This window comes from Gossypium hirsutum, chromosome D03 (assembly GCF_007990345.1).
Source record: "Gossypium hirsutum isolate 1008001.06 chromosome D03, Gossypium_hirsutum_v2.1, whole genome shotgun sequence".
Classification (NCBI taxonomy): domain Eukaryota; kingdom Viridiplantae; phylum Streptophyta; class Magnoliopsida; order Malvales; family Malvaceae; genus Gossypium; species Gossypium hirsutum.
In genome coordinates, this window is record NC_053439.1 from 54,433,345 (window position 1) to 54,577,523 (window position 144,179).

Here is a 144,179-nt window from a genome sequence, read left to right on the forward strand (position 1 = left end):
TTCTTTTTAGACTCACTCCATTGAGAATTTGAATATGGTCGATTCATAGAGTTTAAATGCATAAGAATTTAAGTTATGAATATGATTTATTTCAGTCTTTGATCATTTGTAAATATCCATAAGGGGTACAGTAAAAAAAATTTAGATGAAACTAAGATATAAATTTATAATAGAATTTCACCGTTATATTAACTAATATATATTTATAATTTTTAAAGGATTAAGTTAAAATATTAAGTTAAAATATTATTATTTGTGGGGTTAAAGTATGCAATTTTCCAGTTGTTGGGAGGGTCATACCCCTACCTACCCCTCCCAACAATTATTATCATTGTTTGTAATTTCTGTCAAAGTTAATCATATATAATATTATATGAGGACAATTTAATCAATATGTCAAGTTGTCAAATTTTAACAGAAAATATAACAATGTTAACGGTTGTGAGAAAAAATAAAAACATGTTTGGTAACACCTTACCGCCTTGTGTATAGCATCGGCAGCCATATTCATTGTTCGTGGTACATGTCGAATCTCCCCTTGCCAATCCCTTGACATCCAGTTATGAACCTCCAATGCTAATCTCGACAATCCCACCACTTCGACTCCAAGTATTAGGTCTATTGTTGTTTTACTATCACTCTCAATTAGTAGCCAACGCAACCCCTTCTTCCAAGCTGTTTCTAGCCCATGATCAACAATTGCTCGAAATTCTACGTCTAGGATCGAGCTAACACCTATGTAGCAGCCATACCATACCCAAATACCTAATCGCCTTGGTGACACTTACTATTCCACCCATCGTCGCACTTGCAGATTGTATGTCAACTCCTCCATCCATATTAAATTTATACCACTCTAAAGAACTTCCTACCGTATAGATGCAATCTACTGCAACTTAAACAACTTAGAGGCGACCCGCATCACTACTTTAGACCAAAACAAACTAGACATGACCACTTCATCTTTACTAAAAATTTGACCTATGAAAATAGCCGGATTCCTTCTTTTCCAAAGTCTCCATAAAGTATTTACAAACACTATTTCCATATACTAAAATAGTGAAAAAGAATAAATTACTATATCTCAATATACTAAAATAGTTAGCTTGGAATTATGATGGGAAATAATTCTTGCGTAAAAAAGTAGTATTATGACATATAAAGTCCATATTCCAAATTTTTTCAAAAACAATGTCCATTTTTCAAAGCCTTCAATCTCACACATTATATTTATATATAATATATATTGAAAATAATCAATCCCAAAAATTTCATAACCCATGCGTAATAAATCATCCATTTCATCTTGATCTATATATATAGGAGAGCCTTTGATTTTTGTTGAATTTCATATTTTAATTAATCTAATCAATTTAGTGGGTTAAATCAAATTGGTTTATACTTGATTTTATTATGAAATTTTTATATATTATATATCATGTATGAATCTTATTAGTTCTACTTTTTTTTAATTTTTATCCGTATCATAAAAAATATATTTATATATTTGTAGTAATGAAGCTTTAAATAAATATATATATGCATTAAAAGTAGGTTAAATCATTTAATTAAATTATAAAAATTTATAATCAATAATCGATATAATAATTTACTTTTAACTTCCAACAAAATTATCTTATGATAATATATGAAAGCAATTCAAGCAAAACTAAATAATTTTATATGATATTTACTTTTACTCGTAATCTATTGAATCCTTAAGTTAGAAGAAAAACACACTCAAATGTGTTAGAATCTAACTCCTTCAAATTAAGGGATAATTGGCCGAAGAATAGGTAAAGTTACCATGTAGGTTTGTAGAGTTGGATTATATTTCTCTCTTTAATTAAAAAAATTAAATTAATTATTATACGTTAAATCAAACATATGAGTAAAAAGATTGAATCAAAATCAATGCAAAAATATTGTTTCGGTCTCATTTGAAAGAAAAGAAAAAATTAAAAATGATTTTTGTTATATAGAAATATATAAAATGGACCGATTAGAAATACGTTGATCTGTCAAGCAACCAACATCAAATACTCTGAGCCCAAACCCACCTGTCCCGTTCACCTGTTGGCCACCTCATTCATTTTTTTCCTTTTTCAAAAATTAAATTAAATTAATAATTTAATTTCAATTTTCCAATTTTACCCTCATCTTTTTTCATAATCCCTTTCCCTTATAAGCCCCCAATAAACCCCCTCTTCTTCCTCTTATCTTCCCTCCTCCTTCCCTTCTGTTTCCCTCCCATGGCTGAACCCGAATCCGAACCCACCACCACCCACCACCTCACAATCCCACCCGGTTTAACCCAAGACGAGTTCCATGAGTTAACCCCGAGTATAACTCAGTACCACACCTACACTTTAGGTCAAGGCAAATGCTCTTCTTTATTAGCTCAACGTATCAACTCACCAAGCGACCTCGTTTGGTCGATCGTCCGCCGTTTCGATAAACCACAAACGTATAAGCACTTCATAAAAAGCTGTGCCGTCAAAGACAATTTCCAAATGGTCGTGGGTTGCACGCGTGACGTCAACGTGATCTCCGGTTTACCGGCAGCCACAAGCACCGAACGTCTCGATATCTTAAACGATAATGAAAAGGTAACCGGGTTTAGCATCATTGGCGGTGAACATAGGTTGACGAATTACCGGTCGGTGACGACTGTACATGGGTTTGAACGTGATGGGAAGATCTGGACTGTTGTTCTGGAATCATATGTGGTTGATGTACCTGAAGGGAATACGGAAGAAGATACACGGTTGTTTGCTGATACGGTTGTGAGACTTAATTTGCAGAAATTGGCTACCGTCGCTGAAGGGTTGGCGCGTGATGGCGATTGTAATAAATCACAGGTGATGTGAAAATAAATTATATATATATGTGGGTAAGAAATAAATATTGTCTCTTTTTCTTCTCTCTCTCTCTTTTTTTTTTTAACTTTGATCTTAATTTGTTTTTGTGAATTAGGGTTTAATTATGCTTCAGTCCCTGTACTTTTCAGACGTTTGGAATTAAGTGCTTCTTCTTTTCTTTTAGTTACAAGAGTTTAATCATTGATGAAGATCCCAACAGGCTTATGTTAAGCCTACGAATCTTACGAATCATATTCAAATTGTATTTTACTTCATTTCATTTACTAAAAATGTAACATTCCAAAAACCGGGTCAGAAGAAAGCCCGGCTTTGAAACCTCTCTCATCTCTCGATTATGAGTTTAGATTTTAGAAATTTTTAACAAATGAATTTATTTGGTTCAGTAGTTAGTTAAGTGTTTTTATTATGTGTGTGAGGTTTTGGGTTCGAATATTATTTCTTGAAATTTTGTTATTTTTTATTAAATCTTTATTTTGGACATGTGAGTTATAAGTTAAATTCAGTCAACTGAGGATAAGAAATCAATTTTAACGTAACTATCCAAATTTGGCTTAAACTTTTAAGCCGGGTTTAGGGTATTAAAAAAATAAATAAATTAATCCTTTTGGCAGGATAAACACAAACTAAAATTTTTAACCATTATTAAAAATTGGGGTGTGACTAACAAAATAATTAAAGAATTAAATTTTAAAAGATTAACGGGGTAGAGATGTGGGGGCAGAATTAGACTGTTATATTTTCTTTTAATTTTTGCTTTACGAAATTACGAGAAAACCCTTATACGAAACTGTGGGTTACTTACTATTCTTATTAAGCTATAAGAATGTTTGAATCAATGAATTTGTACGTAGATGTTTTTCATTAAGACAAAAGGTGTCTTAATGTCATATATGACTCAGCTCCCTCCAATACGATATCGTTTTATCGAATATGTTCCCATTAAAAGGGCTCAAAGAATCTAATTTTGTTGATCATATCTTTCAAAAAAACACTATTGTGTATATATATACACATATGCATGTAACATATTCTATATATGTTCTTAACTATATATGATATGTACAAGTCAATGGTTAGGGATTAAATTTTGATGATATATTTTTTGTTTTTGATTTCGTAAAAATCAGATCACATCGATACATTTTAACAGGGTCTTACTGTCAACTATGAAGTAATACATATCCTTGATATGAGTTGATACAAACATAAACCTATTAATCCAACTGAAATACACAAAATTTATGATCAAAATGGTCGATATCAAGGGCAACAATTGGGAATAAGCAATGATGGGTGAGAGAAAAAAAGGCCCCTAGTCCCTCCAATTCTAAAAACAAAAGGTACAAAAGCAATCTGGTAGTCTAGTTGAACCAAAAGAAATGGCTACAAAGCTGGGGGGTGGAGCTAAAAAGCTAGTGATCGGTTCAATAGTGGTCCCCCGCTCCTATATATATATAGCAAGGAAGAAGAGACCACTAAAACCACCAGTTGGATCAGGTGTGTGGGTCTTCAGTTTTCTGCATCAAGAATCTATATGAGAAAATAAATTAGTACAATGACAGATAGGTTAGGTGAATTATGGTGGAATTTCTTGGGAGACACCCAACAAATATATAAATATAGAAAAAAAAAGGGAGTAGTTTTGGTAAATCCATATAGCCCCCATATTCTATTTTAAGCAATAAATGTTAAAAAAAGTGTGTGCCTTTTTCTAACTCAGTATTTGATTAATTAGTGTTGAATTTAAATTTTAAAGATAATATTATCGAGAAAGATGATTACGAAGCTTGAAATATAGGGCCCCTGAACCTCTCCTATATTTTTGTAAAATTTCAATTCAATCTTTTTGAGTTTTTAAAATTTTTATTGCGAACTTATAATTAATTCTAATAAATAGGATAAATTTGTGTTTTGCCTCCAAAAGTTTTTTTTTTTAATTTGGTTTCTTTTATAGAATTTATAATTTTTTATGATAGATTTATTGACATTTTTAGTTTTATATGATAAATTAATACAAAGTAGTATCTAAATATTAATTTAGTAAAAAAAGTACAATAATTGTAGTGTCTAAGTATAAATTAGCATCTAATATTAATTAGGTAAAAATAAACTTAAATAATTACAATTGGTCGGGGCCTAATCTATTTTATATAAATACCTTGACCCCCTTTATCAACATTTCTGGCTTAACCCCTACTGAAATGGTCAGTCTTCATGGACCATACAACATACATAAAAAAATACATTGATTATACAAAAAAATTTAGTATTCGATCAATTAGTGTTGGGTGTAATGGTAAGATAAATTACACTCTTAGAAAGAAAAATCAAGTTTAAACCTTGAAGATGACATTTTTGGGAGGGACCTCGAAAAATTTAACCTTCATAACTAATAAAATAAAAATACCTTAATCATACAAAAATAAAGCGTGACATTTCAAAACTAGAAAGATTTTCATTAAATTTGAAGCAGAGTAGCGTTAAATTATATCATTTTAAGAGGTAAGCTCTTTCAGTTTACTTTAGTTTCTGTTAAAATTTAAGACCTTACTCATTATTTATTTTATAATTAGAGGAGGATAATGAATCAAACTGTTTGGGATCGAACCAAGCTCTCATGCCTGCAACATAATGCTCTTAATATTGGGTCAAAAAATTATTAACTATTCCTAATATTTTTAATCACTTGATTTAACAGGTGTTGGTGTAAAAGGTTTCTTCTTTATATAGACATTGATCCTACAATATTATTGACAACAAATGATATGGATCGACGGATCACAATCATGCACAGTTTATAATTATTACAACAGCTATTATCACTGCCCCAATTTTTTGATGTCTTATTGGTGGGTTTTTTGATGTCTTATTGGTGGGGTTATCATAGTTTAAATTTTAAGTCGGCTCTTATATTATTGGATTGCAACTCAAAAGATCATACATTTATTATGTTTTACTATTATTATTATTACATGTTGTTGCTCATGATTTAGTATGTGTAATGAAAAAAAAAAGAACATATTAGGTACAATATGGTGGGATTTTCGTCAATAATGTAAATGTTTTAACGATCTACGAGGTTCGGGCAGGTTTGGTTTCTTGATGGAGCTAAGATTTTTGTTTAAAGAATGAAATTTTAGGATGGAAAGGAGAGTCCTAAGTGGTGATTGCCATAAAATCCGAATGATATGAGTTCGATTTTACTCAATTTGATAGGATAAAGTTTCTTTTTTAAATCGAGTTTTGAAATGAGTTTAATTTTTTTCTTAGTTGTATCAGGTTTAATTCTTCAATTAGTTTGATTGGGTCGAAATCGGAATTAGAATTGAGTCTAAGAAAAATATTTCCAATCTAACTCTGAGATAATTGTTATATATAACTTCAATTTAAAATATGATAAAAATTTATATTAATATTTACTTTAGTATAATTATATTTAAAAATTTCTTGTTGTGGCTTATTGATTAAGTATTTTTCTTCTCTAGGAATAGCTTAGATTCGAATTATCATTGTACCAAAAAAGATTATACTTAAAAAATAAATAATAGTATTATTAAAAATTATGACATATTGAGCCGTATGGGCTAATGAGGCGTGGGGATCATATTGGAATTGGGACCCAAAGGAAACTTGGGCATTTATTACTTGGACCGTATTCGCGATTTATTTCCATACCCGAACAAATACAAATTTGGAATGTGTAAATTCTGCACTTGTGGCTTCTATGGGATTTCTTATAATTTGGATATGCTATTTTGGGGTCAATCTATTAGGAATAAGTTTACATAGTTATGGTTCATTTACATTAAATTAACATCTAATTGAATTGAATAAAGAGGCTAGGCCTAACAAATACTAACAGAGGTATACCTCTGATTTTTCCAATCGGAGTTTGGGGTAGATAAATTAATATTTGATTCTGAATTGAGTTGAGATTAGATTATGCTGGGGGAGTACCAAGTCAAGGTCAGGGCTGGTAAAAGAATCGCCTTCCCTGTTGCCATCTCTAATTGTAAGTTTTGGTATAATACTTAAATTTCAATTAAATCTAGAATCGAATAAGATCGTATTTTTAAATGAAATTGTGATTTTGAGAAGAATAAAAAATAAATGTAGTTAATTTTATTTTTCTTCAAAAATACATATGATAATGATATAGAAGGTTTGAAATTTTAAATTAATTTTCAAAATTATATTAATAATAAAAATACAAATTATAAGTAAAAAGAATATCGATATTAGATCCTAATACGTATTTCAAGTTTAACTATGTCATATCTTTCCCAATAGTGGCATCAATAATTCACCTAATATTGTACGAGAACCGACCAATATTATATATAGGCCATATTTTTTTTCCTTATATGTATTATAGTTATTTGTTTAATTTTTTAATACTTAAATCACGACTTATATCTTGACTTGAATGGAACGGTGATTAAAACTCTAGTTAGCCGCTTATTTAACATGGATTCAAACTATATTATCCTATCCCCTACCTCTAATGTTATACGACGACTTATAGGCATGTTATTTTATATATTTAGAAAGTAGTTCTATTTTTATCTCTAAATGGATGATTCTTGAAATTTAAGATTAAATTATTTAGCAAAAAATGTTATGGAATTTTGGGTTTAAATCTCATCATGCGTATATATTTTTTAGGATTTTATATGAAAAATATAAAAATATTCTCAAAATAATATTTATTGATTTGTTAAAATAACAGTCTTTTAGTAATTTAAGAACTGAGTTGGGACTTAATTAAAGAGCGACACAAACCCAATCAAACTCTTTATATAAAGTAAGTATAGATTTATTATGTATATTATTATTTTTATATACTTCCTTTTATATGAGTGTAAGATTATGATTCTTAATCTTTGTTTTTTGACACAATACCTAAAACTATTCATAGCCTCTCCCCAACTCTTAAATAAGAGAATAATACGTTTCAGCGTAGCCGAACCCATGTTCTCTTGCACTGACAATAATATCGATACCAACTGGGCTAAGACTCAATCGGCATGTATATTATTATTTTACAGAGGTTTAATTTAAAGAATATAAAAATATTGATAAATTTAATAATTGAGTCACTTAATTGGTGATATAAAATTTTGTTACGCATTTTATAATAATATAGATGCGTATTCTCAAGGTAGATATGATCTAGATGCAAATTATCTATATCCATATATAGATTTAGGGATATGTTTGTGGCAAAAATAGAGATGGATCAGCGAGTAGTATGGTGCTTAAAAATCTTATCCCCAAACTCCAACATTCTTTAATTAATTGTCAGGTTAGGTATATGCCCTATAAAGTATTCAACTGAAAATAATTATTATATAATTAAAGCTTGCGTTGAATGAAGTTTTTTCTTTGTTTAATGTATTTTATTTTCATTTCTCTGATAAGGTTTAGGGTGGGTTTGGATGGGCGATAGAGTGCGGTGCGGTGCGTTTAGTTTACTTTTTGTCTCATGCTATAGTATCATTACAGTATCTAATCTCACTGCCACCGCTGTTTTTACACTAACCGCAGGTAAACGCACCGCCCATCTAAACTCACCCTTACACTATGTTTGGTTGGGTGTATTGGCTAATCCAATACACCCCTAATCGGTGGCCCCACCCAATCCCCCCTCATCCTATGTTTGGTTCATAGTATTGCCTAATACAGGCCTATTACGTTACGCCTAATCCCCGAAATTCTTTGTTTTGTAATCCCTGCCTCCTCCTCAGATTACATCCGTTTTACATCTCACGCCCTGATTTGCCCTCCCAACTCGAAATCCACCTCCAGCCTCTCCCTCCCAACATCAAACAGCAGCTGCGAGCGAAGTCACCTCCACCCGACTCCACCGTCTCAGGTCTCCGGCCCCATTGTTTCGGTAAGTACTTTTTTACTGTATCTTTCCATCCTCTTGTTCTGGGGTGTTTTTACTGTATTTCCCATTGTGGGTTGTGATGTTCATGGCTGCTTTCTTTGGGTTTTTTGGCTATGCTCTTCAATGGCTTGTTATCAAACAAATCATTTCCCTGCCTTATTTCCTGGTTAGTTCTCCATCTTTATAGACTCTTTCATGGTATTAGTAACTTTGATAGACTTAAATTGCCTGGTTTCTCTTCTTCCTGGGATTTCTAATCTGTTCTATTTTTTTACTGAATTTTGCAGTTTTTTTTCCTTCCATTTTCTTTAAATTATTTATTCTATTTTCAGAATTTGCTGCTTTTGTAAGTTTAATTTTTTTTATCTTCGTTTCCATGGGTAGGTTGGGGGGTTAGTGGAATAATTATATACTGAACCTCAATCCATACAAAATCAAACATTAGAACACAATGTAAAGAGATTGTAAAGGAAGAAGCGCCATCGTCCTCCTCCGGTGTCGTTCCTGCGGAAAGCCGTCCTTTTGGTAGCCTGAGAGGCGTTCAATGGCGTATCAATCTTGGGATTCTACCTCCTTCTTCTTCAATTGATGATCTTCGTAGGGTAACTGCTGATTTTCGCAGAAGGTAACCATTTCATCTTTACCTTTTCCTTTTTTTTTTAAATCCTAAGAAAAATTTAGCATCAGAGTGTGAATTTTTAAATTACAGCTTCTTTTTTTATTGTACAGATTACCTAAACTTGATTTAATTTTTTTTTCTAATTTTATATCCATTTTGTTCATATTTTTATAAAGCATTTCAGCTAATTCTAGCTTAAATTTTATTTAAAATTGATAACTTTGTGTCTCTCTTAGATTGTTTCAAAGAACATTGTTTTCCTTAATTAAATTACAATTTTTTTTTTTGTAAACTAACTTCGTGAATTTAGATATGCTGGTTTGAGAAGGCAACTGTTAGTGGATCCACATGTTCCCAAGGATGGAGCAACCAATTCCCTTGATCTTGTTATGGATAATCCACTTTCACAAAACCCAGGTAATTGTAATGTTTATGCTTTCTTTTTTGCTGTATTGCTTCGATTTTTAGTTCATTATTGATTAAATTAAACAATTTGCATTGTTGATCCATCAGCTTTTGTTTTAACTAGTATTGTTGTTTACTCCTTGTTATGTTATCTTGATTAATGTTGAATTCATATGGACAGTGATTATGGGTCCAATGTCTGTTTCGATTTCATAAAATGGAGAATCTCTTTTCCTGGATTTACACCTTATCATGGTTAGTTGGCTTTTTCGAGCCAGGAATTGTAACTGAACTTTGTCAATGGAAAATTAGATCGCCCTGAATGCTTGGAATATTTCTTCTATGAGCAAATTTACTATGGTTTCGACGTATTTTATGATTTTAGGTGTTTTTTGCTTGATCTATAGTTAAACCATAGTGAATTCTTCATGCAGACAGCACCTGGAGTCAATACTTTCGGAATGCTGAGCTGGAGAAAATGGTTAACCAGGATTTATCACGATTATATCCGGAGCATGAAAGCTACTTCCATACTCCTGGATGCCAGGGTATGTTGAGGCGCATACTATTGCTGTGGTGTCTTCGACACCCGGACTGTGGTTACAGACAAGGTATTTTTCTTAACTATTCTGCATGCATGTGTTATATAATTTCATGCTATCTCGCTGTAGGTTTTGGAAAGCTAAATCAGCAATGCCTTGCAATTCTAAATATTGACTGTGTTTTCACGATTTTGAATCTGAATGCTTTTAGGGTAATTGGAGTTGGTAATTCAAATTTTATTCCATAGTATGGAATGAAAAACTTGAGGCGTCAAGCTGGCACTTTATCTGTTTCCCTTACTTGTTTATTTGTAGGAATGCATGAACTCTTGGCTCCTCTTTTGTATGTTCTTCATGTTGATGTCGAGCGACTGTTGGAAGTGCGGAAGCTATATGAAGACCTCTTCATTGACAAATTCGACGGATTTTCATTTGAAGAAAATGGTGTCGCTTACAATTTTGATTTTAAGAAGTTCGCAGATTCCGTGGAAGATGAGATTGAATCTCAGGGCAATTCAAAGCAAGTTATGAGTCTTTATGAGCTTGATCTGAGTTACAAGCGGTTGTATTGCTAAGTGATGCTTACGGAACATGATGCCTACTGTATGTTTGATGCTCTGATGATTGGGGCACATGGTTCAGATGCTTACGGGCTGGGCCTTTTAAATTTATTTTTACTCTTGCTCATCAAAGCAAAACTTTTGTTGGGTTCTTATAAGCTACATTCTTTACAATCAAAGTTCTTATTCCTTCACCCGTGTCAGGTTGATGATGGAGTTGTGCTACCAGATGAAGCTTCTCTTTACTTGACAGCAATTGAGGATGCCGAGTACAAAGACGACAAGATCGAATGTGAGTATAACAGACTGCTAAATTGATATAAATCTAGGTATTCATGTTCATATGTATTTGTATAACTTTCAACGAGTTTTTCTATTGTGTTTCATTGCAATTCAACTTTTTGTATTCTTATATATACCCCATCTTTTCTACATGGCATCATCTTGCTACAGTTTGGAATAATGTTTATGGCTTTGACATGAGTTGTATAAAAAAGCAAGCTATGATGGAACCTCTTGTTGACACGGTTGACCAGAAACAAATTGTAACAAATTGCCACCTTCTCAAGGTGAGAAAATACACAAGCATATTCCTGTATGTATATATATATCATTGGGTATCTATATATATGAACACTTATTGGAAATTATTTTACAAAATAATGTGTTTGGAGTACAACTGAATTATTTATTTTGGTTTTCTGGTTTCAGACAATGGATATTTCTAAGATGGTTCTTGGGGATGCTTCTTTCACTGCACCTTTCAAGCTTATTGCAGAGCGTGATGATTACATCCATGCTTTCGTTGCATATTTTGATGTTTCGTTTACCAAATGCCACAAATTGATGGGTTTCTCTACAGGTTTGTATCTACATCAAAATTCTCCATCCTTTGTCCTTTCCATTTTATCTACGAATAGAAATCAGCAAGCCAGCCTAGAAGAACTTTGCCTTGGCTAATGGCAAATACAAAATGCAGGACCAAGATCGCGAGCTACCCATTGGAAGCAAACAGTCCTATATCTAGAGGATGTGTTAACCATCTGTGAAGGGGAGACAATAATTGGGAGCATGACTGTTGCACCAAACAAGAAGAATCCCCGAGACGTTGATATAATGGTTAAATATTCATTGAGCGGACGACGTTGTGTGGTTTCGAGAGTTCAATTCTATAAGATGCGCTGATTTTGTTGCAGAGTATTTCATCACCACTACTAGCTGTAGGATACCTTGTTTGCATGTTCCTCAAATGTTTCACCAACATTTTTTTAATTCCTTTTCTACTTTCTTTTTTCTCGAAAGGTTTTCCCTGAGAAAGAAAAACACATAAGATGCATGTACTTCATTAACTCAATCCAACTGTTTTCTTCTCATGTATGCTTCATATTGAGTCTTGTGTTTTGTGCTGATGTGAGGGAGCATATATACAAATGACATTGGATGTATGACATAGGACTAAATAGATTTTGAGCTTTGACAAGCTGCTTATAAGCATTGTTTCTTATAGAAGAAACACATTATTGGAGAAAGCTTTTGAATCTCCCAACTATTGGATTTGGGTTTCTTTTTGACAATTTGTTTATTGTGCTTTTGTTTAGATAATGAGAAAGGAAAGTCAAGAATTATATTTACTCGTTAAGTTAAATGAAGATATTTGTAATTTAAAAAAATAAAAATTCAATATAAATTTAAAATAAGAGTTTAACTAAAAAATAAGAGTTAGTGGCAAAAATTAATAAAATTTAAATTTTAGTGGTAAAATTCAATAACATAAAAATTAAGTTACAAATTTACTCATTTTTTAAAAAAATAACGGCAAATATAAATAAAAATAAAGACAGTGACAAATTTCAATATTTATCTATAGTATGATGATAAATTATATATTTTTATTAACTTATATTTAATAATAATTATGTTAAATTATATTTTATAGTATTATATATTATGATTTTAGAAAATTCATATAAGAATATTTAATATTAAGAATTTTATTAAATCATATATTTTAATTAAAATATATTTAATATTAATTATTTCAAATTATATTTTATAGTATCATATATTATGATTTGAGTAAATTCATATAAGAATATTGATTATTAAGAATTTTATTATAAATTATATATTTTAATTAAAATATATTTAATAATAATTATGTTAAAATATGATTAAATTATTTATTACTGATAATAATAATCTTATTAAAATTTAAATAACAATAACAATAATCATTTACCAAAACAATTTTATGCTAAGGGTATTCTAGTCATTTTAGTTTTTTCCATTATGCTATTACACTTCTATTCCATTCAACCAAACACAAGATTACTATTACGCCTCTATTCCATTACATTCAACCAAACAGTGGATTAGCTATTACAACTCTAATCCAATACACCTCTAATCCCAATACACCTCTAATCCAATACACCTCTAATCCAATACAGCGAACCAAACGCACCCTTACACCATGTTTGGTTGGGTGTATTGGCATAGCCAATACACCCCTAATCGGTGGGTCCCGCTTAATCCCTCCCTAATACTTTGTTTGGTTCAGTGTATTGCTATTACAGGTGTAATACACTACTGATCTAATCCCCAAAATCTACCGTTTTCTAATCCCTTCCTTGAGCTCAGATTAGGTGCTGCTTCAATTTTGGTCCCTGTTTAACCCTCCCGATTCATGCTTCTGTTTTACCCAAAATCCGCATTCTGTTTTCCTTCTACCTTTGGGCGATAGAAATCAGAGACAGAACAGGGTGAAAAAAGGGCTCATGTTATTGCCCTAATCTCAACCCCCGAAAAAACCAAATAAAAAACCAAACCAAAACTGAGAAACAAAAGACTTTGTCAAATGATGACGTGACCATCATCCATTCATCCCCCATTCCAGATCCCCACTACTTCATCACCCCTCCTAACTCATCGCTCAATTTCTTCTTCTTCTTCTTTTCAAATTTTTTACAAAATTCTCCCAATTCTACATCTGGGTTTTTGTTTTTGAAAGATGGGTATGGGTATCTATTATAATGGGGGAATCATGAATCAATTTTGAGATTCCGTGAGTGGTGGGAATTTGGGTTTTTTTTCTCTGCTTAGTTTATATAAATTTTTTTAGAAGTGATAAATTGATCATCAATAAAGAAACAATAATTAATAGTTTAATACTAATAATTAAAAAAATGGGGAATGTGAATGGAAGAGAAGATGGGAATAATAGCCCATCAGGGATTGAAGAAGAAGAAACAAGGGCTAACAGTGCTCTTGAAGCTATGGCGGCACCTATGGGTCACTCACCTCCACACAGTCCCACATCAACACATTCTCCTCTCATGTTTACTCCTCAGGTACTCAATTACTTTTATTTTCTTACATTTTTCTGCTTGGGATTTTGATTTCGTGGAATATGATTTGATTTTCTTGCATGGGAATCTGGTTTCGAACGCATAATATCAAGATAAAAGAATGATTATGAAAGTGAATTTTTAATTAGTAGTTCATTTGTTTATTGGTTCATAGCTACTAGCAAAACTGTTTTTCCCAATTAATGCGAAGTATCTGTAAATTTTCAATAAATATTGTGAGTTTCTATTTAAAACAATGTAAAGAAAAAAGAAAACTTATAAATGGATCAATGTGTTGTAAATTTAGAGGCTTCAAGATTTTCTTGTAAGTAATGAATCAAAGCTCTTACATTGTAGAATGAGTTTGATTTTGATTCATCATTTTCGCTTAAACTTGAGTATTAAACTTAGAGGTTTAAAAATTTTCATGTAAATAATGAATCAAAGCTCTTACATTGTAGAATGAGTTTGATTTTGATTCATCATTTTCGCTTAAACTTGAATATTTAACTTAGAGGTTTCAAGATTTTCATGTAAACAAGGAATCAAAGCTCTTACATTGTAGAATGAGTTTGATTTTGATTCATCATTTTCGCTTAAACTTGAGTATTTAACTTAGAGGTTTCAAGATTTTTATGTAAATAATTAATCAAAGCTCTTACATTGTAGCAGGAGTTTGTTTTTGATCTGTAATTTTCGCATAAACTCGAGTATTTAACTTAGTGGTTGGTGCCTGATTCAATGAAATTAAAGTTCGCACAATTTGCAAAAAATTATAGTTTAGAAACTATTTTGTATATAGAGTTTTCATTTTTAAGAATACATAGTTTAAATCTTGAGTTTTGGCTTTTTATGTTTCTTCAAGATTCAATGAAATTGGAAAGTCACAAATGAAAATTGGAGACTATTATGTATTAGGGATTCAAGCCTAGTTTGTATTTAATTCCTTTGATAAATTCATGTTTTTTTTTTCGTGTTGCAATTTTGGTGGAAAGTCTTAGTGTGATCCCTTTGTTTATTGGTTAGTTATAATGCTTGTTTCATTTAACTTTTGCAAGAATTTATGTGTATACAAAGGGCCTCGGGTAGAGAGGAAACTTATTATGTGGAAATTGTATGGGTTTAATGTAAATGGCCGTAAAATTTGGTCACCTGATCGAGAATGCTACTGTCTATGCTATCTATGGCAGAAAATGGTATTCATTGATGCATGACGTGTTAATTTTCCTGCTATAGCTTTAAAACTTGTGGTGCATTATGGATAAAATTAACCTAATCTATAGGTTGTCTTCAATGCAGCCTTTATGGGCAGTTTAGGCAGTTCTTAATTTTTTTTTTATGTCTTCCATGTCTGTGTTAAATTTAAGCCTAACCCCATACACGTTGCATGGGATAATTGGAAGACAAGGTTCTCGATATAAGAATACTTCCCTATGTTTTTTTTATATCGAAAGAAAAATAGTTAGCTCTTTATGAACTGCGACATTTAACACGTGTTTGCTATCTTAATCAGAATCCCTTTGCAGAGATGTGGAAAAGACTTCACTATTATGAAAGTGTTACCATCAGGTGTTTACCAGTATAGGTTCATTGTCGATGGACAATGGAGGTATGCCCCTGACTTGCCATGGGCTCAAGACGGCACAGGCAATGCTAACAACATTTTGGACTTGCAGGTAAATTTATTGTCTTTATCTTGGTATGGTATTCGTAGTTTTAGGATTTCCAACTATTTGTTTTCATTGAATACGAGAGATTTCGCTAAGGAGCCACCACTCGTCCCTCCTCACGTACAACTTCCACTCCTTAATCTACCTGCATCATATGTTTCATGTATGTTGAGTGCATTCGTTCAGTCCCTATATTGTGAGCCAAAAATTGGAGGTTATGCTATTTCACTGCTGCTGCTGTTGGCGCTGCTAACTATGAATTCTATTTTTATCTTGAAAACAGGTTGTGGTGGTTGATCCAGAGGTGTATACCTATGACGATGAGGTGCTAAAGAAAGCTGAAGCTATGGGCAAGCCAGGTCTTGTGGAGATATATGCCAAAGAAGACAGTTTCATCTTTACAGTTGAATCCACTGGTGCGATCAAAGCTTCTCAGTTGGTTCTTAATGCTATAGAAATCTTGAAACAGAAGCTGGATGCAGTTCGCCTGTCTGAGGATACTGTGGAAGCTGATGATCAGTTTGGTGAACTAGGTGCCCATATGCAAGGAGGATGATCTGCTTGTAATTAAGAACTAGCCATTGACATTTGTAGGTTTCAGAAAAGGCGTGTTTACATCTAACTAACTACCTTTTGTTTAAAACTCTTGAGATATTTTGGGTAGAACAGACTACTTGTTTTCCTCGATGAAAATTGTCAGCTATATGCCATCTGTTTTAAACTTAAAAGCCAGCAAAGCATGGACTGGCAAATCTTACTTGTTTTGAACCGATACAGTTGAAACTAAATTTTACTTAATTTATGTAAATCTTGGCGGTCCAAGAATTCTCTTATCAACTTAAACATGAAACAAGCCAAAATAATACAATGACACGTTTAATAATCGTCTTCCTTGGCACGTATGTTTGGAACTCGGATTGAGTGTTTATGCAGATTATAATTCTCAAGTTATATTTTGATTTTAGTAAATTCATATAAGAACATTTTATTATTAAGAATTTTATGAAATTATATATCATTATTAAATTATATTTAATATTAATTATTTTAAATTGTATAAATTCATATAAGAAAATTTATTATCAAGAATTTTATGAAATTATATATTATTATTAAATTATATGTAATAATAATTATTTTAAATTATACAAATTCATATAAGATAATTTATTAGTTATAATTATTTTAAATTTTATTAAATCATATATTTTAATTAAAATATATTTAATATTAATTATTTCAAATTATCTTTTATAGTATCATATATTATGATTTGAGTAAATTCATATAAGAATATTAATTATTAAGAATTTTATTAAATTATATATTTTAATTATAATATATTTAATAATAATTATGTTAATTTATATTTTATAGTATCATATATTATGATTTGAGTAAATTCATATAAGAATATTGATTATTAAGAATTTTATTAAATTATATATTTTAATTAAAATATATTTAATAATAATTATGTTTAAATATGATTAAATTATTTATTAATAATAATAATAATATTATTAAAATTTAAATAACAATAACAATAATCATTTACCAAAACAAATTTATGCTAAGGGTATTCTAGTCATTTTAGTTTTTTCCATTATGCTATTACACCTCTATTCCATTCAACCAAACACAAGATTACTATTACGCCTCTATTCCATTACATTCAACCAAACAGTGGATTAGCTATTACACCTCTAATCCAATACACCTCTAATCCCAATACACCTCTAATCCAATACACCTCTAATCCAATACAGCGAACCAAACGCACCCTTAGTTTATGGAGGATTATACGAAGGTTTTGGCTAAGGGTCCTTGGGTTGTGTATGGGAAGTATCTCATGATTTAGTTATGGGCACTGTCGTTCTCCACCTCAAAACTTCCTTTGAACGAAGTCGTGGAGTGCAATGTATAAGAATAGCTTACTAAGAGCTATTAGGGAGGTGGGTGATATTGATTATAATAGAGATGATGGAGTTAGGGGGAGAATTGCTAGAATGGGGCTATGACCTCTCATCTCCAAAATTAGAATTGATGATCACTTATAGGGGAGATTTGTTTTCAATGTGGTTGTTATGGACATACGCAAGAAGGTTGTCTAACAGTGGAAACCATGGAAAAATAAAGAGATTTATCTTTGAATGAAGCCCATTTTATTGCTTAGCAATTTATCTTTTCAAAAATATTCGTAGTAAGGGGATTTGCACCAAACACTTGTTGGCTATAATGGTATTATTTCTTAATTTATCTCATATTTTACACAATTTTCCATATCGATTCACGTTATCATTTTTTGTCTTCGAAGTATTATAAATTTAAATAAATTTTGACACGTTAATGATTCATTTTATATAAAGTTTAACACGTACATATAATTTTGATGACACTAGGTATGCCTTAAATTATTTAATATTACGTATTAAATTATTTCATATGTTTACATAAAAAATATTTAATTTATCCTCTTTCATAATAATTTAATTTTACAATATGTTGGGAAAGGAGGAGGAAATGTTAAGTAAAGTGAGGGAAAAGAGATTCCATTTTTTCATTTGGACAAGTGAATTTTATAAAGAGATGGAAAGGAAATGGAATTGGGAATTCCTTGCTTTCTTTAGCTTTACTCCATTTTTTAATATCCCAATTGGGGGAAAATGCAAACAATTAAAATATCATTTTTGTCCTTCTAGTATTTTACAATTAACTCTAAATTCTAAATTTTAATTTTAAAATTAAAATTTTACATTTACCATATATTAATCTAAATATTATGTTCAAGATTTAATTTATTTTCTTAAAGCAAAAGAGAGCATATTTGCAAGTGGCCCCTAAAATGGAAAATTGTCCATTTAGACTCTTAGCAATTTTAAAATTTTAATTTAGTAAAAGTTAAATTGTACTTTGGCCCCCTAAAAATGATAAAAATTTTATTTAATCATTTAAAAATTATAAAAATATAGACTATTAAAAATTATAATTTAATTTCGACCCTAATCATATATATCACCCACCTCCAAGACTTGAAGTAGTAGTGTTTAACCTCCAAATCAACATCCCATCATCACAAATCTTATGCATTTTCTCCTAAAAAGGAATATTTCCATCTCATTTTGTCTATATCTTTCATAATCATCATTTTCTTTATTCATAGTAACAAACTCAACCCATGAGTAAGAATATGTAAGATTATGATTTCTCATCTATAATGCACTCTAATCTATTTTAAAACTTCCATTTTAGTGTTGTACCAAATGACAACAAAAAAAAATCAAAATTCAATTATTGTAAACTTACCAAATAAGTATAAAATGCCATTTACCATTAAAAGGTTACCTACTAACTAAGATATTATTTCTTAAATTGGATAACTATAAGTAGTGTTGAAATTATATTAGAAATTGTTAAATATCAAATATAATTATTTCTTTTGATAAAAATAAATATTGATTTTGAAAAGAATATTAATTTTTATTTTTAATCTTATTGATACACTATTTTATATTATTTTGAATAATTTTGAGTCGAGGTTAATTATGATCATAGATAGAAAGTTAATTCTTTCAAAATTCTTGAGTGCCTAATAGTTTTTCTATCTAATCAATCCAACCACTAGTTTAACTTTTATTAGGAAAAATATTTGGTATATATATTTAGACTTCATAAACAAGGTCAAAGGATTGATAAGTGTCTTATACAAATATTTAATACACATCAATTTTTTAAGACAACTTATGCAGTGGCGGAGCCAAGGGGGGCTGGTAGGGACCTCGGCCCCCCCCCCTAAAATGGAAAATTTCTCATTTAGGACCTTTATAATTTATAAAATTTTAAATTAGTAATGGTAAAATTGTACTTTGGCCTCCCAAAAATAATAAAAAATTGATTTAACCCTTTCAAAATTATAAAGATATAGACTATTAAAATAGTGAAATTACATTTTTACTATTGTAAAAATATATAATTTAATTCCGACAAAAAAAACAATTCTGTCGACTCTGCGACTGAACTTATAAAATAAAAAATTATACTACCAAATATTCACCCTAAATTAAATTCTTTAATATTAAATCTAGAGTTTAAATATAAACAACACAATTACGTTTTCTTATAAAAAGTATATTGTGACTTGCTACAATAAAAATAAAATTATTAGCAAATATTGGGTACGGTTGAAAAACACATTGTATTTTTAAAAAAAGAATACAAATTTTATGATATTATTCAAAAAACAACCTCAAACATAAAACGTAAAACCAACATAAAAAACAACAATTAATAAAAATAGAAAAGCCTTACAAACTAAATATAGAAATAGAATCTCGAGGCAGTGTCTTTTAACCTAATTAGACAGATTGGGTATTCAAAGTGTAAAAGAAAAGTGAATATACTTGAACTCCCAATAGGTGAATTTAGTTTAAATTTTGATGGCGATGTTGTTGAGAAAAGTAATCATGAACCTAAAACATGAACCGTAAAATAGATATAAAAAATATAAAAAAGTCATATCTATATTTTAGTTTGACGTAACTTTATCTTCTTGTTCACATTAATATTAAGATTACTAGCTTATATATCGAGTGAAGTAAAAATATTCCACATAAAATGAAATTATTTCGTTTCAGAGTATAATAAAATAATAATCAAAAAATACTTGGCATTATATTAGTCCACATCATCTGATTAACAAAATTTTAAAGGGACTAAATTTCAAATTTAGTATAATACAAGGATAAAACCTAAAATTATACCAATTTAATAAATACTGCAAACCATGAATTAAGAAGGTCATATGGATTTAGATAATGATTACTAATGTAGTGAATGGTGGAGACAATTTTTTTTTTTAAAGTATTAATCTAAGCCACGTGAAGAAGCACCATAATAATATCCCAAATATGAAAACAAAGTTTAGGGTTATGGAAAAGGACTTTGCTCTTTTTAGATGGCGAAAGGCCAATTTTCATTGATTTTTGCAATGCAAGTGGCCAACTTGTCTATTAAAAAAATCAAAGATTTTGTGTACTTTCTACCTATAATTACAATATTATTTTATTATATAGGTTAAATTCTACTATTAATTTCTATATTTTACTAAAGTTGTGAATTTAGTCTTTTTTACTTTTTAATTTTTAAGATTTTGATCATTACCAAGTAGTAAATATTAAATTCTGCTATTTTCAAAATTTGATGCAACAAACATATTTAACTATTACAGTTTGGCCAAGACTAAATTTCAAAATTTGAAAAGTATAAGGACTAAAATTGACCGGTTCGAAAAGTACACAGATTGAAATTGATCAAAATAAAGTAAAAGGACTAAATTTATAACTTTTGCAAAGTACAAAGATTAATAGTAGAATTTAACCTTACATATAAAATTATTTGGTATAATGATGGCAAAGTTTTTTTATTTTCACAAACAGTCGCATGTCGAGTATGATACATTATTACCATGTTCGGTTCATTTGACTAGAATGTAAGATTTTGGTGCTTGATTAAAGGAATATAAGATTACCTAAAAGCACATTTTACTAATTTGTCTTTGATATAGAATTTTTTTTAACAAATTTAATCCCTTCAATTATTTTTAGCCTCGGTTTTCATAAAACTATGATAAACTATGACAATTCTTGTTTTCATTACAATGCATATATTAATAAGTGTATATATATATATGATGTTGAAATAATTTTATGAATCACATATATATTCGTAATTAATATGCTAATAAATAAATCATTAGAATCAATATGTAACTGGTAAGAAAAAAAGAGATTTTTTTATTTTAATTAGACTTAAATTTTATACGAGAAAGAAATACCAAACTTGTTAAAATAATAAAAACATATGATAAATTTATCCAAAGTTTCAAATTGTGCTCGTAATCTTAGATAACCTGTGGTATTGAAATTACATCCTATATTACAACATCTTGACATTATTTGAAAATGTGAAATAAGGGTATCCGAAATGTAATTTTAATTTGGAATATGATATTACAAGGTGTAAGGTAAAACCAAACTCGCCTTCAAATATATGTTTCAAGTTACCAATAATTAATTTTCAACTTTTTTTTTTATATACAACACTTAAATTACTCATAACCTCCTAATCCTTAAAATAAGAGATGTTATTTGTTTAAAGCCTACATCTTTTATGTTATTAGGATAATATGATAAAAGATAAACGATAAATTACCAACTCGCAATATATATTAAATGTTTTACTAAATTTAATGTGGATCAGTTGATTCGAAATCGATTAGAATATCAATTTAAAAAATTACATTAAATCAATTAAACTGATTTTTTAAATATTTTTTATTTAAATAATAATAATTTTTAATCCAACCAATTCACAATCAACTATGGATCATATTCTAAAAACATTGGTTTGTATAGATTTAAGGGGCTAAAGGCATTGTATAGCATGTTAATGATCTTTGGACCTGAATAACCTTGACATCGTAAACTATATTGTGAAAGTTATTTATGCTGGTGCTCATTGGATTACTGATTTCGTTTAGAAATATGCCATAAGTTTTCACATTTTAATTTTTAAGAATTTAATTTCTCTATTTTTCATATTTTAAAATTTAAATTTAATTGTTAATATTGATAAATTTATTTTTAAAAATTTAGATTTATTATAACGTTGGTTTTTTAATTAATTACTACCAAGTGAATTTTCTTTTAATTTCAAAGTGTCATATCAATTAAAGTTTTAATAGTGTTAACAATTGAACCTAAATTTGAAGTATCAAAATTGTGATCCCACGTTACTGTGTCTATATATTCCTTTGTAATTTTACAAATTGCAACATTATTCTTAAGAAATTACATGAAGAAACCTTTTGCATTCGGCCTTGTAAATTTTAAGCATCATCTTCAATCTCCCATTTTTAAGGCCAATTGGGCATTATTCAGTTCAAGTTTACCGGGTTGTTGGCAATCCATGGAGCCTTGTCTCCTAAACACCAATTAGAACTTTGAAGAAATTATATTCCAGCATCAATTTTTTTTTAATTCCACAAATGAGATTAGGATAAAATTAAGAAATTATCATGTGTTCTTAAGTGATATGAATATAATAAATTTCATTATCAATGTATTAAATAACAACCCATACATTTTTATATGAATAATTAATTGTTTGATACATAAACGGTGTAATTTTTTAACTCCATAAGTAGAATCGAAAAAATTTAAAACCGTTTTGATCCAATCTAAATTGAGCCAACCTAAACTAATCCAATCTACCAACTTGACAAGTATATATACGTGTCATGGGCGACACAAAGAAGTCCACGGCCAAGGCACACTCTGATGTTCCCTCTTGTTCATTGGGGGTCATTCGGCCCAATGGGATTGACCCATTACTGGGAAAAGACTAAAGGTCCATCTACTTGAGTCCTAGTTAAATTGTAAACATTGTATTTTACCAGAATAATTGTTGTAAATCCTAAATGATAAACATGTCTAAAATTTAAATCCCTATGGGAACTAATCTCAGCTATTGTTGTAATCCGATTTATACTATTGGATCTAGGGAGCTTAACTATAAATAAAGTCTTCCCCTTTATTTATAATGATTCCATTTTTGAGTTAAGAAATCACATAAGGCCGTTTGCGAGAAAAAAGTTCTAACCCTGTGACATACGTACGTACTATAGTTAAAGTCCCTAAGTCAATTTGGGGTTTGAGTTACTTAAGGTTTAAGTCATTTGAGATTGATATCATTTAAATTTAAAATACAGGTTAAACAGACACCAATTTGAATAGAAAAATTAGGTTAAATTCTTATATTAGTCATTTTATTTTGTGAAAGTTATGGATTTAATTCCTATATTCATATTTGATTAATTTTAATCCCTATACTCCTCAAATTGTGTAATTATAGTCCTATACTTTTTAAAATTTTGAAATTTTATTCTTAACTCAAACACTAGCAATTACATCCATTTTGTTAAATTCAATTGCTATTCCTATGCTATGAAGCAAAGACAAAGCTCTTCTCCTCTCGTACCGGTGTCATACGAGTGTTCGACACGGACAAGCCGTGAATATACTCGAATACGTACAGGATATGTCGAAATATATCAAAGAAAAAAAGTAACGCATGGTCAAGACACTAATGTTTGGAAATGGATACGGACGGACACGAACAACTGGCGGCCGGCGAGCAGAAGAAGCAGTCTGCTGATGAAGAAGAAAAAAGAGGAAGAAGACTTGTGGCAGTAGAAAGAAATGATTGTCTCTAGAGCTAATTTTTTTTATTAAGTTGTTTTTAGTTAATGGGCTTTGGTTGTTTTTTTATTTAACTCACGCTATAGTTTGAGTTTTAGAAACTATTACAAATAACATTTCATTCATAAAAAAAATTAACTTATAATATTTTAATTAATTAAGATTAAATTAGATTAACAAATGCTACTATTATTTTAATATATGGTGGTAAACAAATAAAGTATTTTAACATTAAAATATATATATATATAACTATTGCTATGTCTTGGCGTACTCGTATCCTTATTTTTTTGAAAATCATTGTGTCACCGTGATGTACTTGTAATGCATGTCCATGTCTATGCTTCATAAATCTTATACTATGCTTACAGTTGTAGAATTAGCCATATCTTCCAATTAGATCATTCTAAATCTCTATATTTTTTAAATTTTGAAATATCAACCTTAATACAAATGACAATCGTTAATTTATTAACTGAATCTTTAGTGAGCAAATGTGAAAATAATAAAATAACATGACATTACACATGATAATATGTTTGTCGCATTAGATATTGGAAATACCAAAACTTAATAAATTTAACAGTTTCATTTGGACTGAAATTTTAAAATTTGAAAAGCATAATGCTAAAATTGACCAAATTAAAGTGCAAGGGATAATAGCAAAATTTAACCTAAAATTACCAAAAAAAACCTTCACAAAAAACAAAAAAATAATAATCAATCTAGTAAAGTCACAAAATACAAAAACTAACATAATTTTTTTTTAAAAATCTTAAATTTTAATGAAAGATGGTCCATTTCCTTCCCCTCAAAGGAAAGCAGGCTAATGTCTCTAATGGATTCAAAGTCAAGCATATCGAAACACTTTCCCCTAAAGCTTTGTTTCTATCCATTCTCTCAACAAACCCTAAGCTTCAATCCAACTTCCAAAGCATATATATATATATATATACACATATTTTTAGGTGAAAGTCCCTTAGAGATCACTATATTACAGGGACTGTACCAAATTTAATCCATCAAATAAGACCAATCTGGAATAAAGCTAACATTTACCGTTTAATAGAGTTAAATCTTTTAAGATTTTTTATGACGCAATACATGAAGTCTTTTGTTTGGAATTGAATTGCAATTGAGAAATATAATTTTCAAGACATTTTTTATACAATAAATGTTAATTTTGTTACAATTTAGACTTATTTGATTCTTTTTAATAGTTTAGGGACTAAATTGGTCTATTTAATAATAGAGAGACTAATTTGATCCAATCCCTAAAATATAGGGACCTCGCAGGTACTTTAACCTATATATATATATGAAGCAACACAAAATATGACACCATTGGAACCCCTCATATGTACAACTATACCTATGGGAATCATCAAACAAAGTGAAACATTAAGCATCATAACACTTGCAAAAGGAGTCTCATTTTAACACCAAGAACCCTTTTATTTTAATTGACATGGACAAAACAAATAATGAAGAGTGCTTGAATATTTTATTGCCACAAGCTCATTCAAATGAACAAGAATTCAACTAAAACTAACTAGGATTCGATACACAACAATACAATAACATAAGAACTTTTCAACTAAATTACCTACCTACGAATTTTCCTTTTTTCACCTGAGATCCTAAGAGTGCGACCCTCCTTTCATGTTTACAGATGCTGTCAGGATGCTCAAACTCAAAAGTTATCCAATATCTTCACTATATTCCTATGTAAAACTTGTCCCGAGGATACAAAGAGCATTGCAGCAGTTATAAAAGCCTAAGTGCAAACTTGCGAAATCAATATGGACAATACAAAAGACAGAAAGAAAATAAAGAAAACACTTACATGAGCAGTATACATTGTACTTGAAATCGATCGAGCATGAAAAAGGTACCAATTTCCTCAACGAGTACGGAACTAGGATTATTGATCCCTCCATCTTGGACTGGGGTAGGGAAAAAAACCAGATGGTGACAATGGGAAAAAACCAGGAGATGGTGGAGGTTGAGGCCCTGGACCTAAAACCCCTGGTTGACCCATGGAGGAGAAAGCAAAATTAGGACTAAGTGGAGGAAATTGAACCCCGGGAGAAAGTAAACCGTAAGGGGAGCGAGGGGACAACAAATTCATATAGCCAGTAGGTGATGACAAAAGGAACTGAGAAGTTGGTGAAGGTAAAAGGCCAGGTCCATTCATTCGTGGTGATGGCAGATTGGACATTGGTGTAATGGGACAATTCATACGTGGATGAGGGAGATTAGGTGCCATTGGTACAGGACCATTTACTCCTCTTGGTGAAGGAAGAGCCGGCATTGGTGGATTAGGAAGTAAACCGGAAGACGGTGGTGGAAGGTGAGGTTGCCCTGGAACCAGCGGATGTAGTTGAGGTTGAACTTGATTTCCAACTGGACTTGGATCTATAAGAGAAGTTTGAAGATATCGCATATAAGCAGATATAGGAGAGTCAGCTGTGTTTGCCCATGGAGCATCACCAGGAACCATAGGTTGCATCATTGTAGATGGTGGTTGTCCATATTGACCAGGTGGTCCAGGCCTAACTAAGCCAGGGTTATTATATGGACCAGGAGGTGGAACCGGAGCCGGATCATGAGCAGGAACAGGGGCAGGGACAGGAGCCGGGGGAGGAATATGAGGCCGATTGATTGGTGTCAATGGTGGAGGCCTAATTCTCTGCAACCTCATACTTTGGGGTTTTGGTGGATTCTGTGGAGGCCTTGGCAAAGGATCATTATGTGATGGTGAACCAGTGAGTTGTTGAACAATGTTCCTGAAATCATTCTTGCTAATATTGTAAACTTGAGGCTGAGGCTGTTGCCTAGTTGCATTATTAGCAAAATTAGGTTGATGCAACGGGCTCTTCTTTATATTCTTCCCGATTTTGTTCACACCAAGATGATCATTAAGCCGATTCTTCGAATTATCCATTTCACCACAAAACCGAACCACAACAAACTAACCCCAAGTTTTCCAAACACCCACAAAATCAAACCATTCAAAACCTTCAACAAAATATCCAAAAAAAAAAACCCTTAAAGTTCAAGCTCAAGCACCAGCTAGAAATCTTTCACAGCAACAACCTAAAACTTCACATATGCTACAAAAGTGTAGTAACTAAAAAAGCATCAAACTTTATGATTCCAAGTTCAAATCTCCACCAAAAATCAACCAAACCCAAAAACCCTAAATATTAATCCTTCAAATTTCCCCCAAAGAATGGCTCAAAACCCTAATTCAGTTTCCTGCATCATAAACATAAAAATACCTAAACTCAAAAAAACAAATCTCAGATATGCTCAGATATGCAGATTACAATAAAGATCAAACATTTAAAAAACAATTAGTCCCAGAAACCAAAATCCATATCTTAAAATTCAATCAATTTCACAATAAGATTAAAACCGCAAGTAAAAATTAAAAATATATATAAATGAGAGAGACAAAATGGGGAGAAAAAACATACCAGGTTTTGTAATTATGAATTCCCAGTGTAGATCTTCATCCTTTTGGTAGAATGAGGAAAAAAGGACTGAATTGAAAGAAAAACCAAAGGAAAAAGTTAGCCAGAAAGGAAAGTAAACCCTAGGGCTAGCGAAGGAGCTGCTGGTAGAGACTAACGTGCGCTGTGGGTCGATGAGGAAATGAATATTGAGCTTCATTTTGACCATTTTTTTTCCTTTCATTATTTTTTTTTCTTCTATTATGCGTTGTGTGGGTCCAATAATTAGTGACGAAAAATTGACGTGGAAGATAATGGAATAATGAGAAAATAATAATTAGAGGTGGGAAAAAAATAATGTAAAGTCTCGTTTTGATCACTGAATTTAAAAATATTACAAAATGATCGTTGAATCACTTGAAAATTTTCATTTAAGTAAGCAGGTTGTTAAATTCATTGTTGTGTGACTTTCCTTATTTGCATCACCTATACTAATCGAAAGTTTTTATTTACTTTCTCTTTTGCAATTTAATTTTTTTTCATAAAATAACTTTGAATGTTAAGAATTTCCAAAACTAAAATCTAAACATTTTTCTTTTTCAATATTTAACACTAACCTTCAGATCAACTTAGATTTAGAGTAAGTTATTCTACTTGTCGATGAGTACTGATCCACCGTATTAATACTTGGAGCTCGTTAGCCAAACTTTAAAAAAAAAAAACTTAATAGTCCATATACTTAAATAGAAACTTCGAATAATTCAATGACTATTTTGTAACTTTTTGAAGTTTGGTGATCAAAACGTAAATTTATTAATAATTTAGTGACCTTAAATGTAAGTTACCCGAAAAGAAGTTGAATTTGAATATTATAACACTCGACTTGAAACTAGAATCCATTCGATGCATAATAAATAAAAAGTCAGATAAAACTCACACAATGAATACAAATATGATGATAGTGAGACCCATACATCATAATTGCAATTTGCAAATGGTGACCTTTAGAGTTCATAACCTCGTGCCAAAGTTTTATTAGCAATATCTAATTAATTTTTTAATAACATTTTTATCAAAGTCAATAAATTTCAAAATAAGTTTCTTTTAACATTTTTTTTATATCTATTTCATCGTCTATATTCAGAATTTATGATTATACCTCTTAACAATATATCTCTAAAATTCAAATATAAGTAATTTCGAAAAAAGTTTAAACTCGAGTGTTTCACTAAAAGGTTGTGCCCCACTTGGATCAGGAAGAGATAGGGACGGAAGAGTCAAATATTCAAATGTAAACGGAATTAGCGGCGAGATCCTTCTACTACATTTACTTTTTAGCCACGGTTTCGTGATGCCTTGCCACCACAGCATTTTGACTCTCCCTTATCAGCCTCCATAGTTAATGATGCCATAAGTCTCTATATGTTTCTTAAATTTGATATTTAGTCCCTCTGTTTTTTAGATTTCAAAATTCAAGTCCATCTGTTAACATTATTAAAATTATTTTGTTAAATTCAGGTTCATTATAACGTCAATTTTCAATAACATTGATTTTTTTAAAAACTCAAAATGTCGCACCAACAAAATTAACCAAAATAAATCAATAGTATTAACAATTGGACCTGGTTTTTAAAATTTAAAAAATAAAAATGCTAAGTTCTTAAAAATACAAAGACCTATAGCATAATTTAACCTATGAGCTTTGTGTGTTTATCATTGATTTTGACCATTAAAATAAATATTTATGAATGGTATTATTAAATACTATAAATAGTGTAAGTTTGGTACCTAATATAATAGTGCTAATTCCCTTCCAAACCCTTAAATATGAGGATAATGTGTTTCAGCGCACTTAAAGTCACATTCTTTTGCATGGGCAACAATACCCGTGACAATCGAACTAAGCTCAATCGATGTAATTTTTAAAAATTTTAAATGTAAAGTATTTAAAGTGTAATGTTAAAAAAGAGATAAAAAAACAATAAAAAGAATTTTTAAAAAATACTATAAATATTTCCTTATTGCTTATCATTTTTCATATTTTTCATTGAAAAATTTTATCATTTGCTTTCTATTATAGATTATCAAACGTGCTTAAAAATTAAATTACTTAATATTTAATTTTAAATTAAATTAATTTTTTCAATAGAAAGGAATATTTTTAAGTACGTTTGATAATTTATAATAAAGTTCCGTACTTAAATTTTTAATATTTAATTTTTTATTTTATCAAATAACACTATAGTACTAAAGTTAATCACACCTACTCGATGGGTGAGAAATAATAATGTTAATTGAAAATAATTTTTGAAAGAAAAAATAAATTAATTTTTTTGAAAGAAAATATTTCTTATCTTTTCATTGATGAGTTGGTAAATGAGTTAAGTGACACAAAACTTAGTAGAATTTTTATATGATATAGATACATCATGATTAAATTCTACTATTAGTTTTTATACTTTAATTTGGTTATTTTTAATCATTATATTTTCTAAATTTTAAAATTTTAGTGATGATTGGATGGTAGCTATTAAATTAAGTTTTGTTTTGTTGTTTTTAAAATTTGATGCGATAAACATATTATCACGTGTGTTGTGCAATGTCAGTTTATTATTTTCACGTATTATTAAAAAAAAGTAAATGGATTGAACTGTTTTCGTTTTCATCAAAACTGGAATTTTGAAATTTTAAAAGTTAAGGGACAAAAAATGATCCAATCGGAAAACTTTAACTAAATCTATAACTTTACGTATAGTATAAGGCTAATAAAATTTAACCAAACATGGATTTAATTGTTGTTGCTTAAGCCATGACTTGAATTTCAAAAATTTAAAAAGTACATTGTTGGGGATCGACAAGAATGAACACAAATATTTTATGTGAAAAACTCTCAAAGAGAGAAAAACTGCGGACAAATGAGGCTTTGGCTTTTTACTAAAGAGTAAACAAACGAGAGTACAATATGGAGAAAATAACTTAAATGTACAACATGTACATTACCCAAAACTCTGAATACAAAGCTCAAGATCCGAAAGAGCAAACTAGTAAAACTCTCATAGAGCTCTCTCACAAAATGAGTATAAAATACTCTCCATAATTACCATAAAACTCTCATCAAAACTCATATGCGACTACAAATTGTCGCCTCCAAGAAAACTTGTTAATTGGCATATCAACACAGGGATACAGTGGCCCCTTTAAATAGGCTTAGGCTAGAGTTCCAATCATACTAAAATATCTCTGGAATAAATAAAGTCCAATGAAAAGATAGCAGAGTTTAACTGAGAGAAGGATACGAAGCACACCCCACATACATAAACTAAAATTGACCAGTTTGGAAAGTACACAAACTAAAATTAACCAAATTAAAGTATAATAACGAAATCCATGATTTACACAAAGTATAACGACTAATAGCATAATTTGACATATTTTTAAAATCAATAAAATATATGTGAAAGGCTGAAAGCTAAGGTTTTTCAGAACTAGATTAATGGGTGAACCAGTTAGACCATCGATTTGTTTAGTTCAATTGAATAAATTATTTTAAAACAAAATAAAAAATCTAGTTCAACTGATTCGATCGATCTTGCAACAGTCTGTTTTCAATAAAATCAGAATAGTGGTTTCGGGACCACAAATCAGAGTTAGAAAGAAAATTTATTTTAATAATATTGCATGGTCTACATTATGATAGGAAAGACGTATGAAAATTTTGATAAGAGAATTTTACTGGTTTTATATTTAATTAGGAGGAAAGAATCAAATTGCATAAAATGCAAAAGTTGAATTCTAGTAGCTATAGGTAGTAAATAGCTATAGAATTCAAAATTTGAGGTCCTTATATGGAATTAGACCATTAAATGTAGTTAGTAGATATTTATGATGATTCATCCATGGAAATTTAAGAAAAAATGGACTAAATTGGAAAAAAGAAAATAATAAAAGATGATATTTTAACTAAATAGAAAATATCATCATTTTATATCATCTTCCCCAATTTTTCTATGGAAATCCTAGCTAAGAGAGAGAAATTCAAGCAAGCTTAATTGGGTAAGTAATCATGTCCTGTTTTTAGTAATTTTTATATTTTCGAGATCGTAATAACCTAATCTATCTATTTTAGGGATTAATTTGTAAAATTATTAAAGTATTAAAGTTTTTCCATGGATGAATATGCTGAAGTTTTGAAATTTATGGTAGAAAATGAAAGGTTGTTGATAGATAAACAACTTTTGTAAAGTGGATTTTGAGGAAATTGTGATTTAGGGACTAAATTGTAAAGATGTAAAATTCATGGAAAATTTCTGATTTTTATGAAATACATGAGCTGTAAATGTTACATGAAAAATTCAGCTAGGCTTGGATTAATGATTGAATTGCATGAATTTCATTTTCTAAGCCTAGAGACGAAATTGGAATTAATCAAAAGTATAGGGGCAAAATGGTAGTTATGCCTAAAAAGTGAATTGGGTTTGTACAAGCCCAATTTTAGCCCGGGCCCAATTACAATAACAGACCCAAGGCCCAAAACCAAACTCAAACCCCAAGCCCACAACCTAAAGTTTTCAGAAACCCTAATGCCCCCTTTGCGCCGTTGCCCCCGTGTGCGGTGTCAGCACGCCCACCGCCCGAGGTCTGCTCCTCTGATGCGGCCTTGCACCAAGATGGAAAATCCTTCCATTGACCTCACCCCACCTGCAAAAGAGGAAGCAATAGCAGTGTAAAGAACAATATAGAACAGTAGCATGCACTATAATCCAAAACGGCTATAAAAGCCGAATCAAACAAATGTAAAAGGGGGGTTCTTTTGGATTTTTCACGAACATTAGAGAGAAATAAAAAGAAAAAGATTTCTTAAAAGGTTTTTTTTCTCTTCATTTCTCTTCTATTTTGTTCATTTTGTTCATTTTTTGTTTTTTCTTTATTGTTCATACTAGAAAATAACAAAAAAAAAGGAAAAGCCTTACCTGCGTCTCACCGGAGAAGGGGGAAAGCGAGCGGTTTCCTCATTTTCCCTTCGATTTTGGCCCATTTTTTAACAAACCCAACCTCGAATCCGGGTTCCAAGGAATTATTGGCTTCAAATGGGGCTAAAAAGACCCGATTTTGCACCTCCGATCGCTGCCGCCGGCCGGGCTACGGAAGAGGTGCGTCGGAACCTCGGGCCGGAGTAAAGGGGGGAAGGTTTTGTGAAAGGAGGGGAAGGATTCAGTTTTTTTTAAAATGAGGGGCTGAATGTTTTTTTAAAAAAAACTTTTTAACTTAAATACGCTAATTAAAACGGCGCCGTTTTTGCAAGAGGGGTCAGGACGGTAACCCGAACGGTAACTCGACCCTGGGGGAAGGATCCGCGTGTTTTCGTTTATGGGTTCATTTGCGCAATTAACCCCTCTGATTTTGTGGCATATTCAATGCAATTTTCTATTTTACTTAATTTTGGCCATAAAATTTTGTTTCTATTTCAATTTGGCCCATAGGCCATGTGCACGTACCTCTCTGAAGCGGCACCGTTTAATCAACATGGGAATATTTCCCATTTGGCCCTCCTCTTCTGTTGCGCGACTTGATTTAACCCTTTCCTATTTTCTTTTATTTGATTTTGGCCCCAAATTTCGTTTAAGTTTCAACTTAACCATTCTTTTGTTTTTCTAGTTATTTTATTTCTAAATTAGTTCATATTGTTATTACAGTTGCATAACATCATTAATATTATATTATTATTATTGCCATGAACTCTTTTGATTCCAAGTTTTGTTATATATATATATGTACATATTTTTTATTTGTTATATAGATATATATGTTTCCCGACTCACACTTTTACATACATGTACATACTTATATATATTCATATACTTTAATTCATGTACATATATATGTATATATATGTGTGCTTATATTTTAACTTATATACATGTCTATATATTTATGTACATATTTTTTAACTTTCATAAATATATATGCATACTTGAATTTATATATATATATCTTTTAATTTTTATATAGATGTACACATATATATATCTTTTTTTTTTCATTTTTATAATTTTATTCTTTTTCTCAATTCATTCATTTATTTACGTTTTATTATTTTTATTTTTATTCTTTTATAATGTTTTAATATTATTTGTTTGTATATTTGTTTTGTATATTATGGGTTTGTCTTTTTTTATTTTATCTTATTATTATTATTATTGTTGCTCGTATTATCTTTACACCACTGTATTCATTAGGTTTGCTATGTATATTAATAATGTCATCCGTTTTATTGCATTTCTTTTATCGCAACATCGTGTTTCATTTTACTCAATATGTCAAATTTATTCTAAATAAATGGCATCTCGTGTCTAGATTCGAGAAGGTCGTACCCTAACTTACTGGGTTTCGATTTTCACGATGAATCTAAATACACGAGTCTTTTTCAAACTTAAGCTTTAAACGATTTCAGAAATTAAGGAAAGATCAAGTCCTAACTTACTAGGCCTGGTCCCCTTTCTTTAAAATCCGAGATAGCTAAATATCTTAAATAAGTAAATTTTCGGCATTCATTTGCACATCGAGATTCAAGACATTGTGTCCTAACTTACTGGATATGATGTTTTTTTCTCGATTAACGTGAAATATGCTTCTTTTCCCGAAAATTTTCAACATTTTAATGCAAAGATCGTATATTTAATTCTTCAAAGTTTTTCAATTCTCGACATCAAGACATTAACTAATCAACTAGGTACCAATTTTGGGTGTTATGAGGGTGCTATCCTTCCTCGTACATAACCGACTCCCGAACCCGTTTTTCTGAATTTCGTGGACCAAAATCATTGTTTTAATAAAAATCAAATCATTTATTAAAAACAACCACTTTTCGAGGTGACCCGATCACACCTCATCAAAAAGGATTGGTGGCGACTCCCATTTTCATTTTTATTTTTCAAAACCCAAGTCGACCCCGTTTTGTCAAAAAAATGGTGTCAACAGGGTTGATTTGAATATGAAATGTAATAAATTTATGATTAAATTCATTTATATAGATCTGGAAAGACCAAATACGAAATTGGATCGAAGAAAAAAAAGTATCGGATTAGTAGATTCTTCTATACGAACAAGTATCGAGGTAAGTTCGTGTAACTAAATTGTGTACATTTATATGTTTGAATTAAATGTTGTATATGAGAATTATGTAATTGTCATGTATATGAAATTGATCGAATATCCGATAATGCCCGATAAGTGTTAAATCCAGTTTGAGTAAATGAAAATCGATGGATACAAGTTTCCTGTATTGGTTGTGGTCTTGCATATGTTGCAGTCACACCATACCTCAAAAGAGCATCCCATATAAGCCCTCTCGAGCTTCTCGTTATATGGTTCTTGCGAGCTTACCGTTAATAGCTCTTCGGAGCATCCTAATTGGTTGTGATTCTGCATGTGTTGTAGACACACCACAACTCTTATGAGCGTCCCATTATATGGCTCTTCGTCAGCTTCCTGATTAAAGACTTTTTGTAAGCTTCCTGATTAATGGCTCTCTAGAGCTTCCCGATATGACTCGCTTGAACTTCCCGATATGGCTATCCGGAGCTTCCAGATTAATGGCTCTTCGGAGCTACCTATTATTTGCTCGCACGAGCTTCCTGATTATGGCTCTCATGAGCTTCCTGTTATTTAGCCTGGATAATCTTCCCGTTACATGGCTCACATGAGCTTTTCGTTATTTGGCTCAAGAGTGTGCTTCCCGATTATGTGCTCTATTGAGCACTCTCAAATATGAATTGACAGATTACAGTTTCGTATACTTTGAGTGTACTACCTGTGTATCCATTGAAATTTCAAATAAATTCAACGGGTAAAGTTTTGATATGAGATCATATTAATTTGAGATGAATTATCTTAAATGTATAAGATATATGGATATATGATATGGAAAACATATGTATTTGAACTTGTTACATGATGAGCTCATATTTGTTATACGAAAAGTACTTGGAATTCATACTAACTTGCTTGATGAGTATACATGTTTAATCAATTTACCAATTTGCTTTGGGTGCATGTTATTTGTATGTTTATTTTAAATGAACATGAATGGTAAGTTAATTTCCTGTTATGTGAACTTACTAAGTATTAAAATGCTTACTTTGTTTTCTTTCTTCTGTTTTATAGTACTCAAAAGCTCATGAAGGTTGGAAAATTGGTCAAAGTATCATCACACTATACTACAGCTCATTTTGGTATAAATAGCAAACTTATTTTGATATAATGACATGTATAGACTAAGTTGGCCAATGATGGTATGTAAATATTTGGTTGTATCTAGCCATTGGAATGGCTAGTAATGGCATGTTTGATGTATATGTATGAGGTTATATCATGTTTAATATGTGTATTTAGTATGGTTGGATTGAATTTTGGTAAATTTATATAATTATACAATTAGGTAAGTTCTAATACATGAATATATGTAATGATATGTTATGCATAATACTTGTATTTGGCTTGGTTTAAATGTTTGAAATTGGTTGGTGAATATGCTTAAGTGATGTTATAGGTGGAAGGCAAAATGGGTGAGAAATATGGCCTACTTTTTGTCCACACGGGAAGAGACAAGGGCGTGTGTCTCGGCCGTGTGTCTCCTGCACCTAATTTTTGTAAATTAAATTTACCACACGGTCTAGCACACCGGCGTGTGGCTGGCCGTGTGACACAAGTTAGAGAGTTACACGAGTAATGACACGGGCTGGGACACGGCCATGTGTCTCATATCAAATAGCCACACAGGCGTGTGTCGTCTGCATCTAGGAAAAAATTTTAAAATTTCGCGAAAAATTTTGAGTTCCTGATTTAGTCCCGACTTGTTTCTAACTCATGAATTAGGCCTCGATGGTCCATTTAAGGGACAATATGATTGAATATGTTTGTTTTCACATATGAAAAGTAAATGACATGAATTACCTGTATTTGTTCTGTAAACTCCAATAATGTTCTATAACCTTATTTTAGTGACGAAAATGGGTTAGGGGTGTTACAGATCTAATCTATCTGATCGAATCATGGGTTAATCGGTCTAACCCCTTATTCCAAATTAATACCCTGCCTAATTTTCGGTCCGATCAGTTGATTTGATATGATTTCTGAAAACTGTGGTGAAAACAAATAAACAATAACTATAAACCAAGGTTTTCAAAATTGGATTGATGAGCGAACCGATCAGACCATCGATATGGCAGTTCAAATTGAATAAATTATAAAAAGAAAGAAGAAATAAAACTAAATTCACCAGTCCAACCCCTTATTCTGTATTGATACCCTAGTTGATTCTTAGTCCAACTGGCCGATCCAATCTGATTCTGATAACATTGGTGAAAACAAATAAAGATTGCATAAAAACCTCTTATAACTGAATGGGTGAGTGAATCAGTCAAACCACCACTTTATTCGATTAAATTGAATAAATTATTAAAATAAAAAAAGAAAATTACTTGAGACTAATAGTTGAGTCAATTCATATGGTCTAGTCCGGTTCAAAACATAAATAAACATAAATAAAAGAAGATTGGGGTGAGAGAATAAACATAAATAAATAAAAGAAGATATTGGGGTGAGAGAGGCTCGAACTCTCGACCTCAGGATAACTCAAACACCAAGCTATGAGACCTACGCGCTAGCCAACTGCGCCACCACCCCCTTTGATGCTCAATTACCTCTTAACTTTTTTAACCCTAAATTAAGTTTTCAAAAAAAAAAACCCATTCCTTTAATTTGTCTTATCATCAAAAGGTATTGACTTTGATTCTCGTAAACATCCTAAAATAGCCCCCCTTTTCTTCCCTTGATTTTCTTCATCCTTTTTTTCCCTAATCCGACAACCCTCGTTTTCTTAGTTCTTCTCTTTGTTTCAAATCAATTCCCAATTAATATCTGCATTTCAATTGGTACTTATCTAAAGCTTTTTCCTTTTTTAAATCCTATTTATTTCTGTCAATCTTTTAATTCTGCATGTTGTTACAATAATGTCATTTTTTATATTTTTTTTCTTGTTCTTCTGATGTTTGGATTTAAGGGTTTTTGTTTTATTTAGTTTTTTTAGATTCTGGGTCATCCTTGAACACCAAAGATGTTTTTGTTAATGTGAAATTTGGGCTATGCTTGTTTTGATTAGTGGGGTTATTGTTTTAATTTTATGCCTATAGAATATAGATAGGTTTGATTGTGATTTTTTTTTACTTCAGTTTTCTCTTTCTTGTTCAATCAATATTGATTCTTCAATTAATGGTTTTTTTTTTCTTACAATGTGTTCATTTTACTTCCTAATTAATTTGTTACATGATATACATAATTGTTAGGTGCACTGGTAAGCTACATTGCAGATGGGGTTGAAAAGAATCTAATTAAATGTATTATAGAGTTCATGTATGATGTTGAGGGTCTAGATTCTTTGATGAGCTTCCTTGTTGCTAGCTCGTGTTATAAGTTGAGTCGAGCTGTTTATTGTTCATAGCTTTCAGAACTAAGAACGAATATTGGATTATATTATCCATATCAAGTGCGAATTTGTAGTTGAAACAAGATACAAGCTTTGATCTTATGAGTGAAAAAGGAAAAAGATTCGAGCTTGGTAGTTGTAGGAGGCAGATGGGGTTGAAAGAATCTAATTAAATGTTGAGGGTCTAGATTTTTTGATGACTTTCCTCGTTGCTCATTCGTGTTATGAGTTGAATTGAGTTGTTTATTGTTCATAGATTAGGTTCTGTATTTCTTTGGTAGCAAGTTGTAAGGCAATGATTGTATATAAGTTACAAAATAAGTTATGATACTAGGGGTATGGTTGTAATCCCTTTGATTTAACAACTTAGTTAGCCATATGATCAGTTTTGTTATTCCTCAGTGAAGTTCCCATTTTTCTTATTAAGAAAAAGATAGTTCAATGTTTGTTCCCTTAGGTGAGCTCATGTTAATGGTTACATGAAGAATCTAATTATGTATCATAGAGTTCATGTATTGTTGCTTGCTCATGTTATAAGTCAAATGAGTTTGTTTATTATTCATAGTTATCAGACCTTGAACAAATTATGGATTACATTCTGCATTTCGTTAATTACGTAAAGCTTGCAAAATAAGTTATGATACTAGGAGTATGGTTAAATAATCCCTTTGATTCACAGCATATTTCGTGTATGAAGTTACGGCATATTTCGTATCGAAAACCCTCAAATGATGTGTTTTGTTTTTGCATACAGATTTTGTATACGATGGCTAGATTGACATAAGGGTAATCGGTACCTGACTTGATGTTGCATGGAGCTTAAAATCCTCGATGGTAAGTAGTGAGGCTTGTTTTCCATCATAACCGAAGTTATAACCAGATCGTTTCCTTGTTCGACTGATTTTACTTGATGTAAGATTTGTTCAAAATGGAAGACGAGCTAAATATGAATCCTAGTGGAGCACAAGGTACTTTAGTAACAAACTCAAGCACCAAAAGTTATAATGACATTATGACTCGTCGTCTAAAGAACCGAGAGCGGCAGCGTAGATATAGGGCTAGAAAACGACTTGAAGCGGACATGCAGAAATCGCATGTCCTAAACCAACCAACTATACCAAATGCAGAGTTGCAATTAAACGGGATCCTTAACAATGTGACGAAACGTGTTCATTGTAAACGGGACTGGAAAAAAGATGCTAGGAGGGCTCATATATACAAGGCTCAAGAAGGTTCAATCTCTACTGTTGAAACCCAAGCATCATGCTTGCCCTCTGTGGATCCCGTAGGAAGAGAGTGTTCTTCGGAGGATTCACCTAACCTTCAGAACTACGAAACTAGGAAACCTAAGCTCGGCCGAAGAGATTGGAAAGCAGATGCAAGAAATAAGAAGAGTTGAGTTGGTTGCACTGAGCTGGTCTGTAAAATAAATATATTATCGGTGGATAGCAAATGTGTGGTATGCCGGTTTTGTTGCTGCATTTAGGAACGTTTGTGAACTTTTGCAAGTTCTTTTTTTGTTTTCGGGTTTTAGGTGCATTGCATAGTATATATATGTATATCGATGATGCAGAACTACTCTGTGCAAAGTTTAATTTGGGTTAGAATGCTTTAGGAAAGATTGTTGCAGACTACAATGGCGACTCGAGTTTTATAATGGTGTTGAAATATTTGTAATATGTGACATTTAACATTTTGATCATTGCTATCTCATCCTATATGATTGATCATTGTGAAGGTGCATCTGTAAATGGTAAATTTGTTATTTAGGTCCTTGTACTATATTGTGAAGTGCACTATACTTTTAAAAGGTAGCAAAGAAACCTCTACATTGCAAAAATGAGCAAAATGCTTTTCTTTTTTTGTTTTGTTTATTTTTACCCCAAACATGGTTTTCTTTGCCATTAGATTGATGATTTGGATTTCTAAATGCCGATGTGGATTAAATGAGGTGAAAATTGAAAATGAATTGAATTAAAATGAGCAAAAATCCCAATAAAAATTCATAAAAAATTGATTCAAATGATATTTTAATTTGGTTCTATTATTTTGTATCGATTCATAGATCAATTGATTTGATAGTTCTTTTTGGTTTATACTCCGATTAATTTGGTGGTCTTATTCGAACAATCATGAGCGGCAAGCATGAGTCTATTACTCTCAAAACTCTTTAAAATTGGTAAAGTTTTATTTAATCTAATAGTAAAATTGTATTTCAGCCCACTTAGAATTTAAAATTCAATTATGACCTCTCAAAAAAATGAAAAAATTGTAATTTAATCCCTTGAAAATTGTATTTTTTTGTTAATACACTGAAAAGTTACATTTTTAACTCTCTTAAAATTCATAATTCAAATTCAGCCCCTGAATAATTTTCAGCCTCACCCCTGACCCCACAACTATGATACTTAGAAACGAGGAAACATCAAATTTGTTTAAATATAGCTAAAACTTTAAGGTGACAATGATATAACCCATATATTCGCAAGACCAATTGTTTAAAAATTGGATAAGTGGCCTGATTAGATCATCAAGTTTGGTTTAATAACAAATATATAAATAATTAAAAATTCGTAAAAAATTATTTAAATTTTTATAAACCAGTTCAATTGTCAATTTTTGTTCTGATTTTCGGTTTTTATTGATTTTGAGCAATTAGCTTAGAAATCGATTCAATCATTTTGTCTATACTAGTATACCAACCAATTCTCGATCCAATTGATTTGACAAATCGAGCCAGTTCAATTCCAATAATACTACTCTAGGTTTCATTAATTCTCAATTAACTCATCAATATCATATATGAGTGTTATTGAGGATCGACCAATTCCTTTGAAAGAAGTCTTCAAAGTGTCATTTGTTGGGCAATTAATCAAATCCCCAACAATTGGAAATATTGTCCCCGTATCAAGATTTTATCCCCAACCTCAACAGAGAGCCGTGTATGATTTACGGAAGATGCCTCAATTGGTGTTACTTGCAAAATTCGATAGAGATGTTAGTCATCAGTATCAATTAGTTGTACCTAAAACCCTTGAAAACCAAATTTAGAATTTGGCTAGCCTGTCTTTGAAGGTCCAAATTAAAACACCCAAAGTTGTTTCAATAGACAACTAAAGAACGTGTCTGCTAATTTCAATTAGTTATGTCCTTTTGCTTTTTGGTTTTGTTTTTCTTTTCAATATTAAAACCCTAAAACATAATCAATTTTTCAATTCCCAACCCCTTTTTTGATTACCTTGTACTTCAAGAAACAAAAGCCATGAGTCTCAATTGCTTGAATTGCCGTATGCTTAAAAGAACAATTGATTCAAACAATAGTAGGGATCATTGTAGCAAGGCAAAACATAGAAGGAAAATTGGTTTTAATGATAGAGCTAGGTCGGAAATAAGCCCAGCGGCTTACGAAAAACTCGCAAGGGATGATGATTTGGTAATGCCGACAATCGGTCCAAAGAAGGGTCACCATTGTCGGGCAAATACACTCGATACAACGTATAGAGCAATGACGTTCGAGGCTGATGGTAAGCCTAGGTTGGTGAGGAGCTCTGGGATGAGGAGGGATTGGAGCTTTGAGAATTTGAGAGATGAAAAGATGAGAAATGAGATGAGAGTACATTGATGCATCGGGGTTATCTTTATCAATACGTTATTTTCATTATAAATTGTTGGCTAAAAAAATAGGGTTAATTTCACAAAATGTCTTCAAAGTATGGACGGGATTTTATGTTGCTATCCAAATTTCAAAACGTTCTAGTTGAGTCCTCAAGTATCAGTATCATATCAATTATGCCCTTCCGCCAGTTTAATAGTCACTTTAGGCGTTAAATGCTAGTTCAGATGACATATCTGAAGTGGAGACCCATTTAAACATATGGAGCATTTAGAATGTGAAAAAGAGAAGTGCTGGGGGAGACTGGCTCCATCGAGAGAAATATTTTAAGTGTCATTCGCCAAGCAGCCAACCAAGCTACCAACAATGGTAACGTATTGTCCCCGTATAAGGGTTTTGTCTCTCTCCTCCGCTAAAATCCCTAAAGGGTTCATGAAGGGGGAGCGCTTCAATTGGTGAAGATACGGAAATATGACCTACAAGGCTCAAAGAATTGGTGTCATTATTGTGCGTAGCAATAATTATGTAAGTCACCTACGTGCGAGGAGACTTGAACCACCAAGGCACTTAAGCCACATACTTGAATTATGGTACCACTTGAGCAAAAATCCCTACATGGGGACAATACCTTACTACTGTTGGGGGCTCGGCCAGCTGCCGGGCGAACGATACTTTAAAAACTTCTCTCGAAGGAGTCAACCTCCACTTTATATTTGAGTTAGTATTTAACGTTCAATCTAACAGTTAGGTTAACAGAAGGACCTGATTAATATGATACTAATATTTTGGAGATTAAATTAGAACAATTTGAAATTTGGGAGCAATTTAGAATTTGATCCAAAATTTGGGGATATCTCGTAGAATTAACCCAAAAAATTTTATTGTGGGTAAAATTATAACTAATATTGTTAAATTGAATTAAAATGAATATTTTCTATGTTTAGAACAATTGGATGTGATTGTAAAGAGAAATATAGATATATATATATAAATATATTCCCTTTTATGTCTTCTTATTTTCCCTCTTAACCTAATAAAAAACGATGAAAATTTGTTTTTTTTCCATCCATTTTCTTCATTTATTCCTCTTTTACACTTATCAAACACAATGTTAAAATTGCTTATTGGGATACCAAATTAAATTTGTTGATATTAATTTGTTATTAGGGTAAACTATTTAGATAATCACTCTAAAACTATCGCATTTTTGTTTTGATCACTCTAAATTATTTTTTTGTCAATTTTCGCACTATCGTTAAGAATTTTTTCTGTTTTGGTCGCCCTTCCATTAAAAACCAAATAGAATGTTTACTTTGTTGCCACGTGTTTAATTTTTTTCAAAATTTAATTTCAATACATGTGTATATATATGTGGCGACACAGTCAACATTCAATTTGATTTTTAACATTGGAGTGACCAATACAGGACCACTAGTTCTTAACGACAATGCTAAAATTGACAAAAAAAATATTAGAATGACCAAAATAAGAATGCAAAAATTTTAAAGTGACTTTCCAAGTACTTTACCCTTATTATTATTAAATGGATGGATGAATTTATTTTTCATGGTGATATTTAATTTGGTTTAATTTCACAATTTTCATGCTCCAAATTATGTACCAACATGATTAAATTGCTTATGCTTTATAAAACTAATATATATGTTAAAAGTAAGCTAATTTAATATATAATATAAATATGATAAGAAATTTTATTAATGAATATGAAATAATTCATAATTTTTTAAGAAAATATTGTCAAATTTTTATATGATTGAATAAACCAAGCCGAAGGTCTAACCGATTGAATTCCAATTTATGGTCTAACCATTTTGAAAAATTAAAAAAAGAATTAATAAGAACCTGATGGCCTGATGGTTAAGGTGTTCACCACCCTAAGTGTGGCTTGGGTTCCAGTCACATTAGTCATGTTTATTGTTTGGATTTTACCTTGTTATTGTAATCCACCAAAAATAAAATACTAATAATTATGAAAAATTTATAAAAAATGCAAATAATAAAATAATATAAAAATTATAAATATATTTAAGAAATCAAAGATGAAAAATCAACCAAATATAATTAGAAAATCATTTCTTATTAAAGAAAATCTCAATTAGATGTTCATAGATCAATTGTGGCAGGATTCTAAAAAAAATTCCATGCCATGCTTTGGCCTAGACCTGAACTTGCACCGTCCAAATAATGAATGTATTTTTACTGTTTAAAAAATAATAAAATATGTTTTCATACTAATATTTGTATATTTTTATAATTAAATTTAAATAAAAATAATTTTAAAACGATTTTATTTAAATTCATAGTTGGATTGATTCAAGAACAAAAAAAATCTTTACCCAAGCTCGAACTGTGTAAATAGGTCTATTTTATAATTTTTAACCTATTTTTTAACCTATTCTCTAATTTTCAAATTCAACCTCGTTGAACCAACTAATTTAATCGGTTGAATCACCAATCCAATTCGATTTTTATAACTTAAAAAAGAAAAAAAAGGTGTTTCTCATGTCAAATTTGGAAAAGAAAAAAGTGATGTAAACAATTTTCTCCTTGATAATTTCCTTGATTTTCTTCAATGATTATTATGGCATAATAGAAAATGTAGAATTTCCACCTCTACTTTATGTCTCCATTCATTTAACCCCTTATCCTGTCATATGAATTACCTATGGTTCCATTCATTTAATCTTCTATCTCTTAGATTGGAATTTTTTTTGGAATTTGCAGAAATGAAGTTAGAAATTTTTTTCTGGAAATTAAGAAAAAAATAAAAATATGTTAAAATCGCTTAAATTTAATTATTAATTTTTATGAAAGGGCCAGACATGCAATTTTTTTATATAATTAAAAGGACTAAAAAGGATTAAATTGAATAGTTTAACATCTAATAGGTGCTATAATATTTCATTTTAGGTTGAATATACATTTTGGTACTTGAATTCGACTTCATAATTCAAATTTATTCAAATAAGTTATTTATCATAAGCACTAATTTGGACAAAAAAGCCAAGTTCATGTATCAAATTGAACCAAGAAGTCAAGTTCAGGTATCTAATTGAACCAAAATAAACTTTTGGTGCCAAATTGAACCTTAAAACCAAAATCAAATACCTAATTGAAATAAAAAAATTTTAAATACCAAGTACCAAAATGCATATTTAAGAATTAAGAGTTGAAACAAAACTTGAATTAAACTTGTTTGTTTGTTATTTTAGTAAGATGTTTTTTGGTTATCAATTTTTTAGTTTTTATTCCATTCTTTAATTTTTTGGTTCAACCTATATAAAAATTTATTATCAAATTATCATGTTCGGTGCAACTAATGTTTTTTGAATCAGACTAGATTAGTAAGTGGAAATACCACTCGGGAGAAAACCTTTAGAAATCGGGCAAATTTTTTATTTTTTACTTTTTCAATAATTTATTTAATCAAACTAGTCGAACCGATTAAATTGACGAATTGATAGCCTGATCGATTCGACCAATAGTCAAATTCTAGAAACCCATGTTCGGTAACTTTTCTTTTATAATGTGATATTACAAATAATATCGAATTACCTTTACAATGTGAGATTTACGACAATTTTACTCATTTTCTGGTAATCTTAATCCAATTTTACCATTTATGTTTAGGATTATTAGTTGTCCTTTTAACAATGTCATTTTTAATGTTGGAATTTATATTTTTTTACTTAATAATGCAGTGTGCCTTATCAGTGTACCAAACACTTGTTGGTATTTATATTTAAAAATATATATTATGATTGTTTCTTCATCATTTCATAATAAAAGTTGAAATTGTAATTGTTCAAAATTTTGGATGATTTATTCAAATTCAAGTCTAAACCAAATCTATTTGATTATAAGAAAGTAATAATTAGAACCGTCCAATCTGAACTTAAAATTGATCAAAATGAAAAATTATCTGAACTCAAAATGATCTACACAACAAACATCTAAACTCAGAATGACCCAACCTGAAAACTAGAATAACAAATCGGATAAACTGAACTTGAACTTGTCTAAATCGAAACAAAGCGAACATTAAATTGAGTAAACTCAAAATGATTTAAATTCAAAAGGGTTAATATGTTATTTATTACTTAAGTTTGACTTCATTGTTCAATTTGGTAGCTAAGTTTCTTTTTTCCAATTTGGCAGCTACCTTTCGCTTCAATGTCCACTTTGCTAGCTGATTTTTTTTATTTGATACCCGAGTTTCTTGGGGTTTCAATTAAGTATCAAATTCAAGTACCAAATAATATATTAACCCAACCCTAAAAAAATTAATTAATTTAAAATCTAAATTAACCCGAAAAAAATAATCCAAACTAAAATTAATTTTATCCAAACTCTTCATGTTATATAAAATTGGAAACATTCATACATGTGGGTATCAAGCTTGTAAAAATGGTCTACATCCTTCTTTAGCAAAGAAAAATTATTGTATGGTCAAAAACAGTGAACCCAAAATGCCCCAAACCAAAAATGGTACCCAAAACATCACACTACCACCGACAGCAAATGCATATGAAATGGTGACAACAAAATTGAAGTAAAATTTTCATGTTCAATGTTCACACAATCTCAAACACTTAAGAATTAATGTCTGAAAGTGAACAACATGGTACCAAAACCCAGATCTTCGTTTAGGTTCTAATCTATGTAACAACATATATATATACTGTATACATGGATGACATACACTACAACATTGAACACCAAAAATAAGGCCTATTTGAGCTTATTACACTACTAAGAGAAGAGACTAGTTGGGATGATTATCTATCTTGGATCTCCAACTTTGGATGTTAGAGCGATCCTAAGTTGTTCTTGGTTGTAAAATTGGTTCCCCATCTTCACATTAACCTGTTGTATCATCAGGTCGTTAACGACGGATACGCTAGCGTGGTGTACGTCGAGGTCTAACTCTTGTAAGGCAGCCATTAACCGTGCTGCTGGATGATTCTTTTTATTGGATTGGATTCGAATCATGGCGTCTAATCCGATAGTCTTAACGTCGATATCCAATTCTAGTAATTTGTGGGACGAGGTGAGGCCTCCTCGCTGACCTTCTTTCTTGGTTTCTTCTAATTGTTTATGCAACTCCTCTTTCTTTGAATCCGCATTCTGTAGCTTTATCTTTAGCTCGTTAATATACGAAATAGCATCCCCCAGAAGAGATGCTTTATCCATCTTGGATACGTTTGGTACCACTGCACGTAAGGCGTAAAACCTTTGGTTAAGCTTTTGTCGTCTTTGACGCTCTGCTTCGACGTGATTCAGAGGCTCTTCTCTTCCGTTAGCCGGTTTTCTCCCCCGTTTTCGTGGTCTCTTTTCGGGTTCCGCGGTAATGGTAACTCTTGCACTATCTGCTTCTTTAATAACCGAAGCTTCGAGATCGGAATGATCTGAATCTCCACCACCACCCGATTTCATCACATCGGAAGTAAAAGAAAGCATCCCCTCTTCATTACTCGGCGATCTCTTCTTCCGAGAAATCAAATTACCGTTCCTGATTCCTTTACTTCCGCCGAAATTCAATATTTCTCCGGATTCCGGTTTCAACAAATGGGAAAATGAATTTCCGTAATTGTTGAAATGCAAGCCGCCATGAATGGAACTCGGATTCTCAGTTAAACTACTAGAACTCGGATTTTGATTATTAATGTTATTTGGATCACTAATCCAAAACGATGATGGGTCGTCAGTGTTGTTGCTCATAGACCAAGTTTCAGCTTCAATTCCATTAAACAGCGCTCGAACCTTATTCACTAGATCGGAGCTTTGGATAATGAATTCCGATGACCCCAATTCCACGACACCATTCGCCAACGGTATACAAACTATCGTTTGTAAACCGAAAACCCGTCCTTGTTTCGCTCTTTCACACGTAGAATTGGCTAAGCGGTCCGATCCAGCGACCCATACTGGACATGAATTGAAAAAAGCTTGTCCCGGAAGTCCGTTGCCGTTAACGAAAGATTGGGTCATGGAAACTAAAAAGAACCATTCGGTGTCGGTGACTTCTTCATCGACGGCGTCGTCAGTGTTGGCGGTTGAACCGGAAATCAAAGAGTTGAGTTCTCTGAGAACCTTTTTACGATGCTGTTGCTCGGCGATTGTAGATAAAGAAGCTTTTGACTTTGCTTTCTCTTTATCTTCTTCCCCTTTGTAATACCCGTCTCCCCAGCCGAGCACGGCGGCGCCGGCGTAATCGTATGAGGATTGCCAAAAAATAGCGTAAGTCCAACAATTACGAACACCTTCGAGGAGAGCTTGGAGACGTTGTTGGAGCGAGTCTTGGTTGAGAGGAACGGACGGCTGAGATTGCTGCGGCGGCGGCGGAGGTGGTGGTGGTGGCCATAAAGCAGATATGTCTGAGCTCATAAAAGATTCCATAACCGACGTGTTATCGTCCGACCAAAGATTCATCGCCTGCACTATCACTATATAAGATTTTTGTTAAAAAAAATTTGTGGGTTTGAAGATGAAGAAGAAGAACAGGGAATACAAAAAGTGGGAAATGGAAATTATTTGGGTTCCATTTGAGGGATTTATTTGATTTGATTTTCCTTTCAGTGATCAGTTGTGATAGATGAAATAGAAATAAAAATAGAAAGCGACTCTCAAAGAAGAAAGTGAAAAATAAGGGTCAAATTGCGATTATAGTCCCTAAATCCTTTTCAAATTTTAGCATAATAGAGGACTAAAATCAAAATTAAACAATAAATACGTTTTTCAAAGATTATGTCATCATTTTGATTGCAACAACTAATGATTTTATCAATTTAAACATACTAATATCGTTATAATAGTAGATAAACTAAATTATATTAAGAGGGTGTTTCTTCGTACCGAATATAAAAATTATTTTTGATAATAAAATTATCTGGATATGTTAAATTATCTTATTTGATTCTTTTGGCCGAAAAGTAATATTTTTATTATCTAATTCACAAAATATAATATTACTTCTACGGTTTAAGCTTGTACTAATAAATCAAATATTAATTCATTAATTATTATTAAACAAATATAATATAATAGATTAAATATTAATTTCTCTCAACTAATAACAATAGAGTTGAAAATCTACTTGAAATATTACCAAACAAGGATTTATTTCATTAATTATTATTACTTCATTTCATTTTAAGTAAAATAAATTAAAATTACTAAAAATAGAAATAAAATTATTTAGCCTTGCCTTTTGGTTCTTATTGTTTAGCGAATTTGGAAGATTTAGAATTTATTTATATTCTAAGGCATAATTTGGACTGCTCATGAATTTGGCTCATTAAAATTACTAAAAATTAAAATTTGGTTCTCATGCAACCTTGGAAGGAACGTGGATGTATTTATTCACCGATGGTACAGTGGCAAGAGATAATGGGAATGCTTCGACTAGTGGTATGTTACGTGATCAGTATGAGAATTGGATCTTCGAGTTTAATCATTACTTGGGAAAATGTGCAATTTTTTAGGTTGAATTAATGGTCTTGTTCTACTCAACAAAGGTATCAGAAAGATAAATTGGAAGTGGACCAAAGAAAATAATCTAGTTGCTGATTGTTTAGTTAAATTGAGTTTAGCCTGGAGGTTAAGCCTATAAGTTATTGATGTCGCGCCTAATGAAATTTTGGGGTTCCTTCAACAAAACAAAATTAGCGATGCTTTCGCTCAATTTAATTTGATGTAATTTTCTCTTTTATTTATCACCAAAAAAATTGTAAAATATCCTGAAAGTGAGATTTCATTCTTTATTCTAAAATCTTGACACTAATAAAAATATATATTATTTTTTACTCCAAAATTTTCAACAAAATACAAAAGAAGTGACCATTAAAAACGATATATATTATTTTATATTTTTTTTGTTAAAAATTTTCCCTCCAATATTATATAAATCAATCATTCATAAATCAATTTTTCAAAAACATTGGGCCGAGATTTTTTTTTTAATTTGACAAATTGACAATTTCCCTTATTTCTGCAGCTCAAATATTTGGACATATTATATTTTACTTAAAATGAAAATTAAAAAAAAATGCTTAAATCAAATTTTAAATAAAATAGTGATGCCACTTCTTAATTTTAAAAAATCATTTAATACTAGGATTCAATTATTAAAAATAAAAAATAGAATATTTCACAGTTTATCCATAAATATTATTTTTAGTGAATTATGAGAACATGATAAAATTTGATCACTAAATACGACTAACATGACTTAAACTCAAGCCATGAAGAATCAGATCATTAGATTCTCACATCAGCTCTACCCACAGATTTTATTGATTCGTCTTACTTCATTTATTTTAATTTTTTAATTATAAATAAAACATTAGCACGTTTGCTTTATTCTTTCTTAGTGGAATTTGATTTTATCATTTTATTAAAACATTTCCTTATCATTGGACACGTTTTGTAAAACCACTTTTTTCATGTGAAAAAATACCATCATCAATCTTATCTAATCAATATTTACATGGACTTTTATTATATTATTATTATTTTATTTGCCTTTTTCGATTAATTATTAAAGCTTAGCTAAACTTTATAGTATTGTTTCACAAGCCCCATCTTAAAAATATAGTTTCCAATTACATCCTTCAAGTCCCAATTTGCATTATCGTAAAAATCTAAACTCCATCAAATATAAACAATATTGTTTAACATTACTTGACTAAAAAATACTTTTGAGCAAAAGTTAAAATTTTTTGTTTTTGTTTTTGGCTAAAACGTATTTTTTTTTGTCTCAAAAGCACTATTAAAAAGCTCAAAAACATCTTGTTTAACAATGTTTTTTTTTCTCAAAAGTGATTCTTAGAAATAATACTAAACTGGCATTTAATATCCTTAATTTATTGTGTTCAAGTCGAACCAGACCCAAATTAGATTTAAGGGCAAGAATAGAGGGGATGGCAAAGGTCTACTCTTGCTAAATTTTGTTAAATTTTATTTTAGCCCTCGCGTTATTGATCTAAAAATATGATAATTTTTATTTGATCTATAAATTTGTCAAATTTCATTTTAATCTTCACATTAAATATCTAAATTTATGATAATTTATATTTGGCTTCGTATAGGGTTTTTTTTTCATATAATTTGACATCTTCTTATAGAATTTGTAATTCTGCATGATAAATTTGGTAACATTGCTACTTTAAATCTCACTAATTTTATTGGTATAATATCTCAATTATATTTTAATTAATTAAATGGATATATTTATATTACAACAATGTTAATATATTTCATTATTTGTTAAAAACTTAAATTATTAGTTGATTGAGTCTTAATTCGATTGGTATGAACATTGTTGCTAATGTAGGAGGATGTGGGTTTGAGTACATTGAAGTGCATTATTCTCCTATTTTTAGGTTGGGAAGGGACTATGAATAATTTTAAATACTATGTCAAAAAGAGCAGATATGATCAAATTCCATAATAAGATTGTTAAAAAAAAACTTATATCATTATAAACCTAAAATAAGTTTTGCATTTAATTTTTAATGAATATAACCCTTTCTTAACAATTTTTCTTATATTTTAAATTTATATATATATATTCTTTTACTATCCTATTTTTGACTTTGCCCTTAGTTGGTCGTATCAACACCATACACAGTTATTTAAGCCTTATCCGAAAAAGGGGCCACAAATTTTATTTAATATTGTTTATATTTATAAATGACTAACTTAAACTCATTTAGACCTATCTATATTATTTTTAATTACTTAAATATCCTTTCAAAAAAAATTTAAAATACATATCTACTTTTTGTTTAATATATAGTAAATTATATTTTTTATGTTTTATTAAACTTAAACATCAACATATTAACATGTTGTTAATATTTATATTATAATATTATATAATTTTACTTTATTTTTTAAAAAAATAGAAGAAATTGTAATAACATGTAAACAAATGGACAATATCGTAAAATGAATTTATAGTTTCTAGTTATTGGTAATGAAAAGTCAAAGCCACTAAAAATTGGAATATATGTAAACATATTTTTCATGCATTATTAGTGTACAACTCCTTCACATTACCGTTGAATAATAAAATAATAAAAGAATCATAAATAAATATTAATAATTTATTTAAATATTAATTAATTATAATATTATAAATAAATACTAATAACTCTTGAATTTAGAGTTTAAAATTTAAGATATTTTTTTTAAAAAAAAAAGAACCCAAAAATCACTACCTCAAATTAAATTGCATTCGAAATAACAGTATTATAGATATCGCAAAGATAATTCATGTCAAAGTTCAAACCACAACGCTTTGACTTCCCATAAAAATAATAAAATTTTGATTTAATATTTTAAAATTTATAAAGATATAAACTATTAAAATGATAAAATTATATTTTTTATTATCGTAAAAATTATAATTTAATTTTAAGAAAAAATAAATTTAAGGTGTGTTTATATATATATATATATATGTAAATTGTTGCAAAGGTCTAATCACCTTTGTCACACGCCTACAATTTTATTATATTATAAAATATCAAATCATACAAATTAATAAAGGTTTTATTTTGAATCTGGACAAAGTTAGATAACTATCGGGTGCTTTCTTGTGTCCAAAATTTTTGTTAAAGTAAGACAATGGGGTAAATTGCAATAGTAATAATGATGGAACCAAATAATGCCAAGTTGCCAAATCCATCCTTTTCTATCCTCTATTGGTGCCACAAATATTTTACTATTAATTAATTAATTAATTAGTTAACTACACTGTAATTATTAGTAAATTTACATTTTGATCACTCAATTTTAAAAATTTATAAAATGATTATTGAATTATTTGAAAGTTTTCATTTAAGTCACTGGGTTATTAAAATTACTATTGTATGGCATTCTTTATTCCCACTACCAATACCAATTGAAAACACTCATTCTCCTTTTCTTTTATAGATTATTTTTTTTCATGAAATAACTTTAAATGTCACAAATCTGCGAACCAAAATCTAAATTATTTTATTCTTCAATCTCTGATACCGACCATCAAATCAATTTTGATCTCAGCTATGCTCTTCTACTCATCGACGGGTACTAATCCATCTACCAATCGATGATTTGTTACTTGGAGCTCATTAATGACTCAAATTTCATAATAATTGAGTCTTTATTGACTTTATATAAAATGATTTAATGCTCAATTAACTCGTGAGACTAACTCAACTAAAAGCATTAATTAATTGAGCATTAAGATCCCTATAAAATCATGTTTTAATCTTTCAAAAATTTATTATTGAATTCCACCCTCCTAAATATTGTTTTGATTCGCCCCTCATCTTTGCCCCCAATTCATGGCTTACCCAACTTATTATTATTCAAAATTCATTGGTTTATTTTTTTTAAATGTTCTTTTCGATCCCCATCTCTTGATATATAAAATGTTCACATAAATCAAAATGCTTTTCTTAATTATAAAAAAAATTTGAAGATAGATTATGTGATGATTAATTAATTTGGAAGATGGTGTTTGATTAAACAAGTGTAATGATTATTATACACCTAGTAATTAAAAAAGGACATTATATAGTTAATTGTTGATTGAGACAACTTGTGGGTTGATTCAACCAAAGTATATATGGTGACATAACATAAAACAAAACATGGGACCATTCTCCATGAATTTTCCTGTTTTTCAATGGACTAAAATAAAATCCACAGTGAAGATTCATATGTATTAGAAAAGTTTCATAGATACGGTGATAAAAATATAAACCTTCATTTTTAATTAATTTTCAATCAAATCAACCAACTAATTAAATGTGCTTGATTAAAGTTGTGATAGGTAACTTTTTGGGGGGGGGGGGTTGTATTACAATGCAGAATGTGTTTTTTTTATAATTTAAAATGAGTAAATATATATATATATATATTAGAAGAATGGATAAAATAATAATTTATAAGCTATAAGTAATGTTGTTAGATTCAAACAGATTGGATTAAAAAGATATAAAATTTGATTAAAAAAATCGGTTGAATTGAGGAATTAAGTTTAGATTAAGAAAAGGACTAAGTTGTAAAGTTTAATTGTCAGTTTCTTATAGTAGGAACCAAATTGAATAAAATGTAAAATTTTCATGAAATTTCAGTAAGAATAGAAAATAAGAGGTCCTAATGAGTAATTGTGAAATCGGATTCCAATCCGAAACTTAGATCGAAAGTTATGTTGTCCCGGGTTTAGGGAGTAAATTAAATAAATTGTAAAATATGATTGATATTGTGATTGATTTCGATTTGAATGAAATTTGATAATATTTATATGCTTTATAATTTTATTTAGCTAACATTGACACTGAATTGTTGAGAGGAAAAGGAAAATCAAAAGTCGTCGACGAATAGCTCAGAAATTCGGTTTGTATTTCTATGATTCAGGACACTTTAATTACTACACATTCATATTATTTTGCATTATATAACATTGAGTTGAGTTATTATTTGATTTTTTTAATTGAATTGCTTCGGTTGAGATTGGTTATCGAGATAGGCACTAAATTGAATAGAATAAAAAATTGTATGATCTTATTGATATATGATAACTGGTATAAAATTGAGTTGAAACATACTGGATTATATTATGAATTGATGAATTAATGGTTAATTGGATATGATCAATTATGATTTAAACTATATATAATGAATCGGAAATTTGGTTACCCTATTAGTTGTTCGGGTCGAGTCAGATATAGTTAGCATGCCATAGGGTCAAGATATTGATTGAAAACCATCATTGCCAGGCAACTCGAGGTGGTAGATTGTACATGCAAAGTCATCGTTCTTGGGCAACCCAGGGTGACAGAATAATCAAAATGTGGAAACCATCGTTGTCGGGCAACCCGAGGTTGTAGTATGTACATGTATAGCATCATTGTTGCTAGGTAACTCGGGGTGATAGATCCGCGTATCCGTTCTAAGTCTGTGTCTGGTTAATTTGTGTCTGGTTAATAAGGTTATAAACATATGAATTGACTAAATGGTATGTGAAATGGTAAATTAAATTAAAATGCTTTATGTGACAAAATGCAAAAAGAGTCAAAAACAAGCCCTGGGGGTCAAATGATATTGAAAGAGCCAATAGGCTCGAAATTAGTCAAAAATAATGCACGAATTTGAATATGTGTATACAAAATGTTAATGTTATCCTATTATTTAATGGGTTATTAAGAAAAGAATGGTACCTTAATTGTTGAGTAGCATGAACGGTATGCTTTGATACTTATGTGATGAATTGAAGTATAAAATGAATATAAGTAAGTTATGTAATAATGGTAGTTTTGACATGAATTGGTATATGAATTGGTGTGTAAGATTGGTTATATGTATGACTATATGTAATGAAATATTTTTTCTTGAATGGCATGAGATTAGGTTTTGAATGGAATATGTGCATATGCATAAACTTGTGTTATTTGTCTTGAATCATGGAAATGTCACTGAGCGTATTTGCTCAGCATACGGTTTGTTTTTCTTCATGTGCAGGTATAGTAGATTCCTGACAATTCGAGCAGTAAATTGAGCATCCTAGAAGCAATCCTCAATTCAGCAAAACTTGTATAATTACGTTTTTGTTTTTAAGAGTGGCATGTACCTAATTAGGGTTGATTTTGGTATAATAATATGTTTTGGTGAACTTTTGAACTAGAATGTTGATATATATAGAATTGGACATATGAATGTAACAGATAATTGAGTTTAATGTGTGGTTGAAATGTATAATGTTGTTATGTTCATAGCTTAAATGATTAAGCATATAGTTTAAAGGTTTGGTTGTTTTGAACTAGGTAATGTGGCATTGGTATACCATTGATCAAGGTGTTCTGTTCATGTTTGATTCATAATTCATAAGGATTGCATGTTTTGGCTGAAAGTATGGTATGAAAGTGTATGTTAGTTGATTGGAAATTGCAGGTTGAAGTTTCATTTAGAAATTCGTAGAAACAGTCTGTCATGTCGACTTCGAATGATGGTCATCGCGAGGAGACCAAGTTGCCATGCCACGATGCGACATCAAGTTTTGATTATTGCAGCGAGGCCTACTCAGTATGTTCTGTCATGACAAGGAACCACTTAATGTTGCGACGTCAACTCGATATTTTAAAATTTTACAATTTGGTCATATTTCGACCTCAGGTTAGCTTTAGAGCTTTCATAAGCTCGTATAAGACCCGGAAACGATTGTATATTGTATATACGTTTTGGTTGAAATTAATCTTTTAATAGTATAAATCGAATTTAGTTGCTCCGACAACAAATGTGACACCTTGTAACTCGGACCAGACGATCGGATCGAGTATCAAGGTGTTAAAAATATGTGTTTTTTAAATAATTATAATTATTTATTTATTTTTAAGACTTTTTTAAAAAAATTAAATATTGTCACATCAGCATGAGGTCATGTGATACACGACATGTCACTATATAAATTTTTTCGTCAGTCACATTTGTACTTAACAATAGAAATGAATGGTAGCTTCCCATTTTTCGTTTTCCGTTTTTGTCAGTCGTGTCTATATTTCAATTATTTTCAATGAGATATCTCTGTTTCCCTTTTTCCATTTTGGCAGCTCTAATCGATATGGCCTTACCTTTTCTAGTATTTTATTTTGTCATGTTTAAAATACAATAATTAATGTGAAATTCATAAAAAAAAATATTTTATAAAACTAGATTTTATTGGATCCACAATGTGAGTGAAAGAAAATATTTTATATTATTTATAAAATTATTTCAACAAATAATTATAGGTGGAGTGATAAGATTTATATTTAAATTTATTGATTTTGTGTTCGATGCTTTAAATAATGTGTAAAGTTTTTCAATAATATTTTGTTGGGTGTTAGCACCACAAACCAACTTTTTTTTTGAACTTTTTTAGCTCTTTTTTTTCTATCAGATTTAAAAGAAAAATCACTAGTGCCACTAATATGTCAAGCAGCATCACAATTTTTTTTTTTCACTTTTTAGCTTTTTTTCCTATTACACTTTAAAAAAAAAATTCATCAATGCTACTAATGTGTCAGGTGATACTCAAAGTTACTGAACAAAACACCTTATTTTCATAAATAATATAAATCCAATACCATTTTCATAATTATTTTTAATATTATTTTTTAAAAAACCCCTAAATAAGGCCTTTTTTAAAAAATTAATCTATACTCATAGAGATGAAATTTAAATTAATAAATTACATGAAAATTAATTGCTGAATTTTGATACATAAGTAAAAAAATATGTTTTTATTTTTTAATTTTATCACAAATATGTTTTTATTTTTTCAATTTTAACTTGATTCTATAGTTATAAATTTACATAAATCTCTTACTGTCATTAGATTTGTAATAAATTAAAAAAAAATAAAAACATATATATTTTTTTACTTATGTGTCTATCCAAATCAGCAATTAATTTTCATGTAATTTATTAATTTAAATTCCATCTCATAAAAAAATGTCAAATAATTAAAGGTAAGTGTTTTAATATAGATTAAAGAAAGGGGCTTATTTTGGATAAAAAAATACTATAAGGACTTATCTAAATATGTCATTATATTTTAAAAGCTTTTTTTTTTAAATATATAATTATTTTTATAAGTTAAGAGAGTAAGGGATGTCTAGAAATCAAACATATGATCTAAAATGAACCACGAGTTCAGTTTGACAATATAAACGAGTAAATCAAATGCAATGCCTCCCATGCTTCACAATGAATATTTATATTTAATGTATTATCGATTCATAAATTCAAAAATTACTAGTGAATTATGTGGCACTATATGTAAATAATTTAATTAATCATTAACATATTACTTATTTATATTTATTTTTAAGATTTTTAATAAAACGCCAGCAAATAATTTACTATTGACGTTTGATCAAGTATGATTATAATGTGTGCTCATGCATACTTGAGGACATAATATACCAAAATGAGGGATCCCAATTGATATTTGAGACAACTTGCTTATAAAATTGGTGAAATGTCACTATATATACAAGTAATGTGATAACGCACCCATGTTGATGAGTTATGAACATGATATATATTGAACACTGCCCCAATGGTCCAATATCACTTTGAAGAATGTGGAAGATAAACTAAAACCCTACCACAAAATTCCCTATCTTAATTTGAGTTAAATTATTTGTGGAGTAAGGAAATGTATAATATATGGTCCATCTTCAAATGGGGTAGACAATGATTGAGAAATTGGAGCTATTGTATGCTAGACAATTTTCAAGCTTGCGTTTGAATTTTTTTTTTAAAAAAAAAACTAAAAGGTCATAGAGGGCATGTAAATTGGTTTGATAGTCCAAATAGAATTCATGGTTTCAACTTTGAATCTATTTAATAAGGTTTGTTTTCAAAATAGACAAATAATTATTTGTCGTTGCATCAGTAGTTCAGTTAACTATTCGATAGACGGTTTTAATATGATTTTTGTTATTTGTCTTTTGCTTTCAGAAAAATACCAATTAAACCATTGTATTTACGTATAAATTTACAATTTTAGAAAGACAAAATTAAAATTTTATCATTTTTAGGAAAAGTCAACAAAGGCATTGACCCCATTGTTTAAATGAGCAAATTACTCTATAGCCCTTTTAAAAAAAGATTCAATTTAGTTCCTTTAACCTTTGATTAAATGAAAAAAATTGAAATTTAAGCTCTTTTGAATAGTTAATAATTTAATATAAGCTCTTTTTTTTAATACTAAATTTTTAGATTTGGTTCTCAAATTTTATAATCTTATTCCACCCAGAACAAAATTTTTGACATCGTCCCTAAACGTCAATGCCCTTACTTGCCTCTTAACACTGATTAATTAGATTTGGCACTTCAAAATTTTACCATCTAACTATCACTAAATGATGAACTCTCATTATTGGCTCGGTGGTTACGAGTTTTTTATTTATAGAACCCACCCAGATTTGAATCTTTAAGGGAATAAGTGATAAGATTTTATTTGACAACTCCCTTTAAATATAACGTGTGTATGATATATATGAGAATATCCTTACCACGCCAAAAGAAAAAGAAATATCACCAAATGATAAAAGCTCATCATTTACTATATAGTCCACATGCATGGTTGTACTATATATTGACAATAAGGTAAAGTTTACTTAACCCTAAAGCCAACCAATTATAGGAGGAAAAAGAAGTTATGAAATACCAACACTAGCTTTATATAGTAGTAGTTCATTGTATGAAGGCTTTGACAGATCAAAATCATCTTTTTTAAGTTAATGAAAGTTGGGGAAAAGACCTTTCTTTTCTTCATCTTTACTTTAGATAGCCCATTTGATGTTACCATGTCACAATTTAGTAAAAAAGTACAATTTTTGTGGCAAAAGAAAATACCATAGGTAGAAAATGGTACAAAATTAACGTGATAAGGGGTCAAGAAAATAGTCAATAGCCAAAATGTGTGGGAGTTAGTGCTGACACCGAATAGTATAGCACGTGAATATTTGTTTAAACATGTGCATATCAAACACCCAAGCCTACCAACCATATAAACCATGGTTCATAATTTACTTTTTTTTTATCGTGTTTGTTGCTGACAACATTCACCAATTCTTTTATTGTGATTGTTCTCCTACTCATAAAATTCTGATTATGAAATATACTCTATTTTTTTATGAGCGGAAATCGATTTCAGCCATAAGATTAAAAGATAATGAGTCGGAGTTGTCATTTAATTTATTAATAAGTTAGATTTTTTAATTAAATGAATTGAGTTAATTTTGAGTTGAATTAATAGGGTTAGAATTAAAGTTTTAAATTTTATAAATTATTTTGGTTTAAGATATTTCGAATTTAAGTTATTCAAATTTGAGGTTTGAGATTTTGGGATCACATTATTACGTATTTAGATCGTTTTTTTGTCACTTTAAATTTGAATTACTTCGAGTTATTTATTTAAATCATTTTAAGTCTAGGTTTATTTTTAGTTTAAATGAGTTTAAGTTTAAAATTAGATAAGTTTGAATTCGAGATGCACCATCGCAATATCAAATACAGTATATATGAGAAAATTATTTCATTTAAATTTTTATAATCTCTACAAGCAAAGTTAATTTATAGTGGAATTGTGTAAGTTCGTTTGGAAATAAACTATTGTAATTAAAAGATAAAAATGAGGTATAATAAAATAACAAAAAGTTAAATGTTTTTTAAAAATTAAAATAATAATATATATAATAATCAGAAAAGGACAAATGACTGAGGCACTCATCAATGGTTTTTTTTTTAAATTAAAAAAATATAAGGACTAAATCTTAAATTTTATCGAAATATATGAACTAATAACATATTTCAACCTTTCATCAATCCCTTTTTCTCATCCTTTTGGAGAAGGGTCAACATCTTTGCATCGTCTCTTTCATCAAAACATTAAGATAACGGGTGGATGACATTTTTCCTTTTTTTACCCGACACCTCTCAACCCTATTGAATTTTATATTTAATGCTATGATATTTATAAGTTTAGGGGTAAATTATATTAGTAGCCACTCAATTATGATTTTTTATTTATTTTTAGTCAATCAATTATGAAAAATTACAAAATGATTATCCAACTATTAGTTAGTTGGGTGTTTCTATTTTTACATTAGATAATCGGTAATTAAAGAAGATAAAATTAAATAATTAAATCTTTCCTTTTTGGTCGAAACAATGAACAACCACTACGTCATACCTCGTTATTTGATGTCAATTTATTCAGTTGTTCATTGTTGATAAATAAATTTGTTGACTGATAATGTACCACATACAAGCACCCCCCATATATACATTTGCATTCTGTAAACTTGTCGTTTGCTGCTTGTGTATGTCACAACCTTACAGTTGTTTGCTGCCCCACCCTTCTAATTTGGAGCTATATGCATATGGGTGTTTATGAGGTCACACTAGGTTTAGAAAACGAAATATTTGTCATTTGTTCCTGGCCTTTTCGAAAAGGTATCAATTTCCTCACCAACAAAAGGAAAACAAAATTCCATATCTTAAAGCCACCACTAGCGTTTTTAACACTAAATGTTGTTGATCATGCCATTGGCACAATCGAAAACTCAGAGTGGAATTGTTATTTGATCTCTCCACAGAAAAAATAGACAAATTAGTTATTTTATTGCAAGTTGGTCATTTTATTAAAAATTAATTTCTACTGTTAAAAACTGGTCTCTATACATCAGCATGAGACATACATGACACGTCATGTGTAATTATCTGGTTATTTTGTCAGTCACACTAGTTTTAAACAGTGAAAATGGAAAAAATTTTTAAAGTTTACTTTGACTTAACGTATAGTGACTAATTTATCTATTTTTTTCAGTAAAATGCGCAAAATGCAACTTAACTCCTAGTACAAATGTTTCCATGATACTTTTACCGAAAAATATTTATTTGAGACTCAAATTTATTTACATCAAGTTCAAGATTTGGTTGCCATGTGTGTAAGCTCATTCTTCCTTTTCTTCAATAATGTAATTAGTAAAGGACTAGAAGCAAATTAAGTTGAAGATGATCGACGGCCTCCAAGATAGAAGATAAATTATAAACGTGCCAACTTTTGGGATGTTTTCCGATGCTTAAGTTAGATGGAAAGTAATCGTAAGCTTGAGAGGATATTCGGATAATATATGTGTATTAGGTGATCTTATACCTCAGAATGGATATAGCTTAGTCTTTTATACTAGAGGTTATTTAGGGACCTAGCAAGGGTGAAGTCGAAAAATTTCTCTTTGGGGTGAGGATAAAATTAAATTGTATATTTTTATGAGACTTAAAATATAATGCAATTTCACAATTTTAATAATTAATATTTTTATAACTTTTAAAGGATTAAATCACAATTTTATTATTTTGGGATTAAAGTATAATTTTATCATTTACTAAATTAAAATTTTGTAAAAATTAAAGACCAAAAGTGAAATATTACATTTTAGGGACCGAGTCCCTACCAACTTTTAGGATCCATCGAGATTCATCATACGTCAAATGCTTGAAATGTAATTATTATTTTTAATTTGAAACCCCTTATGATATCCTACTAAGACATGTTCAAAGATATTCTTTATCTAAATCTCATGATTGGTTTGAAATTTAGATAAAAATATTAGGTTTTAGACAAATAAATTTAACAATATTCTCGGCGTTTCCAAGTTTGTAATATATTATATTTATATATATCATATAACTTATGTTATAGTAAAATTAAATATGCTATATCATCATATAAATATTAAAAAATATGCTTAGAAATTTCATAAAAATTATATGATGGTCGTAAAAGTTATATATAATTACTAAATATTAAATATCATTTACAAATACGGTTGGATTTAAATAAAATTTGAGGATTATATTTCAAATTAAATTGAATTTAAACAATTGTATATGATATTAGGCGAAATAAATTTTTTTTTTATAAAAATCGGAATTGAATTATATATTTTAAAGGATTTAATCTCTTCCCTTGAATACTATACATAAAGTGAATTTGAATTTAACTTAATCCAATCATCAACACCTCAATGTGAAACTAGTGTTATTATACTTCATAATTAATCATAATAGTAATGTGAAATTAAAGCCCAACTATTTTCTCTTGTTATTCCCAAATGAGATTATAATGATTTTGTTTGACTTTTATATATCCAAATTCATTGTATCCCTTAATTAATGGCTTTAGGAGGTTCTTGTTTGATGATTCCAATCTCCCACAGTCACACTTTTTACCCACAATTAATTATAAATTAATGCAATTGTTTTTTGTTTTATTTAAGATATTATTTGAATTTAGTAAGCTAGATTGGAGAGAGAGAGAAATTAAAGAAACAAAAAGAAAGACTTTGAAGAAGGTGAGTTGAGTAACATGGACAGTTTTAAGTTTTTGTAAACAAATGTGAGTTTGGAAGGTCTTCAATTTTGTTTTTTTTTTAAATATTTTTATCGACCTACAAGCAAGAGGATAATGTGTTTCAATGTACTCGAATTCACATCATCCTACATTAATAACAATACCCATGTCAAAACACTTGGTTTGAGATGATTTTCGATTTTTCGATTTCTCCTACTCAACCTTACTAACGACCAATTTATTGGTCCCATTGATTTCTCAATTTTTCCTACTCAACCCTATGTTAATCCTATTGATTTTAGACAGAACACTTGATTTGAATTGATTTTTGATTTCTCAATTTCTCTTACTCAACCTTATAAATCACCAGCTTGTTGATCCTATTGATTTTAGGTAGCTACTTGTCATCCCAAATGATTGTTGGGTCTACAATTGGTAGAGCTAAGTGCTTGAAGGCTTGAATTATATTTGGGTTATAGCCTATTGGATTATAGGTTTGGTTATACTTTGGTATGACAAATATATAAGGATAGTTAAAATAGGGAGACCAAGCTTTGCATAGTCATCTATTCCAAAGCCCACTTCAGTACTTGTCTTGTGTTGCTCTATTAAAGCCTTTAGGTCTTCATATTATAATAGTTTCAGATTTGGGCCCTGGCAAACATTGTATGGGCTCAAGAGTGAAGCTTGTTTGAAAAAATCTTTTATTATTGGTCAAGTTTTACTATTAGTCCTTGTGCTATGTATAAGTTCACGATTTAATTCTTATACTCTGATTTAATTAATTTTAGTTTTGACTTGAATAGTATTTGTTGAATTCATTAATGTTGCATTTGGGAACATGAATTTAAGAATTTGGGTATGAATTTTATCTACTATATGAATGCATATATTATGAATAAATTAGTTGTCTTATGATATAGTATATATATGAAACGTATAAGAAGTATTAATTTGTCAAATTTATAAATTCCTTATGAATTTCAAATTCATTACTAGATAGGAATCGAATAAACCGATGGATTTGAAAAATAATCATGAATACTACATTTACGTGTGTGTTATCACTCAATTTACACTTTTTCGGAATCCAAATTCAGAACTTGAAATCTAACTCAAGTGGCAGACATCAAATTCATTTCATGACTCACAAAAATGTCATGTCATTTTAATCAAAGTTTGAAAAGTATAGGGACTAAAAATGATCAAGTTAGAGAACAATAATTAAATCCTTAACTTATGATACCATCTGAAGTAGGATTGAAATTTCAAAATTCATAAAGTATGGGGATTAAAATAGATGAAATTAGACCTTTATCATTTACTTTTTTCAATCCTTTATTAATAAGGTTAATTACACCAAATGTTCCTAAATTATGATCTAAATTTTAAATTAGTCCTTAAACTTTAAAACATTATAATTGAGTTCTCAAAATATCAAAAACATACCAATTAAATCCTCCTATCAACATAGGTGTCTTGTAAAGACAATATAAAGTATTTCACATATCCCTCTTTTGTTTTTGTTTTTTTTTTCAAATATGATATCCAACGTGACGTATATCTTTAAAATTAATGTAGATTTCTTCGCTATTTTATTTAGCCATAAGTAAACATGAAATTTGCTCAGAATATTTTGTGAATCTAAGCTCTTGATAATCCTATTGTAGGAGGACACTCGAGGCATCCAATGATAAATATATTTTCTCTAACATATCCTCACCAATAACTTCTATTTACATAATTTCAATTGAGAACGAATAAGTAATAAGGTTGGATTATATTCACTTACATTCCATTGTATTATAATACATACATGAATTACATAAATAATATAAGGATGATTCAGTTCATGATATCATATACTATATTAGATTATGACACATTCTTAATATAGGCGGAAATAATTATATAATAAATTTACTAAAATTTATGATAAACTGCATCAATGGTCATTCTAAAATAAGTTTTGTCCTATTTTGGTCACTCTAAATAAGGGCGAATTAGTCATTATCGTTAAAATTTTTATTTTTTAATAGATTATTGATGTGACACATAAGCCCATTGAGTGACTGGCATGTGATATTTTTATTGACTTTTGACTAAAGTTTAAGGTCGTCTCTATAAAGTTTAAGAGGAAAATGTTTTGGACTAATTATAGGGAGGTCCCTAAACTTTAGTCAAAAGTCGACAAAAAAATGCCACGCGTCAGTCACTTAATGTGCTAATGTGCCACGTCAACAATCCATTAAAAGAAAACGAATATTTTAACGGTAATGACTAATTCACATAATTATCTTATTTAGAGTGACTAATTTGAAAAAAAAATTGGAGTGACCAAAATAGAACATACCCTATTTTAAAGTGATCATGGATGTAATTTGCGCTAAAAATTATCATGAGAACCAAATATAGCTTTTGCTCAAATAATAAAATTGATAGAGTAAACTTTAAGGTTTATTAGGTATAAATCCATATGTTTTTTTAGATTTATTAAAATATAAAAAGACATAAATATCCTCAAAATAATATTTATTGATTTATAAAATGAAACGAGACTTTTATTAAAATAATAAAATTGAAAGAGTAAACTTTAAGGTTTCCTAGATTCAAATCCATATGCTTTTTTTCTCGATTTATCGAAATATAGAAAGGCATAAATACCTTCAAAATAATATTTATTGGTTTATAAAACGAATGTGTTTTTGTTAAATTCACAATTGAATTGATACCCGATTAATGGATAACACTAAATCAAAAGTATTATACATAGTATAGTATAGATCATGCATTTCATTTATTTTTTAAAAATATTTGTCATATTTATTTTATAATCTATGTTCGAAATTCGTGATTATCGGGTTTCAAAAGTAGAATATGATATAAAGTTGTTATTTAGCATTGTATTCTCCTATGGTTGGTTTAATTAGTGGATGAATGTCCGTTGAGCCATCAACAATAATTGAGGTGACTTATTTAGTTACACCTTCTAATATCCAACCCCATTGAAAGAATAGGTTAAATTACACTCATATCATTAAATTATCAGTAAGTTTACGTTTTGGTTATTTAATTTTAAAAAGTTATTGTAAGAGCCCATTTTTGCCCGAGCCCATACCAACAAAACAAACCCAAATGATAAAAAAAAAGCAGTCCATTTACAGAAAATTTAAACCCAAAATTACAATGGCCCAAAAAGGCTCAATAAGAATTAAAACCCTAAAGCCCGAATGGCCCAAAACCTAAACTAGTTTTCAGCCTTCAACAGCTTTCAGCTTCAGCCGCCGTTTTCCCACGGCCTCATGTGCCCTACGAGCCACGCCTCCGCACGCCACGTCCACACCGCCACATGCTGCGCGTACGTCGTACCTGCAAGAACGACAAGCAAACAAAAAGAGCAGAAATCCACAACAAAAAAAAGGACAGATTTCTTTTGATTTATTTTATTTTCTTTTCTTTTTTTCATTTTCGGCTATAAAGGCCAATTTAAGAATCTGTAAACAGGGATACTGTATCAAAAAATGAAATCAATACAAAAATACAAAAAAAAATCAAAAACAAAAAACATACCGTTTTAGGTGATTCCCCAACTCCATTTTTATTTTCAATTTTCTTTGATTTTTTTTGGTAAAAAAATAAATAAATAAAAAGGAGAGGGAAAGGGGACCTACCGGGAATCTGTCGTCTTCTCGTCGGCTCAAATCGCCGTTCGTGGCGGAGCCATGGCGAAGGAGCGGCGGATTCAGGCAGGGAGACGAGGGGTCGAAACCCCAATGGAGGCAGAAGCAGCAATTTTTTTTTATGTACGGGCTGCAGTTGTTTATTTTTCAGGTAAACTTTTGTTTAAATAACATTACAATAAGACGTCGTTTTGAGCTAGGGTTCCTAGTGTCAAAACGACGCCGTTTAGTGGCCATGACCCGCGCAGTGACCTGACCCGGGGAAGGATCCGCGAGTTTTGGCCTCTGTTGGGCGATTTGCGCAAATGGTCCTCTCTCTTTTGCGGCGTGTTCAAATTGATCCTTTCCGTTTTTTAATTTTGCTCCGCCTTTTCGTCGTTGTTTCATTTCGACCGAGCTTGCAACGCTACGTTTTGGGAAGCGAGATATTTTCCTCTTTAGCCCCCATGTTATTCGCGCGTGCCCTTTTTGGTCCTCAATTCTGCTTTATTTTCATTTTTTTCCTTTTTATTTCGAATTTAATACAATTTTGTCCATACTTATTTAATTTAATGTACTTGATTTTTTATGCTGTTTACATTTTTATTTTTTTGATATATTTATTTTAAAATTTAACTCTTTTTTTTGTTTAAGTTTAATACATTTTTAATTTTATTATCAATACTATTTTAATATTATAATATATTATTATTTTGAATCTATCATTATTATATTATATATTTACCATGTTTTATTGTTCAAAATTTATTATATATCATTATTTAAATTTCCACATTTTTATGTATATTTTCATGTAATATCAATATGTTTTATATACAATTTTTTAATATTCTATTCTATAATACATTTCCTCCAAATTCATTCATTACATATTTTTAGATTTGTAAATATTTTTTATAATGCTATTATATAATAATATTATATGCGTACATATTTCATATTAAATTATTTTCATTATCCATACATACATAATCTATTGTTAATTTCATATTATTATATAGATATTTTATCTCTTTCAAATATTTTAACATTTTTAATTTATTTCAACTTATTTCAATATTGTTAATTTATTCAAATTTATTTTAACATTTTAATTCATATATTATACTTATTTCTTAAATTATGTTTAAATTTTGTATACTTGGTTTCAATTAGTCTTCTATTACTTGCCAATGTTGGTATTTGTATGATATATGGTTGAGATAATTATTGCTATGCTTGTTTAAATTTATTTATTGATTATTCATTAGTGTACATTCTAATTCACGAATCACCATTTTGCGTTGTACGTTATTATTTCATTGTTTTATTTGTTCAAAAGATTACGTTCAATGTCATTCAAATACCAAGAGCATTTTTTATTCAAAAAGTTTTCAAAAATGACGCAATACTCGGCATTTGGGATCTTCGAAAAGATTGAGCCCTAACGTATTGGGTTCCAATTTTTCTCGTTGAATCTAAATAATCGAGGATATGCTTTAATCAAAACACATAAATAAAAGCTCATTCTCGAGAATTCGACACGTTCTGTCCTAATGCATTGGATATGACATGTTATTTTCTCGAGACGAGGATTCTTCTAAAAATAAAGGTAATATGCGGTATTTAGGAATTTTGGGAAATTGAACCCTAACTTACGGGGTTTTGGTTTTTCATTTGACCAAAATAACCAAATACCGTTCTTAAAATGCATAGGTTTTGAAAATCAAGAGATAGACTTAATTTTGAGGATTTAAAATGTTGCACTCTAACTTACTGAGTGCGACAATTTATTTCTTTGAAATAAGTGAGTCTCATCATCCAATTTATTTCATTCAAATTTTCTTTTCAAAGGATCGTATTTTAAAATCGTTTAAAATTCTCGACACTAAGACATTAAACAATCAATTCGGTACCAATTTTGGGCGTTACGAGGTTGCTAACCCTTCCTTGTGCGTAACCGACTCCCGAACCTATTTTCTCATAATTCGTAGACCTAAAATCGTTTTCAAGGTGATCCGATCATGCCTCATTAAAGATCGGTGGCGACTCCCATTTTTATTTTTTTAAAGTCGATCCCCGTTTTTCAAATACATAAAAAATGGTTTCGACAGTTACAATATGGTCATTGAATTATTTAAAAATTTTCATTTAAGCCATTGAACTATTCAAAATTTTTCATTTAGGTCACCAGGCAGTTAAGTTTTTTTTTAAGTCTAGCTAGCGAGCTCTAAGTAATGATTTGACAATCGGTAACCCATCAACTAGTAGAAGAACATATCTTAGATCCAAGTCGATTTGACGGTCAGACTCTGAGATCAAAGAAGAAATTTGTTTGGATTTTGGTTCGCAGATTCATAATATTTAAAATTATTTCATAAAAGAAACTGAACTGTAAAAATAAAAGGGGATGAAAGCTTTTAATTCGAGCAAGTAGCGTGAAAGGATTAGGCCATGCAATAACGATTTTAACAGTCTAATGATTTAAGTGAAAACTTTCAAATAATTCAATGATAATTTTGTAACTTTTTGCAGTTGAGTGACCAAAATGTAAACTTATTAATAGGTTAGTGACCTTGGATATAGTTTACCCCAAAAAACTCCTGCCCAACCACTGCAACCCACGGAGGAAAGGAGGAAGCTCCGCCATTTCAAGGTCATTTTCGTCCTTCCCAAAACCCCTAATTAATTAAAAAAGGCCACAATCGTCATTACATAATCAAACCAAATCATTCCTCTCAAAAAAGGGGAAAAAAAAAACCCCCCAAATCCAAATCCAAATCCAATTGCAATTGATTTTGCTTTTTACACTTTTTATTTAATATATCTTTCAAAATCTAAAGCCAGAGGAGGTGTTCGATATTCGATCCCACCCCTCTTCAGTGCAAAAAAACCTTCCTTTATATATAATATAAATAATATTTTCGTTTTAAATTTCAAAAAGAAAAAAAATTGAAAGAAAAAAAAGAAGCATCGATGGCGTCGTCGTCCGATAATCTGACCGACAAGAATGCCGTTTTCAGAAAGCTGAAAGCAAAATCAGAAAACAAGGTGTTTTTTATTTTATTTTATTTTTAAATTTTAAGTATGATTGTTCTATTGATTTATCTGTAGATCTGTGTCAGATCTGGAGTTTCCGTTAGTTGATATTCGATTTGTTTATTTTTTATATATTTTTTTGTTAGATGTGTTTCGATTGTAATGCGAAGAATCCAACATGGGCGTCAGTGACTTACGGGATCTTTCTTTGCATCGATTGCTCAGCCGTTCATCGGAGTCTCGGTGTACACATCAGCTTTGTCAGGTTTCATTATTTTTAATATGGTTTTGGATTTAGTTTTCGTGTTTTTTTTTTGCGTTAATTAGTGATGCGTTTTAATTATTCGTGAAAAGGCTTTTTGTCTTGCTTTAGAACAACCGTTTTATATGGGAATTTATGGATACAGCTGAGATATCTAGTGTGGAAATTTGTAAATTGTAATCCGGTTTTGGGTCCCTTGAAATTCAATTGAAGGAATGAATGATAGGAGGAAATTTGGTTTTTGGTATTCTATTTACGTGCTTCTGAATTATGAATTTTCATGTTCAGAGATGTTTCTACACTTCTTGTTTCTAGTGTTGGAGAGATTCCTGAACTGAAATGGTTTTTGGGGCAATTGTTTATGTATGATAATATGCGGTTAAATTGACTTTTTTATTTATAATGCAAATGGGATAAGCTGTTCCTGTATCGGCTTTTGTTCTTCCTTTGATATAGTTTTGAAATTTACTTAGAAAGGCTCCTTTTTATTTTTCTCGAGTTTTTGATAGAATAAGCCCATTCTGTAGAGAGATTAATCTGGTATTAACCGAACCTGTTTGAGTTTTTTGTGGGTAAACAATGCAATATGCACATCACCTCCCTATATTTTACTTCTTTTTGTTTGTTTTGTCGGTGTGTTTAGCCGAATTTGAAGGTACAAAACCACACCACCTTCTTAGGAGTCGAGATTGTCCTTATTGGCCTAAAAAGCTAAGGTGTTTTGTTAGATGTATTTTCCTCTTTGAAAAACTTGTATATTTTATGCAGGTCTACAAATTTAGATTCTTGGTCTACTGAACAATTGAAAATGATGATCTATGGAGGTAACAACCGTGCACAGGTTTTCTTTAAGCAGCATGGATGGTCTGATGGGGGCAAAATTGAGGCCAAATATACTTCAAGAGCGGCTGATTTATATAGGCAAATATTATCAAAAGAAGTTGCTAAGAGTATGGCAGAGGAGGCAGGTTTGCCTTCATCCCCTGTTGCTTCCCAGTCACCCCAAGCACCCAATGGACCTCTTAATAGCAAGACTGATGAAACTCCTAAAGAAATTCCTTTAGGTGGGCAAGAAAAAGTAGAACTTCCCGCTTCACCGAAAGCTTCTCATAAAGTTGTTACCAGCACTGTTAAGAAGCCTCTAGGTGCAAAAAGAACTGGAAAAACTGGAGGACTTGGTGCCAGAAAGCTTACTTCAAAGGTATTCCTTCCAGACCTTCTTGAGCAATACAATTACTGCAGAATGATCATAAGGATATCTTGATTAGAATATTTACATGTTTTTGGAGTTATTTTAAATGCCCTTCCTCTTAATAACCTAGTTTTCTTTACTTGCAGCCAAGTGAAAATCTTTATGATCAAAAGCCTGAAGAGCGAGTTGTTCCTGTTGCTTCCCCCACTAATAACACTGCACCTGTTAGCTCAACTTTTCCATCTCGTTTTGAGTATGTAGACAATGATCAATCTTCTGAGTCGAGTTCTGGTGGCCCACAAATTCTTAGCCATGTTGCTCCGCCAAAGTCATCAAGCTTCTTTGCAGAATTCGGCATGGACAGTGGTTTTCAGAAGAAATCAAGCTCAAATACCTCAAAAGTGCAAGTACGTAATATGACCAAGAAATTAAATATACATATTTTGTTGATAATTGGGGATAGGGGTTGAATTCTGGGGAGTTGGCACTTGGTCAAGAGGTTGTTGGCAAAGAACTTAAATATTGTGTGTATAAATGGCTGATTAGTTTAATGGAATTGTCTCCTTTTGGTTTTAGAACATCTTACTCTTCTCTATGATTCCCCATATCACTCAAGGTTAATTGTAATACCTGTACTGCTAGAAACTTTCAACTTCTTAATGAGGATGTCTGGTTATGCTTTTAGCTAGCAGTACTCTTTTCCTTGAAAATCAAATTTCAGGACATAGCCTTCAATCTACTTGAATGTGTCACTTTGCCTTCCAAATCATAGAATTTGAAAAGGAAATGTTCCCATATTGGAGATATTCATATAGTGTAATGTGTGAGAATTTAATGGATGAGAAGTGTTTTAACTTTTATAATATCCCCCCTGGAAGGGGTCAATCTTAGTCATTATTTCTGCTTGTATCTTCTTTTGCCATTCGGGTTTGTTTCTTATTGCTTCGTTTTTGCTATCAGGTTCAGGAAACTGATGAAGCTAGGAGAAAGTTCTCAAATGCAAAATCTATTTCATCAGCCCAATATTTTGGTGATAATACCAGAGCAGACAATGATGCTCAAGTTACTTTGCAGAAATTCTCAGTACGTGCTGTGTAGCTATTTCTTTCTTGACAGATATAATTTAAGGCTCAAAATACTGTATCCTTATCTACCACCAACTTTTACTACCATCTTTTAACAGCCTCTTTTTCTTTCATATGTGCGCATAACCAGAATTAATTTATCCATGAAATGTGGTTTTGTGAGACCTGATAGTCACCTGGTCTTTTACAGGGTTCAACAGCCATCTCCAGTGCTGATCTATTTGGTCATTCTGCCGATGGTTCTATTGATGTCGCTGCTAGCGATCTAATCAATCGACTCTCTTTCCAGGTATGCTTTGTAAATTGCATCTTTTATGCATTCCCCTTTTTTCTTTATCGAGTATAAGTTCATTTATTTCTTTATCATTATCGGTTTCAGGCCCAACAAGATATCTCAAACCTCAAGAACATAGCTGGTGAGACAGGAAAGAAACTTAGCTCATTGGCATCGACACTAATGTCGGATCTACAGGACAGAATCCTTTAATGCAAGTGTTCTGACCTTTAAAAAAACATGTTTTGTTATTTTACCAGCCTATATATGTTTTTGTACTGAATGTAAAGCTATTTTTATCATAAAATTCTTTTCAAATAATATCTTAAAAAAAAAAAGAACCTTAAATGTCATGGCAGGCTGGTTTTCTTTTCTTTGTTACCACTATTACCAAATGTGGTATTTTTATTAGACCCTTTCGTATAGAATTCGTATGTGTATCAACTGTAAACCAAAGCAAAGTTGTCATGTTGTGCGTGTATTAGGAAAAGGTATGTTGAAATTGTGAACTACATTGCTTTTTGCCTGTTTTTAACTTTTCTCATATTGCTTTCTCCCTCTTTTTTTTTACCTGTTTGCCGTTCATTATTAGTATGATATGACATTATTGTTTAGTTAGTGAATAAATTGGGGATTGCCCTTTTTATTTATTTATATTTTAGGGTTTAAATTTGGAGGATTAATTAAGGGGTTGAACTTGAAACAGTAAGGCCCTTGCAATAACGAGATGAGATTGTCTTTGTATGTTAGATTAAAAAATAAATTTTTTTTGTTAAAATTGTTATTTAATTTTATTGTAAAAAATGGTTTTTGTGTATTTCATTAATTATGTTTTTAATTAATAAAAAAATTAATCTACTCTTTAATTTAATTAACAAAAATTAATTTTGTTCTTGGACCACTATAAAATCTGTCAAATAAGGTGTCAAATGTCAATTATGGGTGTAAAAGCCCAAATTTACCCGGCCCGAGCCCAAGTATTAACCAAAAAATATATATAAAATAAATAATAATAAATGTCCAGTTTCTTTACAAGTTCAACTCAAAACAAAATTATTATAGCTCATTTAAATTACCCAACTCTACCCTAACCCAAAATACAACCCTAAGCCCGGTTACAACCCAAACCCGTTGACTCAAACCTAAACTGGACTAGGCTCAACGACTATACGGCCCAAATTCCAACCCAATGACAGAAACCCTAGCCTTTAGTATCACAGCCCCAGCCGCCGCAACAGAGCCAGGCTTCCCCCTCGGGCGTGTTGCGCCCCCGCGCCAAAGCCACACCTCCGACCCGATGACCCGACCCAAGCACAGTCAGATCAGCGTGTTTTGGGTCTTGTAGGGAATTTTGCATCATTAGTCCTTCTGATTTGTTTGGACGATTTAATTAGGTTCCTTTTGTTTTTCTAAATTTGCCCCACATCTCCAGTATTGTTACATTTTAGCCCTTTTTTTTACTGTGACACGTTTTGAGGGATATGGGATATTTCCCATGCAGTCCTCCATGTAATACGCGTATTTTATTTTTGTCTTTCAATGTTATTTTTTTATCTTTTTTCTTTATGATTTTGTTTTGGATTCGATTTGATCCTTATTTCAATCTGTTCATTTTTTATTTAATTATCTCATTTTGTTGCTTTTAATATATTTGATTCTAAATCTAATATTATTAAAATAATTAAACTTATTATAAAGCTACTATTGATTTGTTTAGATCTATTGTGTTATTATTAATTATCATACATTTTTGCGCTTCATAATTTTAATGTATAATACATATGCACATATATTTTCACATTTTATAATTCTAAGTACATATATTCGTTCTTATAATATATACATACATATATTCCTTTTATATGCATTTTATAATCTTAAAGTATACGTACACTTATATATTTTGACACATGTACATATATCATAATTTATATTTATTTATTTATATATATATATCTGTTATATTTCGCAATGCATATTAACATCATGTCTTTTATCATTTCGTGCTAAATTAATTTTTTTTCCGATTCATAAATTGTAGTTTTAAAACGAGTAACATTTCGTATTTTGAGATTTGAGAAGGTTGTACCCTAACTTACTGGGTTTCGATTTTCACAATATCTAAATATACGAATCTTTTCAAACTCAAGTTTTAAATGATCTCAGGATTTGAAAAAGAATCGCGTCCTAACTTACTGGTCGAGATCTCCCTTTTAAATCCGAGATAGCCAAATATTTTTTAAAAAATAAGCATTTTTATTCGTGGATCGAGAATTCGAGACATCGTGTCCTAACTTACTGGATATGATACTCTTTCTTGATTAACGTGAAATATGCTCATTTTCCGAGAAATTTTAACATTTTAACGCAAGGATCGTATTTTAGAATCTTTTCAAAGTTTCGATACTAAGACATTAAACGATCAATTCGGTACCAATTTTGGGCGTTACAAGGGTGTCAACCCTTCCTCGTGCGTAACTGACTCCCGAACCTATTTTTCTCAAAATTCGTAGACCAAAAATTATTTTCAAGGTGATCCGATCACACCACAATAAAAGATCGGTGGCGACTCCCCATTTTATTTTTAAAGTCGATCCCCATTTTTCAAATCTCAAAAAGAAAATGGTTTCGACAATGGGCATATTTTTCCATTGTGTTGTTTTCATTAATTTTTATCAATTAATTTCATCTGATTTTAATTAAGCTTTTTAACTTATGTGTTGCAACAAAAACATGAACTCAAAAGCGCATAAGCCTGTTGGTATCAAAAAGAAAAAACAAAAAACAAAAAACAGCTTGAATTTGTAATAACTTCAATCTGAAAAATACAAACCCCAAACTTAAAATAATCCAGAAACAACACAAACCCGAAACTGGAATTGATCCGGCAATCATACTCAAACCTCAACCCTGAATCATTTTGTTGACATTCTTCTTTGATATAACAAAATAGAGACCAAATTATTCCATTGGCTACTAAATTCTCATACAACACTGTTTCTAATAAAAAACTTGAATCCAATATAAAACCCACTCAACAAAATGCTAATTCGTGGCTTTTGATATAGATTAGATACAACATCAAAACAAAAAAAATGTTGCAGACCCTTTTATCAGTTATCAATCAACTCGAATAAATAAAAACCACAAACATCGATAAATCAACATTCGGCATAGTTAATACTAGCACCGCCAAGACGAAAAACCCACCTCCATGGACCGACATCGCTGAAATATCAACTGTGACAGCTGATCCATCTATTGTCTTCGTTTTCGTCTTATATTCTGAGAAGGAAAGTTTAGAGGGACGGGAAGGGTAGCGTATAATATGCTGTTCTGATGCACAAGTTTACACCCCAGGTTCAGAAAATGTTGTCTTAAATCTACTTTACTGATTCTTAGATCCTGTGCTATATCTGATGGATCGGTTCGGAATCCATCAACATGTAAAGCGAGCACCAAGACATAACTGATGAAGAGATTGATTTTTTCACTTGCTAGTATTTTAGACTCTGGATCAGTAAACAGGTTAAGGAACCTATGATGTATAATGCTTGGGATATTATGCTTCTTTCCGGATTTAACGTGTCCCATCGAGAATTGATCCCTGAACTTCATGAGATGAGTAATATACGAAAGTATGCACGAGAGTTTCCATTGCTGTGTCTCATCCTGCAGTTAAAGGCAACGTAAGAATATATCAATGAAAAGTTTCGGTAAGTCTTTTCTCGTAGCATTACCTTAATTGCATCCAATTTTCGGATTCTGTTGCAAACAAAGTGCGGATAAGCATTGGTGGCTACTTTTTCACCACCTTGCCAAAGCTTATAAATATCTCCAAGAAAATCCCAGTCGCCTTTGAGAATAATCTTGTCGAGCGGGTAAGCTTCTAGGGGTGTAGTAGCAGAAACATTGTGTGGAGGGATGTTACGAGCAATAAGGGAACTGGTGTTTGCCAATGCCTCCTTGTCAAAGGCAACTTCCTCGATCTTCTTGTCTAAAGATTTTTGTGATTCAGAATCAACTTCCTTCTTCAAATTGATGGCGTCCTTCCTCTGCATTATACGAGATGTTAGAACCTTGTAATAGTACTAAAAGTATCATTTGGTTGTACTCATATTTACATAATAAAAAAAAAAACGATTAGGTATTTCTATGTATAACTATGAATGTAACCAATTGCATTACCACTTAAGCCGATATATCAGAAAGCCAATCAATTATATATGTGAATCTATAATTACACTTCAAGAACCAAGAAATATGAAAAGGCCAAACCTTCTTTCTCTCTCTCTTTGTTCCGTAAAGTGCAGTAAGCTCTCCCAGCTTGTCCATTCTATTGGCAGTAAGTTCACTTTTTGTGGAATTCGAAGCTTCTTCATTAGCAGTCTCGGCAGTTCTAACTCTAGGTTCCAATCTAAATATCTACAATTAAACCATGCAAAGCCGATTACATTAACTAAAAACCATAATAAACATCTTGTTCGATAGCAACATGATTTCCCTTACCACAAACATCTCCATTATATAACTTAAAGGGCCAGTAGTTACACATACACATACACATACACATACACATACACATACACATACACATACACATACACATACACATACACATACACATACACACACATACACATACATTATATAACTTAAGGCCAGTAGTTACACAAATAAGAGCATACACATACACATACATTATATAACTTAAGGAACAGTAGTTACACAAATAAGAGAATACACATACACATAGACATACATCTCCATTATATAACTTACGGCTAGTAGTTATACAAATGAGAGAATACACATACATACGTATACATAGAAAAGATGTTACCTTATTAGTAGCAATAGGGATAATTTTGAGAGTCTCAGCCTCTTTATCAAGAACCCCAAGTGAGTACCTACAAACTTGTGCAGCAGCAGCCTCACCTGTAAAACTTGACCCAACAAAATCCACATTTGACCCACCAGGGCTAACCACAACTTGAAGCCTATTACCCTTTCTTTGAGCCATGTTTCTAAAAACCTTGACCTTCGGCACCTTGGGTGAGTTGTTCTGGTTATTGGGTTCTTCTTCATCTTGTCGTTGTTGAGTTTGAGGGTTGTAACCAGATGGGAAATAAGCAACTAAAGGTGGAATCTTGTTTGGTTGGTCTTGAAAAAGTTGGATTTTTACTTGCAAATTCTCATGTTTTGCCCCACCAGGATTTTGATTACCATCTCTGCTCCTCTTTTTGGATTTTTGTGTTCTTGATTTTGAAGCAGATGGCTGTTCATCCATGGTGATCGCCTAATAGGGAAAAAAACCCCTTCCTTTGAAAGAAGAGAGAAGAGTCCGGCTATTGAAGTGTGGAGAGCAAATAATGGAAAAGGAGAGAGTATCAATCAAAGATGAAAATTGGGTATTTTGATCTTAGGGCTTATTTAGGGGTTGGATAATAATTTTGGGTTTGGAACAAGGAAAATGTGGGCTTCAAGCCCAAACTTCATTTCACCTAACTCAGTTTTATGGGTCTTAAATTGTATTTAGACACCAACTATTCAAAAAATTAAAAAAAAAATTAAAATTTATTATTAATAATGTATAAGATCTCGATTTAATTCGATTAAGTTATGTTATTTTTAAAATTTTGATTGATATACCTACCATTCTTTGTTGAGTTTATCGGTTTAGGATATTTGGGCTTGGATTTGGGTTTATCGATATAAGCTAAAAAAAATTATTTGGGTGTTATTTTGGTTAAACTCGATTATGATATTTTTTAACTAGTACAATTGGTTTTGATTTTCAGTTCAATAATATTGTCTAAATTGATACACTCATTAAGCTTTTTTAAATTGGACCGATGATTGAATCAGTCAAAGTATTTTTTTTGTTAAATTGTTTAAATAAATAATTCAAAAAATTAATAAAATTAAAAAAATGTTAAAAATCGATTCAACTAGTTCAATCATTGATTCAACCAGTTTTTTACCTCGATTCAATTGGTCTATATTAATTCCCAACTCATTCGATCTAAAATATTTATCTGAATCAATACCCGAATTAACATCTGATCAAATTTAAATAATATTGACATCAACCGATTTCCGGTTGGACCAATTAAACCACCTATTTAATTTCAACAACATTGATAAAATATAAAAAAAGAAATCTTAAATTTTATAATAAATTTCTTTAACCGACAAAGCTAAAAAGGGAAACAAAAAAAATAACCCTAAAAAAATAGAGGGTTTGACCAAAACTCAAAAGTCAAAACAATCTATTCAGTTCTCTCTGTTTATCTACCGCCTACAGTAAGCAGTCTATTTTTTTATGCAGTCAATGGAGAAGAAAACCAAAGAAATGGCGGCTTAAAAGATTTCCCTCCCCCTTTCAAAATTGTTCTCCAAGAAAACCCCATTATTCTTCTTAATTATTCCAGCAAGATTGGGGATTCCAAAGTTCGTTTCTTTTGGAGATACATAATTCTTAATCTCCTCGAAACTCCTTTTTTTTTTTTCTGTCGAAACTCGTTGCAAGCTTTTATTACCGTCTTTCTATGGAAACCCAAACGTATACTGATAAACCAAATGATCTTTCTCCTTCTAAAATCGATCAGGTTCCGTCTCTAGTGCCCGGTTCTTTATCTGGGTCATCATCTTTTTCTCCAATGGTGGCTGTTAATGATTCCCTTGATCTTGCCACCATGTTAGAAAGCTTCCTCGTAGATGAAACGGCGGTGACTCCTGAAGGTCTGAACGTGCTTTCGTTAACGTATCAACAACCCCCTTCGTCTTCTTCTGATGAATACGAATTGTCTCAGATTCTAGCTTTACTCCCTTATGATTCTAAGCAACCCCATGATCCTTGGGTTCCTTCTAATGAAGGTTTTAGAATTGCAAATGAACCAACTGGAGTGGTATGTTTATATTATTCATGTGCGTATGTATATGTTGGTTGAATGGTGATTGAATAATTGAACATTTTGGATATTGGATTTTGTAGGGTGCAGGGCTGGAAAATTTGGGTAACACATGTTTTATCAATGCCGTGTTACAATGTTTTACTCATACTGTTCCTTTTGTTTTGGGTCTTCGGTCTTTGAATCATCATGAGAAGCCTTGTCATCGTAAGAACTCTTTCCTTTAACCTTTTGTATGTGTATGTGTATATTAGGAGTGAAGCCAAAAAATTACTTTAGGGGCCAGAAATGAATAATAACTTTTTGGGGGTCAAAGTATAATTTTACCATTATACTAACTTCTGATTTGACAAAACTTGAAGGGCCTCTGTAGCAAATTTACCATTTTTGGGGGGCCAAGGCCAGTGCCTGCCCCCTGTCTTCGCCTTTGGTGTATATGTATATACATGTATATGTATGTGTATGTGTATGTGTATGTGTACAAGTACGTACATCGCAATGCAACATAATTCTAATTATGTCATGGACATGAAGGATATGAGGGATAGATGATTCTTTTCGTAAATGTGTTGTTGTTGGTGGTATGATTTGCAGCCTAGTGAATTCTATATGTATTTGTATGTATATATGTACGTATATTGCAATGCAACATAATTCTAACCATGTCATGGACATGAAGGATATGAGGGATAGATGATTCTTTTCCTAAATGTGCTATTGTTGATGGTATGATTTGCAGCCATGTGAATCCTATATGTATATGTGTACGTGTATGTGTATCCTTTCGGGGTTTCTAACTATTTAGTTTTGTTGGATTTGTCAGGGAATATTAATAGCTTTTGTTTACTTTGTGCTGTTCATGATCACATTGAGCTTTCATTGAATTCATCTGGAGGAGTTGTTTCACCATCTAAAATTTTTGACAATTTGAGCTGTATCCTTTTCTTTTTATTGTTTTTATTTTATCATTTGCTTGTTAATTTCTGGTTAAATAGTTAATTATTGTTCCAGCATTGAATTTTGTAGTTAGGCTTAACTTTTGTAATTTGATGAAATTGCCATATTTGTTATCAAATTGCTATCGAAAAGAGTTCTTTATTAATTGTAATTCTTGACACATGAAATCCAGATATCTCACCTAGTTTCGAGAGATATCAACAAGAGGATGCTCACGAGTTCCTTCAGTGCTTGTTAAATAGGCTTGAAGAATGTTGCTTGGACTTAAAGCTAAAGGATGATTGTTCGTCTTCTCCGGATATTTGCTTAGTTAAGAAGGTTTTTGGTGGTCAACTTGTTAGAAAAGTAAGGAACAATGCCAAATTGATCTCGACTAGCCATTTCTAAGTAAGTGAGAAATGTAGTCTTTTATTGATTATACCTTTACTTTGATGGTTTTAGCTATGCTGTTGCAATTGTGGTCACATTTCTTACAGTTACGAGCCCTTGATTGATTTGAGTTTGGAGATCGAAGATGTTGACACCCTTCTGAGTGCTTTAGAGTCTTTCACCAAGGTGGAAAAGATAGATGATCTGGTTGCAAAGTTCAGGTGTGAGAATTGTGAAGACAAGGTGTCCGTTGAAAAACAACTTATGCTAGACCAGGCTCCTTCGGTTGCAGCATTCCACTTGAAGAGATTTAAGACTAAAGCAACCTACGTCAAGAAGATCGACAAGCACGTTGTTTTCCCATTAGAGTTGGATTTGCAGCCTTACACTAATGTCAATCAGACAAGTAATAATGTGAGTAGCACCATTTGCTTTGGGGTCGGCTTTATATGGTCTATTTTGATTAGTCATACCACTTTTTTAGTGTTCAAAACTGCTAAACTCGTATTGTTTGTGCTCGTTTTGTGATAGGAGGAACTGAAGTATCAGTTATATGCAGTTGTGAAGCACTCTGGATACAACCCTACTTCAGGACATTACGTTTGTTACATTCGGTCCTCTCCAGATACGTGGCATAATTTGAATGATTCAATTGTAAGAACTCAAACAAATTTGTTCCAACTAGTCCCGATATATGTTTCTTGATTAGAATTTTCGTGCTTATTAAGGTAAAGGAGGGTTCAATCACCCCAATGTTTTAAAACTTTGCTTGTGCTGCAAGCATCTTGAATGTAATATTAACTGAAATTATGAACTTTGAAGGATCTTATTTATGTGATTATGTAGCGATATTTTGATGAAACTTGAACGAATGGTGTATAATGGCGTCACGTTTTATCTTTTGCAGGTTACTAGTGTCGAGGAAGGAGAAGTGCTTTCTCAAGAAGCCTACATTTTGTTCTATGTTAGGGAGGGTATACCTTGGTTTTCAACTGCAATAGAAGTACATAAGCCTTGTACAGACCTTGGTACTTCTGATCCTTCACCAAAATCCGTTCTTGATAATACTGTATGCGTCTCCGATCTCCAACCAGTAAATAATACCGATGCCAATGGCTATGAATCTAAAGTTGTTGCTGATGAAACTTCAATTCAGTTCTCTCGTGAAACACAATTGATGCTTGAGCTTGATGAACCATGTGTTGTTACCAAGGGGATTTCCGGACCACTTAGTGAATCCAAGCCAAAGTCTATTGATTTGAGCGATGATAGTCCGATAAGTATATCTACTGCATCCAATCTTGGGGAAAACAACAGCAATCAGAGTACTTTCCCTCGAATGCCATTCAGATCTCAATTACCAGGTAAGTGTCAAAGGGACTCTTCAGGTAAAAGAATGGGATTCGTATTAAGTTTTTGTTACGTAATACGCTTTTTCCTAGGATAACACGAGCGATGAGATGGTTTACTCTTTCAGTACACACCCCACTTTTCCGTTCGAAAGAGAAGAAGTGTGCCATTAATCGAAGAAGAGCAGTCAATAGGCCTAGGGTGCTTCATAGAAGAAGTGAAGCAATGAGACATGTTAAAAGAAAGTTGAATCAACGAGGTATGAAATCCATGGCTCTGTTGGCCTTACAACCTGTTGGTAAAATGAAGAGAAGAAGATGATCATCTACTCAGAAAAGGGTCACCCTTTGTCAGTATGCATGGCCATAATCGATCTCAAAGGTAAAAACATGGAGTATATGAAGTCCATTATATCTTTTATGCTCATTTTGGTTGTATGATATGGCATAAAGGGTTCCATTTTTTTAGGGGACAATGATGGCTAAAGGGGTTGATCTTGCTGGTTTTTTTTTTTCACTTTTTTAGTAAGGGAAAAATGTAAAGTTTGGGATTTTATTTTGAGGAAGTAAATATTTCAAGGCTTTTATATGGTATAAATTCTTTTTAGTAAGAAGTTAAAAATTAAAATAATGTTTTGGTTATTTATTTTCTTTTTTATTTGATTTTATTTTATGTGAATTTTGATTTGCTTTGCTTTTAGGCCCTCTTTTTCATTCAAATTGGCTACTTAACTATATATTTTTTGTTGAAAATCTGTTAACATATATAAACAAGCTATTGAATTAAAAGAACTCTTAAGCTAATAATCTTTGTTCAATTAAGCTATTACTATAACTAATTAAACTCAAATATTATTTTCATTCATGAAAATATTTGAGTTCAACTCAAAAGGGTAAACTGCACTCAAGGTTGTTTTGTGGTCATTTAATTTAAAAAGTTATAAATTGGTTATTTAATTATGTGAAAGTTATCATTTAAGTCATTGGGTTGTTAAGTTGCTAACGACTGTTTGATAGTCATTAACTCATTATTATTAAGTTTTGCATTTTGGTCACTTAATTTTAAAAAAAAAATTACAAATTGCTTGTTGAGTTATTCAAAAGTTTTAAGGCATCCGAGACCCCTTTTACTGTTGTTTTCTAGTAATCTTACTACCTTTTGGCCTTTTCCTTGACAAAGAAATATACTAAAGTAGAGTTTTTTTTTTCTTCCTCTTTCAACTTTAAGATTTATTTTTTCTTGAAATGTCCTGATATTCTGATGCTTTAAATGCAAAGTCATAATAGAGAGGTTCTCGAGTCTCCCTTCATTTTCTTCAAATGACCGCCTAACTTCGATATGTTTCTCTTCTTAGTGAGACTTTCTCCTTAATTTTTTGGATTGAGTCTTTGTCGCTTTGAATTATCCGACTAATTCTTGATTGAATTTGGTGTGTTTGAGTCTCCTATTTTTGATATTATGATTCTCTTTTCTTTGATTTTATTTTGTCCCTCTACTTTTGTAGGTCTTGTTTAGGGTACGCTGAAATAGGAGACTTTCTTTATTTCTTTTTATTCATTTTATTTGTATTTTTGGTTGCTTTAGTTGTGGTTGCGGTGATATTAAGTTGCTGGTTGGGAGTAAATGTGTGTGAATAGCTTGATTGTGAATTTTTCTCGAGTTATGATTTTGGCTGAAGGAAAAAGGGTGAGTGAGTTAATTATGAAGGGTTGTTGAGTTGGTTAGATTAGAGACGAGGCATGAGGTTTACAGTGGCTTTGCTTGGATTTTAGACTTAAATTATTGTTGATATTATTTGAATTATTGGGTTACGGAATAATGGTGTAAAGATTGAGCGACTAAAACCTAAATTTGTAAATTTACTAATAGTTTAATGATAAACTTGTAATTTTTTAAAATTGAGTGATCAAATTATAAATTACTAATAATTAGGTGATAAGATTGTAAATTTACATATCCCTACATAGGATGTCTATTAGCAACTTAACAGAAGAATGAGCAATATGTAATTTTTTAATAATTCAATGATTAATTTATAACTTTTTAAAATTAATAAAGTATAAAAAACGTGAAAATATTTTTTTAGAAAATTCAAATATTGAATTTAGAAGCAATGTTTTTGTGGTACTAAATTTTCTATGTTCATTTATGGTAAAGAATACTTTTTTTTATTTGATTTAGTTTCATGGATAATTTTTTAATATATTAATAGATAAGTTTTTTATATTTTATAAGTAAATTATCATGCATAATTTATTTACTTTTTCTTAGATAAAATAAACAAAAATTTTAAAATCAGATCGATAGTTGAACTTGTTAGATTATTATTCTCGATCTGATTAAATTTTCAATTTAATTAAATAAAATATTAAAAAAATCATAAAAATTAAAAAAAAATCAGTTCATCCACTAATTTTACTGACATTTAATCTCGATTTAATTGTTTCATACCTGTTTGTAGATTAATCAATTCAACTTTTTATTTTGGATCAGAACTAATTTCCGATCCAATTAATCTAACTTTGAGCAAATCAATAATTCTAGTTGGGGAGAATTCGATGTTTACATTCAGCAGAATAGTTTCCATTTTTGGTGTTTTATATTCAATTAAAACTCCTCCGAACGATGAAATCTAGAGACTGGATTCCAAAGCCTAAACACCCATTTCTCTATTGGTTAAAGCACTTGATAGGTCCTTGTATTATAGGGACCGGATCAAATTAGTCCCTCTATTATTAATTTAATCTCTATATTATTAAAACAATCAAATAAGTCTAAATGGTAACAAAGTTAACATTTTCTATATAAAAAAATGTCTTAAAAATTATTCTTTTAAATGACAATTCAATTCCAAACAAAAGATTTTATTTACATAACAATAAAAACATTAGGGTAAACTACCCTGTTAGTCACTCTAAATAGAGGTCGTTCTTATTTTGGTCATCCTAAATTTTTTTTTGTTAATTTGGTCACCCTAAATTTTTTTTATCAAATTAATCACTCCACCATTAAATAGTTTTTCCTATTTTGATCACCCCAAAACAATATGTGAAAATGTATTGTCGTTACCATTTAATGGTGGAATAACTAATTTGATCAATTTTTTTGGAGTGATCAAATTAACAAAAAAATTTAAAAAAATTGGGGTGACCGAAATAAAATCGACCGCTATTTAGAGTGACTGATGGGGTAATTTGCCCGTGTTAAATAGTAAATGTTAATTCTACTCTAATTTAGTCTTATTTGATTCTTTGTAATAGTGCAAAGATTAGATGAAAGGACTTTCCCATGTACATTCGCCTTTCTCTATTGCTCCAAAATATCATATTGGAATTTCCGTTGTAAAAACCCAACCTAGTGATCCTCAAATATACTATGCTGAAACTCCTTGTCTTTGGTTCCATCAATGTTTTTTTTTTTAAAAAAAAAATCTATTCATTACAAAAAATCAATGCCCAAAAATCACTATAAAAGGAAAACAAGGGCATGTCCAAAAATCCGTTTCCATGATCTCCATCATTTTTTTGCAAAAAAATAAAAATAAAAATGGTTATTCCTATCAAATTTAGTGGGAAACGTAAGTATTATCCATTTTTGCCAAGGTTTAGTAGTAAAGGAAAAAAGAAAGAATCATTGGCAAATGATCTTAGTTCACCGGGCTCTGTAAATGTACCTAAACATGTTGTGATTGTCATGAATGGTCTTAAGGAATTCACAACCGAGCTGCTTGAGTGGGTGCTCGAGAATGTTAGTGCCTCGGGTCATATTGTCACGCTCGTCGGTTTCATGCCCTGGTTAAATATCCCTCGTAAGTTAGCAATTCTAATTCATTTTGATTTTCAAATCATTCAATTTCGTGTTCTGATCATTTTGGGTTTGTTGCAGTGTTTTCAAAGACATGGCAAGATGTATGGATGTTGGAGTTTGAGCATTTGTCTTTAATAAAAGAGAAAAATGAGCGGAAAAATGATGCCAAATATATAAAGTTGCAGGCAGTGATGGACCTTTGTAAAAGACATGGGGTATTGGATTTCATCTCTTTTGATTTTTAGGTTAAAATATGTGGTTAGTTTATGTACTTTGGTTAAATTTGAGATTTAGTCTCAGTTAAGGGTGAAGTCAAAATTTTTTCTAGGAGGTTAAAATTAAGTTATACATTTTTATGAGAGCTAAAATGTAATTTCATCATTATATTTGTTTATATCTTTATGACTTTCAAAAATGATTAAATTAAAATTCTAGTATTTCTGGGAGGGGTAAACTATAATTTTATTATATATTAATTTGATATTTTAATCATTTTTGGGTGCCTAAAAAAGCAATTTCTCATTTTAAAACGGCCAAGGCCTTGCCAACCCTCCTCCCTTCACCCCTGTTCCCTATATTTAAAAACTTAAAATTGAAGTCCTACTTTTTTTTATTTGAGAATCTTAGTCAAGCCAATAAAGTTGTAAATATATATTTACCAAAACTTGTCAACTTAGAATTTTAATTAAGTTATTATCATATAATATGATATATGATTGATAAGATTGACAAATTTTGACAGAAAATATCAATAACGATAATGATTGGACTAGGAATTTTAAATTGAAAAAGTAGGAGGATCGAATTTTTAACTTTAAAATACATGGACTAGATCTCAAATTCTATACAAGGATAATGACTAACAACATATTTTAACCTTGGTTTTATAAGATTTACAAATAATAAATGCATTCAATATTTTATTTAATAGGTTACATTACAAAAGGAAATTGTAATGGGTTATCCATTGCCATCGCTTGTTGTGGAAAGAATCATTAACCTTCGAGCATCTTGGGTTGTCTTTGATTGGTGAGTTCGAATACACATACAATGTTTGATTTGTTTTCCTTTTGGTTATGTTATTTTTTGGGGTGGTGGATCAGATTTAGAGATAATTTCTGAGGTAAATGAAAAATCAAGGTTTCGATAAGATAAACATGAGTTAAAAGGTGTCAGAAGATATCAGAGCTTGTCAATACTTATGTTTTTAAAAAGTAAGTGAAAAACAAAGAGTTTAAAGAGTAAGAAAGAGAGTTGTATTAGGTCATTGGGCTGCCAGGGGGTTATTCTATGACAAGCAGCCATAGACTGTTTATAAGTCGACTATCTAGCCTTGTCGACGTGTCGGTCTGCTTAGTGACCATCTTGTTGGCAATGCAATTTTAATTGTCCATGCCCTTTTTTGATAAGATATTAGATCCTAAGCAGCTTACTTTAAATTTAGACTATTGTTTTGTTTATATGCTGGTATAATAAGTAGAGACGAAACCGAGAATATTTTGATAAGAGCAAAGACAATTAAAAAAAAATTGAGTGATTAAAACTAAAATTTTGGCTAAAAATGATTTTTTCATTTAACAAAGAGATTAATTCCAACTATTAATATTTGGAAGAGACTAAAGTTTTTGATTTTCGAAATGCAGCGACCGAAATTTGAGAAAGAAGAGGGCATACTTTGCTAAAAAAATACCTTGCAACATGGTAATGATGAGCGAGGAAGGCGATATGGACATGATCAAAGGTCGTCCGATGATCGATAGCGGAGAGCACACTCCGAGTGAATCCCCAGCCTGGTTGGCTACTCCGATGGTTATATTTTCGGAACCTTTGAAGCGAATTTTGGAAGACCAAGAATTCGAAAAAGACGACGACGATTAACTCCTTTTCCTTCTACCATCGATGATTGCGGACCTTAGAAAAAAACCACTAAAATTAGATCTCAGATAGTATGACTCCGAGTAGGATGTAAACATGCCAACTAGAGTTGTACGTAACCTCCCCCCCCAATAGTTTACTTATTTCAACAATTTGTTTTGTAATAAATAAGTAAACCAGTAATAAAGCTCATTGTTCCGTTGACAATGTTGTGAGTTTTGAGTTATTTGTATTCATGTTATTGTGTAACTATGGACTCTTGGATTTTTAACATATGTTTACATACAATATATATCACCTTATAATTTTCAAAAAATTTAGGAGATCTGATTAAAATTTTCAAAAATTTTAGGGGATTAACGAGATTTTTCAAAAACTAGAGTTTAGTTGAGATTTTAAAAAACTTTAAAAAGGTTTAATTAGAATTTCTAAAAGTTTTGAGGGGTCTAATTGCATTTTTCAAAAAAAAATTGAAGGGTATAACGAATTTTTTTTGGGCAAAGCCCCCTTCGGTTTGAATGATGTTCCCCGGCATAATTTGATCTATTTTATAATGACATTAATCAATTCAAATAGTTAACACTATTAATTACTTCTGTTAAAGTATTGACATGAATTTTTTTTCCTTAAACGTGATGAGTTAAAAATGTGTGTTTAAATTTATCCTTAATATTTTAATTAAAATAGTTACTGATATTAACTATTTGGATTAACTAATGATATTATAAAAGTAGAAGACTAAATTATGCTAAATTAAAGTACATGGACTAGATGTCAAATTTGAGTATAATAGAAAGACCAAAATCTGAATTTGGTCTTCCAATTGTTGGGAATTCTTTGAATTGCCTAAACACTATACCAAAATATTCAATGCTATATCAACTCAACATTTGAGTTTGAATATTTTTAATTTGGATTATTTAAGTTTGCGAATCTAATATTTTGGCTTGAAGTAATATCATTTAATATTTGGATCATTTATGCTTTGAATATTTTCGGTTTGGTGTTGAGCATATTTGTGATATTGACTTTTATGATAAAATTAAATTGAATCATATTCTAATTTAAATAAATTAAATAAATTTTAATTTTAAATCAAAATTGATGGATCAAATCGGACAATTTAAATTTACAACAAATATTTTGAAATTATGTTAGAATAATGTTTCTATACATCCATATTTCGCTTTTGCCTATCCTTACAACTGCCTTTTATCTTCCAAAACCCAAAATTTCCTAAAATTGTAGCAACAGGATTGTATAAAAAATATTTTGTCATATAAATTCCATCAATATATAGCTCCTTATTGCAACAAATTGTTCATATTTCCAATTAACCAAATAAGATACACATAATACAATTTGGGTTTTAGTTTCATTCACTTTCTTTTCCTCTCCTAAAATATTTTGGTAAAACTTTCCTCACGAAGACACAAATTAATGTTTTCTTTGATTATTACTAATGTAAATGTTGATGTTATTATTGTGTTCGATGAACAGGAAGTGAGCAAATTACAGATAGAGTGAAGGCTGAAAAATTAGGTTGTAGAGTGAATTTGCAAAACATGCCTGATTGTTTGGTTTCATATTGCAATGAAAGATGTAAGCTATCACTAGGACTCCTACGTTGTCGTTGGGATATGTGAAAGGGGCTTTCTCCGTGCATGTATTGTTCTCTGTTATAAATAAATTTAGATTGATAAAATACTTATGAACAAAGTGTTACATGTAGATCATTAGGAAACGATGGATTCGTTCGAATATCATATGATACAACTTTTAAGACCATCCATTTCGATTCCAAAGTTTCTTGCGATATCTTTCAAGGTTTTGGTTTTTGTAACCAAATTACACTTATTTCTTTTAGTACTAGTAGTGACAATATTAATGCTCTTGGTGAATTGCAATGGTGATAGAGTACTTTTAAGGATAATAGCCACCATCCTCACCACCTCCGGCTCCACCACCTTTTCCATATCCTTCTGCATGTGCACCTCCTGCACCATATACACCAGCACCTCCACCACCAGAACCACCTCCACCACCACCACCATGACCGCCTACACCACCAAAACCTCCTCCAGCTCCTTCTCCACCACCATATCCACCTGCATGTGCCCCTCCACCACCATATCCTCCTGCACTTGCTCCTCCACCACCACTTCCACCACCACCTCCATGTCCACCGGCTCCTCCATACCCGCCAGCACCACCAGCACCACCAGCTCCGCCTCCTTCACCACCTCCACCACCATATCCAGAAGCTCCACCACCATATCCACCTGCACTAGCTCCGCCGCCACCACTACCACCACCACCACCACCACCACCTCCATGTCCACCTGCTCCTCCATACCCCCCGGCACCACCAGTTCCACCTCCTTCGCCACCTCCACCGCCATATCCAGAAGCTCCACCACCATATCCACCTGCACTAGCTCCACCGCCACCACTACCACCACCACCTCCATGTCCACCTGCTCCTCCATACCCGCCGGCACCACCAGCTCCGCCTCCTTCGCCACCTCCACCACCATATCCAGAAGCTCCACCACCGTATCCACCTGTACTAGCTCCGCCGCCACCACTACCACCACCACCTCCATGTCCACCTGCACCACCAGCTCCACCGGCACCACCAGCTCCACCTCCTTCACCACCCCCACCGCCATATCCAGAAGCTCCACCACCATATCCACCTGCACTAGCTTCGCCGCCACCACCTCCATGTCCACCTGCACCACCAGCTCCACCGGCACCACCAGCTCCACCTCCTTCGCCACCTCCACCGCCATATCCAGAAGCTCCACCACCATATCCACCTGCACTAGCTCCGCCACCACCACTACCACCACCACCTCCAATTCCACCCGCTCCTCCATACCCGCCGGCACCACCAGCTCCGCCTCCTTCACCACCTCCACCACCATATCCAGAAGCTCCACCGCCATATCCACCTGCACTAGCTCCACCACCACCATTGCCACCTCCTCCACCACCTCCATAACCAGCAGGACCGCCACCACCACCTTCTCCTTTACCACCACCACCTCCATATCCAGCAGCTCCGGCTTCTCCTAGATTTGCATGGGCACCGCCACCTCCTGCACCTCCTCCACCTCCTCCTCCAAGGTAGCCATTACCATATACCCCAACATTGGCACCACCATGACCAATGCTCGAAAGGTGAGGAGTTACTTCATCAAGAGTGAGGAGAGTTCTAGCTGCGGAACAAATACCAACACCTAATAGCACAAAGAAAACAACACCAAATATCTTCTTGATCCCCATGGGAACGTTTTAGTCCACCTTGGCTTACCATTCAAGTGAAGGTGGGTATATATAGGGATAGGCTTGGAGCCTAAAAGAGAAATACGCGTATGCTACATTGAGAGAGGTAGGACCTAGTTAGCACATGCAAAAGGTAATTTGTGGGGTGCCCCAACAAAGATTGTAAAGTCGGCAGTAAGACAAAAGTTTAAACTCACACCAGTAGACCCACTAGTGTGCATATGCTGGCACCCAAATCTATTTATTTATTTAAATTGAAACTTACTCCCTCGTTCTGTTTAAGTAATAATGCCTTCAAATTAACATACTCTACTTTATCCTTCTAGTTTGATGGATATCCGAGTCAGACCAATGGTAAAGTTAGCAACTCAACAACTTGTTTACCATGATAATCTAGATCAACTTGACAATAGTATTGTTTATCTCACGTGGATTCTCTCGTTGGTATTGTTTCTTGCAAAGCATGTAAGAATAATTAACATTATTGCTTAAATCATTGAAAATGAAACAATAGATTCACTTGCCGGGTAACTGGGGTTTAAATGGAACTTTTAGAAGCATGAGAAAGCTAACTTTTGTTTCCAAAACATATATGTAATATAAATATCTACCGATTAAGATGGGATCATTTTAGAAAATAAGCCATATATATTCTATATTTAATATTTTAGTTAAGTTGGTATCACTTATCAACAATTACCAAAAGTTTTTTATTTTTAGAAAATAAAAGTTATTATTTTGAGGATAATTTATCTTTTAATATACAATCTAGAAAAATATTTGCTTATGATGGGATTCAAACCCAAAACATTATAAATTTTTATTCTCAACTTTACCACATATTTAATTGTTATATATATTTTAACCCGAGAAAAGATTATATGAAACATATATATTATCCATTTCCAATAATTTAAAGTCACATCAGTAATTTTATTCTGAACTTTAAGATTTTTATTTGGATTTAATTTTTTCAGAATGAAAATGTTAAAATACTGATATAATATTAAGCTACTAAAAAGGATAATATGACGTCTCTATTTAATACAATCCTTTACTATATTCTACTTTACTCTGAAATAATAATAAATGATCCATGAATTTACTAAAACAAACTCAAATCAATTATATAATTTTGAAAAAAAAAAAACTCCCATATTTTCCAATATGTAATTAATATCTTTTGAATGATGCCTTTAGTTTCTAGAATGTAATGGAATAGGGGGCAAACTGACTATGACCACATTCCATAATTCGGCCAATCCTGTTTTTGAGTCTAATTTAGAAAAGCACCACTTCAGGGAAGCCAACCAATTATTTCAACAGTTGAAACTAAATTTGGTAAAAAAAATAACAAAAACTTTTTGATACAATCCGTAATTTGATATATGAATTTTAATTTAATATAATTATATATATCAAATTATATTCATAAAACTTTAATTTTGATTTAATTGTATACATTTAAAGAAATAAACACATCAATTTATTTTTACATTAGATAAATATAATTATTTCTGTATACAATACGTAAACATAAAATGATTGTATATTAATAACTGTATTAATGATTTATGAAAATGAATTAAATAAAAATTTCATATATAAAATTAAAATTTATATATGACATTGCATGTCGGCTCAAATTTCATGTATTATTTTAAAATTTATAAAAAAGATACTAGCAAACTGAGTATAAATATAAATATATATATATTCCATGATCCATGTGAAATTTGGTGCTCTCCAACCAAGCACTGAACAAAGAGGAATGCCATTTTAATTCTTAGGTATAGCCTTGTGGATACCTGATGGTATTATCCACCATATTTTAAGCAAATCTTAGTTAGGATCCTAACTTAATAGCAAATATATATATAAATGCACATCAAAGACTACCCAATTTCATAACCATTTTTAAATTTCTTCCTCCTCAAACCTTAAATCTTAAAGTAAAGAATTTGAAGATGATCTTATTCCATTCCCCATACCATCTTTGCCCTATTATATAGAAAATTGATGGCATTCTCCGGAGATTGTCTTAAGCAAAATTTGGTATTTGGCCATTATTATCTCTTTCTTTCCCACCTTCAAGTATGAAACATTTGATTCATTTCAAAGATAGTAGAAGATTTGTTATCTCCAATAAAATATAAACAATAACAATAGCGCAGGCATGAGAGTAGTGGGAAATCACATGCAATAGAGCACCTCCAAATCCAATAATATTCTCATCCCTCCATTAGTGGGTCCACTCCATCTCACTTTGTTTGCCTATCTATCCCTTTTCTTTTTCTTTCTACACCACTTTCTTTGAGGTGTATCATTTGGGGTTTTCATTATTTTAAGTTTTATTATTCTTGGTCATTTTAAATTACTTGGGTCGAATACTTTCATATTTAGATAGTTATAACTTTAGGTTATATTTTAGGTCAATTAAACAATTTGGTTGTGATTTTTGTGGTCGAAATAGGAAAAATTGAATTCATATTTTGGGTTAATTAATTTGAGTTTTATGATCCTGTCAATATTGAAAGGCCTTGTTTACATGATAATAAGAGTGTGTTTAGTTTAAGGAATGTAACATCCCCGAGGATGATGTGAGATTCCAGTTAAAGATTTTATGTTTGGATTTCAAACATTAACTTGAGTTGGTTATCTCACATTCCCAACAATGTTTGAAATGTGGGGTAATCTCAATATTACCTTTTCCTTAATTAATTTTACATTCCTTTGGTACGGTGACTTTTTTGACAATTTTATCCTCATTTTAAAGACTTCATTCATTTTACTTAAACCCAAACAAAATCATAATGAAAACTAATGAGTTAAATACTCTAGTTATTTGATATATTCTTCTACTAATATTTTAATTATATTTATTATTTATTTATTATAAGTTGAGAAAAATTAATATTTTGCATATTACATTCTACTTGAAATATTATTTTTATAACAAAATTATCATTTTTTATTATTCGGTTAAAATTGCCCTTAAACCATAACAAGTAACATGTTTTAATAAAAAAATATATCTTCTTCTCTGACTTATTACCGACAGTCTACTCAGGGTTCCCAACTCAACAGTGGCAACTAAACACGAGGGATGCGTTTGTTGCGAGACTTAACCCAACACCTTACGACATGAGTTGACGATAGCCATGCACCACCTGTGTTCGCGTTCCCAAGGGCAACCCTCTCTTTTAAGAGGATTCATGGCTTGTCAAGCCTTGGTAAGGTTCTTCACTTTGCATCGAATTAAACCACATGCTCAATCGCTTGTGCGGGCCTCGTCAATTCCTTTGAGTTTCATTCTTTCGAACGTACTCCCTAGGTGGGATACTTAACGTGTTAACTATAATACTACACGGGTCGATACGCATAGCACCTAGTATCCATCGTTTACGGCTAGGACTACTGGGGTATCTAATCCCATTCGCTCCCCTAGCTTTCGTTTCTCAGTGTCAGTGTCAGCCCAACAGAGTGCTTTCGTCGTTGGTGTTCTTTCCTATCTCTACGCATTTCACCGCTTCATCGGAAATTCCCTCCGCCCCTACTGTACTCCAACTTGGTTTCTCTCATCCCTTTGATTAAAAGAAAACTCTTGTATTTCTTTCCTCCCCAATTTTAATTTATTTATTTGAGAAAGGATATATGAAATATTTCACTAGAAAAATGCTACTCAATTTTGGCAAGATGTGCAAGTTCTTCTATAGAATCATATGCACCAGAAGCAACATTGAGAGCCAAATTCTTTTCCTTCTTGAATCTATCTTTTGGGCTTTCTTTAAAGTTCAGCTTGAATGTCTGTAATGAACCAACCAATGTATCTATTTTCATAATGTTGAAGTTTTTTTGCTTCTTCTATAATAGTAACCATCATAACTAATCTTTTAGGAAAGGATCTCCACACCTTTTGTATCAATTTCACCAAAGAATATTACTTACTAAGAGCAAAAGCTTTGTTAGTGATTTCAAAAGTTCTTGAATATAAATGGGATATGGTTTTAAACCTGTTTGTGAGCATTGTAGTTTTGACTGTCTCATTCTAAAAGTATCTTCATGAGTTGTTTCGAGAATGTCTCATCCTTCTTTGGCAGAAACACATTTTGTATTTCACTTGAATTCTTTACCTTTTTATACCATTGGAATTGCAATTAGCAAACCTTTCTTCCTAGGCAGTCCAAGTTGTTTCTAGTTTTACTTCTCGAGTTCCATCACTTTTTCTAGTGTAGGGCGACTCCCATCCAATCAAAGCAATCTTTCATACCCTTTTATTCATTGACTTGATGAATGTTTTCATTCGGGGTTTCCAACAAGCATAGTTTGATCCATCAACTAGTGGTGGTCATACGGTTGAACCTTCCTCTTTCATGCACTCCATGACTATGAACTAGACACTAGGACCACTGAAGTATGTTAGGTGGTGGGTTTTGATACCAATTGAAAACAAAATACTAAATCTAGTAGTGAGGTGAGACAAGTGAAATGGAACACCTTTTATCACATAGTTTGATACACATAAAGATAGAAGGAGAAAACATAACATGAAGAGTTGTTAATGCAGTTCAGATTTAACATGCGTTTGCAGGACTTTACCTAGAGAAAAATTCCACTACTAAATCTAATGGTATAAGTAATGATTTAAGCCCAATTTATTCTAACTCTAGAATAATTGCAACCTCACTCAAATACACTAAATATAAACTTTTCCACTCGTCTTTCCCATTAAAGATAGAAAATAAATCACATAAAAGTAAAAATATAAATCACTCAGAATATTCCTCTCAACATGAACTGATATTGGAATTTGGCACTTAAAGGAATATATATATCTCATTAAGTAAGATGCCTAGATGCCTATAAATAGGCTACAAGGTTTGATAAAGATGATCTCCATATATGCAAGGGAGAAATGAAATAATTCTTCAATTGATCATTTTAACTGTCGATCTTCACCCTTTATCTTCACTACAACATGACCCAATCATTATCTTCAGTTTATCTCTTTGATATATGCATCATGTTTTCAGTCAAAAAAGTCTTGGCCAATCAGGACTCTTCTTATTGAAATGTATTGCCTTGCATGGCTGAATATCTTCTTGATTTATACTATTCCAAACAACAATGGTTATCTTCTAATAAAATCAGATTGGTTTCTGTAATCTTGCTCAAAGCTGCCAACAATTACACGCAACAATGCATAGATTGCCTTCAAGGTGTGAAGAAAGATGTGCCAACATCTAAAACCCCACTACAAGACACACTGTAGGCTGTGCATTAACATGATATGATAACATCAATATGGCTCCATCAAAATTTATATAAAATAAATCATAAATGAAAATTTAAGTTCAGTTTTTTTTTTGATATAATAGAATTTTAAACTCGCACATCTATATACATCTTTATTTAAATTAACATAGAAGCACAGCTTACAAATCGATCTCATATTTTAAAGATATGATAAACAACTTTGACCAATAGACCAAATGCTGGACTTCAAGTTCATAATAATTTCATTATAAAAATAACACCACCATTATAAAAAACAAAGAAAAAAATGATTGTTATGTTCAAATAGTATAAGTGCATGAAGAGTGAAATTGTTTGGAAATGAAAATTTTATGATAAATCTCTATGATTGTTTTCTGTTTTTGCAATTTTAGCCGATAAAACTAACGAATACTTTGATTATGAATCACGTTCAGAGGCTTTGGAGGTTTTGCAAAGTGTTTTTTTTTTTTTACATTGACGCATTTCATGGTAAGATAAGATATGTTTGTTTCATCCATACGTATTACATTTATTTACATTGACGAGGTGTTGTTAAAAAAATTGGGAGAGATGGTTACGGGATGGCAAAATTCGTTCGCAAAGTTAGGATGCTTTCGATCTCAAATATATATATATATATTTGCATATTGGTGATTGATGAATGTTGTTGAAGGCTTTATATGGTTATGGCGAAGCATCGTTGAGTTCGATTGAGATGATAATTTTATTGTTATTTCAGCAAAGAAGATTCACCGGATCATTTGGAGTGGTTCTAAGACTATCATGCAGCAGTATTTTGTACCTATTTGAATGTAGTTGCTACTGTTTTAGGTGTGCTCTAATTGTAAAATGGGTTATGCTTAATTTCGAAGCTTATATGCTTTCGTCCGAGTGTACTTCTAGTCATGATTTGACAAACACGTAAAACTATTCTTTTGGGTTTATTAAATTATTAATAACAATTTCTTTGGCTTAAATAGGAATAGATTGAATCATATGCTATTTTTGAAATGAATGAAAACCCATGTTTCCATCATGTAATTAATATCCTTTGAATGATCACTTAATCTCTAGAACGAGATGGAATAGGGGGCAAGCTGACATTAACCACAATCCATAAATAGGCCAATCCTGTTTTTGTGTCCTAAGAACCCATTTAATTATCTCAACAATGAACCTAAATTTGGTGACTAAAAAAATTAGCCAAGTGAGTACATTTACAATTATGACCTTTTAGTTTGCATATATGGTGCTCTACAACCAAGCACCGAACAATGAGAGAATACTACTTTAATTCTTAGGGATAGAAGTAACATATTTATCCTTATCCGATATATTATCCAACATAAAAATAAATGAATTAAATTATGTTAAAAATTAAAGTATATATATTAAATATTAAATTTGAGTATAGTATAAAGATTAAAATTGAAATTCGACCACTATTTTATAGCGTAAACTTTTAAAAAATAAACCCAAATAAAATGAAAAGTGACATATCAATCTCTAAAATTCTTAATACATTCAAATACTAATTTATTATAAAAATAACATAATCTAGATATAGTAATAATTTTTATGGTAATTTAATTTCTACTTTTTACAACTTTACCAGATAAAATTGTACTAAGGATGAAAAATGGTGATTATGACATTTTTACCTTTCAAATCAAAATTTATGTTAAAAAGAACTTCCTTGAATTCTAAAGCAAATCATATTAAGGCGCTAACTTTTGATAATACTTAAATAGATTATCGATATCCCATGCTTAAAATGATGGTATTTATTACCTTCTATTTTTTAATATTAATCATTAGGTTGTTTAATATAGTATTTAGAATTATTCATATTCCTTCTTCAATCCTTAAATAAGAGAATAATGCATTTCAACGCACTCGAACTCACGTACTTCTACACTGACAATAATGTTGATGCCAATCAAGCTAACACTAAAATTGAATTACTTACTCATTTTTTTGACAATTGTTTACTTAATCAAATAATATAATATTATTACTTAAAAAATCAATTTAATATTATTATACATTTGTTCATTTCAACCAATTAAACAACGTATGTTTCGTCAACAAGATTTTGCCATACAATTCCATCCATATATATAGCTTCAGCTTGTAATGCCTTTCTCAATAGATGTATACCGATTCATCATGGGTTAGAATAATTGTAATATATGCAAAACATTACGACCGTGCACATAACCTTCGAATTGAAGACGAGACAACAATCCATTTGTATTGGGTTAATATAAATAAATTTAGATAGGTAAAATGCATATGAACAATGTAGGAGAAGATGGAAATCATTAGAAAATGATAGATTCATTTCAATATTATCATATGATATAACTTTTAACATCATCTATTTGGATTCTATAAGTTTCATACGATATTTTTAAGTATTTTGGATTACGTATCAAATTACTCTTATTTTTTTTAGTACCAGTTGTAACAACATTAATACTCTTAATATATGGTAAAGGTGACAAGGTACTTTCAAGGCTAATAGTGACCACCTTCACCACCTCCGGCTTTGCCACCATTTCCATATCCTCCCTCATTTGCACCTCCAGCACCATATGCACCGCCACCTCCACCACCAGAGCCGCCACCACCACCACCACCACCACCACCACCACTAACACCTCCTCCAACTCCTCCTCCACTGCCATATCCACCTGCATGTGCCCCTCCACCACCATATGCTCCTGCACCGCCTCCACCACTCCCGCCACCACCACCACCTCCATGTCCACTAGCTCCTCCATATCCAGCTCCACCTCCTTCACCACCTCCACTTCCATATCCAGAAGCTCCTCCACCATATCCACCAGCACTAGCTCCTCCACCACCATTGCCACCACCACCTCCGTGTCCATTAGCTCCTTCATAGCCGCCACCACTACCAGCTCCACCTCCGTTGCCACCTCCACTGCCATACCCAGAAGCACCACCTGCACTAGCTCTGCCTCCACCATTACCGCCACCAGCACCACCTCCATGTCCACCAGCTCCTCCATAACCACCACCAGCTCCACCTCCTTCGCCACCTCCATTGCCATACCCAGAAGCACCACCTGCACTAGCTCCTCCTCCACCACTGCCACCACCAGCACCACCTCCTTGTCCACCGGCTCCTCCATAACCACCACCAGCTCCACCTCCTTCACCACCTCCACCACCATATCCAGAAGCTCCACCACCATGTCCACCTGCACTACCTCCCCCACCACCACTACCACTACCACCACCACCTCCATGTCCACCGGCTTCTCCATACCCACTACCACTACCAGCACCACCTCCACTACCATATCCAGAAGCACCACCTACACTAGCTCCACCACCACCATTGCCACCTCCTCCACCACCTCCATATCCAACAGCACTGCCACCTCCACCTTCTCCTTTACCAGCACCACCGCCATATCCAGTAGCTCCTGCTTCTACATTTGCATAGGCGCCTCCACCTCCACTTCCACCTCCTGAACCTCCTCCACCTCCTCCATTGTAGCTAACACCAACAATGCCACCTCCATGAACACTGCCTAAAAGGTGACGAGATGTTACTTCATCAAGAGTGAGGAGAGATCTAGTTGCAGAACATATACCTACACCTAATAACACAAAGAAAATTGCACCAAATATCTTCTTGATACCCATGAGAACGTTTCAGTTCACCTTGATTTAGAATGCAAGTGAAGGTAGGTATTTATAGGGATTGGCTTGGAGCCTAGAAGGGAAATGCGCGTATGATACATTGAAAGGGGTGAAAGCTTGCTAGCACATGCAAAAGGTATAACTTGTGGGTGCCCCCAAAAGTTATCAAGTCGGCAGTAAGAAGTTTAAACTCACACCAATAAACCCACTAGTGTGCTTATGCTGGCACCTAAATTTATTTATTTAAAATTTTAAGCTTCATTCCACAATTTGTTTCAAGTAATAATGCCTACAAATTAACATCCTCTTCGTTATCCTTCTAGTTTGATGGATATCTGAGTCGGACCAATGGCTTGTAATGTAAAGCATATTGATATTGGCTGATACATATAAAATTATTAGTAACTCATCAAGTTGATTAACATAATATGTGTCTAATCAACTTGTTTATCCCATTACCTGCTTGGGTTCTCAATTAGTATTGTTTCTTGCACAGCATGTTAGTGTTATTAATATTATTGCTTCAATCATTTAAAATGAAACAACAGAATCAATAGCTTGATAATTGGGATTTAAATACATATAATATATTTATTGCATAAAATTTTAAAAATAGTAGAACTTAATGTCATTTTCTTATTATTGATTAATTGGTTGATGGGAGAAGAAGAAAAGAATTATCTATACTCCAAATAAATGTAGAAAAAAATTCTAAGTTTCTAGCCTCTAACCTAATATTTCTTTGTTTTTTTTTTTTTAAATTAGGTGAAAGAAGATTACACTGAATTAGGCATGCTATTGGTCTCATAAAAGGATGAACATGGGCAGATTATCCACAAATAAAACTATTAATATAAGACAACTTTAAAACTTAAAAGAATATTAATCAATACTCAACTAATTGAAGAACGAATAATCAATTATATAGTATCACCTAATATTCTTTATAATAAATTGAATCATATGCTATTTGTGAAATGAACGAAAACCCATGTTTCCACCATGTAATTAATATCCTTTGAATGATCACTTAATCTCTAGAACGAGAAGGAATAGGGAGCTAGCCGACAATGACGACATTCCATAGACCAATCCTGTTCTTGAGTCATTACATATAATGTCTCCCACTATTCTTTACTATATTTTAAATTATATACTAATTGAATAATATCGATTGAATTTTAGCTCAATTAATATGGATAGTATTGTCAATGCGTGAGGATTTGGATTTCAGTGTACTGAAGTGTATTATCTTTTTATTTTTGGATTAAGAAAGGACTATAAATAGTTCTAGACATTGTATAAAAAAAACAGATACTTTTAAAACCCACCCTTAATCTCTAGAATGAGATGAAATAGTGATTTTGACGACATTCTGTAAGTAGGCCAATCCTATTTTCGAATCTAATTTAAACAACAACCACTTCTAAGAACCCATTTAATATCTCAACAATTGAAGATAAATTTAGTGACGAAAAGGATTAGCAATGTGAGTACAATTACAATTAGGACTTTTTAATTTGCATATATGATGCTCTACAACCAAGCACCCAACAAAGAGGAATGTTACTTTAATTCTTAGGTATGGAAGTACCTTAATTAGCCTTGTGGATATATAATGGTATTATCCACCATATTTTAAGCAAATCTTAGTTAGATTCTATCTTAATAGCCAAAATGAACAAAAACAAAAAGTATATAAGATTGGTATTCACTACGTAGAATGTGTTTTTTTTTATGTTAAGGTATTGGGTTCGAATTAATAAATGTGCACTTAATGTGAAAAAACTTTAAAATCCGATCATTAGTATCCTATAAGAGTGTAGCCGAGGGTTGAGCAGAGGCCATGACCTTCTTAGTTAAATGGTATGATTGTTTTTAAACCCCTCTTCAAATTAATATTTCTATTTCATCATTTTTAGCCTCTTAATTAAATAAAAATAATATATTTTTAGCTTTTGTAGTCTTTTAGACTCCACAAGCGGATTAAGAATTTGACAAATGTATTATATGGTGTAATAAAAAAATAATTACATAAATAAATGTGATACTGTCACACCCTCAATCCGCTTGTGAAGTCTAAAAATCTGATGTATCAAATAATTACCCATTTAGAAATTCAATTTAATCCATTTTACTACAAATTTTTTAATTTTATTTTGGTCTTTAATATAAAATTCTTGGTTTCGCTCCATATATATGCAAAGAGTACAATTTCGAAATATGTATCACAACAAGGATCCACAGTTCATATCTTGACACCGTGTATACTATTTGGAGACGATGGGTCCAAAGCTAAGATCTTATTCCATTTTCCATAGCAATTCCCCTATCATATCGAAAAGCTGACAGCATTCTCCGATGATTGTCACCAGAATCTGGTGTTTGGCAACTATTGTCTGATATTTTCTTTTTGCACTTTCATGTCTGAAACATTTGCTTCACTTCAAAGATATAACAAACTCTTATCTCCAACAAAACATGAAACATTAACAATAGCGCATGCATGAGAGTAGTGGGAAAGCACATGCAATATAGATCACCTCCAAATCCAATAATAATCTCATCCCTCCATTAATGGGTCCACTCCATCTCACTTTGCTTGACTAGTGGAGCTTTTTTACTTTCATGCCTTTGAATTATATAAATGTTAGGTTTCCTCTTTTTGCATGTTCTTTTTAGTTTTCATTGGTCCATTCCTTGACCTTTTTTTCTTCTGGATGAGATGAGATTGTCCCTTCGGTTCTGCACCGGTTCTGGTCGTGCAGGTCGGTGTGCATTATTTCTGTGTTAAAGCGGAATAAACAACACTCTCTTTCACATCGGTGATTTTTTTATTTGTATCGATTGTACTCACTTGTTCCTATCACTTCTAGTCACACTGGCCAATGCACGGTGAAGCAAATTATTTAATATTATAGGAGAAGACTTATTGACGAGAAATGAAACTTGAATATGCGATTCAAAGGATTTACGGATAAATAACTATAATACTATTTATACCATTATAAGTGATTTAATTAGCGAAACTCTAATGATTTTAGAAGGACTTATCATAGTATGGGAGATTGGTTTTAGACTGCTAGAATTCAAATGTGATAATGCTTTGTTAATTGAAACACTCTCAATTGGAGGTGTTGCAAATAGTAGATGTCAGAGTTCCGCTTGATCCATCAATTCTTATGACGCAATTGAGAAGTGCGAATACGATATATTCTTAAGGACCACAACAAAATTACCAATCATATGGCTAAAATTGCCAACTTATATTACAACAGCTTGTAGTTGTTTGAAAATTCTTCTGTCTTGATCCAAGAATTACTTGATGACGATCTTGCTACTATGTCCAATGTCTTTTCTTTACCTTATAAACGCTATTTTGCTGTATTTTTCTACCAAAAAGAATTATTTATTCTGATCATATTAGTTGTGGATTAAACTGGATTACAATGTTTATGTACTGAAGACTTATTTTAATGTATCATGTGTGGAATTAAGTGAACAGGACTCTTTCTGTTGCAAGAAATATTTGTAAATGTAATTTATGTTGGTATTCAAATTATTTTAGCAATTTGTACTATGCTTTCCTATGGAATAGACTCAATGAGGCTGCAACCAACGTTAGTAAGGTTTAAATTATCATTTATACTGTGTAAATAATAGTAAATTGCTCTTTAAGCAAGATCCTACAGACATATAATTGGATTCGAATTATGTTATTAATCAACTACATTCATTGTTTACTTTTTCAATTTTAATTTTTTTTCATTAAGTAAGTAACTTCAACACTTTTAGATTGATTTTGGATTGAATAATTCAAGTTTTAAAAAGATTCAAATTATTTTAAAGTTCAGTTATTTCAAGGTTGAGTTGTTTAGGATTTATGTAATTCAGGATCATCGAAATTTTATGTTAGGTCAATTTGGATTTGAGTATTTTTAAATTTTAATTATTATTATTTATTTATGTCAATTTTTCACTAATTATTTTCTGATTTCAATCAAAAAGAAAATCAAATTACTAATTTTTTTTATAATAAATTAAATTGTACCAAAATCAAATCCGATGAAATGAAAAAACATAATAAAAGAAGTCAAACTTTTCAGCTAAATTAGTAGATTTCTACACAAATACTCACTCCCACTTCCATTGGTTGGAATGATTGCGATTTGAAGCACTCAAAAAAAAAAAAAAACCTATAGTTGGGAACAATTGGACCATTACACATATATAATCAATACTCATGCAATGGACATCAAAATACAACATATTATAAAATCAATAAGTTGAAGTTTTGGGTCTTAAAAATTTAGGTGTAAGTTTTGCCATTGCAATTAAATATGTGTGGATTTTTAATTTCATCATATGTAATTATGTATATGTAGTTTTACTTTAAATTATTTTCGATTCTTCATCCACCTTGTATTATAATAATTTGATTCAATTTTACGTACTGTACTTTCATTGTATGTAAGGGGAATTTGAGGAGACAAGTAAAACTTTCGCCACTCTTACATACAAGTCTTTATTAAATAATTAAATTAAAAATAAAAAAATTATGTTTAATTCCTTTAAAAAGAATAAAATCATAAATTAATATATTATAAAAATAAATTTTAATCTCATAAAAATTTATCATTTAATTCCAACCCCTAAAATTATTTTGTATTCGCACCCAATTGTATATACACTTGTAAAAAATTCTCCCTTTAAAGAAAAATAGATTACAAAAGGTGGATCGCAATATCCTGCCACTACTAAATCACACCAACGCACGCACATTCACACCTCTCTGCCTTTTTTTCTTGTTTAAATATTCTCTTTCTATTTTTTTGTTATTAGTTTTTTTTCCCTACTTTATTTCGAAGAACATCGTTTATGCCATTTTTAAATCCAATTAATGCGATACATACGATTGAGTCTTTAATTTAATTAATTATTACTTTAATTTAATGGTAAGGATGAGATATAAAAAAAATATTAAGATTTCGAGTTTAACTTTCATCATGTAAGGGTGAAGTTAATTTTTTTTGTCACGAATTTTAATTATAAAATTTTTAGAACGTTAAAATATAATTTTATTATTGTATTAATGTAAAATTCACAATTTTCGACATATTAAGTTATAAATTTTCTTTTTTGAAATGATAAAAATATAATTTTATCATTAAATTAATTTAAACTTTTACGATGATTAAAGTGACGATTGGGACAAGGCCCTACTTGCTACCCTTAACGCTATCGCTGCACAAGTGGATGTTTGTAGATGAGGAAATGAGGAAAATATTCTCAAGGGATGGTTTTTAGGAAATGAGGAGAATAAAGTAACTTTTGTAGATGATTGTTTTTGGTTATTAACTGTCTAATCAATAGTAATTTTGGGAAATATTATTCCTTGCATGAGTACCTTTAGAAATAATCTTATTAGGAATGACTTTTTGGAAATAATTTTGGAAGGTTGGTGGGATTTATGAGTTATTCTACTCTTAAGATGTCCTAGAGAGCATGAGGTTTAAATACGGAAATTGTTAAGAATTTCTTTTTATCTCTTTTTTTGAGAATGCAAGTGCTTCCTTCTTATTTCTTTAATGAACAAACGCTGTATTGTCACTTTGAAGTCTTTCATTGCTAAAATATTTTAAGTGAGTGCAACTTTCATTAACCGTCATTATACCTATCATCCATATAAGTTATTTTCCATTTTTTCACGTTCAAGTAACCACTTTCAATCCTGCTACCCACCATTTTAGCAGGTTCATGTTCACATTCTCTTCGTAACTTCCTTTTTCAAGGCTTATAAATAAAAGTTTGAGCTCACATTCAAGACTTTTTTTTATCTTTTAGCAAATTTAGCTCTCTACATATTCTCTCTATAACTTTTTTCTACAATCACAACCACCACTGTAGTTCTTGTTCATCTCAAACCCTTATTGCTTCCACCACCACCGCTAGGTACCGCACTTGTTTCTCAGAATCTACTTTGATCTTCTTCTGCGCTATCTCTCCACAACATCTTATTTTGTTAAATTGTAATGACTCCTCACCTTACGAAAAGAACCCTAAACAGTATTTAACACAAATTGTTCATAAATTTCAATTTTTTGTCCATTTATATTAAATTAAATTAAATCAATGATTATAAACATGATTCCAAGATTTGTTTCCTAAACCCAAATTGAGTGAAGTTGTTACCATATATCCACTTTCATTTATTTTATATAATAGACAAACAGCATTATTCAGCAAATTGTGGCTTTTTCTTTGACAAATAGGCTACAAGATACTATTCATAATTTTATATTTCATTGTAGAAACTGTCTGTATAGATTAGTAAATTATAATTGCAAGTTCAAGTTGAAAGTATCATAAGATTGGGTGGAGAAGAATGGATCTAAAAAAGTAGACAAAGTGCATTAATCTCAAAATGGAAAGAGCTTATATTTCTTTGCTTTCAAGTTGCACATTTCTCATAAACTAGCTATTGAATCTGATTGCGATCTTGCTGTCAAGTGATGCCCTCATCCTTATTTAGCACAAGACATTAGTGGGAATTTCTTAAGAAGATTCACTAGGAAGGATTACCCCAGATTTTGGTTAATTTGTCATATATCTCACAATGCTAATATAGATGCTGATAACCTTGCCAAAGCAGGGGCTAGCATAGACTCTGATCTTTGCAATATTTTGCTTAATCCATTTTGTTAACTTTCTTGCTTTCGGTACCCGAGTGTGTTTTTTGTGTTTATGTTAGGCGTGTCGTTGTTTTCCTTGAGCCCTCGTGATTAATGGGCTAGACTTTGTACTTAGTTTCTGTGAATCAATAAATTTCAAATACCTTTACTCAGACAAAAGAAGTGAGTGCACTACACATCTGACCATATATATAGTTTTTGGAAAGAGAGTAATGACTCGTCACAAAAACTCCTACATGTCTGATTGGCTTCCATAGTTGTACCAAGAAATAGATGAAAAGCATTTTCTACACAGGCTTCAATGTTTCATCTTGTCAATTAGCTCAATCTATAGAAAATTAGACAAAGGTGGAGCAGTGTCTAACAGATATAGCTACTGGAACATGGGCCAAAGTGACTCTTTAACCAAGATGTGAAACATAGAATTTTTTTTATTAACAAGTTTCAAGCGAAGTAAAATTGATTACAGATCATCTCCCTATAATAAGCCTAAAGACTGCACAAACTACAACCCAAACCTATGGAAAAAAAGTCATAGCAGACAAAACCATTTGCATTTTTGTGGATCTCATAGGAAAAGGGTGGTAAAAGTAGTGTTGGATTTTGTATTAATAGTTGAATTGCATTTTATTCTTTCTATTTAAAAAATGGCAAATGAGTTCTTGTACTTTGGATCAAAAAGCAAATTGGTTCATTCGGTTAAAAAATGGCAAATGAGTTCTAGTTATTTTTTAACTACGTCAGCTTTTAATAGTAAAAATGTATAAAACTTTTAATAGAATAGTTTAATTTGCTCTTTGATCTAATGTACAAAGATTAATTAATCTATTTTTTGAGTAAATGGGCCAAAATGCAAACTGACTCTTAATATAGGGCCTTCATAATACGCTTACCAAAAATTGTAAAAGAAACGTGTTACAAGCACAATCATGACCAATAAACAGCTGAAAGATCTAAACTGATATTTGCAAGTACAACAATAGCAACATTAGAAGCAGTGCTAGTGACCAGTGTCAACTGCTTCAGACACTAAGTATGAACAAAGTCGAAAAACAATGAACATTCGATATATTTACGCAATTTGGTTTTCTTACATCAGCAGAGTCTTGCCCAAAGAGGTAAATCCACTATCATAACAACATGTAAAACAAGTGATTACAATTTCTAATACTCAACAAATTAGAATTCTCAATTTTGTACATAAGATCTAAACAATTTCGTCTAAAAACTTATATTTCCTCTATATTTACTCTAAAAACTTATAACATTAACCAAGTAAAACACTAACTTTTCACTCAACACACTCAAATGCAACATTCATCAATAAACAAGATTAAGTGCTCTCAATTTAATATATAACCCATATATGTCTTCACAATTTATAAGAAACTAAAACTTGCTAACATACTACATTAATTACAATTAATCTTCAATGAAATTAGAAAGATAATAAGTAAAAAATTATATATATCTTCATTCAGTCTTAAATCTCTAGTATATACATTCAAGTTTTGCTTAATTCGATCCGATCCATCAAAATTGAAAAGTTGATAACTTTGATTCAGATCCAAATCAATCTCTAAGATATGTTATTATGAGTAGTTAATACATCAGAAGACAAACCAAAACACCAATTGACATCTGTCTTTGGTACAGCTAAAAAACTGCGTAAACAACAAATTTTCTACAAAGAGCCAAACCAGCAGAGATCAGAGGTGAAATCCGAAATCGCACTACAGGGAATACGGGTGAGCGTGGAATTGACCACTTCAGATGAAATGGTAATGGCACGAAACAAGAAGCCCCTTAGCTGTGTGAAGGTTTCTTGGCTAGCATGCTTGCCTTTGTTTCTCGGTTAGTGTGCAAATGGTTTTGTAAGCATACAAATATGTTTAATAGATTCATATCTAAATTAACTAAATAAATAAAAGAAACAAACTACAATTCTTCACTATTATTGCTAAGAAATGAAGTAATATCATGAAGAACATCACACCCATGAGGCCTATCTTCTATTCTAACATACCCTTTTCCCTCTTCTTCTCCAAACTCAGTTAAACCCACTTTCCCTTTCCTCTCCCAAAGCCTTTCCCCAAAGCTCCTATGGGCGAAATACGCCTCAGCAGCAACCAAAACCCCTTCTTTCCCTTCTTCATACAGTTCAATAGGCAACCTCTCATAATGCCCTATGCTGATTCCTTCCAGTTCGTCGAGTCGGACCAGTCCACGAGTTGACACGGAGTATAACTCGCCTTTGACTTGGTGGCCATGTCCAAGGAGGTTGATGAGGTAGGGGATGCCGTGTAGGCCTATGACGAGTGGGTGGGGTTGATGGGTGACGTGAAAGCCTAAAAAGATAGCATCTTGTTGGAGGATAAGGTCTTGTATTAGATGGTGGTTACCATGGCCTTGTTTCAATGTCCCGTAGGTGAAGATGAGGACTTGGGTGGTGGCTTCAGCCATGGTGGTTTGCGACGGAGATTGGGAGAGTTAAAGCTGAGGAGCAAACGCCAAAGCCACACAAAATAACAATAAAGGAAGAGTTTGTGGGAGTGCAATTATTGCGGGTTTCTTTATAAAAATAACTTGAAATAAATAATGAAAATTGGCAGAGCCAGAGACATTCATCTGATCTAGAACTGTCCCCGAGCCCGCCCGAAATATGAGAGTGTTCGGGTAAAAATATAAGCTCGAAATATGGGCTTGAATAAAAAACGAGGCCCGTTTAAAAATAGGCCTGGCCTCGGGCACTACTTTTTTTGCCGGGGCCCGGCCCGGCTCGAATATAATAAATATATATATTTTTTATTTTTTAATTTTAAAATACTTTTAAAATATTTTTTTATTTTTTTATTTTTAAAATAATTTTTTAATATTTATTAAAAAATGGGTCGGGCAGGGCCGGGCTCGGGCTTATGATATTTTTCCCGGGCCGAGCCTGGATAAAATTTCAGGCCCATATTTTGGGTCGGGCCTGGCCCGGCCTAAGAGGCGGGCCAAAAAAATTTTCCGGGCCCGGCCCATGGACAGGTCTAATCTCATCTATCTCTCACCTCGGTTAATTATTGGATGTTAGAATTAAAAAATTAAATTTTTTAGTGCTACAAATTTATTTGGCGATATATGTATAAATATCACTTTTAAATACCAATATTTTTGTGTATCTTATGGGCCAAAAATTAAATTTTAAGCGTAGAAGGTGGTCATGTCATTCTCAATAGCACGTGGTTACGTCAAAGAAAATGATACCACCAAAATAAAAAATTATTTAAAAAAATATAATTTAGAAAACTCAAAAGAAAATGTTGGCAGCATGATGATCACGTCATTTTCTATGGCACCACCAAATAAAAAAATAATTGAGTTAAAAAAATAAAAATCACTTAAACAAAAAAATAAGTCTAACACAATAAAAGCGGTGACGCCAATCTATTTGGCTCCACCACTATTCTACCATTGGTCACACTAAATAGATTGACACCTTCCCAAAATTTATTTTCTGACCTATGAAAATACTAGTATTAGAAGTGATATTTATACATGTGATATTAAATAAATTGACAACACCTAAAAAATTGAATTTTTTTTAATTCTAGAAACTAATAATTGGCTGACGTGGCAAGTGAGTGATGCCAATCTCTTTGGCTCTACCTATTTTTATTATTTATTTCAAGTCATTTACGTGTATAATAAAAAAATAGATATTTTTGTAATTAATAAAAAAATTTGGAGTTATTTTTTATAAAAAAATCCAATAATTGGATTGGTTGCACAAAAACAATATTCTTTTATAACATTTAAATTTAAAGTAGAATTAATTATAATAAATTTTTATTTATAATACATTTTTTATTAAATCAATTCTTTATAATAACATATTATCTAAAATTTTAAGTAAAATTATAACTATTTCATATAAGCAAATCTATTAATTATAATTTATTAAATAAAATTGATCTTAATTAAATTATTATTTTAATATAATGTTTAAATTTCACTTGAGAAAATCTATTAATTATATTTTATTAAATAAAAATAATCTTCAATGAGTGGAATTAAAGATATTAATTTGGTAAACTATTAAGTTTCCTAATTAAATATTTTACTATGAATTTAGAATATTGTAAACTTATAAATTGATTTCTTAACTTTATTAACCTATATTGATTAATTGAACTTGTTAAATATATGAACTTCATAATTAATTATGTGAAAGAATGTAAAATATAAATATGCATAAAAGCAATAATGCACGTACCTACTACATTATTTAATTTTGTTGATTTGATTTTCACTTTCTTTTTTTTTTATTTATTTTTTTATTTGATGAAAATTTATGATATTAATTCTATTGTAGATTTATAATAATTATCTCTTTAAATTATAAGAATATAACAGTCACCTCTCTTTAATAGATAAAATTTTGATAGAGAAATAGGAATTTTATAGAAAGGGTTGACTTCAAATGCTAAAATTTATATGTTAGGCTTGTTCATAGATATCATGCATGATAAAATTTGAACTTCCCAATAAATTTCAAATCGGTTCGTTATAAATGGAACAAAATTTTTTTAACAGTAAATATGAAACTGTTATAGTAATTGTTGTCTCACATAATTGTGTCCCGCTAAATGAAATTATCTTGCCTTTATATATAATTATTAAAATGATAAAAATGTGAAAAAAAGAAAACTAAATGTGTTTGAGTTTGTATGATATTTTATGTTTTGTGTTTAGAGAATTGTGGAAGATGTTTTATGTTAATATTTTTTTTTGTAAAATCATGTTTAAATATTTGCTTATCTTTAAATAGATTGAAAGTATAAGTAATAATTGGCATAAAACAAATTGAGATGGGGTGAAGTGGGATGAAGATGAATATCTCTTGCATAAAAATGATAATGATTTTTAAAATTATACATTTGTAGTGAAACGAAACGAATAATAGACAAAACATGGCAATTACGAAGTGATGAAAAATTTAGTAAAATTTGTACATGGCTTAGACATTTGCGTAGATATTTTCTTTAATCGATACATAAATAACCTCTAATATGAATAATTTACTATTATCTATTTTTGGATAAACATATCATTTATTTTTAAAATAAAAATTTTGTGGCTTAGGATAATAGATAAGCGTGTTAAATTCGTGCCTAGCTGATTGAAAACTTTTCGGCAGACAATTTGGGGACTCCACTTGAGACTTAGAAGGTTAATCCATGAACATAGTGTGGAGTTAGTTTTTATCTTTTGCTTGAGTGTGAACTTTATTTGATTATGGTGTTTTGATAGGTTGGTGTAATAGCTTTGCTAAGGTTGAAGACTAGGCAAAGGCGATGGGAGAAGCGGGATTAGGAGGGTTTAATATCATTAGGATATCTGGGTTGATGGTTCTACCGGTCTTGACTAGTATGGAATGTACCCTGAAAGATGATAAAGAAATACAGGATAAATGGTTTGAAAGAATCCACGTATGGTCGGAATCCATTATAGTAGAGCAAGGAAGAGTATGGCTATCATGTTTTTGTATTCCAATACATGCATGGAATATCTTAAACTTTTTAAAACATGGCTGAAAAATGAACAAAAGAGCCCAGCTCGTTTATGAGAGGAAATATACAGATTGTTACAGATCGTTTTAAACGTATTGATGAGGTTCTAGACTTGCATGAGCGGTGTGTCATCCATGTTCTCGATTGAGAGAACCGGTAGAGGTCCAATCTGAATGTGAAGAGTCAGCTTCACCCAGGAAGAAAGCAGTCGATAATGGGGGTAAGAATCAAGACAATGATGCATGGGAAAAAAAAGGGAATGTCGGGGTAAATGTACATGATATCAATATTAAATGGGTTAAACTCTATAAAAAATAATTAATTTTATTTAAATTTATAGTACTTCCAATATAAAAATCATAATATGAATATACATATTGAATCATTATGAAAAATTATGTAAAATATGAGATAAATTAAGAAATAATACCATTACAACCAACAATAAGTGTCAGTTGGAGTGGTAAGTCACATCACATTCCTAAGTAGAAAATGAAAGTTCAAATCTTGAAGACGATATTATTGAAAAGACCACTACAAACCTCAAATATGAACTATAAAATAGACATATTAAATAGTTATTACAAACTATAAATATATTATAATTTGTAAGTAATCTAAACATGACACTTTGTCAATGTGCTAAAATATACATATAACCAATTTTTAAAGACATGAACGATATCAAATTTACAAATACATTAAAAACTATATATAATTAATTTGTAACATGTATAAACTCAAAACATAACATAAATATAAAAAAATGCAAATATATATTAATTAACTCTTAATATGTTTCTCTTAATTTTTTGAAAATATCATTTTTGAATTTTTATCCTTTTGAGTTGGGATATTTTCGATTTGAGTTTTTTCGAATCAAATCATTTTCAGTTCAAGTCATTTATGATTATTTGTTCGAAATCATTTTATGCTTTGATAATTTCACATTTAGATTGTTTGGAGATGAAGTTATTTTAAATTATGATATTTCTTATTTAAGTAAATTATAAGTTCCATTTAAAAAAATTAGATTATTAACTTTTTATAATCAAATTTAAATCCAGATTAATTAAAATTTATTCATCCAAATGAAACCAATGGGCCTACTTATCTGTTCCTACTTGTCTCTTTGAGCATTGCCAACAACTAACCCATGGGCAATTTTGATTTCTAGTTTAAGAAACCCATGGGCCTATTCTCATTATGTAAACATTTGCTAACAAAAAATCTCGAATCTATCTAGGCAAGTTAGATTTTAAGTAATTGAACTTAACATATATGCATTTTGAATGAACTTTTACATAAGATACTTAATAGAGAGAGTATAAGTGAATTAATTAATAATAGAAACTCAATGATGTTAATTTGAGTAAATTAGAGTTTGTAATTTGGTGGGTAATTTTGTGCATCTTATTAAAAGAAATATTCGGATATTTATACATATTATCACTGTTCATGATTTGACTCCACTATTCATTACTTAACCCCACTAGTCACATGATTGACACTTTGAGCAAGCCTCGGACATGTTAGACATGTGCATCGTTCCAAGTAGCATGCTAGAGTTCGCCGTCCTCTCCATACGAACTCTTTGGGTCTATGCGAGCTGGGACTGCAAACTCCCTTCGACTCTTGCGAGCTCCCCTAATTGTCCTCTCACTATACGTCTCGTGTGCTTCCATCTAGTCGGGTCTTGTCAGGTTGCGGGTCGGCAACCCAAAGCTTATCTGAATCTCAAGTCAGTGACTATTACTGTATGACAAACTTAATATCTATATTATCTATATTACTATTGTATTACAAGTCAACCAGACATCAACTCAATTAAGAAATGACTAAAAGCTCATTAATTTATAAAGTAACAAACATTATGCTTTTTTTGGTACAATAAGACATTATGTTGTTTTAAAGCTTCAATTTAATATTTTAATCAAAGCCACACTTGATTTTTATATATTTTTTATAAATACAATAGTTTACATAATTTTTTTTCACTCACTTTGTGGTTGTGCATAATTTAATAAAAAAAATTATGTTAAACTAAGTGATTTAAAATGTAAATGACCCAATTCATCATATTGGAAATTAATTATTTTAGGATTTATGGCTACCCCTTCTAATAATATCGTTTTCAAGATTCGAATATAAATTCTCTTATTAAAAATACAATATACCTTACTACTACATCTATTTTCGGTCAGAAACCCAAACTAATAAAAAACAAAACCCTAAAACTATTTCAAATTATCTGAAAGACTTTAAGTCTAAAAATTGATAATAATATTCATAATTTAAATTTTATAAAATTTATTCCCTATTCTTATCTCAACGTACGAAAAAACATATCGCCATGGGACCCTTAATTTGGGTACACTTCAAATAAGAAGACAAGGTCAAAGCTAGGCCATAATATTTAAATCAATGGCACTAACATGTTTAGTCCAAGTCAAATTCTACAGACAATTATATGAGATAACCTCATTGGGTAGAACCCAAACCTACAAAAACTTGGTAGGTTAATTAGCTATTGTGGAGTGGAGTGGAGTGGAGTGGAGTGATAAGAGTTTTATAGATAAAAGAAACTAATGCTTTATCTCTTATTTAGAAGTTTGCTTCGATTTAATCAAAATTCAAAGTAAAGTAGTGAAAGAAGTTAGAGTAGATGATTTTTTATGTTGGTAATGCCGGCCATTAGATTTCTCATTTCTCAAATTTTCAAGATGGTGAACCCAGCTTGGGAGAAAGAAAGAAACAAAAAAAAACTAAGGCATTTGTGAGTTCCACAAGAAGAATGGTAAAAGTGGATCCCAAGCCTTGACAATGTCCTATGGAGATCACTATTAAAACCAAAAGATCATAGCTTCTTGTTTGGATCAACGCGAGGGAGGGGAAAGAAACGAAAATTATCGAGAAATACATCATTTTTTTTGTTCAAGTTAAGACAATTGAATATCCTTTGCATTGCTAAGTTATCATTATTAAATAAAATATAATATTCACGTAGTTTAATATTTTACAATAAATAAAGCTAAGTTATCTTCATTATTAAAAAAATATTTACAGAAAACGTAATTAAATAAAGCTAATTTTGTTTTAACATATTCTCTTACACTTATAATCTGTATGGGAAAATAATTTTTCGATCTTTTATTATAAAAATTATATTGTCGTGTTTATGAGAAAGGAGCTTCGAAGGACAAGAGACATTTCAAAGAAAGTAAATAAATTTTAGCATACAACCATTGGGATGGTATTCCAACTGATTAAATTCATTGGAAATTGATTACATAAAACTCAAAAATAGATCCATTTTTACACATTCTTAAAACTTGAAACCTAGTAGTGAGTATATGATGTTTAGACATTTTAATTCTAGAGGTTCCTTCATGGGTAGTTTACAAAATGTTATAGGCCTCTTGTGTTGAGGCACATTTAGAAATTCTTCTAAACTATTGTATGTTTACACCATTAAATATAACATACAAAGCTTTAGAGTCATAGTTTGCAGCGTTGTCTTCTTTGACAATTCAACTTGTTTCGAGTTTTTTTGGAGTTTTCTCAGTAATTTGGGGAGAATCTCATCCATTCAACACAATTTTTTATGCTTTTCTATCAAATCATTTGATAAAAGCATTGATTTGAGATTTATGCATGGTAGACATAATTGTATCTATCCAAGAGTGGTAGGCATATAGTCGAATTGTCTTCTTTCATAAACTTCATTATTGATTGTTATCTCATCAATTACTTTAGGTGGAAGGCTCTGATACCAATTGAAAGTTCATTTGACTAGATTGTTATATAAGTTGTGGTACACAATGTGTCCATAAGCTTTGGCTCTAGTATTGGTACAACCATACGAACAAAGCAGTAAACAATGGAATGAACACAAGCAAATTGGTAATGTAATTCAGTGCATCACCTATCCCTGTAGGGTTTTGCCCAGAGAAATCCACTATTAAATTCACGACACAAGCAATGATTCAAGCCCAATCTACCATAACCCTCTGATAATTGCGGCCTCATCCTAGTACATTTAATATGAACTCTCCCAAACAACATATATTTAATAGGTTGTTAACTAATCAATCAAAGGTGAATAAAGTAATAAAATTTTCTAACATAAAAGTTATTAATAATAAACATATCTACTCTCCCAAATTTCATCAACCTTACATCCGATGAACTATTCATATATATATATAGGCTTCAAATATTCTTAAAATTACCTCATGTAAAATGGGATAAAAATCATTTAAATTTAAGAGGTTTATCTATAAATTTTATCATCTGAGACTTTCGAATAAAATTTGTTTAAGAATTATCTTCAAATATTATCTCTAAAAGTTATCTTGAATTACAAATTTCATGCTTAGACTAAGACTCTTCAAAATTTAATAACTGAATTCGATTTGATTTAATTCAAACCTTTTCCAAAATCATTCTAATTAATCAAAAATTATTCATTCTTATATACATATACAATATTAATGGGATTTGGTGGAGGGGATTTTTTTTTTTTGTACAAGAAGAAGGATAAAGCCACAACTAAACTAGGCGAGACCAAGTTATGCCAGATTTATCATCATGCAGCAATCGTAGAACTTCATCTAGTAATTGCATGAAAATATACATACTTAAAAGCTTTGAAGACGCCATTAATATCAATTTATCAGTTATCTTGTTGCCTTCTCTAAAAACATGTGTAATTAGAATCGTTAAAAATATAATTGAAGTAGCCCCTTAATTGTGTAATCAATGTGACAAAATGGGGAGAATTTTTGCTAACAATTATAATGAGAAAGATTCCCATTGTCCTTATTTAATTTTTTTTTCATTTTCTCCATTTTCAGCCGTTGCGAATTTCATTTTATTTCATTTTTTAGGAAGAAAATGCTTACTTTGCTTGATTTGCTTTATTTTTTAGGAGGATAATGTAGAGAGTTTGTGTTGTTTACCATGACGGCTATAATTGAGTTTAGCTTGTCTTTATTTTTGGTCAAATGAAGGGTTGCAATGATATAATGCTACTTTTGTTCATATCCTATATATATACAAACTTACCAAAGTAATTTTGAAAGAATCTATGTCGTATTTTAGTATTTGATTAAGTCGGTATCATTAATTAATTAAATTTTAATTTAATTGTAAAACTAAATAAATGTCTATCTCTTTTACAAAGCATGTTTGTCCTTTTATATTTCGATAAATGTAGAAAAAAAATACATAACATAATTAGAATGATGGGATTTCTTTTTATATTTTTCACGTCCATTTTACTATTTATGTTCGGGGTTTGTGGTTGCTCCTTTCAACACTGTTGTCTTCAAGTTTCAAATCTATGTTCTCCCTCAAGAGTTTAACATTTTTTATCATTGCACCCAACGCCTGTTACTTAGAATCATGATATTTGAACTCAAAATATTTTAATCAAAACCACATTTAATTTCTGCATCAATTTTTTTTTATGAATTTGATATGTAATATTTTCACCCACATCGTATGTATACCATAATCTAGTTACCATTTAAAAACTGGATTAAATTGACATTACCGATTAACCGGATCACATTTATTTTTATAAATTTATTACTTTACATCATATAAAAAATGTTATTTTTATGTTCTTGCATTTAAATTGTTTATTCTCTGTTCTTATCTCTTCGGAAAACATGAATCACATGACCAACATAAGATTATCCAAACAACTAAGTCATACATACATAAATAATCAAACAGCTGCTTTCAAAATTTTATGTTTAATACGACATGTGAGTTTGATTGGTCACTTTTATTTTTTAAATTTAAAACGGTAATTATATTTAGTGAAAATTATATATTTCGATATAAAAAATAATCACATAATTTAATTTGAATTTTAAGATTAATTTAGTAAAAATTAATTACTAATATTATTAGATTTAAATTTGATTAATACAATTAATCTTCATGAAAATAAAATTAATAGTTAATATTATATATTTGGGTTAATAGAAATTTCATGAAAATTAATTGTTTTCCAACACGTGGCTATCTTGTGTTTAAAAATCAATAAACCGTATCAAATGGACATCCTTTATTTACACGTGTTTATTGTCTTACTTCTTCGTTATAAGAAAATGATCATATTTCAATTTCATCCTTTTATTATGCTTCGATTCGAGATTTAATCTTATAATTTAATTTTTATATTTTATAATATTATTAATTAATCTAAATAATTAATATTTTTAATTATTTAAATTAAAATATTAACGCGATTTTACTTGAAAACCACTATAGGTTATATTTTGGTTTATGAGTTGGAATAAGTATTTTGAAGAATCCACACCAACCACGGAAATGATTAATGATATTAATTATTTGGACCAACCGCTAATATTATAAATAATAGGGGAGAAAATTAGATTAAATAAAAATATACAAATTAATCATAATTTTAAATATAGTAGAGTGATCAATACCATAATATGACTTAAGATAATTTATACCTAACACAATCCCTATTTATATATAATCATTAAATGTATAATAGAAAATTAAATATTATCGATATGTATATTACATATTTGAGTATTCATATTATCGAGATGTTAACACCAAAATTCGAAATTTAAAATTTAAGTTATCGATAAAATTTAAGTCAACATATGGAAATTGCAGTATATGTCAATTTTAAAAGATTTACTTAAAAATGGAGAGAATTTGAACAATAATATTAAATTTAAAAAATGAGTTTAGGTAAAGAAAAAATAGATCCGTTTCAAATATGAATCGAGCTTGTACTTGTATATTAAATCAACAATCCAATTTTATTCATTTTCAAGTTTATAATATGTTTGTTTTATCATATATATTTTGGAAATTATATTATATGAAAAATTAAATATACCATATTGAAATGTAAATAAAAATATGTTAGATTGTTTATGTTTAAAATTTTAATAAAAGAAAAAAAAACATGTATTGTAATAAAAATAAAATAATAATTTTTTTTTTAAAAATGGATGGGTTTAAACGGGATTGGATTTGTTGGGACGAATTCGAACCCGATGAAATATTGTGGAAGCACAATCTATATTCTTCTGTTCCTCAAAAATCAATTTGATAATTATTATAAATCCAATAACACAAAATATATCAACAATCGAAGCAAATAAACACAATATCGCAAGCAAAAATAATAAATCGGGGCACACAATTTTTGCATGAAAAAATCCTTTAAAGCAAAGGGTAAAAACCACAGTATTTTGAAAGTCCAAAAATTCTACTATAATCAAAGTCTTGCAAGATCACAACCAAGCCACAATAAAAAGTATAGAACTCAAACAAGACTATTAACAAATAATCTCAAGCAAACTTCAAGAGAAAATTTGACAATATCACCATAATGGATTTGACTTTTTAGGCTGAAAACTCGAAGCTACAGTACCCCAAATGAAACATATTCTTGTTTTTTCAGCAACCCCACAAATTATATATATGTACACACATATGGAAGTAGGCTCCCACATAATGGGACTACCCACGACCCAACAAGATTAACAATTTATAAATATAGATGAATATGGATAAAATTTATAATTTATATTTAAAATCGAATCAATTTTAAGTAATTATACATAATATTAATACTAAATATGAACTGACTCGAATATGTAGAACTCATAAACACCTTTGGTAAGGTTGATAGTTATAAATTTCATGTGCATGTTAAAAGAAATGTCATACCGAACATTAAAAAATATAAATGGATGAGTGATTTTTTTATTTGAAAGAAAAAATAATTAGATCCCTTCTTTCACAAGAAATCTCATAAAAGATTTGTGAAATTTGATTGTATTAATTTTACTATAAACACATTTTATAGCTTGGTAATTTCTACTCACCTATTATTATTTGTTTAATCAAGATCCTTGATATTGAATATTTTAGGTAGCATTTGATCATTGTGTTTTAAGTGCATGTTATTATATTTAAATCATTTTTAAAATAAAAATCATTTTACATAATTAAGAAATTAAATTTAGGTATTGATTGATAAATTAAAAAATTTAATGTTAAAAACTAAATGTTAATAAATTAAGTATTTAATTTAAATTATAAATTTTAGGGTAAACTATTAAAATAGTCACTTTTGTTTAGCTCAGGTTACATTTTAGTCACTTATGTTTGAAATATTACGTTTTAGTCACTTACGTTAACACGTTGTAACATTTTAGTCACTGGGTCATTAACGGTGTAACGGTAAGTTGACGTGGCACATTAAATCATCATTTTAGGTAAAAATTTTAGGTTAATTTATACAATCGGTCCCCATATTTTTTCGTTTTGAGCAATTTAAATTTTTTTTTATGTTTTTTCAACTTTCCTTTCTTTTCCTTTTATTTTTTCATTCCCTTTTGCTTCTTCCTCTGCTTTCCTCCCTTCTCCATTTCTTTTAACATGATTTTAACAAATGGAAAACATAGAAAAATTGTGTTAAAAGAAATGAAGAAGGGAGGAAGAGAGAGAGAAGCCAAAAGAATAAAAAAGAAAAAGAGAAAGTTAAAAGAACATTAAAAAATTTAATTTGCTCAAAATGAAAAATATAGAGACTAATTGTAGAAAATTAAATTATAAAAAATTGAAAATTTCAATTGATTGAATGAAATTATGAAAGAGGCCCTTGATTGGGTTTTTATTTGAGAACAATTAATTAATTAGATATTCCATTTACCCTTAGAGCATCTTGTTCTTGCATTGATAATTATCGATAATATATATCTTAGGAATAAATGCTTAGCATTAAAAATAAAAGGGAATAAACCTTATACTTGTGGCTTAAAACCTTCTATTTGTAACATAAATCAATTAGCTAAGCTGGAATATATCCATTCAAATCATCTTTTTGTGACGTGAAATATTGGTTTTATTATTTTTTAATTAAGAAAAAAAAACTTTTCCAAACGTAATTGGATACTCGTTTACTCCGTCGCTATTACAGTAGAACGTGGATTTGAATATGTTTAAGCGTATTTTATTTCTAATTGAAGGATTAAAAAAGAGTTATGAGTAAAAAATAGATATTCTATAAAAAACATATAATTATAATTTGTTATGAAATTAAAGATATAAGTTGCCGATTGAGCCTTAGCTCAACTGGCATGGACATTGTTGCCAATACAGAAGAACGTGGGTTCGCGCATTTTTCTCCTATTTATGGGATAGGGAGGGATTATGGGTAGTTCTAGATATTATATTAAAAAAAGCAGATAAAGTCATAATCTATAATGAGGAGGGATCCACTTACATCGTTACACCCTTTTCTGTATATTTTTGTATAGTTAATATTTTGAAGATCTAATTGTCATATTTTATAATCATCCATTCATATAGATCATGCATATTGAATTTGACATGAATTAAAATTTTTAACTTTTTTATGTAAAAAACTTTCGACTGTTTAATAAATAATATAATATATATACATTATTTTAGATAAATATAATAAGGATATTAGACTAATTAAAAATTTTACATGCATGACACGTACAATAATATTAATAATTTATATAAAAATTTTAATAAATATATTTAGTATAAATTAATGGGTTGTTTACAATTCCTTAAGTGAAACATGCTATCTATTAGATTAATAATGGCAATCAATGACAAATTGACAATTATTGGATAATAAGAATGTTGGTAGTCGGTCACCTAAATTTAAAATTTTATTTTAGTATCAAAATATTCCTATATTCTCATAACTTAATTTAAATACTCTTCTAGAATTGAATTTTGTTAGGTTCCTCTTAAATTTTAAATTACATAAATTGGTCCTCATAAAAAAAAGTAATTTAATAGTTTTTTTCTTTTAATTTAAAATTTGAGTAACTAAAAATAATTAATAATGACTTTAATGTTATTTATAGATCAATTAATTTATCCAATTTTGAAATTAAGAATAATCTAAAAAGTATTTTTTTATAAAAAAATAAATTATTTTGTATCCACTCAAATTCATAATCATAACAAACAAAGAATTCATATTTTACACAAATTTAGTTACAATACAATGAAATTAGAATGCTAAAGAAGCAATTTGTCCAATTGGTAGTTTAGTGTCATTTGAAAGTGATGATTCATGAACTTGGATCTATTATCAACTAATTGGTGAAGTGAATTAACTCCTACACTATGCCTAGAATGATTGATGGGATCCTTTCCTCATTTTACCTAAATCTTGACATTATTCAAGCACAATTTAAATGTGGATTTTTTTAAGTATATTGTTATAGTATACGCCGATAATTGTAGTAAGAATAATCGTAAAGTAATAAGAAAAAAAAATAAGAGCACACAGATCTTACGTGAAAATTTTTTTTCGGGGAAAGCCACAAACAAATGAGGAAAAAATTAACTAATATTGAAAAACAACAAAAACAAGAAGTTTTCGACTACCCACATTTTAAGGGTTAAACAACCCTATTATAATCAATGTCTAATAGAAGAAGCATAGTCCTTCGACCCCCACAGATCCTTTATTTTGTCTCTCTATTTTATTTTTTTAACAAGTAAGTTGCACATCGAACCTTTCGAGCCGAATCAAATGGTATTCGAGTCATACAACTCTAATATATATTTTGGCCCTTCATTTACCAACACTCCCAGCTTTTAAGTAAAATGTTGAATTCTAATTTTAATCCCTCTATTATATTGGAAATTTATATTTATTCTCTTTACTTTAAATTGACATAATTTGATTCCCTTACTTTTATAATATTAATAGGAGGTTTATATTGATAATATTGTTAACTAATGTGGTTAAAATGTTAGCACTATTAATAGTTAATTTGATAACATTATTAATAATTTTAACAAATTCATGGAAATCCGTCATGGTCACTTTAATACAACAATTAACAATGCTACCAAGTTGGACTTACTAATAACATTATAGAAGTATAAAAATCAAACTAGAGTTGTTCATGGGTCAGGCCGGGTTGGACTTAAGTATGATATTAATATACTTTATACTTACCTAAGCTTGACCAAACTCAAAATATGAACTTAAAACTTTACCTAAGCCCGCCCATATTTGTAAATAGTTAATTCAACCACATTTTAGTCTAACCCATATAATTTCTATTTTTTTTATAAAAAACATACTTATATTATTTTTAATTAATAGTTGATAGTTTTATATATTTTTTATTTATTAAGAAATTTATATAGACATCTTAACATTTGTATAATGTTTACATTATAACATTATATATTACTATAGATTTAATTTTGTATTATAAATTACATAGTATATAGAAATAACATAATATATTAGAAAAAAAAAAGGTGGATTGGGTTGGGCTCAGGCCTTGAATATTTAAAGCTCAAGTATGGATCATATTTTAAACGAGCTTAATTTTTTGCCTAAACTCATTTTTTAAACATAATATTTTTGTCTAAATACTCCCAAATTTTGAGTGAACCTTCGAGTTTAAGCAGATAACCTGACTCATGAACAAGTTTAGATCAAACTATATCAAAATAAAATAAGAGTATAAAATCACAAATTTCTACATAGCAAATAAACTAAAACCATAATTAGAACTAAAATTATATCTCTTATTTTGTGTGTGTGTGTTTTGATGATGTAAATGGTGCAATAATTCTCAAGAAATATGACCGACCAAAAGCAAACCCCATGCTGTTAGGGCCAACCTTGACATCAACATGTTTCCTCCCTATTCTAAACTCTAAAATCTAAACGCCTAAACTCTCATGAATTAGGTTTTTCTTTTCCTACCAATCTGTCCTCATTTCCCTTTCATTTTGCAAAATTTTGTGAAGCTATAATCAATAAAATGACATTTCACAAACTAAAATTTTCAAAAGGTTTCAAAACAAAGAAGAGGGATTTGAAAGAACAAAAATTCAACCTATTTAATCTATTAACCGGTGTTAGATTAACAATGTGGATGAGTAGGATTACATTTAAGGTGAACACATATAAGATAAACTCTCTTAAATATCGTGTAAAATAATCTAACCAGATCATATAATTTATACATATATACTCAAAAATAAATATACAATATGTAATAAAAAGTAAATGGTGAATATGATTTCCATTTATGTTAAAATAAATACAAACATTTGATGCTATATATTCACTATTGAAAGTAGTTTCATATCTATCCTTCCATCGCATTAAAATAAGAAAAGAAAAAAAGACAATATCATAAATCACTAATTTAAAATTTAATCATATAAAGAAAACATTGTCCACTCAATAATGGGTGTCTATTAACACATAAATTAATCACATTATTTTATAAAAAATAATTAAATAAAATGATAAGACCAAAGATAGTGAAAATGAAAGAAAGTGAAATTAAAAGGGAAGGTGGAGGTCGGTTCCTTGCACTTCAACGCACTTAGCTTCGGACTCAGCTTCCGACTTAAGGTTCGGGTGTGGACTTTGCTTTAGATAAGAACCACATCCCCTTCTTCTCCCCCGTTTAATTCCCATTTTCAATATTTTCTCTCTCTAAAATCTCACTTCAAAAAAAGTCTGTTTTTTTTAACTAAGTTCAAACTGGCTATCGAAAATCAAGAATCCACTGTTCGTGAAATCAAGCCCAAGAACAGAAGAATCATGGTAAAATCTTTATAAAGTGTGGTTTAATGAAAAAAAATTTTGTGTTTTGATTTGGGTATTCACTGAAAAAAATGGGTGTTGATGAAAAATGGTGTCTTTTTTTTTCGGTATAGGGAGGTGGTGGACCTGATGAAGAAGACAACAATAACGACAAGTGGCCGCCATGGTTGAAACCTTTATTGAAAGAACAGTTCTTTGTTCAATGCAAGCTTCATATTGATTCTCATAAGAGTGAATGCAATATGTATTGCTTGGATTGTATGAATGGTTCTCTTTGTTCTTTTTGCCTTGCTTATCACAGGGATCATAATTACATTCAGGTTTGGTTTTTTTTCCTTGCATTTTCTCAGCATCCAAACAGGGTATTGACTCGATTGCTAATGTAATTTTGTTTTGGAACAGATAAGGAGATCTTCGTACCATGATGTAATAAGGGTATCTGAGATACAAAAATATTTGGACATATCTGGTGTTCAAACTTATGTAATAAACAGTGCTAAGGTTGTCTTCCTCAATGAAAGGCCTCAACCAAGGCCTGGTAAAGGTGTTATCAATACTTGTGAAGTCTGTGATCGTAGCCTTGTTGATAACTTTCGGTTTTGCTCCCTTGGTTGCAAGGTAATTTTTTTTTTTTAATCTTTCCTCTACTTTTTAATTGTTCATCTCCATTTTTCCTTACTGCCTCCAACTTTATTCGCCTGTGTAATCAACAATAATGCTGATTTATTTTGAATCTAGACCCGAATCTGGACTGAAATTGAATTATAAATTTTTGAGAGCTCCAAATATAATATTATGATGTATATTTTGAAGGTATTTAATAATTTTTTTAGGCCAAAATACAATTTAATCATATATTGCATGAATTTTGGGGTCAAGCCTCTGCCTGCTGCTTTTAAGTTTTAAATTCGTCGGAAGTTATATGAAATCGGAATGATTTTAAAGTTTGGAATTGACGTGATTGAAATGCAGATTGTTGGGACGTCAAAGGATTTTCAAAAGAAGAAAAGGCAACTAGCGATGGTATCGTCGGACTCTGAGGATTCATACAGTAGTAGTAGCCATGGGAAGCCAAGGAAGAATGACGACAACAGCAACAAAGTTCGTAGTTTTAGTCCATCGACGCCACCTCCGACTTCGGTTAATTACCGAAATGCTAAACGTAGGAAAGGGATTCCCCAGCGAGCTCCAATGGCAGGACTAATCATACAATATTAAAGCTCCATAGCCTTAAAGTTTAGACATGTACACAATGTGATGGCCACAATGCCCCACCACAACTCTTTCCCTAAAAACGATCCGGCATTGTCACATTCCCCTCCCATTCTCAAGTGTTTTGTAAATAGAAGCAAGCAAAAAACATACAAGTGGGAAACAAAGTGGAAAAATAAGCCCCACGGATAGGGATAGGATTGTCCAAAGATCGAATCCGAGATTGATGTGAACTAAAGACTTAAATATAAATCTTTTAGCATTGTGGAATAGGTTAGTTTTCGTTTTTTCTTCACATTGTGTACAGAAGGGTTTGGTTTTGGCAAATTGTAATGGGGATTGGGGAGTGAATGGAATATGTAAATATAACAGTGTTATAAAGAGGATGGAAGGGTTTTCTATAAATAAATAAAATGATTGTATGTTGTATGATTGATTGCATTTTTTTTTACTTACTTTATAATAGAGATGCTAAGTTAACCTAAAATGTATAAAAATTGTTATGTGGTAATTAATGTTTTTTTGGTTGAAATCTGATTCGATTAATTTAAATAGATTTAATTAAATTTATCTCTTAGAAAAGATTTAGGGTGGGTTTAGATGAGTGATTGGGTGTAGTGCGGTGCGTTTAATTTATTTTTTGTCTTACGCTACAATATTATTACAGTATTTAATCTTACCGTAACTGTTGTTTTTACATTAACCGCAGATAAACGCGCCGCCCATCCAAATTTACCTTTAAAAAGATTATAATCGAAACTTCAATAATTTAAAATTTATGTAAAGAAATGGATGGGGTGGCACGTGTGAGGTGAGTATGATTTGGATTTGGCACGGGTCAAACGCGAAATGGGTAGGTGTCTTGATTCTTGGAATCGTGAATAAAGTAAGCCGCCTCTTGAAAGGCGGTTTGTTTGATACTTTATTTTTGGTTTGTTAGCCAAGTAGGATTATTTTATTACATATTTAGAACGTGGGCCACGTCAAACTGTCATTAGATGCTGACCCTTGGATCTTGTAACTGGTGGCGTGGAGCATGGTTTTGATGATTGATTGATTTATTGGCTCTCACAAAGCCCAAGGCGTCAATTTTTGGAGTTAATATCTATATATATATATATCATGTTATAGATATTTTATGTGTTGACTTAATAGTTAAAGTGTTTATTATTTTAGGTATGATTTAAGTTCGAGTTATGTTACTTGTATTGTTGTTAAAGTTTTATTCTCGAGGGACTGGACTTGAATTATAAATTTTGAGAGGTCAAAATATGATTCCATTATGTGTTAATTTATAATTTTATTATTAAAAAAAGTATAAATTTATAATTTTTCATTTCCTGGGGAGAGACAAAGCCCCTGTCTACCCTTTACATTAACCCTTGCTGAGGGTAATGAAAAAGAAAAGAGTCCAAAACAGGGATGGAGAAGGTGGTTAGTTGGCTGCTTTGGTTGTGTTTCAAAGATGCATTTAAGAGGATCTCCCTTAGGCTACATTTTTTTTTTTATTCGTGAAATGTCATCGGATATCATATAGACTAGGTTTCTTTATTAGATCGTTAATATAATTTGATGAGATTTAATTACTAGGTATGTGGATGCAGGTGATATCGATCCTATTAAATAAGATCTTCTGATTTTAGCGAAATTTGCTAATTTAATATACCATTGTTCTACTCAACCTATCAAGGTAAACTTAAAAACCATACACGATGTATAAATTAATAAACTTCATCCCTAATTTGTTGAAGCAAAGAACTAAATTTATGATTAGAATCGTCTTGATTATTAAAAATATTTGTGTGTTAGTGGCTATGATGGTGGTGGCCTTGTAGGATATCACAATATGGCCATATAGGGAAAAGGGAAGTGGTGAAAGGGGATACCACTCCACCATCCTTTTGAATTGATTTGATCCATCAGGTTGTATACATGAAATACACATCATGTAAAATTATAATAAATTTAATATTTCTTAAATAAAATTTCAAGTACGAATTTTATAAATAGAAAAAATTATATTGTTTTATTTACAAGTTTAATCTAATTTAATTCTAATTTAATATAATTATCGAATATCAAATAATCTCGAACAAAAAACCAAAATACACACCATATGCATGATGTTTGATGCTAATATGCTTTTTTGATTTGGAACCCTTTCATCACTTGCCTTTAATGCAATAAAATACAACATGAAATAGGGTCCCTATGATCACAACCATGTTGTCGTTTATTTTAATTTAATAATCCTTATCCTATATGCTTTATATTTCTAGGATATAGCCGATCTTTGGCATCTAATTTCCATCTACCAAATATGGGTCCATAAAGCATCCCACTCGAGCACCAATTTCACATTGATAATTAATTCATTTGTCATTCATCACTTCACCAAATTAATCCAGATTTTGGTTTAATAGTAAAGTTAATATATTGACATTTTTTAAAGATATTGTAGTCTATCTTTTGTAAATTATATTTGGGTTTTCAATTTAAAGTTAATTCATCAAATTTATTTTAAGTTTAACATATCATTTGGTACATGAATTTGATATTTTTTTTCTTAATGTGGTATCTATATTATTTTTGGTCTAATCTGATATTTGTTTTTGACAAAAGTTATGTATTTTGATTCCCAAAGGTAATGAGATTAATTTTGATATTTGATTTGATGAAAGTTAATTACTAATATTATTTGGATTGAATTTTTCATGATTTTGTTAATAGGATAAATTTAGTGTTAATTGTGAATTTGTTTAATTATGTGCTTAATTTTTCAAATACAATCTAATGGATGATATCTAATTTGAGTTTTAGGGTTGATTTGAATAAAGCTAATTGCTAATTTATTAGTTAATTATGAATTTTCGTCAAATTAACTCTAAAATTTGAATTGAACACTAAAAAGTTAACATTGTTATTTTCAGGTACCAAAATGTGTAATTTTTGTCGAATACAGATACCACATTGAACAAAAAAATAACATAAGTATCGTATTGGGAAAAAAATATCAAACTCAATTATCAAAATATACACAAAACCCTTAGATTCTATGCATGTCGTTCAATTGACAATAACATTGTTTTTTTTTTTGTAAAATATAAGAACAAGGTAAATCTCGAATAATAAATAAGATTAGCGCAACTCGAACTCAAACCAGACCTGAGGCGGTGAACACTCTAAACATCATGCCATTACATGGGGCTTAGATTATTACTTTGCATGTTTGTTGACAAATGTTTGTGATTTTCCTTTGGCACCATATATTTCAAATGTCTAAATTTTATCTACTTCTAAAATGGCAGAGGTACATCCCCAAAATTTTTAAATTTTGATTTTATTCTCTATATTAAATATATAAAAAAATGATAAATTTGTAAATATTTTAGTTTAAATCCCCTTAATTTCATTAGTTTTATATCTCTTTTACCCTTTTTATTCTTAAATCAATATATTTAAGAACCCAAATTATGCCCTGTTGGGTTTTCATCTTTACTTGAGTTTAAATTATAATTATAAAAAAATCAATATAATTATATTCTATTTTTCATTATATATTCATAAAAAATACAATATTTAATGTAAAATTTAGTTTATGTTTTTCTTTTGTAATATAAAATAGTTCTACACTTACTTTGATTATATTATTTATTTTTATTAATATTATTGATTCTTTAATAATAAAAATTTAATTATATTATTTTTTGATATATTTACAGGATAAAACTTTTTAATTCCACAAACGGAATTGAGATTTTGACACATATCTTATTTTTAAAAAAATAGAAATACAACTTAGTAACAAAATTATTTTAGCTTAACCTCTTATACTAAGTAATTACCTAAATGAGGATCCCCAAATTGTTTCTAGGTCTTAATTTCATATATAAAATTTTTCCGGTTACATTACAAAAGAGAATGAGTTCTAGATTTGTTATACTACCTCTGTTGAGTCACGTATCCGTTTCCTATACTATTCATCCATCGCCATTGTTAAAGACCTTGTATTGACAAGACAACTATCATCCATAACTAACTCAACCTATAACATCACATCAAAATCCAACAAGATCATTTTACAAAATGAGCTGTCTACTAATAGGATACTTCTACGTGACACCTTAGCCCCCGATATAAAATCTCATCGGGAGACATTAGAACAAATTTCTCTCTCTTACGACATCACACCTTTCGCCCATCTCCCTCTTTTATTGACACACATTTAATCAACTTAAGCCAACACAAATTTTATCTTTGTTTTGGAGAAAAGAAAATTGTTATTATTATGGTGAAAGGCAAAGAAGATGTTGATTGAGTGGATAAGAACGAATGTGCTTAGTTAGGCATACTAATGTTAGGTCCCTTTTCTGAAATGCCAAAGTCGTTTAAAAAAATTGTGATGCAAACCCTTCATCAATACCCCCATATGGTGTCAATGATTGGGGGTCACATTTTTGCAATCATATATTATGGAACCCATCTTGGAAGGACCTCGCCCTTCTAAATGAAAATTGCTTTCGATTTTTATATGAAATTGATGAACTGTCCAATGTGTTTTATTATTTGGACTTGATTGGCTTTTGGTTTTTGTTGAAGCACATTTTGTGATATTATTATTGGATAGGGTTTAGGGTGGGCAATACCTGGGCAACGATAGGCTTCATGAGCCATCCCTCATAAAATTGTTCCCCTATGCTTACGTAAAGTTGTACATATAAATTTAAATTTGAAAATTGGATTCGATTAATTATTATTTTAAATTTTAATTCGTTTTTTAAAAAGAATATCCAATGCATTATTCGAGGATTTTTTTAAATTTTATAAACAGGTTGAGAGGTAATTTGTCTTATAGGGTATAGTAAAAAAAAAGGATAAATTTGAAAATTATACATGAATTTTGGTTTAATGTGTAATTTTATACATGAACTTTGATTTTGTACATTTTTATACATGAAATTTTGATTTGATTTAATTCTTACAAATTATTAATACAATTATTGATATAACACCATTTTATGTTTATATATTGCATACAAAGATAATTATATTTATCCAATATATAAATAAATTGATGTATTTATTTCTTTAAATGTGTATGATTGAATCAAAATTAAAGTTTCATATATACATTTGAACCGCAATCAAAGTTTCATGTGTATGATTGCACCTAATCAAAGTCCATATATCAAATTGCACATTAATTTAAAGTTCATATATAATTTTGAGATTTATCCCAGAAAATATTTACTATATAAACAAATAAGGCACTTCCAATATTTTCAATCACAAGTCTCAAAACTCCACAAATTGTCAAATAATTACCCAAATTTTAAATCCTAGATTCTTAAACCTTAAAACTCTAAATCCTAATGGCCAATGTCTAAGGAAGGGCGGGTTGTAACGAGCCGAGTTGCATCCCCCCAAAGTTTTGAAAATTTTCATTAGATCCATAAAAATTTTAATTAGGTTCTTAAAATTTTTCAAAGTCCTCGTTAAGTTTTTCAATTTTTTAGGAAAATTTAATTAGAGCCCTCAAAAATTTCTGTAAATTCTCATTAAACCTCTAGAACTTTTAAAAGTTTTAATTAGACCTATTAAAATTTTTAAAAATTCTTATTAAATCCCAGATCTTATAAAAAAATTTAAGCCCGAATTGATCCGATTTAGATTGATCCAATCCAAAATCAATATCACTCGTTGAATTAACATGTTTGTGGTGAAGCACAAAGGTTATAGTGAATATTTATTTGAATGCCAAATAATGTTTTCAATGTTGGAGTACAAAGAAAATCATGTACAAAAGTTTTGGTTATTATTTATTTATTTTTGGTGAATTATAAAAGGAAGGTAAAATTCTAATAATAATGCGATTAATACGATTTAAACTCAAACCAAATCTGGGTTCGAGATTAAAATCAAATAATTTTCTTTTTAATCAATGCTAATTATTTTTCACTTTGACATCATATCGCATGGGAAGACAAATGTGAATTCAATAAAAAAAAGAACAAGATATTATTATTATTATTATTTGACCCTTAATGAAGATGTTACTTTTTGTTAGTTTGGACTTGGCTACAACAATTAATTCACATTTCAGACATGAACAAAAAAGTAAATATGTTTGTCTGAAGTCAAAACTGGTGTGTCGATTTAACAGTATTCTGAAAAAGCTTATAACTAGTTTATTTCATCATTTGTTTTACTAAGAAATGATTTTTCGAGGTAGCATTTGATTCAAGTATAGGATTTTTATGTTTGACTTTAAATAATTACTTTTAGTATTTTTTATATTTTTAATAGTGTTAAGATTTTAATACCACATTTATCCCATTTTTAATAATTTTAGTTTATTTTATAAAATGAAACAATAGTTAATTAATCAAATTCTTCGATTCTTTGATAATTGTTCAAGTAGAGAAATTTATTAATTCATCCTATGAATGGGATCATACATTAAGAGAGGGGGAACAACAACACCCGTCGTAGGCGGTGAATGACAAACTCCATCAACACAACAAAAAATGCTTTAGCCTCAGTATCAATAAACCATTATGGCACGTTGACAATTGGCTCTATCACAACTCAAGCACGACAAATCTGGAGTGATTGCAAACACTTAATACGATTAGGAAATCAACCTCGGATGGTGTAAAACAGCAGGCAAAAATCAACAAAAAATCGAGTATCCACCAAACTAGATAGGATAGCAAATAATTAGATATTACTTGCAAAAACAAGACTATATGTGATATGAAATAATAACAAATAATTAGATATTACTTTTATAACAATTTTACCTTTTTTTTTATCAATTTCGTCAAATTTACCCTTAAATCATAACAAATAACATGTTTTATTAAAAAAAATTCTCTTTCTTTCTCCTATCACTTTGATTAAAAGGGAAATTCTAGTTGCTTATATCTCCTCCATAATTCCCATTTATTTATTTATTTAAGAAATGAGATATGAAATAATTTATTAGATGAAGAAAAATTACTATAACTTTCAGCTTTTATGTAGTAATCAATAAAAAAACAAGAAGCAAATTCTACGAGAATAAATTAATACATGTGCTTTTAAGTAACCTTATATTATATCAATTAAATAATAAAATCTAACATTCTATCCAAATGAATCAAACATGACAATCTAACATACTCAATAATGTGTTAAATAATCTTACATTTCAATCATCCTATTAACAAAAATAAAATTTCATGAACCAAACACCGGTAAAAGTACTATGGAGGTACCTGTACTAGGAGTTAGATTGTATTTTTTCCCTTTACTCAAAAAATGAGAAAACAAGTCTCTGTACGCTAGATCAAAGAGCAAACGATTCCTTTCTATTAAAAATTTCATCCTTTTCTATCGTTAAAATCTAGTGGGGTTGGCGAAATAACCAAAAAGTTACACGATGTGCCACGTGTATATGATGTTAATGTACAAGGACCGGTTTTTAACAATAAAAATGGATGGAACTTTTAACAGAATAACCAATTTACTTTTTAATCTAATGTATAGATACTAATTTGCCCAAATTTTTAATAAAAGAAACAAAATCTAATTCGACTCGTAATACAAAAGCCTTCATAATACTTTTACTAACAAACGTGTCTTTAGAATATTTAATGTTAAATACAATAATGATTAACTTTTTTTTTCAACATATAAATAATCCGTTGATTTAGGCATGGAATCTTACCAGAAGAGAAAGAAAATCCGTGAAGATGTTGTGCATGTGGTACATTAAAATATATATGGCCTATGTATTGTATAATTATATAGTATAAAATATGGCCTATGTATAGTGTAATTAAATGTAATTATATTCTACGTATTGATATTTTCAAGCTTGAGGACTCAATTGGATATATTTTTCATAAAGGGGCTTGATTGATTTTTTAAAAAAATTTTAATCCTCAAGCCAAATTCTATTTAATCCATCGTAAATTTAAAAAGTTAGTAACTATAGTACACACATATAAGCCCTTAATATATTATATAATTAGTAAACCACATTGTACTCCCAACGAAAGACTTAGATTTGAACTTTGGAGATGATATTTGAGAGAAATAACTAGAAACTCCGAAAAAATTAGTCTCTATAGACCGTAAGATTCTATCCCAAAATCTCTAACTCTAATCTTATTAGATCACTTTTAAATTGGTCTAATCTTTTTATGATTATTAACGTACATAATCCAACAATAACATTATAAATAGTCTACAAGGATGAAATTATGATAAATTAAAACATAAAAATTAATTCCCGAATTAACATACTAAAGTGTAAAAAAACCAAAATTTGACTGCAAGATTTCCTGAAGACGATGGTACATGTTACACAAGTGTTTTAGCATGAGCCTTTGACTATTACAAAGATCAGGATAAGTCAAATCTCTCTGACCCAAAAAAGCATGTATGTCGTCTGAATTTACCACCACAGTGCTGTGTCTCTTTCAACTTTGGGGCATGGAAACTTGGTATCCCTTATTGGCGTTTCAAGGCAGCAACCATGAAAATTGTAGGAAACAAAGTCAACTAGACTATTGATTCCATTAATGAACTAATTATTCTCCTTAACCATCATTGTTTTGACTCAACACAGCTGTGACATCATTCCCCATGGGGCTATAAAAAATCAATTGAATAAAAATGGTCAACTTTTAGTTTTGGTCCCTTTACTATGCTTAAATTTAAGGGATCTCAATATTTTAATTTGGTATAATCTGATCCCTATAATTTTATAATGTCATTAGTTAATTTAGTTAATAATGTTAGTTTTTTTTTTAAATTTAAATGCTAACATTAATTTCATTAAAAACACATTTTCTGCCTTAAATAAAAAAAACCAACAAGATGATAAGTTGAAATACATACTCATTAAAAAAATTCACATCAGCATTTTAATTAAATCAATTAAAACTTATGGACTAATTAAATCACAAATTTAAGCCTAATAGAAGAACCAAACCCGATATCTTTATTATATAATTAGTTTTTTTTAAGTCGAAACTAGCATATAGATTTTTTTATTTAAAAATAAAAATATTCGGGGTGGGTGTGAACTAAAGACTCGAATACAAATCCTTTACAATTCAACCTATAATTCATTTAATAAGCTAGTTAATTCAACAATAGTTTTATTAATTAATACCGAGTGCATTAATCATAAATTCTAAACCCTAAACATATAATTATGGGCAAACACTTTAAAGAAACTAATTAACTTTAATATTGCACCATGTGAGGTGTTCATCAAAAATTTTAAAATTCAAATCAACTCAACTTAAATTGATCCGATTTGAAATCAATCCAATCCACTAGTTAACATTTGAGTTTTATTTTAAATTTCTGGCTTAATACTTGTTTTGGCTACTGTATTATAATGAAATTTTCACTTTAATCATTTTATTATATTTTTTAGTCATTTTGACCTCTACTGTCAAATCAAATGAGAACACATGAACAATAATAAAAGGGTTAAAGTGAGAAATTCACTATAATACAAGAACAAAAACATATATTGAACCTTAATTTCTATACATGTATTGACCAAAAAAATTATCTTGGTACCTTCATTTGTGTTCAATTTAAGCCTGTGAGCTGAAATTGAAGGACGAAAAGTCAAGTAGCTTGTTACCATCGTTTTACATTAAAGAAAGGTTTGAAATTTGAGTCCCATTTAGTGACCCACACACACAGTCCAGTCCTTGCAAACCTACCAACCCCCCACCACAAACTTAAGTGTAGACTGCAAGTTGTGGCCGACGAAGCCTCGGCTTTTGGCAATTGACTTAAAACTTTGAACCAGTCAATGCCTCTTGTAATTGTGTCTATTTTGGCTGACATGACATCACTGACATTTTTGCTATGAGAATTCGTCACAAGGCATTTAAGGTTCGGGTTACAGGGTAAAGCTAAAAACTTTTTTAGTGAGTTGAAAATATAATTTCGTTATTATATTAATGTAAAACAATGGATTAAATTATACTTTTTTTTATTTTTGGAGAGGGCATGATTTAATTTTAAATTTTAGGAACAGCCGAAATATAATTTTACCATAAAATTAATTTAAAACTTTACAAATGCTCAAAGGGATTAAAGGGAGATTTTTCTTTTTTGGGAGCATGTTTGGGTTATTTTTAATTTAAGATTTAGGGTTCGAGTTTTTTTACTCAAGTCATTACGTGTTTGGGTTATTTTGGATTTTAATCATTTCAAATTCATGTCAATCCAAGTTACTTCCAAGGGCGAATCTAGAATATTGTTCAAGGGGAGCCAAAAGAAAGTTATCATTATATTAATTTGTAATTGCATAAAAATTTAAAGGACTAAAAGGACAATTTTACCACATTGAAGGCCAAAGCAATCTTTGGTTACTTGTTAGGGATAATTTATGGTTCAAGTCATTTTGAGATTTGAATTGTTTTAATTTTGAGCCATTTTTAAGCAACTCTAATTTAAATGGTTTATTTTTTTTTAAATTAAATTGGATTGAATTTCAATTCGAATTGAATAATTAAATTTAGTTAATAATTTATAGCTCTAGTGATGGGAGTTCTTATTGTTTCCTTGGTTTCGGACAAAGATAACAAAAAATAGAAGACATAAGTATTGCTATTATCCCATGTAAAGCAGGCAATATCTTATCCAAAAGTATGTTTTGTACTTCCCGATTGCAAGTCGAAGAAATGAAAGACATATTTTGGTCCTGTCTGGACGCCAGCTCCATAGACTTCGGCCTGATTTTGAGTCCAATTAAGTATATCAAATAAAAATAGTTGAATCTAGTTCTGCAGTTTTGGGCTTATAGTTGCTGAACTGAGTATGGATTTAGTTTTTATTTTTCAATTTTATCATTTTAGTCCTTATACTTTTTTATTTTAAAATTGTAGTCCTTATTCAAATAGTAATAGTTGAATCCATTAACGAAAGGGTAAGCTATATCTGTAGTCACTCAACTATGGTTCTTTTTCTTTTTTTGTCACTCAACTATTCAATTTTGTCTTTTTTATCAACAGTTGACTAACATAAGAATGGAAACACCCAAATATCCAAGATAGTTGGGTGATTAAAAAGACAAATTTGAATAGATGAGTGACTATTTTGTAACTTTTCATAGTTAGTTGATCAAAAAAGAAAAAAAATAATAGTTGGATGATTACTAATAGTTTACCCTTCACTAAAATGACATCGCTTTTCTTTTTGGAGCATTACGTGAAAATAATAAGCTAACATAGCATTATATATGTAATAATATGTTTTCCATATTTTAACAACCATCATTTGAATCAATATTGAAAATTTTAAAAAAAATATATAAAAAATTAAAAATAATTAAATCAAATTATAAATTAAGACTAAGTCCCGCAACATACGACTAAACCCCGCACCATTACCGGCTTACGAGTAACCTTGTCGGTATTTTCTAAATATGTCCTCAGTTTGGGCATTCCTAAAGGCACAACACCCTACTAAATACACACATATCAAAGCAATAAGAGTTACAAGCAATATTATGTCGGCCCTTCTCCATTCTTGTTTCAAACTTGCTAGCAATCCTGCCTTGCAAGAATTACAGCTATAACAGAGCTTTGTTTGGTCATTGTTCCATTGAATGCAATCAGGGTCAGCAATGTTGTTAATGGGACTGATCCAATTTGTTGGGTTCACAAATGTGTATCCACACTCTGTTGGTGGCTTACAACACCCTGACTGTAAAACAACATTAAGAACATAAAGATATAAAGAGGAGAGAATACACTGGAAAATTACGATTATTTAATGTTATATGAGTGGGATCAGATTGCTCGGTTAAATCTGTATATTAGTCTAGACATAGGGCTAAATATGGGCATAGACAAGGTGGACAGTGACTTTAGCCTCTAAAAATGATAAATCTATCATTTAACCCCTTTAAAATTTATGAAATTACAAGTTACTATAACAGTAAAATTATACTTTGGCCCACTAAAATTTTATGATTTATCTCACATCATCTTTAAGCTAATTTTCTAGCTTCAACTGTGGGGGATTGAACTAGCCTTTGAGAGAACCATTTGGAACCAGTTAAAAAATTGAAAATTGAGACAAAACTGATGGTTGAAATGGTTTTATAAAATTTTAATTTGTCTTAATTTTTTATTATTTTTAGGCTGGCGGTTAAATCAGTTGAACTGAATTATAAAAGAACAATTATATAAGAGTTATTGATTATTTTTTATTTACTTAGAAAAATCATTTTTGAAAATATTTATGAAAAAAGCTTCAAAACTTTATCAAATAATATCCAAAAGCCATAAAACAAAACTCATTTTGTTAAAAAAAGTCTAAAGTTCCAAAACCAAGAACCCAACCAAATTCACCACTATGTTCTTTTAATTTGATTAATGATCCATGACAATCCGAAACTGCCATTAAACACCTAAATTGACAGCAATGCTAACAGAAATTACATGGTTGATGTAATATTTGATACTTTGAGGATCTAATGAAAACATGTTGAATTTTGAGGACCTTTTATGAAATTAACCCTTTTCAAAATAAATCATTCAATTGAGAATAAGCAGATAAAGTGGGGGATTTACCTCAATAGGAGTCAAATAAGCCCTAAAGAAATCCATAGCCATTGTATAAGTTTGGTTCAAATCAGGACAAATCTGTGTTGAACTCAAACATGTTTCAATCCTTTCCCACTTGTAAGAACCTCGTACTCTCCTTTGAAGCCATATTGAAAAATCTTCCAAATGATATTCCAAATATGCCCTATTAGGAACAATGTGACCTGACCCTCTAATGGTGACCATGTACATGAAAATAACCAGACATGCAAGCAATATGATAAGCACTAGCATGCCAACAAGGTAAGCCATAAGTAACCATGGGATACGCCAAAATGCTCCTACAAAACCTGCTAGTGCCATAACCAAGATTAAGACACCTAATGTTATTACAGGCCATAACAAAATTTTAAGACAAGAGTCGGCCGGTTGATTCGAAAGCCAGATTCCGGCGCCGAGGATCGGGATCGAGAGCAACATAGCAACAAAGTTGATTGCACCTATCACATTGTTGCTCAATGCCATTTTTTTGCCTTTGGTGAAGGGAGGGGGGGGGATATTGTTTTGGGATCAAATAATGAAAATGGAATTTGCCAAAGGGGGTATAAGATGGGGGTTTTGTTATGTAATCCCCACAAGTTTTTGTTCTTTGCTTTGGATCCAAGAAAGGTACTAAAGCAAAGTAATTTATAACAAATTTTAAAGGGCTTCTTTTTAGGTTCTTTATAATCATTTTTTAGTACCATGTTTTGAAAAGGGAAAAGAAAAGAATCCCAAGAAAACCACAAAATTGGATTGGCCAATTAAACCGAGAATTGATGATCCAATCAGTTCAACCGGTGCTATGAAACTGGTGTAACATTAGTTAAACTAAATAAAAGACCGTTTGAATTGGATTTAAACTAGTTTAAATATTTAATTTTGTTCTTATAATTTATAAAAGAGTTAATTATACTAGACATCCCCGAACTATCAAGGTTGTATCAATAAAGTCCTTCCATTACTAAAATCGTCAATTTAACCGTTAAATTAGACGTCGTATCTCATGTAACATAATTTAAAATAAAAATTTTAAAGAAAAAAATGAATGCCGTAAATTTTTACTTTCTTTAAATTCTCCTTTTAAATTATATCACATAAGATTTGATGTTTTATTTAACAGTTAAATTAATGATTTTAATAATGAAAGGACTTTATTGATATAACATCGATAGTTTAAGGATGTAATTAAAATTTTTTTTTATAAATTTTGCACCACCTTTTAGGCTTTGCTTCTTTATTTCAACTTTGGTTACTTACCAATGCTTTCTTAATCAACTAAATTTCATGCACATGCTTATATGCCTTGTTGCATCATATAGAAGATCACATCATGCAATGATCTTCCCTATAATTAGAAATGATTTGGTCTTAACATTGATTTGATTAAGACAAATTAAACAAACCCTACAAGCAAATTTGACAATAATAATTCAAGGATCTTTATTATAATAAACAAAACAAGTCCTTTATTCACACTAAAAATATATAAAAAAAACATATGAAAATGGCATTAAGATCCTAATAAATTTATCAGCTGTGTTTTGAGCCTTTGAAGCTTTTTACCATTTCAGCTTTGCTGGAAAATACTGCATTTAATCAAATATGAAAACTTTAGAGTTTATCATTGATTAAAGGGGAAAAAAATGGGGAAATTGGAGTAAAAAGAGCTTACTTTTGCAATGAGGGATTCATAATATGGCTTGACCTTCTCAACATCAACCAAGACTTTGCTTTTACTATAAAGGTCATATTTGCTGTCATAATTTCATGAAAAAGTCATCCAAGTCAGCTTTACGGTCTATAAAAACTAATATTTTAGGGTTCATGGTAGGGGCAAAACTAAAAAATTACATTTGGGGGCAAGAGATGAACTATAAATTTTGGGGGTCAATGTGCAATTTTACTATTATACTAACTTATAATTTCATAAATATCAAAGGGACTAAAAGACACTTTAACCATTTTTGAGGGGCCAAGGCCACAGCCTGCCCCTTATGGGAATTGACTTTTGTCTTTTACGAGAGCTAAAATATAAATTTATCATTGTATAAGCTTATATCTTTCTAAATTTTAAAGGATTAAATTAAAATTATATATATTTTTAGGAGGTCTAAATACAATTTAACTATTTACTAACTTATAATTTTATAAAATTTAAATAGACCCCTAATTTAGGGCCACCCCTGCTCCTAACAATGTAGTACACAAGATTCAAACCCGAATTCCGAATAAATTAACAGTATAGTAAATTTGAGTAAAAAAAAACACACTTTACTTGAATACTTTAAGCCATTTGAAGTTCTCTTTATCCTCTTCTTTCATGAACTGAGAATAAGCTCCATACTTATGCAATGCTGCAATTAAATATGTTGAAATTAAGTAAAATGGATTATGATATTTCGAGACAAAACAGCATCGATATGGGAAAAAATGCTTACGATAGAACGAATGGTATCGGACGATGAACAATCCGGCAGAAGGCAATGTGGTTCCATTCTCCTTCGCAACCTGCATTCAGCATTATGACTAAAACTTTTGTTGCAAGAAACAATTGAGTACTTTAGCTTAGAAGGATCTATATTAATGGAGTCAAAATGTATATATATACCATGTACATATAATCATCATGCCCCCATGACATAAGCACATTGTCTAGTCCACATCCTTCAATGTAAACTCCATTTCTGGTATTATGCTTTGGATTGTTGAAATCAGGGTTTTCCTTAAAATACTACAAACAAAAATGGTATGTCAATTTACACAAACTCGTAGCTTTTTTTAATGAAAAAAAATGATTAAATTTATCAAAAAAGAAAAAAAGAACCTTGTGATGAACATTGCTCTCATCAAATGCACATCCCACAGGGAATGTATCACCTGTTATATTCAAGCTAGTTTTGTTAATGAAACACTTATAACATCAAAGCAATATAAGATCTTTTTTTTTACTACCACTTACCAACAACAGCCCATTGTGGTAGCCCTCCAAATTTTGGAAGAACCAAGATTTTTCCGAGATCTGTAAAAGCAAAATTATCTTACTTTTTTACCGTTGGAAAATGAAGGTAAAAGTATCACGGAGGCTCCTACTATAAGAATGAATTTGTCATTTTCTGAATAGAAATAAGAAAATACAATCTTTAATCTGACTCTTAGTAGAGAGGCTTTCATGATACTTTTATCAAAAATGAAGATTTTTATAGGGTTTTTGTATTATTTTACCATGGATAAGAGCAGTCAAATGTAACCAATCTTCATTAGGATAATCTTTTCTAATTGCTTCAGCACTTTGCAACAAATGTTGAATTTGGGGTTCATCTAAATCAGGATCACTCTCATCAACAATTTCATTGAGTAGTTCACAACATTCCCATATCCCCATTTCAGCTTTATCAAGCTTCATATATTCTTCCCTCATTTGCTTCACCTATACATTTTATTATGTAATTAAAATATATATGTTAATATATCAACTTTGCATATATACACACATTTTCACTTACAAACTCATAGGTTTGGTTAATATGACTTGATTTGTAGTGTTGCTCGACAATGTCTTTTCTCCCATTATCTGTTTCATAATCCCTGTCAGTCATTTCAACAAACGGTGAATTAGCTATATTCAAAAACACCAAAAAAAACCATTGCACACACACACACACAAACGCATACATGCATAAATACATACATCTCCATTGTTTCCTTCCCAATCAAAACCTGAAATTCAACACAAAACCAATCCTTTGCACCCATAATTTTTTTTTACTTCTCCTAGTTCTTCACATAACCATAGCACTGAATCATGAACTTTCACATGCATACATATGTATATATATTACCTAAATGAGTTTCCAAAAGCATTCTTTTCAGGCAATGCAAATTCATCATTTGATACCAATTCATTAGCATCGAGCTGAATCTTTTGCCCCTTTGCTTGACCAACTAAACACCAAGTAAATGAAATTATTAATGATATTAAAACCATATAAATGTATAATCATAATTGAAAATGAAATGAAAAATAAAATAAAATAAACAAAATACCTTTGCCAATGCAAATAGTCACCATTTTTTACAGCAAAAATGAAAGGGTAATATAAGAAAAAAAAATCAAAGAGAAAAGCAATGAAATGAGACTGTTTAAGAGATGAGAATTTATAGAAATGGAAGAGTGTACTAAAATGAAAAAAGATTTATTTCCCATTTTAATAAAGATTTGATTTGTTTTAGGGTTCTTTGGAATTTGGATACTGACAGGGAAAAAAATCAATCTTTTTTATCTTCAAGCTAAAATGGTGGCGAAAGTTCCTAACTTTCTATATTAAATACTGAGATTAGCAAATATTTACTTTTGGCTGACTCAAATTTACGTGGATGGTCTTATCTTTTGCCATCAATTTGTGTTAATTCATTAAATATAAATATATAAAGTTTTTTTTTTCTTCCTACAATGTGTAATACTTTTGTAACTAATAAACCGATGACGTGTTGTGCTTTTTATTACATGTCACTCATTACGGGTTTTTTACTAAACTAGGCTAAATTTTTTTTTACTGAAATAGGGTGTCAGAAAAATTATTTACGAAAATGAATTATTTTTTTCATTGGTGCCTATCTCAAAGGCGCCAATGAATAAAAAACTATTAAAAATTTTTTTTGAATAAAATATTATTTTTTAAAAAAATTAAATAAAAATACGGGTCAAAATACGGTCAAAGGGGAAAATAGGTCGGGTGGCGGCTCATAGGGAGGCACCATTAAAAGTGCCTCATAAGGAGGCGCCATTAAAAGTGCCTCATAGGGAGGCGCCAATGGGTAATTTTGTATGTATATTGTAACTTTTTGTATGAATATTATAATTTTGTATGAATATTGTAATTATTTTATAATTAATTTTGTATTTATAGTTTTGGATTAGTATTTTGTATGAATAGTGTAATTTTTTGTATGAATATTGTAATTTTTTATGAATATTGTAATTATTTTATAATTAATTTTGTATTTATAGTTTTTGATTAGTATTTTGTATGAATATTGTAATTTTGTAATTTTGTATGAATATTGTAATTTTGTAATTTTGTATGAATATTGTAATTATTTTATAATTAATTTTGTATTTATAGTTTTTGATTAGTATTTTGTATGAATATTATAATGTTGTATGAATATTGTAATTATTTTATAATTAATTTTGTATTTATAGTTTTGGATTAGTATTTTGTATGGATATTGTATTTTGTATGGATATTGTAATATTGTTGTATGAATATTGTAATATTGTTTGTATGAATATTGTAATTTTGTATGAATATTGTAATTATTTTATAATTAATTTGTTAGTAATTTAGGATTATGTTATAAATTTTTGTGTCTGTAATTATTTAAAATTTAATTTATTAGTAATTTAGGATTAAGCTATAAATTGTTGTGTTTAGTTTAGTATTTGGTGAGTTTAACATAAAAGTTTATAAAAAAATTAAAAATCATTTTATTAAAAGTTTAATTATAACTGACTTTTTTAATCATATAGTTGTTGTTAACTCATTTAATTTTTATATAATGTAACTTTTATATTATGTAATTTTATTTGATTTTGTATTTATTTAACAGTATTTATTAATTTTTTGAAACAAATTTTTACATAAAATAATACCATTGGCGCCTCTCAGATAGGCGCCAATACTATGTATTATACGGGTCATATACTGACCTGAGAAAATATTTAATTATATTTTATAAAAAAAATTTAATATAAAATATTCATTGGCGCCTATCTAA

General features: G+C 30.4%; 18 protein-coding genes and 1 non-coding gene across 27 annotated transcripts; 10 read left to right on the plus strand and 9 right to left on the minus strand.

Annotated features, from left to right (window-relative positions):
- Positions 1–2,206: 2,206 nt before the first annotated feature.
- LOC107939750 (abscisic acid receptor PYR1) lies at positions 2,207–3,264 on the plus strand. Its single transcript, XM_016873115.2, has 2 exons — positions 2,207–2,861; positions 2,977–3,264. Exons 1-2 carry the CDS (start codon positions 2,253–2,255, stop codon positions 3,022–3,024), a joined length of 657 nt encoding a protein of 218 aa, XP_016728604.1. The 5' UTR covers positions 2,207–2,252; the 3' UTR covers positions 3,025–3,264.
- A 5,927-nt stretch (positions 3,265–9,191) lies between these two features.
- LOC121215436 (TBC1 domain family member 5) lies at positions 9,192–11,425 on the plus strand (the record flags this gene model as incomplete). The annotated part of the gene is made up of 6 exons (XM_041089919.1): positions 9,192–9,400; positions 9,705–9,811; positions 10,234–10,410; positions 10,657–10,944; positions 11,106–11,193; positions 11,355–11,425. Coding segments are annotated over 4 exons (753 nt in total), but the record flags the coding sequence as incomplete, so codon positions are not given.
- LOC121203572 (probable protein arginine N-methyltransferase 1) lies at positions 10,933–12,086 on the plus strand. The gene is made up of 5 exons (XM_041089920.1): positions 10,933–10,944; positions 11,106–11,193; positions 11,355–11,470; positions 11,613–11,763; positions 11,881–12,086. Exons 1-5 carry the CDS (start codon positions 10,933–10,935, stop codon positions 12,084–12,086), a joined length of 573 nt encoding a protein of 190 aa, XP_040945854.1.
- A 1,380-nt stretch (positions 12,087–13,466) lies between these two features.
- Positions 13,467–16,686, plus strand: LOC121215626 (SNF1-related protein kinase regulatory subunit beta-2-like). Of its 2 annotated transcripts, none has more exons than XM_041090632.1 (2): positions 13,467–14,251; positions 15,762–16,686. In XM_041090632.1, the coding sequence occupies exons 1-2, from the start codon at positions 14,100–14,102 to the stop codon at positions 16,213–16,215; spliced, it is 606 nt and encodes a 201-aa protein (XP_040946566.1). In that variant the 5' UTR covers positions 13,467–14,099; the 3' UTR covers positions 16,216–16,686. The 2 variants fall into 2 exon arrangements, 1 of the variants encoding a protein (XP_040946566.1); XR_005911564.1 differs by lacking the exon at positions 13,467–14,251 and adding an exon at positions 15,635–15,656 and having other exon boundaries at positions 15,762–15,918.
- An 8,972-nt stretch (positions 16,687–25,658) lies between these two features.
- Positions 25,659–27,887, minus strand: LOC107939767 (protein HAIKU1). Of its 3 annotated transcripts, XM_016873137.2 has the most exons (3): positions 27,814–27,866; positions 27,659–27,724; positions 25,659–27,437 (listed from the first exon to the last, which is right to left on the minus strand). In XM_016873137.2, exon 3 carries the CDS (start codon positions 27,121–27,123, stop codon positions 26,101–26,103), a length of 1,023 nt encoding a protein of 340 aa, XP_016728626.1. In that variant the 5' UTR covers positions 27,124–27,437; positions 27,659–27,724; positions 27,814–27,866; the 3' UTR covers positions 25,659–26,100. The 3 variants fall into 3 exon arrangements, with proteins under 3 accessions (XP_016728626.1, XP_016728625.1, XP_016728627.1); XM_016873136.2 differs by having other exon boundaries at positions 27,659–27,887; XM_016873138.2 differs by having other exon boundaries at positions 25,659–27,197; positions 27,659–27,849.
- Positions 27,888–37,228: 9,341 nt separating this feature from the next.
- On the minus strand, positions 37,229–37,318 carry TRNAM-CAU (transfer RNA methionine (anticodon CAU)). Its single transcript is given in 2 exon segments — positions 37,229–37,264; positions 37,281–37,318. It is a non-coding gene; the product is annotated as a tRNA-Met (tRNA).
- On the plus strand, positions 37,254–39,847 carry LOC107939748 (uncharacterized). The gene is made up of 2 exons (XM_016873113.2): positions 37,254–37,566; positions 38,872–39,847. Exon 2 carries the CDS (start codon positions 39,046–39,048, stop codon positions 39,514–39,516), a length of 471 nt encoding a protein of 156 aa, XP_016728602.1. The 5' UTR covers positions 37,254–37,566; positions 38,872–39,045; the 3' UTR covers positions 39,517–39,847.
- Positions 39,848–41,379: 1,532 nt separating this feature from the next.
- LOC107939760 (uncharacterized) lies at positions 41,380–41,739 on the plus strand. The gene has a single exon (XM_016873127.1). It carries the CDS (start codon positions 41,380–41,382, stop codon positions 41,737–41,739), a length of 360 nt encoding a protein of 119 aa, XP_016728616.1.
- A 4,350-nt stretch (positions 41,740–46,089) lies between these two features.
- LOC107939772 (transcription factor MYC2) lies at positions 46,090–48,354 on the minus strand. The gene has a single exon (XM_016873144.2). It carries the CDS (start codon positions 48,181–48,183, stop codon positions 46,534–46,536), a length of 1,650 nt encoding a protein of 549 aa, XP_016728633.1. The 5' UTR covers positions 48,184–48,354; the 3' UTR covers positions 46,090–46,533.
- A 20,664-nt stretch (positions 48,355–69,018) lies between these two features.
- LOC107939765 (probable ADP-ribosylation factor GTPase-activating protein AGD8) lies at positions 69,019–72,708 on the plus strand. Its single transcript, XM_016873134.2, has 7 exons — positions 69,019–69,363; positions 69,498–69,616; positions 70,382–70,814; positions 70,952–71,212; positions 71,766–71,888; positions 72,081–72,179; positions 72,270–72,708. Exons 1-7 carry the CDS (start codon positions 69,289–69,291, stop codon positions 72,375–72,377), a joined length of 1,218 nt encoding a protein of 405 aa, XP_016728623.1. The 5' UTR covers positions 69,019–69,288; the 3' UTR covers positions 72,378–72,708.
- A 2,353-nt stretch (positions 72,709–75,061) lies between these two features.
- Positions 75,062–77,577, minus strand: LOC107939764 (DNA-directed RNA polymerase I subunit rpa49). The gene is made up of 4 exons (XM_016873133.2): positions 77,008–77,577; positions 76,443–76,589; positions 75,905–76,219; positions 75,062–75,836 (listed from the first exon to the last, which is right to left on the minus strand). Exons 1-4 carry the CDS (start codon positions 77,452–77,454, stop codon positions 75,423–75,425), a joined length of 1,323 nt encoding a protein of 440 aa, XP_016728622.1. The 5' UTR covers positions 77,455–77,577; the 3' UTR covers positions 75,062–75,422.
- Positions 77,578–78,426: 849 nt separating this feature from the next.
- Positions 78,427–82,374, plus strand: LOC107939754 (ubiquitin carboxyl-terminal hydrolase 20). Of its 5 annotated transcripts, none has more exons than XR_005911567.1 (9): positions 78,428–79,075; positions 79,162–79,285; positions 79,902–80,012; positions 80,208–80,380; positions 80,477–80,818; positions 80,936–81,058; positions 81,312–81,768; positions 81,882–82,135; positions 82,223–82,371. XR_005911567.1 is itself a non-coding variant. In XM_016873121.2 (9 exons), the coding sequence occupies exons 1-9, from the start codon at positions 78,716–78,718 to the stop codon at positions 82,073–82,075; spliced, it is 1,797 nt and encodes a 598-aa protein (XP_016728610.1). In that variant the 5' UTR covers positions 78,428–78,715; the 3' UTR covers positions 82,076–82,374. The 5 variants fall into 5 exon arrangements, 4 of the variants coding, with proteins under 4 accessions (XP_040946567.1, XP_016728610.1, XP_016728609.1 ...); XM_016873121.2 differs by having other exon boundaries at positions 81,312–81,473; positions 81,561–81,768; positions 81,882–82,374; XM_016873120.2 differs by having other exon boundaries at positions 81,882–82,373.
- Positions 82,375–85,300: 2,926 nt separating this feature from the next.
- Positions 85,301–87,629, plus strand: LOC121215437 (uncharacterized). The gene is made up of 4 exons (XM_041089921.1): positions 85,301–85,562; positions 85,640–85,776; positions 86,493–86,590; positions 87,205–87,629. Exons 1-4 carry the CDS (start codon positions 85,301–85,303, stop codon positions 87,437–87,439), a joined length of 732 nt encoding a protein of 243 aa, XP_040945855.1. The 3' UTR covers positions 87,440–87,629.
- A 1,575-nt stretch (positions 87,630–89,204) lies between these two features.
- LOC121215627 (glycine-rich cell wall structural protein 1.8) lies at positions 89,205–90,755 on the minus strand. Its single transcript, XM_041090634.1, has one exon. It carries the CDS (start codon positions 90,725–90,727, stop codon positions 89,360–89,362), a length of 1,368 nt encoding a protein of 455 aa, XP_040946568.1. The 5' UTR covers positions 90,728–90,755; the 3' UTR covers positions 89,205–89,359.
- Positions 90,756–98,325: 7,570 nt separating this feature from the next.
- On the minus strand, positions 98,326–99,725 carry LOC121215628 (glycine-rich cell wall structural protein 1.8). Its single transcript, XM_041090635.1, has one exon. The coding sequence runs from the start codon at positions 99,683–99,685 to the stop codon at positions 98,525–98,527; it is 1,161 nt and encodes a 386-aa protein (XP_040946569.1). The 5' UTR covers positions 99,686–99,725; the 3' UTR covers positions 98,326–98,524.
- An 8,275-nt stretch (positions 99,726–108,000) lies between these two features.
- LOC107939753 (putative gamma-glutamylcyclotransferase At3g02910) lies at positions 108,001–109,017 on the minus strand. Its single transcript, XM_016873119.2, has one exon. The coding sequence runs from the start codon at positions 108,835–108,837 to the stop codon at positions 108,313–108,315; it is 525 nt and encodes a 174-aa protein (XP_016728608.2). The 5' UTR covers positions 108,838–109,017; the 3' UTR covers positions 108,001–108,312.
- Positions 109,018–124,309: 15,292 nt separating this feature from the next.
- LOC107939773 (protein RGF1 INDUCIBLE TRANSCRIPTION FACTOR 1) lies at positions 124,310–126,216 on the plus strand. Its single transcript, XM_016873145.2, has 4 exons — positions 124,310–124,575; positions 124,689–124,895; positions 124,978–125,193; positions 125,548–126,216. Exons 1-4 carry the CDS (start codon positions 124,573–124,575, stop codon positions 125,791–125,793), a joined length of 672 nt encoding a protein of 223 aa, XP_016728634.2. The 5' UTR covers positions 124,310–124,572; the 3' UTR covers positions 125,794–126,216.
- A 10,901-nt stretch (positions 126,217–137,117) lies between these two features.
- LOC107939762 (protein TORNADO 2) lies at positions 137,118–138,954 on the minus strand. The gene is made up of 2 exons (XM_016873132.2): positions 138,387–138,954; positions 137,118–137,514 (listed from the first exon to the last, which is right to left on the minus strand). The coding sequence occupies exons 1-2, from the start codon at positions 138,882–138,884 to the stop codon at positions 137,203–137,205; spliced, it is 810 nt and encodes a 269-aa protein (XP_016728621.2). The 5' UTR covers positions 138,885–138,954; the 3' UTR covers positions 137,118–137,202.
- An 862-nt stretch (positions 138,955–139,816) lies between these two features.
- Positions 139,817–142,617, minus strand: LOC107939761 (inositol oxygenase 4). 2 transcript variants are annotated; one of them, XR_005911570.1, is made up of 11 exons: positions 142,446–142,617; positions 142,241–142,343; positions 141,905–141,986; positions 141,624–141,828; positions 141,361–141,420; positions 141,226–141,278; positions 141,010–141,132; positions 140,840–140,909; positions 140,672–140,755; positions 140,074–140,155; positions 139,817–139,987 (listed from the first exon to the last, which is right to left on the minus strand). XR_005911570.1 is itself a non-coding variant. In XM_016873129.2 (11 exons), exons 1-11 carry the CDS (start codon positions 142,468–142,470, stop codon positions 139,961–139,963), a joined length of 909 nt encoding a protein of 302 aa, XP_016728618.1. In that variant the 5' UTR covers positions 142,471–142,615; the 3' UTR covers positions 139,817–139,960. The 2 variants fall into 2 exon arrangements, 1 of the variants encoding a protein (XP_016728618.1); XM_016873129.2 differs by having other exon boundaries at positions 140,677–140,755; positions 142,446–142,615.
- Positions 142,618–144,179: the final 1,562 nt, after the last annotated feature.

Excerpts from the sequence above, each read along its gene's own strand:
- LOC107939750 (XM_016873115.2), top strand. The coding sequence starts at position 2,253 with ATGGCTGAACCCGAATCCGAACCCACCACCACCCACCACCTCACAATC. Across the intron at positions 2,862-2,976 it reads GCGATTGTAATAAATCACAG|GGTTTAATTATGCTTCAGTC; the intron begins GTGATGTGAAAA and ends TTTGTGAATTAG.
- LOC121203572 (XM_041089920.1), top strand. Across the intron at positions 11,194-11,354 it reads CAAAGACGACAAGATCGAAT|TTTGGAATAATGTTTATGGC; the intron begins GTGAGTATAACA and ends ATCTTGCTACAG. Across the intron at positions 11,764-11,880 it reads ATTGATGGGTTTCTCTACAG|GACCAAGATCGCGAGCTACC; the intron begins GTTTGTATCTAC and ends TACAAAATGCAG.
- LOC121215626 (XM_041090632.1), top strand. The coding sequence starts at position 14,100 with ATGGAAGAGAAGATGGGAATAATAGCCCATCAGGGATTGAAGAAGAAG. Across the intron at positions 14,252-15,761 it reads CTCTCATGTTTACTCCTCAG|AATCCCTTTGCAGAGATGTG; the intron begins GTACTCAATTAC and ends TATCTTAATCAG.
- LOC107939767 (XM_016873136.2), bottom strand. The coding sequence starts at position 27,123 with ATGGATAATTCGAAGAATCGGCTTAATGATCATCTTGGTGTGAACAAA.
- LOC107939748 (XM_016873113.2), top strand. The coding sequence starts at position 39,046 with ATGGAAGACGAGCTAAATATGAATCCTAGTGGAGCACAAGGTACTTTA.
- LOC107939760 (XM_016873127.1), top strand. The coding sequence starts at position 41,380 with ATGAGTCTCAATTGCTTGAATTGCCGTATGCTTAAAAGAACAATTGAT.
- LOC107939772 (XM_016873144.2), bottom strand. The coding sequence starts at position 48,183 with ATGAATCTTTGGTCGGACGATAACACGTCGGTTATGGAATCTTTTATG.
- LOC107939765 (XM_016873134.2), top strand. The coding sequence starts at position 69,289 with ATGGCGTCGTCGTCCGATAATCTGACCGACAAGAATGCCGTTTTCAGA. Across the intron at positions 69,364-69,497 it reads AAGCAAAATCAGAAAACAAG|ATGTGTTTCGATTGTAATGC; the intron begins GTGTTTTTTATT and ends TTTTTTTGTTAG. Across the intron at positions 70,815-70,951 it reads CCAGAAAGCTTACTTCAAAG|CCAAGTGAAAATCTTTATGA; the intron begins GTATTCCTTCCA and ends CTTTACTTGCAG.
- LOC107939764 (XM_016873133.2), bottom strand. The coding sequence starts at position 77,454 with ATGGATGAACAGCCATCTGCTTCAAAATCAAGAACACAAAAATCCAAA. Across the intron at positions 76,590-77,007 it reads TCCCTATTGCTACTAATAAG|ATATTTAGATTGGAACCTAG; the intron begins GTAACATCTTTT and ends GTTTAATTGTAG. Across the intron at positions 76,220-76,442 it reads CAAAGAGAGAGAGAAAGAAG|AGGAAGGACGCCATCAATTT; the intron begins GTTTGGCCTTTT and ends CGTATAATGCAG.
- LOC107939754 (XM_016873120.2), top strand. The coding sequence starts at position 78,716 with ATGGAAACCCAAACGTATACTGATAAACCAAATGATCTTTCTCCTTCT. Across the intron at positions 80,013-80,207 it reads AATTTTTGACAATTTGAGCT|ATATCTCACCTAGTTTCGAG; the intron begins GTATCCTTTTCT and ends CATGAAATCCAG. Across the intron at positions 81,769-81,881 it reads ATTCAGATCTCAATTACCAG|TACACACCCCACTTTTCCGT; the intron begins GTAAGTGTCAAA and ends TTACTCTTTCAG.
- LOC121215437 (XM_041089921.1), top strand. The coding sequence starts at position 85,301 with ATGGTTATTCCTATCAAATTTAGTGGGAAACGTAAGTATTATCCATTT. Across the intron at positions 85,777-86,492 it reads ACCTTTGTAAAAGACATGGG|GTTACATTACAAAAGGAAAT; the intron begins GTATTGGATTTC and ends TTTATTTAATAG. Across the intron at positions 86,591-87,204 it reads TCTTGGGTTGTCTTTGATTG|CGACCGAAATTTGAGAAAGA; the intron begins GTGAGTTCGAAT and ends TTCGAAATGCAG.
- LOC121215627 (XM_041090634.1), bottom strand. The coding sequence starts at position 90,727 with ATGGGGATCAAGAAGATATTTGGTGTTGTTTTCTTTGTGCTATTAGGT.
- LOC121215628 (XM_041090635.1), bottom strand. The coding sequence starts at position 99,685 with ATGGGTATCAAGAAGATATTTGGTGCAATTTTCTTTGTGTTATTAGGT.
- LOC107939753 (XM_016873119.2), bottom strand. The coding sequence starts at position 108,837 with ATGGCTGAAGCCACCACCCAAGTCCTCATCTTCACCTACGGGACATTG.
- LOC107939773 (XM_016873145.2), top strand. Across the intron at positions 124,896-124,977 it reads GGGATCATAATTACATTCAG|ATAAGGAGATCTTCGTACCA; the intron begins GTTTGGTTTTTT and ends GTTTTGGAACAG. Across the intron at positions 125,194-125,547 it reads TTTGCTCCCTTGGTTGCAAG|ATTGTTGGGACGTCAAAGGA; the intron begins GTAATTTTTTTT and ends ATTGAAATGCAG.
- LOC107939762 (XM_016873132.2), bottom strand. The coding sequence starts at position 138,884 with ATGGCATTGAGCAACAATGTGATAGGTGCAATCAACTTTGTTGCTATG. Across the intron at positions 137,515-138,386 it reads CTTATTTGACTCCTATTGAG|TCAGGGTGTTGTAAGCCACC; the intron begins GTAAATCCCCCA and ends GTTGTTTTACAG.
- LOC107939761 (XM_016873129.2), bottom strand. The coding sequence starts at position 142,470 with ATGGTGACTATTTGCATTGGCAAAG. Across the intron at positions 142,344-142,445 it reads GACTATTTGCATTGGCAAAG|TTGGTCAAGCAAAGGGGCAA; the intron begins GTATTTTGTTTA and ends CTTGGTGTTTAG. Across the intron at positions 141,133-141,225 it reads AGAGCAATGTTCATCACAAG|TATTTTAAGGAAAACCCTGA; the intron begins GTTCTTTTTTTC and ends TTTTGTTTGTAG.